We start from the raw sequence: 133730 nt of genomic DNA, 5'->3' as shown, positions 1-133730 counted from the left end.
AAGAGAGAGAGAGAGAGAGAGAGAAACAAGAAGTAAAACAGAACACAGCAATAAACTAGATCTTGGGTGTAGTTTGTTAGAAGAAACTAGATCCCAAAATAGGAAAGAAAAACTTCTATATACACACAAAATAAAATTGAATACAATGAAAGGAAACAAAAATGTAAAAAAAAAAAAAAGGTATATGTATAATCATAAATGTAAAAATAAAAATTAAAAAAGACTTAAAAGTAGAATTGATAAAATAAGAAAATAGCTGAAAAGAAAAAAAAAAAACCAACCAAAACCCTGAAAGACTAAAGAATAATTAAAAAAAACCCTGATGAATGCTATATACTGTTTTCCCCAAGAGCTGAAGTTCTGCAGTTCTCTGTGATCAGTAAACTTGGTATTAGCCGGATGTTCCTGCTGGTCTTCTGGGGGAGGGGCCAGTTGTGCTGATTCTCAGATGCCTTAGCCCCAGGTGGAATTGTACCCCCCTTGCCAGGGGGCTGGGTTCAGTGTAAACTGCTCTGGATTGCACTATGTGGCATTGTTTTGCTCCTTGAAAGCTTTCAGCATTGATAGGGAGGATGGAAATGGCAACACCCTAATCTCTAGCCCTGGAGCTGAAAGTTTGTGTCCCCCACTCTTCAGTCCGCCCTCACAGAAAAGCAAACATTCTTGTCTCCCTGGTTCCTGCCTACACTCTGGGTTCACCCAGCCTATGACCGAGCCTTCATATCTCAGGCATGCGACTCAGTTTTGAGTCTCCAAACTTTATGGACTCCTGTGGTGTGGACCCGCCATGTTCCTACCATAGGTGTGTGTGGGGGGGTGTCTCTCGCCATGTTTCTGCCTTTTGCTGGGCCCCTGCTTGGAGAGTGTTGCCATACTGTGCAGTTGTTTGGGGTTTATAGCAACACCAAGCAGGAAGCTGGCACCTAAACTGGCTGTTTGCAGCCAGCTTTCCTGCTCTGGTGCTTGGGTACTCTGCCGTACTTGGGTACCCCCATTCTTTTTGTGACCCCAGGGTCACAAAATCCTGAGACCACACGATCTCCCCGGGATTCTGCCCTGCTTTGCCACCTGAGCGCCTTTCAGTCAGGGGCGTCCCTCACAGGAGCAGACTTCTAAAGTTCTGATTTTGCACTTTGCTGCTTTTATCCCATTCCAGTAGCCAGCTTATGGAGGTTCCCTCCCCCATGGTTTATCTTCCAGTACATCACCTTGGATTCACTTCTCCTCACCCCCTACCTTGCAAAAAGTGGTCACTTTTCTATTTGTGGTATTGCAGCAATTCTTTTCTCAGATCTCAGGTTGATTTCATAGATGTTGAGAATGATTTGATAACTATCTAACTGAATTCCAGGGACCAGACAAAATTAATGTCCCCTACTCCTCTGCCATCTTAACTTCCCCCCAAGACTTTCTTGAATTTACTCTTTAATATCATTCACTCATTTGATTATTTCTTTGTCTCATTTGCTATAATACATGATAAACTTTGGGATTCAAAATCCAGTGTTAGTTTATTTGCAGTTTCTCACAGTCAAATGTATGTGACTGATATTCAGGATCTTTATAGTGAGAAACAACGGCAAACAAAGCTGTGTAAGTTCTCATTCACTACTCAAGTAGAAATAGCATTTTCTAGGAGTAATGAAATATCTTCTATGTCTCTGCTTATTTTTCACTGCCATCTACTGGTGCCTGATGTTTTTGACTAAAATCCTTTAAGGAAATTTATCACAAGGACTTCTGCAGAGAAAGTTCCTTTTGAAGGAATAACTGCTTTCTTAATAGGTAAAGCTACCTTAAATATACAATAAAAATCACCAACTTCTAAAAAAAGGTTTCCATTATATCTACTACAATATCCCCTAAGCATTATAAGGGCTTGATAAACTTACCATCACCTACAACTTTTATTTTTTTTAAAGATTTTATTTTTTTATTTGACAGAGAAAGAGACAGCCAGCGAGAGAGGGAACACAGGCAGGGGGAGTGGGAGAGGAAGAAGCAGGCTTCCAGCAGAGGAGCCTGATGTGGGGCTCGATCCCAGAATGCTGGGATCACACCCTGAGCCAAAGGCAGACGCTTAACAACTGAGCCACCCAGGCGCCCCATGATTTTATGTTTTCCAAAAAGCCAACACCTATTCATTTTTAAAAAAGAGATATAATGACACATAACACTGTATTAGTTTTAAGTGTACATTATAATGATTTGATGTATGTATATTTTGAAATGATCACAGGTCTAATTAACACCCATCACTATACCTAGTTGTATTTTTTCCTTGTAATGAGAACTTTTAAGATTTACTCTCAGCAACTTTCAAATATGCAACACAGTATTATTAACTACAGTCACCATGCTGTACATTATATCACCAGGACTTATTTAACTTATAACTGGAAGTTTGTATCTTTTGACTACCTCCACACATTTCACTCCCTTCCCCACCATGCCCCGCTTCTGGCAACTACCAATCCTCTCTATGTATCTATGAGTTTCTTTTTCTTTTTCTTTTTCTAATTGAATAAATTTGACATATAATATTGTGTAAATTTAAGGTATACAAATATGTGACTTTGATACATTTATATATTGAAATATGATTACCATTATAATATTTATCACATTATAGTATAGTATTGTTGTCTATATTTACTAGGCTTTAGATCTCTATAGCTTATTTACTACCTGTTACAAGTTTGTACCATTAAACAACGTGTCTTATTCTCCCAACGCCTGGTAAGCACCATTTTACTCTGCTTTCTTACAGGTTTGACCTTTTTAGGTTCCACATATAAGTGATAATCATACATTACTTGTCTTTCTCTTTCTGACTCATCTCACTTAGCATAATGTGCTCAAGGTCCATCCATGTTATTGCAAATGGCAGGATATCCTTCTTTCTCATGGCTGAGTGATAATCCATTGTGTACATAAACCACATCTTTTTAGCCCATCTATCTGTTGATGGGCATTTAGGTTGTTCCCATAGCTTGACTATTGTGAGTAATGATGCAATAACATGGGAGTACATATACCTTTCTGAAATCCTCATTTCTTGTGCGTATATACCCAGAAGTGGGATTGCTGGATCATATGGTAGGTCTATTTGTAATTTTTGGAGAATTCCCATATTGTTTCCCATAGTGGTAGGACCAATTTACTTTCTTTTTATAAAAAGCTTTATTCATTTTTATTTGAGAGAGGGAGAGGAGTGAGGAGCAGAAGGAGGAGAGAATCCTCAAGCAGGCTCCACGCTGAGGCTGGTGCAGTCTCCAGGACCCTGAGATCATGATCTGAGTCGAAATCGAGAGTCAGCTGCTTAACCGACTGAGCCACCCAGACACGGCCCAATTTACATTCTTAAAACAGTATATAAGATTTCCCTGTTAACCACATCCTCACCAGCACCTGTTGTCCTTTGTCTTGATGACAGTCATTCTAACATGTTTGAAGTGATATCTCATTGTGGTTTTAATCAGCATTTCCTTGGTGATTAGGGATGTTGAACATCTTTTCATGTGCCTGTTGCCCATTTTGATTCTAGGAATTTATCCATTTCTTCCAGGTTGTCCAGGCATTTAGTTTTTCATAATACTCTCTTATAATTGTTTGTATTTCTGTGGTGTTCTCTCCTCTCATTCATGATTTTACTTGGGCTTTCTCTCTCTCTTTTTTTTTTCTTGGTAAGTCTGGCTAGAGGTTTATCAATTTTACTGATTTTTTTCTTTCCCCCAAAGAACTAGCTTCTGGCTTCATTGATCTGTAGCATTTATTTCTTCTCTGATCTTTATTATTTACTTCCTTCTGCTGGTTTTAGTTTTATTTGTTGTTCTTTTTCTAGCTCCTTTAGGCATTAGAGTTAGGTTGTTTGAGATTTTTCTTGCTTTTCAAGGTATATTGCTTTAAAATTTCCTCTTAGAAGTGCTGCTGCTGCATCCTAAAGGTTTTGAACCATTGTTTTCATTTTTATTTGTTTCCATGTACTTTTTTATTTCTTCTTTGACTTCCTGGTTGACACACTCATTATTTTGTAGCACGTTATTTATTTTTTTTAGATTTTATTTATTTATTCGACAGAGATAGAGACAGCCAGCGAGAGAGGGAACACAAGCAGGGGGAGTGGGAGAGGAAGAAGCAGGCTCATAGCGGAGGAGCCTGATGTGGGGCTGGATCCCAGAACCCTGGGATCACGCCCTGAGCCGAAGGCAGACGCTTAACCGCTGTGCCACCCAGGCATCCCTTGTAGCACGTTATTTAACCTCCATGTGTTTGTAGTCTTTCCAGATTTTTTCTTGTGGTGGTGGTGTGGTCAGAAAAGATGTATGGTAGGACTTTGATCTTTCAGAATTCATTGAGGCTTGTTTTGTGGCCTAATAGTGATCTATTCTGGAGAATGTTCCATGTGCACTTGAAAATAATGTGTATTCTGCTGTTTTAGGATGTTATGTTTTGGTTTTGTTTTGTTTTGGTTTTTAAGTAGGCTCCACATCCAGCATGGAGCCCAATGAGGGGCTTGCACTCACGACCCTGAGATCAAGAGTCAAATGCTTAACCAAGTAAGCCACCCAGGCATCCATAGGATGGAATGTTCTGAATATATCTGTTAGATCCATCTGGTCCAGTGTGTCATTCAAAACCATTGATTCCTTATTGATTTTCTGTTTAGATGAATCTGGCAATTGATGTAAGTGGGGTGTTAAAGTCTCCTATTAGTGTATTATTATTTATTAGTTCCTTTATGTTTGTTATTAACTGTTTCATATATTTGGATGCTCCCTTGTTGGGTGCATAAATATTTACAATTGTTATGTCTGCTTGTTGGACTGTCCCCCTTTATTATTATATAATGTCCTTTTTTGTTCTAAAGTCTATTTGGTCTAAGTATTGCTACTCTGGCTTTCTTTTGACATCCATTTGCATGAGAGGTATTTCTCCATCCCCTCACTTTTAATCTGCAGGTGTCTTTAGGTCTAAAATGAGTCTAAATGAGTCTCTTGTAGGCAGCATACAGATGGTTCTTGTTTTTAAATCTTGTTTTAAATCCATTGTCACCCTATGTCTTTTGATTATAGCATTTAGTCCATTTATATTCAAAGTAATTATTGATAGATATGTATTTATTTTCATTCTATTTCTTGTTTTGTCGTTGTTTCTGAAGATTTTCTCTGATCCTTTCTTTATGGTTTGCTTGTTTTCTTTACTGATAAGCTTGGATTTAACTTTCTCTTCATTCTTTGCATACTTATTAATGGTTTTTGATATATAGTTACCATAAGGTTTGTATATAACCTCTTCTGCATAGAGTAGTCTGTATTAAGTTAATGGTTAAGTTTGAACTTGTTCTTTACTCCTCTTCTCCCCATGGTTTAGGTATATGGTGTCATATTTTATATCCTTTTGAGTTCCTTCACTGATTTTTTACAGAAATATTCATTTTTACTGCTTTTGTGTTTCTTACCTTCAATGCTGTGATTTTTGGTAGATTGTTTTTCCACTCAAAGAGTTCCCTTTACTATTTCTCTCAGGGCTGGTTTAGTGGTCATGAACTCCTCCAGTTTTTGTCTGGGACACTCTTTCTCTCTCCTTCTATTCTTAATGATAGCTTTGCTGGATAGAATATTCTTGGCTACAGGGTTTTCCCCATTCAGCACTTTATTTTTTTAATTTTTAAAAATATTATGTTCAATTAGCCAGCATATAGTACATTAGTTTTTGATATAGTGTTCAACGATTCATTAGTTGTGTATAACACCTAGTGCTCATCACCACACATGCCCCCCTTAATACCCATCACCTGGTTACCCCATCCCACACCCCCTCCCTCAGTTTGTTTCCCAGAGTATGTATGTAAATGTCTTCCTTCGTCTTGCTGACTGCAATATTTTTTCCTTATCACTATATTTTGCCATTTTAATTATAATATGTCTTGGCGTGGCTCTGCTTTTGTTGATTTTGTTGGGGGTTCTCTGTGTCTCTTGAATCTGAATATCTCTTTCCTTCCCCAGATTAGGGAAGTTTTTAGCTATTATTTCTTCAAAAAAGCTATTTGCCCCCTTTTCTCCCTCTTCTTCTGGAATTCCTACAACACGAATGTTACTACATTTGATGGAGTCACTGAGTTCCCTCTGTATGTTCTTGGTTTGCATAATTTTTTCTGGTTTGATTACTTTCCATTACTTTGTCTTCTAGGTCATTATTTCATTCTTCTGGTTCTTCCAGTCTGCTGTTCTTTCCACCAAATGTGTCTATTTTGTTTACTGAGCCCTTTATCTCTATGTTGTTTCTTATCTCTGTGTTAATGGTCTCACTGATGTTCTCCACTCTTTTATTAAGTCTGGGTAGTATCTTTATCATCATTGCTTTAAATTTCCCATCAGGTATATTACTTACATCTGTTTCATTTAGATCTCCATCCATGGCCTTGTCCTGTTCTTTCATTTGGGAAAAATTCCTCTATGTTCTCATTTTGTCTAAGTCTCTGTGCCTGTTTATCTGTGTAGTATAAGTCTGCCATGTCTCCTGTTCTTGAGGATAATGGCTTTATGAAGAATAGGTCCTGTAGGGCCATGCAGTATAGTGTCCCTTGTTCTCCAGGGCCTGCTGCTTTGGGGAGTGTCTCCAGTGTACACTGTATGTGCTTTGCTATTGAGCCCTGGCTACTTTATCCTTCAGGCCAGTCATCTGCAGAGGCTCTGCCTGTCTTGGGTAGTATTTGGTCCTTGGCCTGAATGTGGTGCATTTTAACTAGGTGTGCTCTGGTCTGTTCATGAAATGAGACCTGTCGCCGCCACCACCACCACTGAAACAGGCCTCAGAAAACTTCTGGGTCAGGAATTGTGGTGTTGGCAGGGGTTTGGGCCAGTCTTCTGAGGGAACCCCCCCCCACCCCCCGCCCATGCTGGGACACAGGTAAGCATGACTGGGAAGGGCAGTTCCACTGAAGTGCAGAGGACAGGGCTTGGTGTAAGTTAGGTAATGAGTGTGGGTGCTGTGCTGGTTCCCACAAATGGCCCTGTGCTTATGCTGAGGGATGGGTGAGGGAAATGGCTCTGCTGGTTCCTTCGCTCCTAGATGGGTCTCTCTGAATACTGCCTCTCTGGGATGTGCTCCAAGATGAACAACTCACCTCCTCAATGTATGCCCCACGTGCTTTCAGATTGCTGTTTCCACATTGTGTGCCAATGGGTTGTTTGTCTTTCCTTTCCTCCAAGAGTAGCCCCAATGTCCTCCAAGCTCTCCAAGAGCCAAGCATGCTGACCTTTATAATCCAGGCTTTAAATCCCACTGGTTGCAAGAACTTATGAAATTTGGGCCTTCTCACTTTCCAAGCCAATTACTATGGGGATTTGCTTTCCCTGTGTGCTAGTGTGTCTCTTGCCCTTCTCCAGGACTATGGCTCCCTTTTCACTGCAGCAGCCACAATCTGATTCTCTCCCAAGCTGTGTCTCCACACGTCCAACCTTCTTTCTACCTTTAGTTGTAGAGTTTGTTCTGCCAGTCTTCAGATTGATTTCTAGGGTATTCAGGATGATATGATAGTTATTTAGTTGTACTCATGGGACATAGCGAGCCTAGGGTCCTCCTACCCTGCTCCTATCTTCCCCTCTCCTCAGATCTTTCTTTTTTCTTAATATAGGTTTTTGTTTTTATTATTATGATATCTTCATCACCATACAGTACATCATTAGCTTTTGATGTAGTGTTCCATGATTCCTTGTTTACGTATAACACCCAGCACTCCACGCAATATGTGCCCTCCTTAATACCCTTCACTGGCTAGCCCATCCCCCCACTTCCTCCCCTCTAAAACCCTCAGTTTGTTTCCCAGAGTCCATAGTCTCTAATGGTTCGTCTCCCCTTCTGTTTCCCCCCCTTCATTTCCCCCTTCCTTCTCTGAATGATCTCCCTGCTATTCCTTATGTTCCACAAATAAGTGAAAGTATATAATTGCCTTTCTCTGCTTGACTTATTTCACTTAACATAATCTCCTCCAGTTCTATCCATGTTGATGCAAATGTTGGGTATTCATTCTGATGGCTGAGTAATATTCCATTGTATATATGGACCACATCTTCTCTATCCATTTATCTGTTGAATGGTATCTCAGCTCCTTTCACAGTTTGGCTATTGTGGACATTGGTGCTATGAACATTGGGGTGCATATGCCCCTTCTTTTCACTACATCTGTATATTTGGGGTAAATACCCAGTAGTGCAATTGCTGGGTCATAGGGTAGCTCTATTTTTAACTTTTTGAGGAACCTCCACACTGTTTTCCAGAGTGGCTGTACCAACTTGCATTCCTACCAACAATGTAGGAGGGATCCCCTTTCTCCACATCCTCTCCAACAATTGTTTCCTGTCTTGTCAATTTTTGCCATTCTAACTGGTGTAAGGTGGTATCTCAATGTGGTTTTGATTTGAATTTCCCTGATGGCTAATGATGTTGAACATTTTTTCATGTGTCTGTTAGCCATTTGTATGTCTTCATTGGAAAAGTGTCTGTTCATATCTTCTGCCCCCCCTTTTTATATTATTTGTTTCTTGGGTGTTGAGTTTGAGAAGCTCTTTATAGATCTTGGATACCAGCCCTTTATCTGTAGTGTCATTTGCCAATATCTTCTCCCATTCCGTGGGTTGCTTCTTTGTTTTGTCGTCTGTTTCCTTTGCTGTGCAGAAGCTTTTTATCTTGATGAAGTCACAAAAAGTTCATTTTTGCTTTTCTTTCCCTTGCCTTTGGAAATATGTCATGAAAGAAGTTGCTGTGGCTGATGTCAAAGAGGTTACTGTCTATGTTCTCTATGATTTTGATGATTCCTGTCACATCGAGGTCTTGCATCCATTTAGAGTTTATCTTTGGTATTGTGTGAGAGAATGGTTGAGTTTCCTTCTTCTGTACATAGCAGTCCAATTTTCCCAAACCATTTATTGAAGAGACTGTCTTTTTTTCCATTGGATGTTTTTTCTTGCTTTGTCAAAGATGAGTTGACCATAGAGTTGAGGGTCCATTTCTGGAGTCTACTCTGTTCCATTGATCTATGTGTCTGTTTTTGTGCCAGTACCATGCTATCTTGGTGATCATAGCTTTGTAGTATAGCTTGAAATCAGGCAACGTGATGCTCCCAGCTTTGTTTTTCAACATTTCCTTGGCAATTACGGGTCTTTTCTGGTTCCACACAAATTTTAGGATTGTTTGTTCCAGCACTTTGAAAAATGGCATTGGTATTTTGACCGGGATGGCATTGGAAGTATAGATTGCTCTGGGTAGCGTAGACATTTTAACTATATTTATTCTTCTGATCCATGAGCATGGAATATTTTTCCATCTTTTTGTGCCTTCTTCAATGTCTTTCATCAGTGTTCTGTAGTTTCCAGAGTATAGATCCTTTACTTCTTTGGTTAGGTTTATTCAGAGATATCTTATGGTTTTTGGTGCTATTGTAAATGGAATCAATTCCCTAATTTATCTTTCTTCAGTCTCAATGTATAGAAATGCAACTGATTTCTGTGCATTGATTTTTGTGTCCTGCCACATTACCGAATTACTGTATGAGTTCTAGTAATTTGGGGGTAGAGTCTTTTGGGTTTTCCACATAAAGTATCATGTCATCTCTGAAGAGAGTTTGACTTCTTCTTTGCCAATTTGGATACCTTTTATTCTTTTTTGTTGTCTGATTGCTGTTGGTAGGAATTCTTGTACTATGTTGAACAATAATGGCGAGAGTGGGCATCCTTGTCGTGTTCCTGATCTTAAGGGAAAGGCTCTCAGCTTTTCCCAATTGGGAATGATATTTGCTGTAGGCTTTTCATAGATGGTTTTTATGAAATTGAGGAATGTGCCCTCTATCCCTACACTCTCAAGAGTTTGTCAGGAAAGGATGCTGTATTTTGTCAAATGCTTTTTCTGCATCAATTGAGAGGACCATATGATTCTTGTCTCTTTTCTTATTAATGTGTTCTAGTACATTGATTGATTTGTGAATGTTGAACCACCCTTGCATCCCAGGGATGAATCCCACCTGGTCTTGATGGATAATCCTTTTAATGTACTGTTGGGTCCTATTGGATAGGAGCTTGTTGAGAATTTTGGCATCCATATTCATCAGGGATATTGGTTTGTAATTCTCCTTTTTGATGGAGTCTTTGCCTGGTTTTGGGACCAAGGTAATGCTGGCCTCATAGAATGAGTTTGGAAGTTTTCCTTCTGTTTCTATTTTATGAAACAGCTTCAGGAGAATAGGTATTATTTCTTCTTTGAATGTTTAGTAGAATTCCCTAGGGAATCCATCAGGCCCTGGACACTTTTTTTTGGGGGGGGGAGGTTTTTGAACACTGCTTCAATCTTATTACTGAATATTGGCCTATTTAAGTTGTCAATTTCTTCCTCTTTCAGTCTTGGTATTTTGTAGGTTCCCAGGAAGGCATCCATTTCTTCCAGGTTGCTTAATTTATTGGCATATAGTTGTTGATAATAGTTTCTAATGATTGTTTCTATTTCCTTGGTGTTAGTTGTGCTCTCTCCCCTTTCGTTCATAATTTTATTTATTTGCATCCTTTCTCTTTTCTTTTGGATAAGTCTGGCCAGTGGTTTATCGATTTTGTTAATTCTTTCAAAGAATCAGCTTCTAGTTTTGTTGATCTGCTCTACTGTATTTCTGGTTTCTAATTCATTGATCTCTGCTCTAATCTTATTTAGTTCAATTTTCATGCATGGCTTAGGCCTGTTCTTTTGTTCCATCTCCAGCTGTTTAAGGTGTGAGTGTAGGTGCTTTATTTTAGATTTTTCTATTCTTTTGAGTGAGGCTTGGATGGCTATGTATTTCCCCCTCAGGACCACCATGTGTTTTCATTCTCATTGGTTTCCATAAATTGCTTAAGTTCTTCTTTAATTTCCTGGTTGACCCAAACTTTCTCAAGCAGGATGGTCCTTAGTTTCCAAGTGTTTGTTTCTTCCAATTTTTTTCTTGTGATTGAGTTCCAGTTTCAAAAGCATTGTGGTCTGAGAATATGCAGGGAATAATCTCAGTCTTTTGGTATCAGTTGAGACCTGTTTTGTGACCCAGTAAATGGTCTATTCTGGAGAAAGTTCCATGTGCATTTGAAAAGAATGAGTATTCTGCTGTTTCAGGGTGGAGTGTTCTGTGTATATCTATGAGGTCCATCTGGTCCAGTATGTCATTCAAAACTGTTTCTTTGTTAATTTTCTGCTTAGATGATCTATTGCTGAGAGTGGAGTGTTGAGGTCCCCTACTATTCATGTATTATCTATTTGTCTCTTTATTCTGGTTAACAGTTGGCTTATGTAGTTGGCTGCTCCACTGTTGGGGGCATAGATATTTATAATTGTTAATCCTCTTGTTGGATACACCCTTTAAGAATAATATGGTGTCCTCCTGTATCTCTAAGTACAGTCTTTAGCTTAAAATCTAATTCGTCTGATATGAGAATTGCTACCCTAGCTTTCTTTTGAGGTCCATTGGCATGAAAAATGGTTCTCCATCCCTTCACTTTCAGGTTGGATGTATCTTTAGGTTCAAAGTGAGTCTCTTGTAGACAACATATGGATAGGTCATGTCTTTTTATCCAATCTGCAACCCTGTGGTATTTTATGGGAGCATGTAGGCTGTTCACATTCAGAGTGATTATTGAGAGAGATGATTTTAATGTCATGTTGCCTGTGAAGTCCTTGTTTCTATAGATTGTCTCTGTAAATTTCTGTTCTGTATCACTCTTGGGGTCTTTCTTCTTTTATAGAACTCCCCCTTAATATTTCTTGTAGGGCTGGCTTGGTGGTCACATATTCTTTCAGTTTCTGCCGGTCTTGGAAGCTCCTTGTCTCTCCATCCATTCTGAATGACAGCCTTGCTGGATACAGTATCCTTGGCTGCATGTTCTTCTGACTTAGTGCTTGCCAGCCCTTTCTGGGTTGCCAGGTCTCTGTGGACAGGTCTGACATTATTCTGATGTTCCTCCCTCTATACATAAGAAATCTCTCCCCCCTCGCTGCTTTCAAGATTGTTTCCTTGGATCTAAGATTTGCAAATTGTACTATTAAATGTGGTGTTGGTCTGTTCTCATTGATCTTGGGAGGGGTCCTCTCTGCCTCTTGGACACGAATGCTTGTTTCCTTCCCCAGATTACGTAAGCTCTCAGCTACGATATGCTCAAATATCTCTTCTAGACCCCTTTCTCCACCCCCTCAGGAATCCCGAGGATTCCGATATTGGAATGTTTCATTGAGTCAGTAATCTCCTTCAGTTTATTTTCTGAATGAAATTGGATTCTTTTTATGCCACCTCTTTTTCCTTCTTTTCTATCATCTCATCCTCTAATTCGCCGTTCTGCCTCGTTTACCCTGGCAGTCAGAGCATCCAATTTAGACTGCATTTCATTCATAGCATTTTTAAGTTCTGCCAGATTAGTTCTCATTTCAGCCCTTAGAGATTCTATATTTTCGTCAATATTTTTCTCAAGCTTATACAACATCTTGATAATTGTTACTCTGAAATCCATTTCTGACATCTTGGTTCTATGCATATCCATTAGTTCTGTGGCAAAGGCCACAGCCTCTGTTTCTTTCCTTTGTTGGGGGTTCCTCCTCCTTGTCATTCTGATAAGGAGAAGTTGCAGGAATGTACAGAGTCCAAATTATTGACCAGGACCCAAGATGCACCTGTTTTATAGGGACCTTAGGGATGTGGGCTTCTTCTTCTTTCAGCCTGCCTTCTGGGGGAGGGGCCTGCTATCCTGATACTCGGGCACCTCTGTTTGGGCAGAGTTGCCCTGCCCCGTGTATGTATGGGGGGGGGGGATGGGATCAGTGAGAACCGTTTTTGAGGGGCTTTTGTTGTCTGGCAGCTTTCCGTATCTCTTCTGAGAGTCAGAGCAGCAGTGACCGTATCCAAACCTCTGCCCAGAACAGAGAGATCACAGTCTGCTCTTCACTGAGCTCTCCAGGCCACACTGACTCCGTTTCTGTCTGTGCTGCTAAAAACCCACAGCATCCTGGGTTGTGCACCCCACAGCCGCTCTCCTAGTCCTTGTTCCTAGGGCTGGGCACATCTCTGCCCTTTGTGCTTCTAAAACCACCAGCCGCCCCCAGTTCGCACCCACGCTCCCGAGTTTCAGGTTTCAGTCTGGAGGGCGGTATCCTTACGACCTTTCCTCACCCCAGTCTGCGAGTCTGTGCCCGCTCCCCAGCACCAGAGGCTTCTGCCTTCCTGGTGCGCAAGTGTGGTGGCTTCCTCTCCATTCCGTTTATCTTCCAATATCTGCCCACAGACTCTTGGCTCCCCTCTTCATACCTCAATACCCAGTGCCGGAGATGTTCATTTGTAGAGATCCAGATATATCTTCTTACGTCTTAGACTGATTTCATGGGTGTTCACAATGGTCTGGTAGATACCCAGCTTGATTCAGAGAACCGGTTGAAATAGGTTCCCTACTCCTCTGCCATCTTTCCCCGCCTCTCTTCCTTAATATAGGTTTTGATCACTATAAACTTATATTGGAACTGCTTTTGCTACATCACATAGGCTTTGCTATGTTGTATTTTCATTTGTTTCAAGGCATTTTTTTGTTTGACCCATTGATAGTTTGATAGCATAGTGTTTAATCTCCATACATATGTAATTTTTCTAGTTTTCTTCTTGTAATTTTTAGTTTTATACCATTATGGTCAGAAAAGACATTTCACATGACTTGAAACATCGTATTTACTAAGACTTGTTTTGTGGCCTAACATATGATCTGACCTGGAGAATGTTCCACTTGAGAATGTCTTTTCTGCTTTCGGGTGGAATATTTTGTAAATGTCTGTTAATCTGGTCTAACTTGTAGTTTAAGTCCAATGTTTTCTGTCTTGTTGATTTTGTCTGATCTAGCCATTGATGGAAGTGGGTGGGGACTGATATACCCTACTATTATTTTACTGCTATTTATTTCTACCTTTACCTCTTAACATTTGCTTTACATATTTAGATGCTCCTAATTTGGGTGCATACTTACAAGTAATGACCCCTTGCTCTTTATATAATGTCCTTGTCAGTTATTACAGTCTGTTTTAAAGTAAAGTTTGCCAGATAAGCATAGCTATATCAACTTCTGGTTTCCTCTTGTGAGTACCAGCTTCTGTATCTTCATTCGTGAGTTTATGTGTGTCCTTAAAGCTGTAGTGTTTCTAATAGGCAGCATACAGTTGGGTCTTATTTTTTTTTCAATCATCCAGCTATTCTAAGTGTTTTGATTGGAGGATTCAATTCATTTACATGAAATTATTGATAGGCAAGGCCTTACTAATATAATTGTTCTCCAGCTGTTTTATAGTTCTCTTGTTCTTTTCTTCCTCTCTTGCAGTCCTTTGTGAGTTGATCATTTTCTGTAGTGATTCACTTTAATTCCATTTTTTTTTTTTTTTAGATTTTATTTGAGAGAGAGCGAGCTCACAAGCAGAGTGTAGGGGGCAGAGGGAGAGGGAGAAGCAGACTCCTGCTGAGCAGAAAGCCCAATGTGGGGCTTGATTCCAGGGCCCTAAGATCATAACTGAGCTACCCAGGCATCCCAATTCTCTTTAACTTTTGTGCATCTGTTACAGGTTTTGCTGTGTGGTTACCATGACTCTTACACAGAACATCTTGTAAATCCATCGGTCTATTTTATGCTAACAATTTACTCTCCTACAAAAACTTTACTGCTCTACTCTCCTTTTTTGTATCTGATGTCACAATTTAAATCTTTAGTATGAACAAATTATTATAGTTATTTTCACTACCTTTGTCTTCCAACTTTTATACTAGATTTATAAATGATGGACCCACCAGCATCACATTATTCAGAATCTAAGTATATATTTACTTTGGCCAGTGAGATTGATTATATATATAAATTTTTTAGATTTTATTTATCAGAGAGGGAGAGAGCACAGAGGGAACTTTCATTTCAGCTTGAAGAAGTCCCTTCAACATTCCTTGTAAGGCTTGTCTAGTTGATGAATTTCTTCATCTTTTGCTTATCTGGAAGACTCTCACTTTTAATTCTGAAGGACATTTTGCTGCGTATTCTTGGTTGGCAGTCATGAGTTCCCTCTTTGTTGTGGCACTGCAGTGGGGATGGGGCTTATGAGGATATTGTGTCACAGCTTCTTCTGCCCACTCCAATGTGGGTTTTTCTCTCATTAACCTGATGGATAGGAGTCACTTGGCTAGTGTCTGGATTTCCTTTAGAGGGACTTATTCTGTTCACAGCTGTAGACTCAGTGTGTCCACAGGAGGAGCTGAGTTCAGGAGCCTCCTATCTCACCATCTCCTATTGGAACCAATTCTTTTTTTTTTTTTTAATTTGAGGATGTAAAATATTAAAATGTTTAGAATAGCAGTTATCTAATAAAGAGTTCTCAATTAATATGGAACAATTTTTTGTGGACATTAGTACAGATTTTTTTGAATAGGTTTTTGAGCTGTATCTTAGGACAACAGGTACTAAGGAATGCACTCAAGTGACCAGTGTAACCAAGTGATCAAGATATCATAGTCTGGCATCAGCGTGCAGCCATAATTCGGGTTAATCAACTCTCACAAAATAGATCCAACTGCTAACAAGGGGATTGGGTGACAGTAATCTAAGTGCAAATTTAATGTTAAATATGAAAAAGACTCAAGTTCTGAATCACTAACACTTTGGTGTATGATCACTAATACATTTCTACTTAGCCCAGTGGCTAACCTAAATTGTCATTACTCTTAGAAAATAAGCTATTCACCAAAGGAATTTAGGTGTATTTAAAAGTTTCAGTTTATGTGTAAAGTAGCATACTACTAGAAAAATTATTTTCTTCTCATCCTCAGATCAATTATGAAAATTTAAATCATTACAGAAAATTTAAAACACATTTTGTTAACTTTGTACTATTTAATAGGATGGACTGAGTATGTCTAATTTAAGATATTTGTCTGATAGGGAGACCTATGGCCTAATTATACAAAAAAATCTGTTTTAAAAGGGCTGAAAAATATTACCTCATTAAAGGCTTTCATATTCTAAGTATCTTTGTAAATGTGTCCCATAGGAAACAACATAGCAATTCTGAGAACTGTATTAAGAAAATTCCTGCTTTGAATACTGTTAGAAAACAAAGCACAAACTTAAAGAAAACTTTTACAATATAAAAATAATTTCATTTTCCATTATCTTAATCATATACCTTAAGTAAAAAAGATATAAAAGATCTTAAATAAAATTTGGGAAATTTGAATAGGTAAGCATCATTAATATCAAAAACACAAAACTTCAAACTGTTTTATATAGCCACATATTTAAATGTATCTAATTTTCATATACAGCTGCCTGATAGAATACTCTCTGGTCTTGTAGAAATGGTGCTGTTACCCAAGGCCAGCTGCACACAACAATAGTGTTGCTGAGGGAAATGGCATGTTTTAGCTGGCACTCTTCAGAGGTGCTCTCCTGCACTTACACAGTTGTTAAACCGTTAATTCTGCCAGCTGTTCTTGAGATACTCAATGACACTGTTATGATTACAGGAAATAGCCTCCTCATGGATATTGTAGGATATGTATTATTTAATACAACTCCCAGTAGCCCTGGCTTTAGAGCCAATTCCACAGGCACATACTTAGACCACGTTACAGGATATATAATGTTTACTATTTTTTTTTACTGCCTAAAATGTTTCTCAGTAAGTTTGGAATTGTATTTATAGGTAGTAGTACAGGTACCTATAAACCTATTTATGGGTTCAGCATCAGAACTGTGAATTAGAGACACTTGGGAGACAGGAACCATCCCTTGGATTCCTTCTACATATGCTTCAGTGTCCAGCACAGTGGTATTTGCATAATTAGTACATCAATTCAATAAACATTTACCAAGACTTCTTTTGGTCTTCCATTTTGGGATTGTTGAGAGCCAATTTTGAGATTTTTAGGCTGTGAAAATTTAACACATGAAAGGCACTTGCCATTACTGATTGTATTTCAAAAAGGTGGTATTAAATTAAAGTTAGAAGTGGCAATTGTTCTGTAAATGCCCAAATATGTGAAGTGAAATCTAAGGGTAGTAGCACTTAAAGGATTCAACTGAAGCAAAATGGGAGAATATTAGACTTGAAAATAAAATTTGTTTTTGTAGATATTAGTGATAAAATAATTATCTTTATGAGGAAATATTGGGAAGGAGATAAAGTGACATTAAAAAAATAAAACTCTTCTAATATTATAAAGCAGAATCCTAGTAAGTTTTTGGGAAAACCTTTTTTTTTTTTTTTAATTTGCTGACCTCTTGATCAACTGGAATTTTTACCATTCCATACACTCTGAATTATAACTGAACAACTGCACATTATTGACATGTTAAGATGCAAGGAAAATTTGATTCTTTTAGTCTGAACTGAGAAATGAAAAGGTCCCATCCTTAGATTTTATATACTTTTCTTACAAAAATAAGTTCAGTTATGCCAGTATTTATCTGAAAACAGCAGCATCCAACAGCAAACTAATAAATGGAATAACCACAGTGTCATTATGAGCTATAGTGAAACAAAACTGCAAAATTACTTTTCCTATTCGAATAATGAAAAAAATCAGACTAGTGAAAAACCACAACTATTGGCTGGGGGGAAGGCAAATGTAAATAAAGGATCTGTATCAAAACAAAGTCCAGAAGGCAAAACCATAAATATTAAAACAATACTTCAAAAGTCAATTACTATCACAGGGTAAAACTTCTAAGAAAGCAATTCAGAAAATAACACGTTTAAAATGGAGAACTATAAAGACTTGATATATTTGGGATACTCTACAGTGCCAGTTAATAGCTACAAATACGGTTTTCCTCAGGTATTTCTAGATGCTGTAGAAATCTATTGGGTTTATTCATTGTTACAAAAATTTTTCTCAATTGTGAAAAATTTAAATCAGTTCTTCAACCTTTAGAAAAGAAAATGAAGAATTGCTTCAGTATAATACAGCATGAAAATAGGGTATGTTTGCCACAACGTGTGTTTTTTAAATGAAACAGAATCCATTTCATCCAATTTTTAGAACAGGTGACTAAAACCAAGTTATTTCTTTTCAGGCCAGCCACAAAACTTTAAGATACAATACAGTTGTGTACAACTTAGACATGTATGTACATACTAGAGCAGGCTCATGTTGAACCAGCCAGCCTTAACATCATTTCCAAGGGTCCATAATCTATGGCCCAGGAACTGAATGTGGCTTGTGGCCTGTTTGTGTATGGCCCTGAGCTAAGAATGGTTTTTGCATTTTTTAAAGGGTTGTAAACAAAAACAGGTATATGACAACTGTATATGGTCTACAAAGCCTAAAATCTTTACAATCTGGCCTTTTACAGAAAAAGCTTGCAGACCCTTCATTTATACCAGTGTTGTATAGAATTCAGACAGTGCAATTACAAGTCCAAGATAATGTTCATTTATTCCCACCAAGAATGTAGTAACATCCTAAAAAGACGCCTTCTGATGTCATTGGTTAGAATTCCTTTTCTCTTTTCTTCATCTTCAACATCATTAAAGTTCATCCTACAATAATGTAAAAGTGATTGAAAGAAAAAGTATGAATCTATATTAAAATGTTGATTATAGTATTTTACCTTTCAAATATAATTAATGGATCACTGTATGAAATATACCTTGCCTAACTGTAACAATGGAAAAGGGTATCTCTTAGTTCTTACCTGTCCATGCAGATACTACTAATTTTACTTAAATAGTCATATTGGTATGTTTTTTACCTTAATTTCAATTATGATATTCTGGTTTATGACTAATAACATTTTCTACTTCAAACCTTTAACTTGAGATCAAGAGTCACACTTTAAAACCTCTCGAGGAAGCTAACATAGTAAAATATCGGAAAAATATTTTTGTAAACCCAAGAAACTAAAGATTTATAACTCTCAAAACAGGATGTAAGGCTTCTATGCTGGAGTCTGCAGTTCTAATATGGTTCTATAAAGCCAGACATCTCTAGCCCTCTCCAGAATCTGTGTTCTTTTTTGTCCTTCTTTCACCTTACAGGGAAAGAATCCAAAAAAACCCTCATACGTGATTTTATTAAATTCCACTCAGCAGTCCAGCATTCATGGACTCTTTGGTCTGTTTTTAAGTATGTCCTAGAATGACAATGATTTAAAAAAGGGAAAAAAGAACAGTTCTTTCACAGAATAGCAAAGGGGTTGCACTGCCTCTTGATAGATAAAAATTCAAGGAGGGGCCAAGATGAATATGGTTCCAATACATCCTGACTCTACCAGAAGAAAATTTGCTACTATACAAAAAGTTTTATGAGGCTCCAGTATATTTATTCCCAAGTCAATGCTTTATTTATATTTGAACATAATTTAAATAATTTATGGCCATAGTTCACTATTTTAAATGGTTTTACTTGTCCAAATTTCTAAGCTTATCAGTGTATACAGACTGATTCTCATATTTTTCCAAATTAAGAAACTTCAACTTTACTATTTTTTGAAGTTTTCATTATACCTGTTTATTGATAGATATGTACAGTAAGAATAGATAATGTTTGCCAAAGTCAGCTCTAGATTTAGTCCTTACCTTCTCTCTCTTTCCATGATTTTGGAGATTTTCCAATTTTTCATATATTAAGGTAGCAATCTCTTTTGCATCTCTGGCATCTATTTGCTCTCCCCAAATATTTCTCTAAAATTAAAAACACTGCTCTTATAATCTTTTAGGTATCTAATTTAAAAATGCCATTTCCACTTAAGAAATTTGATGACATATTCCTTAAAAGTTCTAAATGTTTGAAACTCAAATTCCTTCAAGGAAATAATGCTGCAAAAGCAGTTAACTCATAATTTAAATACACTATTGTTATGGGAACATGTAAAATAATTCCTTGGAAAAACGTATTGCTAACTCCAATTGCCTTAAAACAACTCAGTTGTAAAGAAAAGACATCCCCCATTGGACTCAAATCATTTTAATCTAATACAAATCACAGACACAGTTAAAACCTTGACCAACAACAACACTGGAAAGTAATGTATGTTTCCTGGTTCTCATCTGCTCACAGCAGGAAGGTGGCTGAAAAGCAGGGAAGGGGGTAGGTCAATAGATCAGGCTTGCTTATCTTGGATCTGGAGTCATTTATTTCCTTCTTCCTGGAAGGAACTCCACATTATGTTAGGATCTTGCTTTTGTGTGTTACTGCCCACCTGAGTTGTACTGCTGTTTACCACAATCATTATTCTGCTTTGGTTTTCAAATCTGGCCTGGTCTTCTGGGCTTCTCTAGACACATGGTAACATCATCTTTTCAAACAGCTCCTTCTATGGCCAGATTAATTCTGTGACTGCTCATTATATTGATACTTCCCTAACATCATTCTACGTCAGTGAAGACCCCTATCCACGTCACCCATTTCTCAGCTGTTCTGAGAATCGAAGTTGAGTCAGTGATTCTAAAGGAATGAAAATTCAGGTACTGGTATAAGCTCCTTTACTCTCATTTAGTTCTGCTTACTCCAGGCTGTTCTTAAGACAGACTTAACCTCTTTGACAAATCAACACCCTTCACTGAAAAATCTAGATGACAATACTAGACTTCTAAATTCATCTTCCAATTTCATTATTTAATTCCAAAATATAATTTCTAATAAGAGATCTTAAGCTGATGTTCTTTCTCAAAAAGTATAAAAATATTTGAAATTACTTATTTCAAATGTTTTACCAGGCAACATGAATATATGGCAAATCCTTATTTAATTACAGTTCTATTGTCAAAAATGTCATGCTTTTTACTCAGGATAGCAAAAGTCATGAGTACTTTCAGTTAGCAATTATATTAGTTGAAAGATATATGCATTTATATAAATGACCATAGGGGTTATCACCTGAATTTTAAGACCCATCAGATGTCTAGTTTTCTTTTTGGGGAAAACAAACAAACATAGTGGCCCAGAGAAGGGAGTAATAACCAAACCAAGGAACCCTAACTTTTATTTTATAGTCTAAATCACTAATAAATACTTCTCAAGATAAATGTTCTGGTACTAGTCTATTTCAAAAATATTATAATAGTATTTTAATTTTTTTCCTTTCCTGGAAAAATAATTGTAATGGTAATATAAGTTATTTTTCTAAAAGTAGGAAATATAGAACTTCACAGAAAATAATTACCTTAAATTCTCTACTCACAGAAAACTACTAAAAATTTTAGGGCAGTGAATCATATCAACTTTGAGACAGAAAATCCTTTTAAAATCACTTGATGCATATTACTGAAGCTTCTTTTTACATATACAAATAAAATAAAAAATGAAAAAGGAAGAAAAAGCTAATAAAAAAAATTCAGACTAATAACAAATCTTTTCCACCTGGTCTGCTAAAGGAAAGGCACATATAGGAAGGCCTTGTACATACCTTTGCTCTTTCGTAGGGAAAAAATTTAACAGTTGGATAGGCTCTGATACCAGCTTTCTGGCAGGTTTGCGCATAAGCCTGACAGTCTACTTTTCCAGCTTTCACTTTTCCTTTAATCATCTGAAAAGAGAGAAATATGGTTTGCTATTCTCTGTGGCATAAATTATTTGGCAAGGATACTAAAATTTTCAACTCTATAATTTTTAAGACTTGTTTTAAAAACTTAAGCTTTCCTCCTTTCCATCCTAATAAGATTGCTTCCAACTTTTTACTGGCTCTTTAAATGCCATTTACCCAGAACCACCTCTCCAAGAGCAAATACACGCTTCATCTTATCAAGAAAAGCTCCTTCCTGGTACCCACACCTTGTCAGTCACACCACAAACACCTCAGATTCTGCCCTCACCTGCCTTCTTCCTTTCTCTGGTCTCTCATGCTAAGGTAGCACTCTGCATTTTGTGGAAGGCTGACAACTACACTGCAGCCTCCAGTTCCTCTGACTTGCTCTTCAGGGTATAATCTTTCTCACACTGAATAACTTTCTGCTATATTCAAGATATGGTTGTGTTACAAAATATGCTAAGTTTTCAGTATACAAAGGGAGTAAAAACATTTTCTTAGAATTACTACAGAAAAGGAAGAAAGCATAAGAGAAGAGGATATAGTAAGTGGAAAATGAATAACCTCTTATTTGAAGGAAATGCAATAACTAAAATAATGTTATGACTCCTGGGAGCTCTGAAATCCCTTTGCTAGAGAAATCTCCATGGCTTGGGATTGAAGATTGTTTTAGGCTGGTGAAACTGGAGCTTTCTCATTCTAGTGAGTGTTTTATAGCCCCTGGCAAAGGTCCTTGAAGCAAGGAAGCTAACAATCTGGATTAGCTAATAAGCAGGATGATCGTGACAGAAACAAAAAAAAACTCAGATTGTATTCAGTTTATGCATTCAGTTAAGTTTTACAAGCATTTACTGAGTTAGACAAGACCTGTAAAACTTGCCCTCAAGAAGCTCAGTCTTATGGAGAAGACAGTCAACTAAATATTTAACATCCACTGTGTAAATTCACCAATGGAGTACAAGGTACCAAAGTGAACTGACTGAGGACAGAGGACAGTAAACACAGAAGTACCAACTGAAGCTGGGTTTGTAGGACAAGGAGAAAAAGATTCAGATGACCAAGGTAAGGAAAAGGTATTTTATTTTATTTTTTAAAGATTTTTATTTATTTGAGAGCGAGAGAGAGCAAGAGAGCACAAGCAGTGTGAAGGGCAGAGGAAGAAGCAGACTTCTCACTGAGCAGGGTGCCCAACGTGGGACTTGATCCTGGGACTCTGGGATCACTACCTGAGCCGAAGGCAGATGCTTAACTGACTGAGCCACCCAGGCGCCAGGGAAAGGCATCTTACAGAGATGGAACAGCATGTGCTTGTTCAACAAACCTCGTTCACAAAACTTTGTTGTGCCTGAACCGTAAAGTGTGGGGTAGGGACAGAGATAAAGCTAAAGAGGTAGGAAGGGTCCCATCAGAGACCCGCAATCAAGGATGCAAGTCCAGAAACTTGTTCACAGGAAGCCTGAGAAGGGAGTATTGCAGAAAGATGATCAGGGCAGAACTGAAGGCGGCCGACTGGAAACATGAAAGTAGCTCAAAGGCACACATGAGATGGTGAGGGCTTGAACGGAGAGGCTAGCAGAGGAGATGGAGATGACAGATTTGAAAGCATTTAAGAGACAGAACTGACAGGATCTATGATGGCCTGGCAAGCAGCAGAGTAATGGTGGAAAGGAAAGAACTAGGGAACAAGCAAAAGAGGTGAGGTGTCTGGCTGTTATGGTTAGGTAGATGTCATCAAGCAAGACAGAGATGTTAGCTAAAAGCATTAAAGAAGGAAGAAATCTGCAAAGATTATAGTCCGAGAAATGAAATGGAGTTCTAAAAAATTCACAGGAAACTTCTAAGAGAATTATATTTAAAATATAATTATAGCTGATCATCTTATCTAATTTTTAAATAACTGTTATTTTATCTAATTATTAAAACATGCATGTGACTACAACTTATTTAAGTAGACAAGACTTACCCTAGCCAAGAGCTCAAACTCTGGAGCAAAATTTTGGCAAGGTCCACACCAAGGAGCATAGAAATCAACCACCCAATGATTTTTCCCTTGTATAACTTTTTCATTGAAGGTCTGAGGTGTTAGATCTATGGATGCTTGAGGTAAAAATCTGTGGCAAGGGATCAAAATTGTTTTAAATTATATGAAACCAAAGCAAGCATCTAAAATATAATATTGCAAAAGTTTCTAAGTTAAAAATGACTTCAAAGTTATCTTGGTAAATTGTAATTCTTTATTAAGTAATTTAAAGTGCTACAGCCTTAACTCACAATAAATATAACTACAGACATAAGAGGAAGGTAAATAGCACTGAATGTATTTTATACAATGATGCATATTTTGATTACTCACCCTAGGCCCCAAATTCTCAGGGAATAAGCATCTCTATTCCAACCATTGTAACTACTGAAAGAAGAAAAAATATGTAAGTTGTAAATACTATTTGGATATGTTCAGAAAACCATCTCTCTGCAGCAATTTAAAAGTTTAACTTATTGACTACATACCATTTCCCTTCTCAGATACACCTAGCTATAAATGCTACTTACAGGGCTTCCCAAATACATGTTTCTCTAGTCTCGATGTTTTTTTTTTTTTGTGCTCCGGACAGCCCTGAATGTCTAGCTGCCCGCTGGACATCTCCTATAGACACATGGGAATGGTAATAATACTCCGAATGTCCAAGACTTCAGTTTCAGAACCTTTACTCTGGTCATTATGTCTGTCAAATTCCTATGTACTTTTTAAGACCCATGTCAAAAGCCACCTCATAAACACAGCCTTTCATGATTTCCTCTCACAGCTGTGATCCTTTCCTCCTTTGCAATCCATGGATATCTCTTATATTCTGCCTTGCACTTGAGTTTTCTACCTCAAATGCCGTGTGGTGTTACAGAAACAGGATGGGCACTGACACAGATGGGGCTGAATCCTCAATCACAAACCTTTAGCAGCTGTGTAACTTGACAAAGTTATTTAAGGTCTATTAATCAGTTTTCTTACTTGTAATAGGACAAAGGGCAATAATTCTTATTTCTCAGGGTATATGTGAGGACTAATGGGAATAATGTGAGCAAAGGATCTAGTATAGTACGTGAAACCAAATACTGACTTACTAAATGTTAGTACTGCCTCTGTTTATCTTCTTCTCTACTAGTGTGCCAGCTTCATGAACATTGGGATCATTCAATTCTTTTTTCATCTTCAGAGGTTCTCATTAGCACACGATCTTAAAACATGGTGGGCTCCCCAAAAATATTTGTTGGGCTTTTATTCAGTTAACTTTTTTTTTTTAAAAGAAGCTTATTTATTTAAGTAATCTCTACACCCAACGTGGGGCTCAAACTCATGACCCTAAGATCAAGAGTCACATGGTCTTCTGACTGACCCAGCCAAGCACCCCTAAGATAAGTTTTAAATTTTAACTGTTTAAATAAATGGTTATAACAAAAGTCTTTAAATTTTAGGCAACACTTACTGATACTGATAAGCGTTATTTGATTTTGGAGGGAAAAATCTTATCTCAGGGTATCTCCGAACATTTTCTTGGGCACAAAACGAATGATACTGTTGGCAGTCTACACTGCCCACATTGATCAGTCCAGTTAATGTCTATAAAAGAGAAAAAGGAGATAAACAGATCAAAATGATTAGAATAAAGTTACCTCCATTAACTATTTATGTTTACAATAGAAAAATTACCACTGTGACATGGTTATTATATTATTTATCAGTGATTTTCACCAAATAAAAAAATGGGTAAGGGTTTAAAACATAGTAGAACACTTACAGTAATGAACTGAAAATGTAATGTTGTAGTTAAGACCTTAAGACAATTATTGCAGATTAAACAACAGATTTCATTCATGTTCTATGTGGGGGGAAAACTAGGTATTTCTAAAATTTAGTGTTAGAAACAAGGAACTAATGAAGGTCTCTGCAATGGTATTTCAAAGTTATTCTTCAAATAGAGATCTGCATTGCAGCACACTGACTCATGCCCAAATTTTAAAATTTTACTGAAAAGGACACAAAATTGCATTATCTTACATGTTACGATACTAGAAATCACTTTTAATTCTTTGTTCACTTTTTCTTAGAAATATAAAATAGTGATTTCATTTTCCATCATTCTCATATTTAAGTAACTTTTCCAATCTTTCATGATTTATAACACTATGTCTATTTGTACAGAAAATAAAGGAATTTTTGGGTTGACTACGGCAGAAATTTGGTCAGATATGTAACAAGCAAGTGACATAGCAAAAAAAAAAAAAAAAAGGGTAGATTATTCTATACCATTCACCCAATTAGAAAGAAATAGGGTTGAAATCTAACTGGTATAATTTGAACTGTTATAAGCGATAACCTAGAGGTGGGTTCATCTCAGTTTCAAAATAGTTCTGTTAAATACACATTGATGCTGCATGTTAAGATTTAAAATAAACTATACCCGGGCCATTCTTTTCCATTCTGGCATGAGGACTTGACATGGATGACACCACGGAGAATAGAAATCAACCATCCACACTTCGTCATGTTTTCTCTGTTTAACTAGTTCATTAAAAGTTGTGGGTGTCAGGGAGATCACTGAAGGATTCATAAGATCCTAAAGAGAATATAACTTTCATTATAACAGATATACAAAGGTGTTCATACATTCTTGGCAAATTGTTGTCACTTAGAGAAGTTTCTGTTTCCGAATAATCAAAAGATACTTATGGATATTTAAAAGACAATCTATAGTGAATTATTTTAAAAAGGAAGAAATTATTCCTAGTTAAGTTTGGACTTTGCCCATCAACTTTCTCAAATCAAGGTATATTTTTTTCTTATTTCTATGTATCATTAAAATCATCTTAGGTAGGGAATAGAAGCAACTTTATTTAAGGTGACAGCAGATGGGGCAAAAAGTTCTAAGAGGTGCCCAGATGTCTACACAGGCCATATAGTTCTGTTCCAGAACCAATGATTGGGTTGGAAATGATCCTTTAATTATTAATGGAAAGTCTATTATCCTATTTTCCTGACAGTCTGACTGGAGATACTGCTCAACCTCCCTATCAGCTCACTTGCTCCAAATGCTGTTTTAATAAAGCTTCAGTCTACCATGATGCGGTAATACTAACAAAGATGTTAGCTTCACTGGGGAAAAAAAGAAAAAAAAACAAACCCAAAACTATTTAAAAATAATTTACCTCTGTAATTTACAATACTATAAATTAAATACCTCTATGAATTCCAAGATCTGTTCAGCTGAGTGATGTCCTTCATATTCATGAACATTGGACTGGTTGAAAACCACTGTTGTTGGATAAGCCTGAATGTTATACTGTTAGGAATGAGAATACAAATGAAAGATTTTATGCATGTTATCTATTGGTTTCAAATTTATAACCAGCTTGCTTTTAAGTAACAATAATAACATTTAAAAAAACCATCGCTAAACTGCTGGTAACTGAAAAATTTTAGCCTGGCCAAATTTGGCAAAGAAAATGGATTCACAGTTGCATTGATAAATGACCCTTTTTTATAGCTAGTCCATTAGCCATAAAATCCATGGGCAATGAAACACTGAAGTGCGCATAGCCGTAATATGGCTAATTATGAGCATGGGCCCTTTTGACTCTCCTGAACCAAAATGGATAAGGCTGTAAAGAGCAGGCTAATCTCTGGCTTGAGTCTTTCTGAAACCACAGTAATGCTCCAATTTGTCTAGCAGAAGAAAATAAAGGAAACAAAGCAAGGATAAAGAAATTAATAATGCGTACATAACCATATTTTAACTTAAGGAATTATGACTCATGTCAAGAATATGGTCACCTTTTATTCTTCATTCAAGATAGCTTTTATGGTACAAATACTGTAATTTCCTCCTCAGAATTAACATAAACCTTGGCCCAGGAAGCACTTCTTTGAAGTTTTAATTTTTATTTTTCTAAAAGTTATAAGGATATCTATGTGAATTTACTGTAGCTGATCTTTGCAACCATAAAGTTAACAAGCACTCTGCAGCAAACTGGAATCTTTGACTAGGATTCAAAAATAATTTTAGCAAAAATGCTGGAAATATTTATCAAACTTCTGTAAAATGAGGGTAAATGCAAATAACTCATTAGGTATGACTGTTTTGTTAACCTACTTAGTGTTTAGCATGTGTTGGGCACCTTTTTAGCACTTAAACATGTAGTTTCTTTTCTTAAAAGATTTTATTTATTTGAGAGACAGAGAGAGACTCTGAAGCAGATTCCATGCCCAGCGCAGAACCTGACACAGGGCTCAATCCCATGACCGAAAGATCACCACCTGTGCCGAAACCAAGAATCTGACGCTTAATCGACTGAGCTACCCAGGCGCCCCTTAAACATATAGTTTCTAATCTATTCTGCACAACTCTATTCAGAAGCTAAAATTATCACATCAACTTTATAGATGAGAAAATGGAGGTATTGACAGGCTATGTGACTTGGTCAAGGTCCACCAATTAGTAATGACTCCTGGCCTCTATTTCAGGTGACACCACAGTTTTAAATCCTTAATTTTACTCAATTATCTAAAGGATAGTTAATAGTTTACATAAAAAGTAGAAAAACTAAAAATTCAAATTAAGATAATTACTATTTGTAACATTGTTTGTATCTTGCTTAGCATCTTTTCAATGTCACATACAAGACATTCAAAACCAAAGATCTTATTTTAGTTTTTAAACACAGTTAAATGAAATTTCAAACAGAATGAAGAGAGAAACCATCTAACAAATACCCACATATCCCTTCTCAATATTTAAGGAAGTTTAACTTCTTTGCCACACTGGCAGATTGCTTAAGTTCTTTTTCTTGATCCCATTTCCTTTCCTCCCTGAAGGTAGGAGCCATCGGTAGCCTTAAATAAGTATATATCCAATCCACTAACGTTTTTATACTTTTGTGACATGCATATGTATCCCTGGCCAGTACAGTGAAATGTTGGAGCATTAGAAAATTTCTTGTAATTCTATCATACTCTGTAAGCTATTCTGCAACTTGCTTTTGTCATCTTATAATGTATTTTTGAGACTTACCCCTGCTGGTAAAGATAGATCTAGTTTTAAATGCTCTATGGTATTCCACTATGTGACTGCATAATTTATCCATATACTTGCTATTGTCAGATTTATAAATTTTTGTTAGTTTGATGGGTTAATTTAATGGACTGTTGTAATTTGTACTTTTTTGATGGCTAGTGAAGTGTAAGATTTTTTATGTTTGCTGGATTTCTTTTTCTAAAAAAAAAAAGTCTCAAATTTTTCATTTTATCTATTTAAAAAAACTGACTTGTAGTCAAATATTCTGGCAGTAAGGTTTTCTGTCAGTTACATACGCTGTAAATATTTAGTCTGTTGTCTTAACTTCATAGCGTCTTTTTCTTCAGCAATAGTTTTAACATTTAATGTAGTCAAAATCATTCACATTAATTTTTACCTTGTGTATGTGGGCTGAGAAAGTCTTCCTCATACAGATGCCATAAGGATTTCACTCTACATTAACTTGTTTTTAAAACCTATCATTGTCTTTTCCTTCCTTCTCCCCCATTTTTCTTTTTCTTTTTAAAAAAGTTTGCCTTCATAAAATACTTAAAATATAAACAAAAGCAGGCAGCAACAAACTTGCATGTACTCTTGTAGCTACAATAATCATCCACTCATGGGCACACTTATACTCCCTCCCAACTCTACTCCTATAACAAGATTATTTTAAAGCAAATTCCAGATGATTTTATCATTTCATCCATATTTCTGTATACTTAAAATATAAGGACTTTCCCCCAAGTGTAACTACACTGTCCTTTTTAATACCTAAAAATGAACAATTCCTGATAATTATCGGATACCCTGTCAGTGATCCAATTTCCCCAATTAGCGCTTGCTCATTCTTTTGGAGTTGGTTTGGCATCCAAATGAGACTTAAACATTGCATTGATTGATATGTCTCTTGAGTCTCTTTCATCTCTTTTCCCACCTTTCAGTGTATCTGACCAATAAATTAGGTGTTTTTCTTATAAGATCGATCCTCTACATGCTGGGACTTGCAGATTTCATGTCCATGGTGTCACTTAATATGTTCCTCTATACTGATTCCCTACACACGGACAGATCTCAAGGTGTGATTTGATTTAGGTTTTAGAGACTTGTTCCCAGAATATCTTTTAAGTGGCATTACATACTTTCATGACAAGACATACAATTTCTAGTTATTCCTGGAATTGAAGAATGAATATTAATTAACCTAAGAAAATATTTTTATGTAAACAAAGGTTCAAAAAGCTTGTTCATTTAAAAAATTTCCATCTACTAACTATACTTAGAAGACAATTATGAGGAAAACCTGAGAATCAAACTACATTCTGCCAAAAGGTAATATTGAGTCAAAAATTATAAAGATTTTAAATAATGGAAAAATCATGTATTTTATCAAGTAAACTAAATATTTTCCCAAGTTTGATAAATAAGACCATGTCTACATTCAACTATTTATGTTGTCTATTCATGTTCTAATCCAGTCATAATTTTATAACATTTTGTTGAAATTGATTAAATAATTACTACTCTAAATGTAGACATACATTTTGAAATAGAGACCTTTGTCAGTGTAACTTAAAAACTATTTTACAAAAGTGTTAATTAGAACAAGTTATTTTGTACATACCATGTTACAGAGTCCCTCGTGAACTGTACAATCCAGAGTACCAAACTTAAGCTGACCGTAAAGATACTTTGATGCTTTTCGTAACTCTGGCAATAAAGCTCGACATGGTGGACACCACTATGAAAGAAAAAATATTCATAAGCACTGAGCTAAATGAAACAAAAAACCACATTTCTACAACAAGCAATATATACTAAGTAACATAAACCATACTTAGTGGCAAATCTTATGTGTGTGCGTGTGTGTGTGTGTGTGTGTGTGTACTTAATCCTTGGAGGGGCAAGTATATCCCCGCTCTCTTAGAAGCAATACGTGATAGGGGCCAAAACTGAGTAACACAATTTTGGTACTCATGGTTCAAGACTATCTAGAAAATGTCTTTTTGCTATGATAAGAGAAAATCTGACAACACTGACAGATAAAAATAACTTACTGGGGCAAAAAAATCAACAAGCCACGGTTCCTTGTCATTGGCAGGAAAATTTTGAGGTCCAAGTGTGGTAACGTGAGAATTAACACTTTCTTTGGCAAAGGCAAGTATATCATATAGAATCTTCTTTCCTTTGAAATTGAATAAAAGAAAAGTTAAAATCCACATTCTGCCTTTCTATCCACAGAAACATTTCAAAGTTTTTATACTTAATAAAGAAATGAAGATAAACTTATTGAACACATTGGTTTTGGTGAGGGTCTAGTGTTCTGTATACTATATGTAAACAGGTTTGCTCTGCCAGGAGTACCTTTCTTATATGCTTCTGTTTCTTGGAAGACCTATCTTTGCAACGTTCCTTCATCCTCAGAGGCAGAGTAACCACTTCTTTTCAGTACTTGTGTTCTTTATGCTTACCTGAACTACTTCCGTGGCCCAACTATTAAATCTGTTTCTTCAAACTCGACCTTCCTTATGAATTCAAAACCTGTATTACCAACTGCCCAATGAAAATATTCACGTGGATGTCATACGAACATTTCAAATATATTAAAACTGAAGTTGAGGTATTTTCCCGTGACCTTGCTCCTTTTCTCACCTTCCCTATCTTGGCAATGGCATAATCATCTACTACGTGGATGAACACAGTGAGAACTTAGAGAATAAATAAAGAAAAAAATATCTAAAAAATGAGTCAGGGCCAAAGAATACAATAACTGACACTAAAAACACACTAGAGAGAATCAACAGCAGATTAGAAGCAGCATAATGGACCAGGGATCTGGAAGATAGAGTTGAGGAAATCCCCCAGGCTGAACAGCAAAAAGAAGAGAATAAAAAATGAGTATAGGTTAGGTTAAGGGACCTCTAGGACAGCATCAAGCATACTAATATTGACATTATAGAAGTTTCAGAAGGAGAAAAAAGAGAATAAAAGGCAGAAAACTTATTTGAGGAAATCAGAGCTGAAAAACTTCCCTAACCAGGGGAAGGAAGCAGATACACAGATTTAGGAAGCCCGGAGAAGACCAAACAAGAATTCAAGTAAATTCACATCCAGACACATTTTTAAGATGTCAAAACTAAAGAGAAAGAGAAAATCTTAAAAGCAGCAAGAGCCATGCCAACTAGTTACATACAAGAGTACCCCCACATGATTATAAGCTGATTTTTCAGCAAAAACATAGGCCAGAAAGGAGTAGCATGATATATTCAAAGTGCCAAAAGGAAAAATTCTACAACCAAGAATACCCCACCCAACAAAGTTATCATTCAGAATTGAAGGACAGCGAGCTGCCCAGGCAAACAAAAGTTAAAGGAGTTCATCACCACTAAAGCAGCCTTAAAAGAAATGTAAGCAGAAGAGAAATGGCCATTAAAGTTAGAAGTTATGAAACAACAAAAAAATCACTGGTAATGGCAAACATTGGTAAACATGTAGGAAAGGTAGTGGATCAATCACTTATAAGGGTAGTATGAAGTTTAAAGAGAAAAGTAGTAAAATCTGTATCTACCATAATTAGCTATGGGATATGCAAAATAGATGTAAAATAAGATGTCAAAAAAGTCAGCAGGGAGAATAAAATGTCATGCTTTTAAAATGCATTCAAACCTAAGTGACACTCAACTGAAAATACTACATACATAGATTGTTATAGGTGAACCTAATTGTAACCAAAAATCTATGACAGATGCACAAAAAACAAAGAAATCAGATATAACACTAAAGAAAGTCATCAAATCACAAGAGAAGAAAGGAACAGAGAAGAACACAAAACCACCAGAAAATAATGAAGAAAATGGCAATACATACCTATCATCAGTAAGTACCTTAAACGTAAATGAACCAAATGTTCCAAACAAAAGACACTGGGTGGCTGAATGGATAACAAAAGCAAACAAAACGAAACCCCCTCTATAGGCTACCTATAAAAACCTCACTTAAGATGTAAGGGCATACACAGACTGAAAGCGAAGGGATGACAGAAGATATTCCATGCAAATGGAAATATAAAGAAAACTAGACTAGCAATACGTATAACAGACAAAACAGACTTTACAACAAAGACTGTAATAAGAGACAAAGACGGACATTACATAATGATAAAGGGATCAATTCAACAAGAGGAAATAATTATAAGTATCTATAAATATCAACATAGGAGCACCTAATATGTAGAGCAAGTATTAACTGACATAACGGGAGAAAGTGACAGTAATACAATAATAACGGGACATTAACACTTCACATACATCAATGGATGATAGATCATTCAGACAAAAAAATCAAGAAGAAAACAGTAACCTTCAACAACACATTAGACCAGTTTGACCTAATATATATAGAACATTCCTTTCGAAAACAGAATACACATTCCTTTCAGGGGCACATGGGACACTCTCCAAGATCATCAAGTTAGGCCACATGAAAATACCTTATGGCAAAAATCAAACACAAAGTTCCAAATCTATGGAACCCACCTAAAGCAGTTTTAAGAGGCAAGTTTAGGGGTGCCTGGGTGGCTCAGTGGGTTAAGTGTCTGCCTTCAGCTCAGATTATCACAGGGCTCCTGGATTACGCCCAGCATCTGGCTCCCTGCTCAGCGGGGAGTCTGCTTCTCCCTCTGCCTCCCCCTCCCCCCATGTTCTCTCTCTCACTCCCTCACTCTCTCAAATAAATACATAAATACAATCTTTTAAAAAATCAGAGGCAAGTTTATAGAGATACAGGCCCACCTCAGGAAACATGAAAAATCTCAATCTAATCTTACATCTTGAACTAGAAAAAGAAGAAATAAAGTCCCAAGTTAATAGAAGGAAAAGATCAGTGTGCTTCTCCCTCTGCCTCTTCCCCACCCCCCTCGTGTTCTCTCTTACTCCCTCACTCTCTTAAATAAATAAATAAATAAATAAATAAATAAATAAATAAATAAATATAAATAAATAAATAAAATCTTCAAAAAAAATCAGAGGCAAGTTTATAGAGATACAGGCCTACCTCAGGAAACAAGAAAAATCTCAATCTAACCCTACATCTTAAAGGAACTAGAAAAAGAAGAAATAAACTCCCAAGTTAATAGAAGGAAAAAATAAAAATCAGAGCAGAAATAAAGGACTCTCAAAACTAATAGAACGAATCAACTCAGTGAAATAACAGGATACAAAATTAATATACAGAAATCTGCGTTTTTTTGTTTTTTTTTTTTGAGGGCAGGGAGGGGCAGAGGGAGAATCTTAAGCAGGTTCCACATCCAGCATGGAGCACAAAGTGGGGCTCAATCTCACAACCCTGAGATCATGATCTGAGCTGAAATCAAGAGTCCGATGCTTAACTGAGTGAGCCACCCAAGCACCCCAAGAGCTGGACACTTAACTGAACCGCCCAGGTTCCTCAATATGTGCTATTTCTATACTCTAATATCAAACTATCAGAGAAATTATGAAAACAATCCCATTTATAATTGTATCAAGAAGGACAAAATACCTAGGAATAAATGTAACCAAGAAGATAAAAGACCTGTACTCTGAAAACTATAAGATGTTGAAGAAACTGAAGAGGACACAAATAAATGGAAAGATATACAGTGTTCATAGATTGGAAGGATTAATGTTATTAAAATGTCTATACGATCTCTAAAAATCTACATATTCAATGCAATCCCTATCAAAACATCAATGGCATTTTTTACAGAATTAGAACACATTATCTTAAGATTTGTATGGAACCACAAAAGACCAAGAAGAATCAAAGCAATCATGAAAAAAGAGAACAAAGCCAGAGGTATTGTGCTCCCTGATTTCAAGATACACCATAAAGCTATAATAATCTAAACACTATGGTATTGGCACAAAAACACAGATCAATGGAACAGAATAGAGAGCCAGAATAAACCCACACTTATACGGTCAATCTGTGACAAAGGAGATAAGAACATACAATGGGGAAAAAGACAGTCTCTTCAATAAAGGGTACTGGGAAAATGAGAGCTATGTGCAAAAGAATAAAACTGGACCACCTTCTTATACCATATACAAAAATCAATTTAAAACATATAACGGACCTAAATACAAGACCTGAAACCAAGACTCCTAAAAGAAAACACAGGCAGAAAAATCTTGGACATCCGTCTTACCAATATCTATAAAAAACAAAATGAATGAAGAAGCAAAACAAAATAAAACAACAAACTCAGATATACAGAGAACTGGTGATTGCCTGAGGAGAGGGAGGTGGGACAAAGGGTGAAACAGTTAAGGGGATTAAGAGGTACAAACTTCCAGTTACAAATAAACAAGTCACAAGAGTGTAAAGTATAGCACAGGGAATGCAGTCAATAATAACATAACTTTATATGGTGACAGATGGTAAGCAAACATCATGGTGATCATTCTGTAATGTACATATAAAAGGGAATTATTATATAGTACACCTGAAACTGATACTGTATTCCAATCATACTTCAACGAAAAAAATTTTTTAAATACTTAAAGAAATCAGGAAAGTCAAAGAAAAATGACATGAGACTGTCAATTTTACCAAAGGACGATAACAGAGTAAATGAAGGAGGTGATGAACTGGAAATAAGGCAGCAAACACAGGGCGGGGGGGAAATCGGAATTATTTCAGAGACAAAAGAACAGAACCCCATTATTCAAGTGTGGTCATTTTTAGTACTTTTAGGAGATAGTACAGTTTAGTGCTGGTATAATCCTAGGCTTTGGAGTCAGACATATTTGGATACGAAATCTACCTTGACTAGTTACTAGTTGTTGATCATAGGTAAATAATTATCCTGAGCCGCTGTTTTCTCCCTTGGTAGGCTGTTGTGAAGATAAAAACAGAAAGGGAGAAGTATGTGAAGCCTTTAGAAAAACATCTGACTTGTAGAAAGTACTAAATAAACAGGAGTTACCCTTAGGTTCATCTTGCCAAGACTTTGCTCACATAGTTCCTTCGGCTTAGCCTCACTTCTTGATTTTCTCTATTTGCTTTGAGAAACTGAGCATTCAAATGTAATCTCAATTCAAATATCATCTCTGGATCTATACTACACATAGGTCTCTCTAATTTATTCATACTGGCCATTACAATGTTTTTCATATTGTCTTATCTCCTTCTGTCAACCCCACCAGATGATACTTTAAATTTTTTTTTTAAAGATTTTACTTATTTATTCATGAGAGAGAGAGAGGCAGAGGCAGAAGCAGGCTCCCCACTGAGCAGGGAGCCTGATGCAGGACTTGATCCCAGGACCCCGGGATCATGACCTGAGCTGAAGGCAGACGCTTAACCAAATAAGCCCCCCAGGCACCCTGATATTTTAAATTTCTTAAGAGAACTTTGCATTTCTAAGCACATAACATCAGTCGATATCTGTTATTCACTTAGCTGTGTTATAGCTAGTAGTCTGTGTGTTTCTTTTGCTACATTTGACCCTTTTCAGGACAGGGACTACAAGGTATCCCAAATCCTCATAATTGCAACTGTACTTACATGAAGGCAGAGCTAAAATCCCACACAAGCTGAAATGTAAAAATGTAATTATAAATTCAAGTGAGATAAAAGTAGCCACAGAAATATTTAATAGTCTAGTGGAGGAAAAATCTGGAAAGTGTCCCTGGCTGAGATGCTAGTCTGGCACACTGGAAATGGAAACCATAGGTGTTGCTTACTTCTGTTAATAAGACCCCTAAATTTTTATTAACCTGATATGTCACCAGCATTCTTGCTGAAACACTAATCAAAATAGTGAGCAGAAAAAAGTTAATTATTTTAAAAAGAAGAGAATAAAATAACTAAATAAAATTCAAAAAATCTTTCTCCAAAAGGAACCCAAAAGTGAAGTTATTTACAGTAAGTATATCATATAAAACAAGGTAAAAATAACCATGAAAGACCCCAAACAGCTAAAGTGATCTTGAAAAAGAAGAACAAATCTAGATATCATGCTCCCTGATTTCAAGATATAGGACAAAGCTATAGTAAATACGACAAAATTGTATGGCACAAAAACACACACTTAGGTCAATGGGACACAACAGAGACCCCAGATATAAACCCATGCTTACACAGTCAATTAACCTTTGACAAAGGAGGCAAGATTATACAATGAGGAAAAGAGAGTCTCCTCAGTAAACGGTGCTAGGAAAATGGTAAGCTACATGCAAAAGAATGAAATTCAACCACTTTCTTACACCATACACAAAAATAAACTCAAAAGGGATCAAAGACCTAAATGTGAAACCTGAAACCAAAGAAGTCCTATAAGAAAACATAGGTAGTAACTTCTGACATTGGCCTTAGCAACAATTTTTCCAGACCTGTCTCCTCAGGTAAGGGAAACAAAAGCAAAAATAAACTATCAGGACTACACCAAAATAAAAAATTTTTGCACATTGAAGGAAACAATCAAAAAAAGAAAAGGCGCACACTGAAGGAAACAATCAAAAAAAGAAAAGGCAACCTACTGAATGGGAGAAGATATTTTCAAATGATACTTTTTTTTTTTTTTTTTAAACTTTATATATAGGGATAGAGAGAGTGTGTGTGAGCCGGGGGTGAGGGGCAGAGGGAGAGAATCTTCAAGCAGACTCCCCGCTGAGCATGGAGCCCAATGAGGGACTCGATCTCACAACCCATGAGATCATGACCTAAGCCAAAACCTAGAGTCAGACGTCCAACAAACTGAGCCACCTAGGTGTCCCGAGAAGGAGAGAGAATCTTGAACAGGCTCCACGCTCACCCAGGGCTCGATCTCATGACCCCTGAGATCATGATTTGAGTCAAAATTAAGAGTTGGACACTTAAATAACTGAGCCATCCAGCCGCCCCTTGAATGATACATCTAATGTCATCAGGGAAAAGCAAATCAAAACCACATGAGCTATTATTACCTTATACTTGTCAGAACACCTAACAACAAAAAGATAAATAGCCAGAGGTGGCAAGGATGTAGAGAAAAAGAACTCTCACTCATGTACTGTTGATGGGAATATAAATTGGTGCAGCGACTGTGGAAAACAGTAGAGCGGTTCCTCAAAAAATTAAAAATGCCATACAATCCAGTAATCCATAACTGAGTATTTACCCAAAGAAAACTACAAAACTAATTTGAGACGATATATGCACCCCTATGTTTACTGCAGCATTATTTACAGTAGCCAAGATACGGAAACAACACAAGTATCCCCTGATAGATGGATAAAGAAGATGTGTGTATATACACAGACATACACATACACACAAATGGAGTATTATTACTCAGCCATGAAAAAGAATAAGATCTTGCCATTTGTGACAATATGGATGGATCTAGAATGTATGATGCTAAGTGAAATAAGTCTGAGAAGACAAACATCATATGATTTCACTTATGTGTGGAATCTGAAAAACAAAACAAAATAGAAGCAGACTCATAAATACAGAGAACTGGTGGTTACTGGAGGGGAGAGTGATGGTGGGATGGGCAAAATGGATGAAATGGCACGGGAGTTACAGGCTTCCAGCTATGGAATGAATAAGTCATGGAGCTGAAAGGTACAGCATAGGAATATAGTCCATGGTACTGTTAATAGCATCATATGATGACAGATGGTCACTACACCTGTGGTGAGCACAGCATAATGTACAGAGTTGTGGAATCACTGTTGTACACCTGAAACTAATATAACACTGTGTCAACTACAATTAAAGAATTAAAAAAAAAACAGGGTAAAAAATACAATTACAAAATTACTATTTGAAAATAAATATAAATTTTACCATTTTTTTTCCTTCTTACCATGATGAATTTCATATTCTTTGGTTCCTTGTCCTTTAAATACTGCTAGACATGGCTGAAACACATACAGATTACTACAGATGTCTGGTGCAGAGGAACAGTCAAACTTGCCAACCTAAAGTAGAAAATTTAATTTGATGAAAACAAAATCATATGCATTCATTTTTAAATATTCATAAAGGAATGACATTGCTCTAACAATAGTTTCTAAACAGAAATTAACTGGCCATGAAAATAAAAGATAGAAATAATTAATTTATGTTTAACACTGAAACTCACTTTAGTTAAGAAAAAAGAAGAGCCTTCTAGAGAGTTCAAAAACCTGAGAAAAAATTTTCCAGAAAACAGGAAATTGTTTAAGAAATCCACTCTTTTGGGCACCTGGGTGGCTCAGTAGGTTAAGTGTCTGCCTTTGGCTCAGGTCATGATCCCAAGGTCCTAGGATTGAGCCCTGCATGGGGCTCCCTGTTCTGGGGTGGGGTGGGGGGGATGGGCTGCTTCTCCCTATCCCTCTCCATCTGCCTGCTGCTCCCCCTGCTGTGCTCTCTCTCAAATAAATAAAATCTAAAAAAAAAAAAAAAAAGTTTAAGAAATCCACTCTTCTAAAAATATAGAGGATATTTATATAAGCTTGAATGGGTGAGAGAGAAAACTTTTTCAGACCCTAGAAGCAGAAATAATAAAGCAAAGGCTGACAATTTCAAACACTGTAAAGGAAAATAGCATAAAGAATACTAAGAGGGAAATGATAAACCAAGAAAAAACATCTGAGGATTTCAAAGGATCCATGTCTTTTTATCCAAGAAATAAAAGATGAACATCCTATCGGAAGAAAGAAAATGGGCCAGAGACAGAAAATAGAGAAGAATTATGATTTGTTAATAATCACAAAAAAATTTTCAACCCCACTAGGAAGCAAATAAATGAAAATGAATATTATTAACATATCACTTTTGGTCTATCAGAATGGTGATTAAACAAATAATACCAAGGTTGGCACAGGTGTGGAGAAATGGTTACTGACACGTTGTAAGAATATAAAATGATATAAACATTCTGGCGGACACTAGTAAAGAGGACAATTTAAGAAAAAACACAATCTTGTTTAAAATTCTTCATACTATATTTTTATAGTATGTATTTTTGATATAAAAAAATAATGGAAACAATGTTGGTAAAAGAGGATTTGTTAAACAATTATGGTGTAACCATATAGTGAAATACTACCTAGACTTTAGGGAGGATGATACCTCTAGGATGATAAACATCTACATCATATATGTTTAATAATGTATTTAATATATTTATATATATGTATATATTTATCATCTCTAAAGACCAGGTAGTACTTCATATACAGATATATAATATACATATACACACACATATACATATTCACATATATATATACACATACATATACACACAAGCATATAGGAAAATATATTGTCAAAGGGAAAATTCTACAAAAGAGAATACAGCATTTCCCTTCTTATCAGTGATTTCACTTTCCACAGTTTTGGTTCCCACTGGTCAAACTGTAGTCCAGAAGTATATGATTCTCTTTCTCAGGCATTGTCAGGTCAGTAGTAGCTTAACACCACATCACAATGCCTACATCATTCACCTTACTTCATCTCATCATGTAGGCATTTTACCAGCTCATATCAATTCACAAGTGTGAGTACAGTACAGTATAGTAAGAGACCATACTCATATAACTTCCATTATAGTATATTATTACAATTATCCATTTTATTATTATTGTTAAGCTTTTACTGTGTCTAATTTATGAATTAAACTCTATTATGGATATGTATGTATAGAAAAAAAACAAGTATATATAGGGTTTGGTACTGTGGTTTCAGGCATCCACTGGGGGCCTTAGAACATATCCTCTGCGGAAAAGAGGGACTACTGTATAGTGGATCCATTTTTGAGGTTTTTCTTTGTTTTTGTTTTTAAAGATTTATTTATTTTAGGGGGAGAGAGAGATAGAAAGAGAAAGACAGAGCAAGAGCGGGGCGGGGGGGCAGAGGGAGAGGGCAAGAGCAACTCAAACAGACTCCACACTAAGTGCAGAGCTGGACGTGGGGCTCGATCTCATGACCCTGAGATCAAGACCTGAGCCGAAAGCAAGAGTCGGACACTTAACCGACTCTGTCACCCAGGCGCCCCATAGTGAATCCATTTTTATTAAAGAAGTGCGTAAAGTTACAGGTATGTCTATTACAATGCCCATTACAATATGCATGTATACACACACATATACCTATGCCCACATACTAAAACATATGCAGAAAAAGTTTCAAAAGTTACACAGTAAATTTATAGTAGGGTTAGTAACAGGGGAGTAAATATTACATATTTTAATTCATTTTTGTGCTTACTTATATATCCTAATTTTCAAACTATGAGTACAAATTACTTACATAGACAAATAATTTTATTTTATTTATTTATTTTTTAAGATTTTATTTATTTATTTGACAGAGATAGAGACAGCCAGTGAGAGAGGGAACACAAGCAGGGGGAGTGGGAGAGGAAGAAGCAGGCCCCTAGCGGAGGAGCCTGATGTGGGGCTCGATCCCATAACGCCAGGATCACGCGCTGAGCTGAAGGCAGACGCTTAACTGCCGTGCCACCCAGGCACCCCAACAAATAAGAATTTTAAAAAGGGAAAGATATTCTTCTATGGTATGCATTCCAGAAAACTGTCTGATACAGATATATTACATGCCAGCTACTAAAGACAAATGCAAGTTAACTGTTTTCAGATATCACTGTAGATTTTTAATAGAAAAACAAAATCACAACAGAAGAACAAAAGCACTTAAGGGTTTCTTAACCTAGAATATCAAATAAGCATTTTTATGTTACTTAAAATGTAATTTTATGTATTGAATTAATAAGAAGGCACACTAGCAGAAGGCAGGGCAGAATGCATTTTCCTTACTTGTATATGTTCATTTTTAAGTAGAGTTTTTAGTTTCTTCAACTCAGGATCATTTGAATTTTCATGTTTTCCAAAACTAAAAAATATGAGCCACCGATGATGAGCCAACCGATCCTTAGAAGTGATAAAAAGGAAAAAAAAAGTGATAAAATAATGTTAGAATCAAGAGATTCTAAGTGTTCTATTCTTTATTTCCTTGATTTAAAGTTAATTTTAGCCACCATACCCATTACTTCAAAGTACTGTCTAAAATTCAGACCCATTCATAAACATAAAATTCCAAATCAGATCCAAAGCTGCTTTGTGATCAAAATTTCGGCTTTTCTGACACTCCCGCTGAGGCCCCCATTCAGGACTGGTTATGTTGTCTTGAACTCCAGACCTACCCTAAAGTTGCAACTCCAGCAATTAAAGTTTAACCTAGAATAGCTATATACATACGTATATAAAAATATATAAAATCCTTTGAAACTTCTTTCCCTTTAGTGATGAATAAAACAAATGGTGATTTTAAAATGTTAAGACTGGAAACATTACCAACATTTACCACTTTTTATTATTATTAACAGAAATATTACCTCTAGTGTGTTTGCCAAAAGCAGTTCAAAATCTGGGAGATTATGCATTATTTCCAAATATATTTCTTTAGCATCCAATGAATTAAGGAACTAAAAGAAGAGAATCATATTGTAATCTTTTTAATCAACATCGATTTATTTTAGCATCTTTTTCCATAGAACTCTTAAGAAAAAAAAAATCACAAAAGTTAAAAACAGTTTTTGAGCTATTTATTCTAAATGTGTTTTTTTTTAAAAGTATATTTGGCAATTAATAAAAAATTGTGTAACTGGGCTGTTTCTTAAAAATACTGATGTAAAATTAAAATTCCATTATCTGGAATTTTCTTTAAATTGTGGTGTGTATTCTATAATAATCCCCACAATAACCTTGAGTAACCTCTGAATTATTGGGAAAAAACTGTATTATGTTCAGATTAATTTTAATGTTCATTCATGTTTTACAGACTTTTTAAAGAATCGTTAATTAAAACACTAGACTATTTGATGATCCAAGACACTGCAATAACCCAACCAATAACAAACAGGAATTAAGAACTTACAACTGGAAAATTGGAATACTCTTTATTATAGAGGTTTTTAGAAATAAAGTCCAAATATCTAAACACCTAGGGGTTTGGCAGAGTTAAATATCCTGATTAAGACCTTATCTTAAAGATTTAAAACACAAACAAGTGAAAAAGGCACACCTCCTTTCTAACAAATTTCCTTTATATCTGTCCATATTTTATCCTTAGCATATTTTTCTCATACTCTCCCTGCTCATGTAATTCTCAAAGAAGCAGCTGTTAACGACAAAGAATGAGGTAATGGTCACATCAGTAAAATGTATTTGGGGGTGACAAAACAGAGTTTAATTATGAACACCTATGTCTGATCACTCAAATATTACTTGCAAGCCTGAAACTCCATTAAAAACTTACAGGAACTTCCATGGTATTCAGAGCTTAACTGTACTCAACACAAGAATAATCATATAGACAGAACAATGCGTGTAACATAAAAATAGAACACTGTTTTTCCTAAGTTTCTATTCTTAAAACTTGTTTTTTTTCTTAAATCTTTAGCATACTGTTAAAGAACTATATGAAATATTTTGTTACCAAAGGGGTTAAAAGGCCCAAATACTACATGCCATAGTACTACAGGTCATTGACATCAGCCACATTTATTAGAAAGATTTCACTAAAAATACTACTGATTAATCCACTAGAACCTCATTATAAACCCATTTGTCATAGAGTAAAACTCGGTAATTACACTTACAAAGGATACTGTCTAGCCTCTGAATTTCTTCCTCCCTCCCTCTTCAAGTTATTCATTATACACAGAACATGTCCCCTATAAAATGTACATGTAAATCACTGTTAAAAGGTGTAATGTGAACGTTTTCTCAATTATAGAACGTACTAAATCAGTTGAGACAATAACTCTCTGCCTCAAAATAACCTAATTATAGCATCCAGAGTTTTCTTTATATGTAATGCAAAGTTATATACCTTTTTTAGGGATTATTTCCCAATATGTGTTTGGGGAGACAGAGTTTTAACAACTTAATATAACTCCACTATATTATATCACTGCCCAATAAATCAGTTTATTACACATTGAGATTTTTTTCATTATCAATGGAATGCAAACAAAAATACTGGGTACTTTTAAATGGCAGATAACCACAAAATTACCTTTGATAGTATATTGGGTTTTAGAATAACATTAGGATATGAATGCTGTAAAATGTTGTTGTAAATAATACATCCCCAAACAATGAGGCCATACTGTAATGACTCCCTATACTGTGTGGACATTTATTAAATAAGTGAATTTTATCTATTTTTCTTCCCAATTACCCAGTACAATTTTGTCCACAGTAAGAGCTTGGTAAATAAATGTTTGCTGAATATACTGACTAGCAAAGAGGAAAGAGATGGATCTTCTCAAATGGATGTCTAGTATTACAACTGGAATTTATCCAGGAAAGAGAGTGTTTAAGGAAGACATAAACTACATATGGCATACAAATAAATGAACTCACATTCCAACAAAACAAACCATTAAGCAGAAAACACCACCACTGGAATAAACAAGGCAAGGTTTGCCAACAGCGAAAATGGAACTGACTTTGAGAGAGATAACCAAAATGTTTATATTAGACCATACCTTTTCTGACCCAATTCAGTCTGAGGCAGACCAACAGATGTTTTACTTTTCTAAAAACTTGAATGTTTTTAGGAGTGACAAAAACCATTCAATTCATCAATCCCTGTTATTACACTTCCAGTATCATTCACTTACGTCTCCTAAGATTGCATTTAAATTTGCAGGTTTATATCAAAAAGCAGAAAGATCTCACTAAAATATGAGACTGTAGTACTGAAGGCAAGAACCTATTAAGCGAACAGGCATGCTCATGAGCTGTGGCACAATATAAACAGAAATCTTCTATGGGGCAATCTGGCAAAACAAACTGAAATTAAAACTGCCATGGCTATTTCATCTAAACAGGTAACTAAAAAAGTACAAACTTGTTCATTACAACATTACTTATGATCATGACAAAGTAGGTAATTTAAATATCAAGAGAGGACTGATTAACCAAGTATGGCACATTTAGTCAATGGATTGTTACTCAGGGATTGCTGACTTATCTATTTATGTGTATGTTTACCTCTAGCACATAATACATAATATACACAGGCACTATATATAGTGTCCACTTATGTGTCAGATAATCTTCTAGGGACTTGAGATATAACAGCAAAAAAAATTCAAACTTAAAAATGTATTGTGGGAGAAAAATAAAAATACAAAGATAATATATTAGTGTATATTATAAGATGATAAATGCTCTACTAGCAGTGAAAGCGGATTTTAGAAAGATTTTAATGACAGGGCCACCAATTCTCCTGATATAAGTTATAGAATATGAGAAAAAGAAGAGTCAAGAATGACTCTAAGGTATTTGACGTGAATGATAAACAATGGATTTTTTATCAACTGAGACAGAGAAAACTGTGGGCGGAGCAGATTTATGGGAGAATATCAGCAGTTTAGTTATAGATATTTAAGTTTGAAAAATCAGTTAATATCCCAGGGGAGATGCTGAATAGGCAGAATATATATGTCTGGAGTGGAGGTGAGAGGTCTGCGCTACTGATAGAAGTGGAGAGTTGTCAGCATAAGTCATAATTACACGCATGTGTAAGCAGAGATCTAGAAGAGTATTTATCAAGATTTGATGGTATTTATCTGTGGGAGATTTGGTTTTAGAAGAATTCTGCATTTTTTTTTTAAAGATTTTATTTATTTATTTGAGAGAGAGAGACAGCCAGAGAGAGAGGGAACACAAACAGAGGGAGAGGAGAGGAAGAAGCAGGCTCCCCGTGGAGCAGGGAGCCCAATGCGGGGCTCAATCCCACGACCCTGGGATCATGACCTGAGCCGAAGGCAGACGCTTAACGACTGAGCCACCCAGGCACCCCTGCATCTATCTTTATACATTTCTTTTTTTTTTTTTTTTAAAGATTTTATTTATTCGACAGAGATAGAGACAGCCAGCGAGAGAGGGAACACAAGCAGGGGGAGTGGGAGAGGAAGAAGCAGGCTCATAGCGGAAGAGCCTGATGTGGGGCTCGATCCCATAACGCCGGGATCACGCCCTGAGCCGAAGGCAGACGCTTAACCGCTGTGCCACCCAGGCGCCCCTATACATTTCTATACCCATATATGAATTTCTTTAATGAATTTGTGTTATCTTCATCAACATCAAGAAAGAATTAAAATACAGAAAAACTAATGAAAGTTTGTCTTTTATTATTTTCTTTTGAGGTTCCCTAGGGACCTATCCAATATCCCATTATTTATCTTAACTCTTGATAACTAGCTTGAACCTCAGTCTTCTCATTCATAAAATTAGGGAGGTGAATCATACAGTAGGTCTCCAAACTGAGTTTATATCAGAATCTAAACAGGGTGGTTTAAAAAAAAAACAAATACTGAGTCCCAGCCAAACATACTAATGATCTATATTTTAACATTAGAAAATATACATACAAATGGAAACCAATGAAAATTCATATAACCTAAGAATGTTTTCCATACTTCTGGGTTGTAAAGTGTAATGGTTTTCTACCACTGTAATATAATCCTTATAGCAGACCTTACCATTAAACAGAATCCCCAAAATTAAATACTTGTTCTAAATAATTAAATGTTTATTATAGATGAATTCATTTCCTTGTTCACTGTTTACAAAATGATATATTATGTTTGAATGTGTGTGTTCACATATATATGAAGAAATTAGTAACTCATACCAAAACACTGCTTTTCTCTTTGTCACTTAAAGTGGCTCCAGGAGGAAAATAGGCAGTAGTACTTGTTGTAATATCCAAACTTTTACAAAGGTTGTCCTGGGTGGCACAGTCCATCCATCCTACATTAACGAGACCATCCTACAGTGAAAAGAAACAAAAAACAGGTCACGTGTTAAGTAAAAGAGAAAGTTAAAGGAATTTAGCTTTATTTAGAAAACCCCAACTTTTCTATTGTAAATTTAAAACTTCCTAGAAAAAGTTTCCTCAAAGAATATATGATGCAGATAAAATTGGTCTAACATAAAAATTCTACCTAACATATACAGAAAAGATATTTTTGAGCACAGATAGGTCTTTCACAATTTTCATAAATGATAAACTCCCAGGCAGCAAAGGGAGCTCCAACGGTGTTAAAGTATCAACAACATACAGATTATACCCCCAACCATAACATGATGAGAGCTAAATATACGACGAAATAACAACAAAACAAAAACAGCAAGAAATAAAGTTTGGAGGTGACACAAACACTAATATATACCTCTTTGATTAAAGAAGAATTCATAGTTAAATTACAGGATATTCAGAAGTGAACGACAATGAAAGCACCACATGTCAAAATTCTAATTAGTTAGGAAGAAAAGTTTTATAGCTATGAATATATTTATCAAAAAAAAAATTTACAAATGAGTTAAGTGTTTAAGGAACTACAAAGAAATATTTAGAATCAATTCTTAAATGTCTTTCTTTCTTAACATGGCCATGGAGTTTTACAAAATAATTGATGCTTACCAACATGCCACTGAGCCTGAGTCGTGTCTGTGAAGTCAAACAGTCTAGAGATGAAAAAAAATGATGACATAATTTTAGCTTTATTAAGTCTGAACTTTCTTCTGCCTTTCCCCCCAAACTACCATGTTGATTCTAAGGTAACTGACTGGACTGCACTGGTACACAGTGACACATACACTAGGTAGATACTGAGGCGAAAGTCTCATTCCACACATGCAAACACACACGCACACATGCATGCACACATTTTCCCATTCTCTCCCTAGTTTTCCAGGATTTCTAGCTAAAGGGAATCTCTTTAGGATCTTCCTCTCAAATCTCTGCTCCTATCAACAATCCCCTTGATCCAAGAGATCTCATGATTTTGGAGAAATAAAATGTAATGGCTCTATTTGATAAAATTATATATAAAGAATCTTAAATTTAAAATACGACACAATCTTTTACTTAATTTTAATTCCAGTAGTTAATATACAGTGTTAGTTTCAGGTGTACAATATAGGGATTCTACAATTCTATACATTACAGTGCTCATCATGGCAAATGTACTCTTTAAAAATCTCTAATACTTTTTTCATCCATCCCCCCACCCACTTCCCCTCTGGTAACCATTAGTTTGTTCTCTATACTTAAGAATCTATTTCTTGGTTTGTCTCTTTTTTCCTGTTCCTTAAATTCGTGTGAAATCATATGGTATTTGTCTTTCTCTGACTGACTTATTTCACTTAGGATTATAGTCTCTAGAGCTATCCATATCGTTGCCAATGGCAAGATTTCATTATATACATATATGCCACTTCTTTATCCATTCATCTATTGATGGACATTAGGGCTGCTTCCACAATTGGATATTATAAATAATGCTGCAATAACTACAGGGGGATATGTATCTTTTTGAGCTAGTGTTTTCATATTCTTTGGGTAATGACCCAGTAGAAGAATTACTGGATCATAGGGTAGTTCTATTTCCAACTTTTTGAGGAACCTCCATATTGCCACAGTAGCTGCACCAGTTTGCATTCCCACTAACAGTGCACAAGGGTTCCTTTTTCTCTGCATCCTCACCCACACTTGTTGTTTCTTGTGTTTTTGATTTTAGTCATTCTGATAGGTGTAAGGTGTGAGATGCTCAACATAACTCATCATTTTTTCACATGTGCTGGCCATCTGTGTATCTTCTTGGTGAAATGTCTATTCATTTCTCCTCCCCATTTGCAAACTGGATTATTTGTTTTTTGGGTGTGTTGAGTTGTATAAGTTCTTTATATGTTTCCCATTCCATACATTGTCTTTTAGTTTTGTTTCCTTTGCTGTGCAGATGATTTTTATTTTGATGTAGTCCCAACAGTTTACTTTTGCTTTTGTTTTCCTTGCCTCAAGAAACATGTCTAGAAAAATGTTGCTGTGGCTGATGTCAGAGAAATTACTGCCTGTGCTCTCTTCTAAGATTTTTATGGTTTTAGGTCTCAGTTTAGGTCCTTACTTCATTTTATTTTTGTGTATGGTGTAAGAAAGTGGTCCAGTTTCTCCAACACTATTTGTTGAAGGGACTTTTTCCCACTGCATATTCTTCCTCCTTTGTTGAAGATTAATTGACCATATAAGCATGGCTTTATTTTTGGGCTCTCTATCCTGTTCTATTGATCTATGTGTCTATTTTTGTGCCAGTACCATACTGTTTTGATTACTACCGCTTTGTCATGTATCTTGCATTCTGGGATTGTGATACCTCCAGTTTTGTTCTTTTTTCAATATTGCTTTGGCTATTTGGGGTTTTTGTGGTTCTGTACAAATATTAGGATTATTTTTTCTATTTCGGTAAAAAATGCTGCCGGTATTTGGATAGGGATTGTAGTAAATCTATAGATGGATTTGGATAGCATGCAGATTTTAACAATATTTGTTCTTCTAATCTATGAGCATGGAATAATATCTTTCCATTTGTACTGTTTTCAGTTTCTTTCATCACGTTTTATGGTTTTCAGAGTACAGGTCTTCCACTTCTTTGGTTAAGTTTATTCTTAAGTATTTCACTATTCTTGGTGCAATTCTAAATGAGATTATTTTCTTAATTTCTCTTTCTGCTGCTTCATTATTAGGGTATAGAAATGGAACAAGTTTCTGTATATTGATTTTGTATCCTACAACTTTACTGAATTCATTTATCAGTGCTAGTAGTTTTCGGTAGAGTTTTTAGAGTTTTCTATATTGAGTATTATGTCATTTGCAAATAGTCAAAGTTTTACTCCTTTCTTACTGATCTAAATGCCTTTTATTTCTTTTTCTTGTCTGACTGCTGTGGCTAGGACTTTTAGTACTAGGACTTTCAGTACTACATTGAATAAAAGTGGTGAGAGTGGACATTCTTGTCTTGGCCCTGATCTTAGGAGAAAAGCACTTAGTTTGTCACCACTGAGTATGATGTTAGCTGTAGGTTAGTATATGGCTTTTATTATGTTGATGTATGTTTCTTCTAAGCCTACTGTTCATGAATGGATACTGTACTTCCTCAAATGCTTTTTTTGCATCTACTGAGGTGATTGTATGGTTTTTATCTTTTCTTTTGCTGATATAAAGTATCACATTGATTGATTTGCTAATGTTGAACCACCCTTGCATCCCAGAATTAAATCCCACTTGATCATGTTGAATGATCTGTTTAATGTATTGTTGAAGATTTTTGCATCTATGCCTCTATGTGCATCAGAAATATTGGCCTATAGTTTTTTTTTTTTTTTGTAGCGTCTTCTGGTTTTGGTATCAGGATAATGCTGGCCTCATAGAATGAATATGGAAGCTTTCCTTCCTAAAATACAATACAATCTTAAAATAACTTCTTCACTATTTTCATGAAAATATTAAATAGGAATGCTAGGATACAATGAGACAGATTTAGAAGCAAGGTAACTGTAGCACTACAGAGCCTATAAAGATATGTAAAATCAATCTACCTGGGGTGAAAAGTAAAAGAATGTCAGAAAGCTTAAAAAGTTTTCTTAATGTGTGGCATGAACAGAAATCTGTGCATTAGGCCAAAATGAAACAAAATCCCTCAATGATAGACTAATTTAAGGGTTATTTTTGTTTGAAGGCAATACCTTCTTAAGATGGGCCTTACAGGATGGGATGAGTGGTTGATTTTAGCTGCAAAGCAATTTGTTCTCAATACAGTAGTGAAGCTGATCAGTAAAGTCTGCGTTAAAGACCCATGCTGGGATTAAACATATGAAAATATGTTAATGAACTGGGGTATTCTATAATAAGGGGGCTGATTTTTTACCAATCTCATTGTTTGAATAGAGTTTAATAGTTTGTGGTTTGGTACACAGAGTATTGAATTTTCGAGTTAATTTACTGGTAGAAAGGTTCCTGGAGGGGAAAATTGTCGTCTTCAAATATCTTGTAAGGCAACATGTATACATTTTTGATATGTTATGTATGAGAAAAAGTCATACCAAAAAATTATTATTTTGGAAGGGCTACATCTGTCAACAAGTAATTATTTTTGCAAACTGCCAAATACATCTATGGCTATCTGAAGGTACAATTTATAATGAGAATAAACTGAAAAACTTGTCCACCAAACATAAAGTCATAAATGAAATTTTAACAAATTAGTAATTTTATAACTTATGTGTAAATTAATACAAAAGGTAAGTTTCATTAAATAAAAAATTATAATTAGATATAAACTGTAGCTAGAAGTACTGAATAATCAATTATAGTAGCATACTTAAGACTGACGGCGAGTCAAAAGGTATAAACTTCTTGTTATAATTTAACAAGTTCTGGGAATGTGATGTACAGCATGGTGATAATAACAAATAATGCCATATTATACACTTGAAAACTGCTAAAAGAGTAGATTTTAAATGTTCTTACCATGAAAAAGAAATGGTATTTATGTGACAGGATGGAAGTGTTAGCTAATGCTATGGTTATCATTTTGCAATATGTAAGTGTATCAACAGGCTGTATACCCTGAAGTTACATAATGTTATATGACAATTTTATCTCAATAAAAAAATAAAAATAAAAAGAATGTCACCTAAAACTTAAATATCTTGGTTTCTTCATCATAACAAAATAACAAATAAAATTACCTCCTCCTTTGGAACAAAAAGTGATCAGCCAGCCAACACCAGCAGCAAAAGCAGTTTGTATGGAGTTAACAAAATTTCCTTAGAAGAAAACAGAGCAAATCTCTGATTATTATTGGAATTCAGGAATTCATAAAAATCCTCTTGAAGCATATCAAATTCCTACATTGACTTTCCATTGTTTTCATCACATAAAATCTAAATTCATTATTTCATTAAGAAATAAACTGGTAACTAAAACTGGTAACTAAGGCCCCTGTGATCTGAGCTTTGTCTACCCATTCAGCTAGCCATGTTTTTCCCCATACCACTCTAGCCCACTGCCTGTCTTTTTGTTAGATTCATGGTGCAGTACTGCCAGTTTACCAAGCTCACAGTGATCTTTGAAGGCTTCCTCTTCATTTTCATGACAGAATGGGTCTGACTTCATTCAAAAAGTATTTTCTAATCCTTCCACTTTACCCCATCTGAGTTCTTTTATATTCTTCATGTTGCCCTAAGATTGCGTCTATCACAATAGTTACTACATTGCATTAATGGTTTACTAATGTCTTCTTTGCTAAAATAATGAGGCCCTTGAAAGAGGGATTAAATATTTTATTACTGCAGCTCTAACATTTAACACAGTGTCAGACACAGTTAATGATGTGAACATTTTACTAGATGTGAATACTATCATTTCATGGGTATCCCAGAGTATAACTGACCTAAAGTCACTTGATGAACTAGAAGTCTAAGATTAAAGGAAAGAGTTCTTAAACTTTAAAAGTAAACTGGATAGGCAGGAATTGACTGCCTGATACAGTACACTTGTGAAAGCAATAAAACACTTGGTTAACTTAAACATTCAATTGCACTTTAAAAGCTGCCATTACAACTAACATCATATCATATTCATTTCCAACATCTTAACTGTTTTAGTTTCTATACAAATATGATTCACTTGTTAAATGCCAACTATTTGGCAGAGGTCAGAAAAAATGCCAAAATTTCCTTCTAAAAAGCATGGGAAAGACACTTTAAAAATTTCAATATTATGACCAACATGTTAACGCTATTACTGAAAAAAAATTGAAATACCAATTTCAAAGTATCCCTGAAAATCAAACAAATGAAAAAAACAAAATTACCTGTCCATAATTCTGTCACGGTGCTTCTGACATGCTGCATGGCGAAACTCACTAAACTTTCCTTTGATCTGTCACCATGATATTTCACTGCAGCCTAGTATTTTTTTTTTTTTAGTAAAAAGAGAAACATCTTCTATTATTTCTTTTAAAAACTCAGTAAAAATAACACCAAATACTTTTAATTTTACATTATTTTGAATACAGTAAGATTTATCTCTCAGTAGTATAGTATATTTCCAAATGATATGCTGAGGATCTTGACTTTACAGATTCCACAGAAGACATTTTAACAACACTATTTATAATAGTTTTCTAATTTCAGTTTTATCACTAGAAAAAAAAGGAGATATCAGAACTTCATATTCAATGACACAATACAGATAAAATATTTTGTGAACTAAAAAGTACAATATGCATAATGGTTCAGTTAAGACAGGAACCAATGGTAAACATTTAATTTTGAAATAAAGGAAGGTCAAAGTAACGGCTTTTAAAGTATTCATAATATAATCCAAAATGTTTATTATGACTAGAGCCTAGTTAGATGGCACCTAAGATCAGATTTAAAAATCAAAATATTCTACTGTGTTTTCTTTAGTATTTTCCTTGTCATAAAGTTCTAAATTTAAAAAATGCCAACTTTATTCCTTACCATTCCAGACCTAAAAATGAAGAGGCTGGGATAACTGTTGACTCCTTTCATTCGGCAAAGCATTCTATCATCACCACAGTTCACAGCACCAATTCGAAGTAATCCATCCACTTCTTTAGCAAAGTCTCTCCACTATGAGGAAAAAAGAACAAGTATTTCCCTGATAAGATAATTTTTCTTCCCTTGAACACTCGTCAAGCTACCCATTCTTAATGGAGAGTATTTTTATAAAATAAAACCATACATATTATGAAAGTATTTGATAACTGATAGTTATCATTACTATTAATAGAAAAAAATCATAATACATTAAAAAAAACACTCAACAGATTAGAATAAAATTTTATCAGGATGTAAAAAATACATACTGTGGGAGCTAAATCATGGCAGTGTGAACATCCTGGGGAGTAAAAGTTCACAAACCACAGTTCTCCAGAATTAACAGCAGCATCTAAAGCATATAAAACCGAAACAACTTAGAATTATTTACTAAAGGTTTGTGCATATTTTAGTTAAAATTTTGTTGTAGTCATACATCTTTCATAATACCTTTGTCATTTTCTGTACAAGTTTTTCTATACAAAGAGAACATATTACAGTTGACTCCTCAACAACACGGGCTTGGATTTTTTTTTGATAGAGTACAGTAATGTAAATGTATTTTCTCTTATGATTTTAATAATTTTTCTCCAGTTTACTGTAAGAATAACAGTATATAACATATATATAAAACATGGGTTAATCAACTGTTATGTTACTGCAAGGCTTCTAGTCAACAGAAGGCTATTAGTAGCTATGTTTTGGGAGAGTCAAAAGTTATATTTGGATTTTCAACTGCATGGGGAGTCAGTGCCCCTAACCCCTGCATTGTTCAAGGGTCAACTGTGTATCAATTGTCAAACTAACAATACCTTAAAAAACACTCCTTTGGGCACATATTTGAACAAAGAGCAACCATGAGCTTCAAGACACTTGTCACCATGAAGCTGTGAGAAGAGGCGGCACAAGGAATCAGCAGCCAAACCTCATACAGGAGTTTGTGTGGATAAGACAAATGAAGAAGAGAAACAGTGAAAGAGATGGAAATTTAAGTTCATCTACTATCTGAGGCACAGGTTAAATACCTGGGTCAATCAGTTCTGACAGCTAGTTCAAATTCTGAAAGAATGAAATAAGAGAACTACACAATGTAGTAAGGACTGTGGAGATTAAATTTAATCTTTGCCCTTAAATAAGTCATTTACCTTGGAAAACTCTACTATTAGAAAAGCATTAGATCAAGGTTTTTAACAGTTTAAAATACAAATACATATTTACTAATATAATGGATCTGAATACCACATGATATCCAACCAATAATACATTATGCATTAATCTATAAAATGACCTGACGTAAACTCTAAGAAGAGAACATTGGCAGTAATTTCTTTGACCCTGGCTGTAGCAACATGGTTTTAGGTATGTCTCTAAGGCAAGGGAAACAAAAGCAAAAATAAACTACTGGGCTTACATCAGAATAAAAAGCTTTTGCACAGCAAAGAAAACCATCAACAAAAAAAGCAACCTCCTAAATCAGAGGGATATTTACAAATGATATATCTGATAACGGGTTAACAAAATACATAAAAAGTTTGTACAACCCAACACCAAAACCCCACATAATCTGATTAAAAATGTGCAGGGGGATCTAAATAGGTATTTTCCCAAAGAAGATATACAGATGGCCATTAGACATTGGAAAGATGCTTATCATCACTAATCATCAGAGAAAAGCAAATCATAACCACTATGAGATATCACTTAACATCTGTCAGAACAGCTAGAATCAAGAAGAAATAACAAGTGTTGGCAAGGATGTGGAGAAAAGGGAACACTTATGTACTGTGGATGAGAATGTAAATTGTTATGGGGAGGTTCCTCAAAAAACTAAAAATAGAAATACCATATGATCCAGTAATTTCACTGGGTATTTACCTAGAGAAAACAAAAAAACTAATTTGAAAGATAACATGCACTTTTTTGTTTACTGCAGCATTATTTATAATAGCCAAGATACAGAAGCAGCCCAAGTGTCCATTGATAGACTAATAGATTAAAAAATGTGGTACAGAGTGCCTTCAGGAGGAGGGAGTTAAGATGGCGGAGGAGTAGGGGTTCCCTTTTTCAGCTGGTCCCCTGAGTCAAGCTGGATAGGTACCAGACCATCCTGAAAACCCACAGAATCAGCCTGAGATGCAGGAAGATACATCTGGATCTCTACAAATGAACATCCCCAGTGCTGAGTATTGAGGTACGACGCAGGGAGCCGAGAAACCGCGCACAGATATCGGAAGATAAACGGAAGGGGGAGGGAGCCTCCGAGCTTGGGCTCCTGGAAGCGGTAGCCACCTGCACGGGGGAGCGGGCGGGCTCACAGACCGGCACCCACGAGAGAGCAGACTGAGACTGTGACTTGGGAATGTGTGCACGTCCAACTGAAAACCCGAGCTCCAGAGTGCTCACTGGAACCGGACTGAGACTGGGAGCTCGGGAGCGCGCACGCGACCAGACTGAAAACCGGCACTCCGGAGTGCGCGTGAATCACACTGAAATGGAGCTAGGGAGCAAGAGTGCGGGGGCGGCTGGGGCCTGGCGGTGTTAGAAACACAAAGGACTGAGACGTGCCGGCCCTGGAAGTGAGGGCTGGGACACCTGCTGTGGGGCGCAAAACCCGGGAAGTGCAGGGTTTTTAGTAGCACCAACAGAAAAAGAGTTAAAGAGGACAGGTGAGCTCAGTGGAGAGCGGACTGTGATCTCTCTGTTCTGAGACAGAGGCTAGGATTCGGCCACTGCTACTCTGACTCTCAGAAGAGCTACAGAAAACCTCCAGGGAAAGCTGCCAGAGAACAAAAGCCCAGAAATACCAGCTCACATTGTGGCATCCCCATCCCCCCTCACAGGGGACAGGGTGACTCTACCCAAACAGGGTTGCCTGAGTATCAGCTCGGCAGGCCTCTCCCCCAGAAGGCAGGCTGAAAAGTCAAGAAGCCCACATCCCTAAGGTCCCTATAAAACAAGTGCACACTGCCTGGGTCCTGGTCAATAATTTGGGCTCTGGGTATCCTCGCAACCTCTTCTCATCAGAATGACGAGAAGGAGAAATCCCCCCCAGCAAAGAAAAGATAATGAGTCTGTGGCCTCTGCCACAGAACTAATGGATATGGATATAATCAAATTGTCAGAAATGGAGTTCACAGTAACAATGGTCAAGATGATGTGTAGACTTGAAAAAAAAATTAACGAAAATATTAACGAGAATATAGAAGCTCTAAGGGTGGAAATGAGAGTGAATCTGGCAGAAATTAAAAATGATATGAATCAAATGCAGTCAAAACTAGATGCTCTGACGGCCAGGGTAAATGAGGCAGAAGAACGAATTAGTGAATTGGAGGATGGGATGGTAGAAGAGAAAGCCAAGAAAATCCAATCTCAAGAATGTAGGTTATGGAAGATTACTGACTCAATGAAACATTCCAATGTCAGAATCACCGGCATCCCCGAGGGGGTGGAGAAAAACAGAGGTCTAGAAGAGAGATTTGAACAAATTGTAGCTGAAAACTTCCCTAATCTAGCAAAGGAAACAAGCATTCTTGTCCAAAAGGCAGAGAGGACCCCTCCCAAGCTCAACCACGACAAACCTACGCCACGTCACGTCATGGTGCAATTTGGAAATATTAGATCCAAGGATACAGTACTGAAAGCGGCCAGGGCAAAGAAATTTCTCATGTACAAAGGCAAAAATATTAGGATTACGTCAGACCTGTCTACACAGACCTGGAATGAGAGAAAGGGTTGGGGGGGCATTTTTAAGCTCTTTCAGAGAAAAACATGCAGCCAAGGATTCTTTATCCCGCAAGGCTGTCATTCAGAATTGATGGAGAGATAAGGACCTTCCAGAATCGCCAGACACTGTCCAATTTTGTAACCACGAAACCAGCCCTATAGGAGATATTAAGGGGGGGTTCTATAAAAGTAAAAAGTCCCCAAGAGTGATACAGAACAGAAAGTTACAATCTATAGAAACAAAGACTTTAGAGGCAACATGACATCATTAAAATCATATCTCTCAATAGTCACTCTCAATGTAAATGGCCTAAATGCTCCCATAAAATGTCACAGAGTTGCAGATTGGATAAAAAGTCATGACTCATCCATTTGCTGTCTACAAGAGACTCATTTTGAACCTAAAGATACATCCAGACTGAAATGAAGGGATGGAAAACCATTTTTCATGCCAATGGACCTCAAAAGAAAGCTGGGGTAGCAATTCTCACATCAGACAGATTGGATTTTAAACTAAAGACTGTAGTTAGAGATACAGAATGACATTATGTTATTCTTAAAGGATGTATCCAACAAGTGGATATGACAATTATAAATATCTACGCCCCCAACAGGGGAGCAGCCAACTACATAAGCCAACTCTTAACCAGAATAAAGAGACATATAGATAAAAATACATTAATAGTAGGGGACCTCAACACTCCACTATCAGCAATAGACATATCACCTAAGCAGAAAATCAACAAAGAAACAAGAGCTTTGAATGCCATACTAGACCAGATGGGCCTCATAGATATATATAGAACACTACACCCCAGAACAACAGAATACTCCTTCTTTTCAAATGCACACGGAACGTTCTCCAGAATAGATCATATGCTGGGTCACAAAACAGGTCTCAACTGATACCAAAAGTCTGAGATTATTCCCTGCACATTCTCAGACCACAATGCTTTGAAACTGGAACTCAATCACAAGGAAAAATTTGGAAGAAACTCAAACACTTAGAAACTAAGAACCATCCTGCTCAAGAATGATTGGATAAACCAGGAAATCAAAAATCAATTTAAACAATTTATGGAGACCAACGAGAATGAAAACCCAACGGTCCAAAACCTATGGGACACTGCAAAGGCAGTCCTAAGGGGAAAATACATAGCCATCCAAGCCTCATTCAAAAGAATAGAAAAATCTAGAATGCAATTTTTATATTCTCACCTCAAGAAGCTGGGGCTGGAAGAGAAGAACAGGCCTAACCCACACACGAGAAAGCAGCTGATCATGATTAGAGCAGAGATCAATGAATTAGAAACCAGGAGCACAGTAGAGCAGATCAACAGAACTAGAAGCTGGTTCTTTGAAGAATAAATAAGATCAATAAGCCACTGGCAAGACCTATTCAAAGGAATAGAGAAAGGACCCAAATTAATAAAATTATGAATGAAAAGGGAGAGGTCACAAGCAACACCAATGAAATAGGAAGGATCATTAGAAACTTTTATCAACAGCTTTATGCCAATAAATTAAGCAATCTGGAAGAAATGGATGCCTTCCTGGAAACCTATAAGCTACCAAGACTGAAACAGGAAGAAATTGATTTTTTAAACAGACCAATTAATTATGAAGAGATTGAAGCAGTGATTAAAAACTTTCCGAAAAACAAGACTCCAGGGCCTGATGGATTCCCCAGGGAATTCTACCAAACATTCAAAGAAGAAATAATACCTATTCTCCTGAAGCTGTTTCAAAAAATAGAAACAGAAGGAAAACTACCAAACTCATTCTATGAGGCCGGTATTACCTTGATCCCCCAACCAGGCAAAGACCCCATCAAAAAGGAGAATTACAGAACGATATCCCTGATGAATATGGACGCCAAAATTCTCAACAAGATCCTAGCTAATAGAATCCAACAGTACATTAAAAGGATTATCCATCATGACCAAGTGGGATTCATCCCTGGGATGCAAGGGTAGTTCAACATTCGCAAATCTATCAGTGTGATACATTATATCAACAAGAAAAAAGCCAAAAATCATATGATTCTCTCAACAGATGCAGAAAAAGCATTTGACAAAATACAGCATCCTTTCCTGATTAAAACACTTCAGAGCGTAGGGACAGAGGGTCCATTCCTCAATCTCATAAAAACCATCTACAAAAAGCCTACAGCGAATATTATTCTCAATGGGGAAAAGCTGAAAGCCTTTCCCTTAACATCAGGAACACGACAAGGATGCCCACTCTTGCCATTATTATTTAAATTGTACTAGAAGTCCTTGCAACAGCAATCAGGCAACAAAAAGGGATAAAAGGTATCCAAATTGGCAAGGAAGAAGTCAAACTGTCTCTCTTCGCAGATGACATGATACTCTATATGGAAAACCCAAAAGACTCCACCCCCAAACTACTAGAACTTATAGAGCAATTCAGTAATGTGGCGGGATACAAAATCAATGCTCAGAAATCAGTTGCATTTCTATACACGAACAATGAGACTGAAGAAAGAGAAATTAGGGAATCCATTCCATTTACAGTACACCAAAAATCATACGTTATCTCAGAATTAACCAGATACGTAAAGGATCTATATTTTAGAAACTATAAATCACTCTTGAAAGACATTGAAGAAGACACAAAAGAAGGAAAAATATTCCATGCTCATGGATTGGAAGAATAAACATAGTTAAAATGTCTATGCTACCCAGAGCAATCTACATTTTCAATGCTATCCTGATCAAAATACCAATGACATTTTTCAAAGAACTGGAAAAAAACAGCCCTTAAATTTGTGTGGAACCAGAAAAGGCCCCGTATTGCCAAGGAATTGCTGAAAAGGAAAAACAAAGCTGGGGGCATCACACTGCCGGATTTCGAGCTATACTACAAAGCTGTGATCACAAAGACACCATGGTACTGGCACAAAAACAGACACATAGACCAATGGAACAGAATAGAGAACCCCGAAATGGACCCTCGGCTCTTTGGGCAACTAATCTTTGACAAAGCAAGAAAAAACATCCAGTGGAAAAAAGACAGTCTCTTCAATAAATGGTGCTGGGAAAATTGGACAGCTACATGCAAAAGAATGAAACTTGACCACTCTCTCACACCATACACAAAGATAAACTCCAAATGGATGAAAGACCTTGATGTAAGACAGAAATCCATCAAAATCCTAGAGGAGAACATAGGCAGCAACCTCTCTGACATCGGCCACAACAACTTTTTTGATGACACATCTCCAAAGGCAAGAGAAACAAAAGATAAAATGAACTTGTGGGGCTTCATCAAGATAAAAAGCTTCTGCACAGCCAAGGAAACAGTCAAGAAAACTAAGAGGCAGCCCACGGAATGGGAGAAGATATTTGCAAATGACACTACAGATAAAAGACTGGTATCCAAGATCTACAAAGAACTTTTCAAACTCAGTATGCAAGAAACAAATACATCATAAAATGGGCAGAAGATATGAACAGACACTTTTCCAATGAAGACATACAAATGGCTAACAGACACATGAAAAAATGTTCAAAATCATTAGCCATCAGGGAAATTCAAATCAAAACCACACTGAGATACCACCTTACGCCAGTAAGAATGGCAAAAATGGACAAGGCAGGAAACAACAAATGTTGGAGAGGATGTGGGGAATAGGGATCCCTCCTACATTGTTGGTGGGAATGCAAGTTGGTACAGCCACTCTGGAAAAGTGTGGAGGTCCCTTAAAAAGTTAAAAACTGAGCTGCCCTATGATCCAGCAATTGCACTACTGGCTATTTACCCCAAAGATACAGACGTAGTGAAGAGAAGGGCCATATGCACCCCAATGTTCATAGCAGCATTGTCCACAATAGCCAAATCATGGAAGGAGCCGAGATGCCCTTCAACAGATGACTGGATTAAGAAGATGTGGTCCATATATACAATGGAATATTACTCAGCCATCAAAAGGAATGATTTCTCAACATTTGCAGCAACATGGATGGGACTGGAGGAGATAGTGCTAAGCGAAATAAGTCAAGCAGAGAACGACAATTATCATATGGTTTCACTCATTTATGGAACATAAGAAGTAGGAAGATCGGTAGGAGAAGAAAGGGAAGAAGAAAGGGGGGTAAACAGAAGGGGGAATGAACCATGAGAGACTATGGACTCTGGGAAACAAACTGAGGGCTCCGGGGGGGGAGGGGATGGGATAGGCCGGTGATGGGTATTAAGAAAGGCACGTATTGCACGGTGCACTGGGTGTTATATGCAAGTAATGAATCATGGAACTTTACATCAAAAACCAGGGAGGTACTGTATGATGACTAACATATATAATAAAAAAGTATTCTTATTAAAAAAATGTGGTATATATACATTGGAATTTTAGTCATAAAACAGATGAGATCCTGCCATTTGTGACAATACAGATGGACCTACAAGGTATTATGCTAAGTGAAATAAATCAAAAAACAAACACCATATGATTTCACTTATACGTGAAATCTAAAAAACAAAACAGATGAATAAAACAAAAAGTAGAATCAGACATATAAGTACAAAGTGATGGTTCCCAGTGGGGAGGAACATGAGAGGAAAGGGCAAAAGGGGAAGGGAAGTGGGAGTGACCAGCTCCCAGTTATGGAATAAATGTCATGGGAATAAAAGATCCAGTAATAGAGAATACAGTCTGTGGCATTGTAACAGCATTGCATGGTGACAGATGGTAGCTACACGTGTGATGAACATAGCATACTCATAGTTGTTGAATCACTATGTTGTACACCTGAAACTAACGTAACACTGTGTCTCAACTATACTCAAACAAAACAAAAAATTTTTTTAACTCTGTAAGGATGCACTCTAACATTCAAGATAAAAAAGTGAAGACAATTTGTTTTTGGTTAAAGTGTTTCTGTATAATTCCATATCAAAATCAGTTAATAGTAATTTTTAAATAAGAGTTTCATAAATTATGTAAGTAACTTACTGTAAGATATTAAACCAAACATACTATTTTATGTATAACTAATTCACATTAAATAGAAACATGTGCAAGACTCAACGTTCACTTTCCATTACAAGACACACAGATCTGTGGAAAAAAGTTAATCTGTACATTACCAGTAAAGTGTATAATTTAGGAGTTTATCAGCTGTTCCCTGGCAATGTTTAGGAAGTCTGATCACCAGATCACTCTAAGTGGCTGAAATAATTGCCACACTGACTTAGACTACCAACTGGTAATAATTTAGGTAAAATTTTAATAAACTTAGTGAAGACTCTAACAGAAATAGGGTTATTTCATTAGCTATAAATAAGTAATGAGATGGGTATTTACATATAAAAGATAAAGCAATGGTTAGACAAAATAGGACTAATCATAAGTCTTAAATAAAACTGTGATATACAACAAATCTGAATGGCATTTAAACGGACACAAAACTGTTCACAGTGAAAAAATGTCTATTTGGTACTTTGTTTTCATACAGCACTCCTAACATATTTACAGTTTCCACTGCTGTTGAGTAAAATTAGAAATATTCTTAATTCTGTGTTATTGAAGCTCAACGTTTTTACAAAACCCAGCAACGCAGAATAAAACAAGTGTATTTCAGAATGCAACTTTCAGCTTCTAAATTCTACACTTATAGTAATGTCCATTAATAGCCACACAACTACAGCTAATAACTTGTTAGCCTGGAAAAATGTAAAAACAGGATGAGGTCACAAAGACAGGAGGTAACAGAGATCAAAGAGTTAAGAACATAAATTACTAAGAGAAAACTAAATGTACAAGTATAGGGTATAAGGTCAATAAGAAAACACTGGAACAACTTTAATGCTAACAGGTTTATTTCCTTTAAGCAAAAAGCAGCAGCACAAGCATAGGCTTTAAGATGAACTTTAGTTGAGTCCTGTCTCTGGTACTGTGTTGGTCAGAAAAGGTTATGCTATAGTAAACAAATGATTCCAATTATGTCATGGGCTGACAATAAAGGTTTATTTCTACCATCTATTACATGTCTATATTGAGTTGGCTGTAACTTTCCTTTGTATCATTTCACCACTGACCCCTGGCTGGTGGAGCAGGCTCTATTTTCAACAATGCTATTTCTCCTGACAGCAAAATGGTAAACCACATGTTGGCTCTTAAAGCTTCTGCCCAGAAGTGACATACATTACTTCTGTTCACGTTCACTGGCCAAAGCAAGTCACGTGGTCATGCCTGAGTTCTACAGAGTGGGATGTATAATTCTCCATCACAGAAAAGCACCCAAGGAGAAACAATCAACATGGATGAATATAGTAAAATATACCACAAATACCTATTAGCTGAACTTAGGCATATAATTTTTTTTTCCTGAAATGCCATTTGTAATTTGTGGGGAAAAAAAACTAATATCAATATTGATGTTTGTTGTGAAAATTAAATATGATAAATATTAACTGCCTGGAATAGGAACTGATGCTCATAAATTACAGCAATGTTTTATTATTCTCTTCCAATTACCTACAAAACATTCTTATAATATGATCACATATTATTTGACAGAACTTAGTTATAATAACTCACAAAGACGCAGCACAGCACTTGCTGGCAGACACTATGGTTGTGTAACCAACAACTCCATCAAACTGCACGTTAAAAAAAATCTGCCAAAATTTTTGTCCCTCAGAATGAAGCCTTTTAAGAGGAGGTTTATTTATTCATTGATTCATTTTAGTTATTGAGAAATAATTCATGTGAATATTCAATGTGAATATTATGGGAAAAAATTACAAAATTCAGGATTTTGGTTAAAGGAAGTTTGTGTCATTATTCCCAATGGTAGAATGTCATCTTTCTTGGCCCAAGGAAAAGAGTTTCAAAAAAAGTCTGAATCAATGGGAAGCAATCCAGTAGAGCCCATATTCCTGAGATGCCCCAAAACCTAAGGATCCAGTTATTTTATTTATTTATTTATTTATTTATTTATTTATTTATTTATTTATTCATTCATTCATTCATTCATTCATTCATTCATTCATTCAACAGAGACAGAAACAGCCAGCGAGAGAGGGAACACAAGCAGGGGGAGTGGGAGAGGAAGAAGCAGGCTCATAGCGGAAGAGCCTGATATGGGGCTCGATCCCGGATCACCGGGATCATGCCCTGAGCCGAAGGCAGACGCTTAACCGCTGTGCCACCCAGGCACCCCAAGGATCCAGTTATTGCACACACTCCCGCAAACATGGCCCAGAATGTTCAGAAATTCACGCTATCTGGGCTGTGCTTTGCATCATTTCAACACTGAATGGGAAGTTTTGTTAGATGCCCTTACATCTTGTATTAACTAGATAAGTACGTCTGGTTCATAATTACAAGACCCTGAAATTAACATTAACTACTCTCCAAAGAAGAGTTTTCTGACAAAGTCTAATTGAACAAAATCCTAGATTTCACTTTGGTAGGAGATGATGGGGATTAAAAAAAAAAAAGAAAAGAAACAAAAGAGGCAGAGGTGCTGTGAGCACCTTTGTGATTTCTTGAGCTTGTCTTCAAAAGGATGCCTGTATTATGTAGTTACTATTCAGAATGACTAGTAAAAGTGAGACATGTGCTCTGCCTTGCAGATACTGTCTAGAATTTGCTTATAATGACTGATATATTTTTCTGTGACATATAAAAAGACAGTATGCACCATGTTTAATGGAAAGGATGAGAACATTAAGTGGAGTTTATTAATCACATTTTCTCTTCTGTACCATAAACATTCTAGAGGTCATTCCTGATAAAAATGAACTACGTAATTTGGACTAACTCTCTCACTACAACTGCAAAATTGGACAAAATTTAAAACTTCTGTTGAAAGCATCAATTACCAACACAGTAAAGAATTAGGGGGCTAAAGCATGGGAAGAGGTGGAAATCCCAGAGCCAGCATTTTCGAGAAAAGGTAGTTGATTGGCAAGAAACTGAGCAGAGCTTTCAATATATTCATGAGGCTAGAGGGACAAAAATGGAGTACAGGGCACATCTAAGAAAAAGGATCCTCTAAATAAAGACGAACTCCAAAGTGACCAGTCCTCTCAAAGTCCAAAGCTCAGCTTTTGAATCATTTCAGTCTGTTTGGATAAAACTGATCTGAGGTTGTTAGTGACCCCAGCTAAAGAAAGCATAACTCCTCTCTGGAGAAAGAAAACATACATAACTTTAAAATATCTTTGTAATTATATGTATAATTACTTATACAAGAAACAGGACTAAGTAACCCAAACCAATAGAAATAACTGGTAATAGAGACCCACAACCAAGTAGGCTAATGTGATATTTACACAAGTACAAACTGATACTATCCTCCTTCTGCTTCTTCAATTAAAACATCAGGATCAGTTTGTTTCAGCCCAGTAATAGAAGAGTATCGTCAGAGATCAGATGCCAGTGGCAACTATGCACTGAACTTATCAGTATTAGTTTATTACTTATGAAAAATTATCTCTAAGGTTTTGTGGCTGTATTTTTAACTACTCTTCGGAGTTGTACATGAACTATTAGTAGTTCTTAACTGTTCCATAGTGACACATCTGAAAAAGTTTGAACCCATATATGCAATATAACCATCAGGAAAGTCTCTCATCCTGGTCAACTCATTAATTGGTCAGCTAGCACGTTTTGTTCAGTTCCTCCAATTCCATCTCTGATTCCAGTTTTCTGCCCTACTGGCCCATAAAACACTCACTGGCAGACTAGCAGATGAGAGATAATAATAGCCATACAGGAAAGCTACAGGTTCATATAACCACATGCAGTAAAGTTATGATTCTGCCAGCTTGTGATATGATAAGCAGTTCTGTCTACCAACAACCCAAAAATAATCAAATTTTCTTCAATTTTCTTTGTACAGAAGACATGTCTTTTTTTTCAGTTTACTCAGAACTTGTCCAAGTGTTCATGTATAAGACTACTGACAAAGTGATGTACAGAATATCTACTTCGTAGGCCTAAGCTTACCAACAGGATGTAGAACATACGAATAAATGCAATTCTTGGTCAGAAGAAACTGTTCAAAATCAAGTGACTGTAACACATCTTTGATGATGATAATATGTGAGAAGCACTATATGCATTATTTTTTGCAGCTAGTATGCTATTTTTGTTTTCTAAATTAAATGAGATTATAATAGAACAAAATAGAGATTTGAGGTAAAATATATTGATTTGAAATTCAAAAGAAAAATAAACCTATTTTATTATAACTGTACAACTTTTGGAAGTATAAGAATCTAATCCAATAGTCAAAATTTTCTAAAATGCAATGGAAAATTACAATAGGACTGTTATTTTTATATCCATTTGCACATAAATCAAAGTCAAAATAAATCTGCTTCCAAAATAACCACAGTTACCCAAAATTCTGAAATCCAAAAGCTCCAAAGCTGGGCGTTTATGTGCAAGTTTGCAGCAAGATCTCCTGGCATCCAAACCTGTCCTGAACTTACCTGGGGCTACGTATTATTTTTACCTTTTTTTTTTTTGGTATACATACTTAGATATTTCTCTGCAGAAATATTAATGTTTTAGAAAAAAGTATACTGCCCCACATTCTGCGAAGAACATTGTTTAATCCATAGTGTATACTGTGAAAATTATTATAAAAAGAAACTTCACTACAGTTGGAGGCTGGAATGAGGAGCCACACCTCTCAGCATCAATTAGAGTAAGAACAGTCAATTACAAACCCCAACAGAATCATCATCAACAGAAAAGAATGATCAATTACAGGCTGTGGATCAGCCAATTAGAAACTGTCATCACCCTGAACTCTTGCTTTCCTCCAACAAATTTTCATTCAGAATGACCCTTCCCAATTTCCCCTTTCTTCCCCATAAAATAACATTCCTCTCGGCTGTTTGTTGGACTTGCCTATGTTTTTGCCTTAGCTTGCATGTCCCAAACTGTAAGTCCCTGCATTCCTGAATAAACCCATTCTTTTCCTGGTAAAATATTTTATTCTTAGGTTGACATTATTTGGTGATCAGACATGGGCTCCAGACAGAATCCCTAACAACTATGAGACAGGTAAGCAAACAGGGCTGGTACCCACAAAGCCAACTAAGCTTACTGCTTCCTTACAACCCTGTAAGTTGAGGTTAAGTTTTTTTTCCTGGATTTTGAGTTCTGTTCTCTGTGTTTTGAGCTCTCCAGGCTTTGTTCAGGATCAGTTTTAAGGCTTTCTCCTTCTTCTTGAGAGTACTCGTTTGGCCTTTGGTCCAACTGCTCTTTGGAACCAGCCTATTTCTGTTGGAACTGTGGTGGTCTTTGATTCAACTCCTTTTCTGGGACCAGACCGTTTCTATAGGAACTGTTCCTGTTTGGACTATGCTGGCTTTTAGTCTGATTCCCTCTGGAACCAGGCTGTTCCTATTGGAATTGTGCTGTTTAGGAATTTTCTTCTTGCTTTAAGAAAAAACCTCTAAGAAATGGTGTACCAGTCATCAAAATGCTTTGAGGGTGCCTCCACTTCTACGACCTCAGCCAGTTTTAGTTTAAAAACTATGGTCCTTCCTCATGCATATTTCTAACTAAATGGACCCACTTAACTAAATGTAATTTTAGAACTTCAGTGATCATTATGGTGAACTTTTGATCTCCCCAAACTTACTTTCCTCAAAGCTGAATTGGATAGCCATGACTCTACAACTGTCAAAACTGAATGGGATGCCTGTATTGCTTGGTATTTTGAAGCATCCAACCTTTACCAGGAACCTAAAATTGTCTCTGCAAAATATAATTTTTACACTAAATGAGGCAAGCAATTTAAAAAGACAAAAAGGCTTCCAAGGGCTCCTTTCTCTCTCCCATATCTTGTCTCAGGATGTGTGCGGCCCCTCACGCTCAGGCCCCACCTCCACGGCCACCATCCTCCTTCCCTTCTGCACCACCTCCACCTCCTCTATGCCCTCGGTTTCCTCTTTTTAATTCTATCACTGAACTTCTCTGTTCCTTAGAACCTCTCCCTGCTCTCACCTCTCCTGACCCTATTAAAACCTGCCCCCCTTAGAGACTTCTGAGGATCCAAATAAACCCCAAATTTCTAAGGTTCCCTGGACTAAGGCTGAATTACAAGCCACAGAGTTTCCTAAAGTGAGTGAGGACCCCCATAGGTCTGCTAAAGATTTTAGCAGTTATTCAAACGTACCAACCTCAGATATATATAAGCTAGTCTACATGCTTGTTCATGAAGGCCAGGCCAAACACTGGATGAAACCAGCCCAGTGGGAACATCCTGAAAGGGATTCTGAGAAACAGACCCCTAACTTTTGGCAAGATGTTAGAACACTTGGCTGGAAACCTCCACTGAGCAATTACAGTAGCCTTTCCCAAGCCTGTCGACTGGAACAAAATTCAGGCTTGCATACAAAAAGCCTGATGATCCTGTTCATGATAATTACAATCCACTTAAAATTATCTTTAAAGAAAATTCTAATCTTTCTGTGCATGATGAATCCACACAGGTAGCATTTAACTTTATGTTTATTAACAGGCTGAAGTGGGGTCTTTCTCTTTCAGTTAAAAGAACCAAGATAAAATGGGAAACTATGTCCATTCCAGATTAAATGTGGCAAACCAGCTTGCTCACGTGAGTCACCTGAAAGACAAACCACTAAAATTCTCAATTTTCAACTCCAGCAAATGAAAGCCCCTAAGCAAAACCAAAACCTCCTAGTTTCTGCTATTGTTGCAAAGAGCCAGGACATGGAAAAAAAGACTGTTACCCTCATAAGTGCTTCAGATGTCTTCAGCCCTCCAGCCACCTTTCCAATGCCCTCCTCATTCCTAGTGACGGGGCTCTAAGGAACTAGCAGGAGTCTTCCCAATCGTCCCACTTAGATAGCTTGGAGAAACCACTTTCCAGATTGGGAATGAATTTTTTCCTGTCCTTGACACCAGAGCTACAGTCTTGGTGCTCAACCTCACTGCTATGAAGTAAACCTGCCGCAGAGTACTAAAACCGTTCAAACAGGGGGGTTCTCTAATCAACCTCAAAGGTTCCTATCGATGAATCTATTCCCTTTTATCTAGGCCCTTTAAGAAATATGCATCTATTTCTCCTTAGTTCTGCCACCCCATTCATTTACCAGCTTGAGATTTCTTAGAAAAATATTATGCCAGAATTCCTTTCTCCCAAAAGAGGGAAATAATTTTACAATTTGACAGTGAAAATTAAAATTAAAACCAGGTGAATTAATTGACCCTTTGACATCTTTTATTTGCTCTGACAGTACCATAGCTGAGTCTGGGGATGATGATAATTTGTCCTTATTGGATCAGCTACTATCTTCTTTATGGGCAAGATCTTCAACTGATATTGGCAGAATCCACCGTGCATCTCCCATCAAGATTCAAATATATCCCTCAGGGGGCGCCTGGGTGGCACAGCGGTTAAGCATCTGCCTTCGGCTCCGGGCGTGATCCCGGCGTTATGGGATCGAGCCCCACATCAGGCTCCTCTGCTATGAGCCTGCTTCTTCCTCTCCCACTCCCCCTGCTTGTGTTCCCTCTCTCGCTGGCTGTCTCTATCTCTGTCAAATAAATAAATAAAATCTTTAAAAAATATATATATATGTCCCTCAGAAGCTCTCCCCAGAATTAATGAATACCCTATAAACAAAGAAGCCCTTCAGGGCTCATTATTCCCTGCACTAGTGTCTATAACACACTTATTTTACCTGTGAGAAAACCTAAATAACTGAAGATGGGAGGTTTGCTCAAGACCTGCAAGCGATAAATAACATTGTTATCACTTGCCACCCTGTTGTTCCTAACCCCATATGCTATTGATCTCCATTCCCACAAGAGCACATTTTTCACTATGACTCATCTATGCAGCACACTTTTAGTTCTCCAGGTGATAAGGCCAGCCAATTTATTTTTGCTTTCACTCTGGAAGAACAGAAATACACCTGAACAGTAATGTTCTAGGGTATCATTGAGAGTCCTTCTTACTTTTTCCAAACCTTAAAAGCTGATTTGGATGATACAAAGTTTTCTGCAGGCTCTATTTTGTTACAAATAGTACATTATTTGCTTCTCTGCTGCCCTCCTCAAAACTCTTAATAGGAAGACAACATCTGCCCCTTAAAACTTTTGGACTTAAAGGGACATAAAGTCTACAAAGAAAAACTGCAGTTTGCTCAAATTTAGGTTCTATAACCAATCTTAGAACAAGGGCTCCATTTGGATTGAACGTCCACCCCCGCCCCCCCAATCTAAAACTAATCTCTAATTACAAGGTTTTCTTGGACTGAGCAGACACTGCTGAAAGTGGATTCCAAACTTCTTTTTTCTAACTCAACCTCTATATGCTTCACTAAAAAAAGGACAAACCTGACCCTATTATTTGGAAAGATTGGATAGATACAGCTTTTGTAACTTAAAAAAAAAAAAAAAAACAACTAATAAAGCCCCCTGCTTTTGGACATCCAACTTCCCTTTTTCTTCCTTGTATGTGAGAGAGAAGGGAAGGCTTTGTCTACATTTCCCAAACCTCTGCAACAGGGGGAAACCTCATCTTTTGATTATGGCCTTTTGGAAACAGCCTCATCATGATCCTGTGATCAAATTAATTTTTTGTTTTCTTCTGAAGGATCAGAAGGTTCAGAATTCACAAGTCTTTCTTTCATCTGATGTATTATCTGACTCTGGAACTCTTATCCAAATTCATGGTCCCTGAATTTGCAACCTTACAAGCTGTATTGTTAGATAACATTTGTTTCCGAACAGTTCTTTTGAGATAACAATACTGTTTATAAAAACATCTTTGAGGTTTTGCTATTTTTTTTGCAACAAATTCATTAGCTATTGCTTCATATTTATACTCGCACTGTATCTCCCAAATGCACTTGGTGAATTCAGTGTGCTCTTGCAGTATGGCTTTCATGGCCACTCTAACCAGGGACTTCCAGGAGACATCCATAACTCTGGGTTTGTTTCTGGTGGGAGAACATTTCTCCCCTAAGTTGGAGTAAGTGCCAGTAAATATTTTCAGTTAGTTAGTTTCTGATCTAGGGTCTTGGTTTAGAACTATCATAAAATTTGGAGTTATGTTACTTCTTCTGTTTTGCATAATATATTTTAAGTTTTGTGCTTTGTTGCCTGTCAAACTTCTGTAAAAATCATGTACCCAGTAAAGAGATGATCTCCAATGCTTACAATCTTGATAAATATGAACTATACACGAGAAGTGCCTAAGAGCTCTCCTGCCTAACCTTCCTTGTTATTCAAATATGGCCATAAGTGGTTTCTAACTGCTATGTACTTTCCTCGAAGTAGGATGTGAGGACCAGAAAATGTCCTTCCTGGCACTGAGAACAAAAGCATTAAATATGGAAAACCTGACTCTTGATCAGAGATGCTTTCAGAAAAAGATCTCTTTTTTTCCCCCCAAAGATTTTATTTATTTATTTGACAGAGAGAGAGACAGCCAGCGAGAGAGGGAACACAGGCAGGGGGAGTGGGAGAGGAAGAAGCAGGCTCCCAGCAGAGGAGCCAGATGTGGGGTTCAAGCCCAGGTCTCTGGGATCACGCCCTGAGTCGAAGGCAGACGCTTAACGACTGAGCCACCCAGGCGCCCCTCAGAAAAATATCTTGACCAAAAGGGGGAAATGTGAAAATTTAATAAAGGAAAACCTCATTAAAGTAGACTTGGGAAGCTGGAAGGGGAGCCATCTCACTCAAAGTCAATTACAGAAAGAACTATCAACTGAAGACCCTAACAGAAGAATCATCAACAGGAAAAAATGATCAATTACAGGCCCCAACAGGAAAAGATGTACATTGAATTTCTACAAGAAATTGACGATCCCTGCAAATCAGCTAATGAGAAACTGTTATCACTTTGATTTCTTACTTTTCTCTAACCGGACTTTCATTCAAGACAACCCTTCCCAACTTCCTTCTTCATAAAATAAATTCCTTTTATTTGGGGGACTTACCTATGGTTTTACCATAGCTTGCATGTCCTGAATTACAATTTTCTGCTATTCCTGAATAAACCCATTTGCTGGTAAAATAACTATTTTATTTTAAGAGTTAAAAATACTACATTACCATGTTAAAATCCAAAAAAATTTCTAAATTCCAAATACATCTGTCCTTAAGAGTTTCAGGTAAAAGAATGGTCTTGGACTAGCTTTGGAAAATCATACAATCATGAACTTACCAAATTCTCTTCTATCCAATGTTATGATTTCAGGATCATCATCATAAATACCTAATTTAAAAATAAAAATTATAAATTAATGGTTCATCATAAAAATAAATTAACACATTAAAATAGGTTACTATCTCTTGTTTTATCATCAAAAATCAGATTACTATATCTCAAAGTTGAAGAATGTGCAACAAACAAAAACAGAGAGTAAGTAATACCACTGATGATGCATCTAAAGAGTGATAAAGAACAAAAAAATCCGTTTCCTGATAGGGACTGTCATAGTTGTGTATAGGAGTTCCTAATATTCCCATAATTTAATCTCCACAGAAAACTTCTATTATTATTTTTTGTTTACTTTGCAATAATTATAAACTCACAGGAAGTTATAAAAATAGCAGACTTCTATGTACCCTTCACTCAGCTTTCCCTAATGGTGACTTATGTAGTTTTAATAAAATATCAAAACTAGGAAACTGACGCTGATATGTTACTGTTAACTAGGCTACAGACCTCACTCCCTTCTCAGATTATACAGTTTTTTAAATAAATGGTATCACTAAAATATTTTAACAGTCTTTGAATATTTACAGAAGTAGAGACCAACTTATTTAGTAAACATCAATTTTATTTATCATTATTAAAACCAATGTGAGAAAATTTCTTGTTATTATATAAAATACTAAAATAATACTAGTGATGGCTATAGACCAGGTATTAGTAAACCTTTTCTGCAGAGGCCAGTTAAATAGGACTTGTGGGACACATGGTTTCTTTTCTTTTCTGTTTTGTTTTTTTTTTTAAAGATTTTATTTATTTAACAGAGAGAGACACAGCGAGAGAGGGAACACAAGGAGGGGGAGTGGGAGAGGGAGAAGCAGGCCTCCCACCAAGCAGGGAGCCTGATGTGGGGCTAGATCCCAGGACCCTGGGACCATGACCCGAGCCTAAGGCAGACGGTTAATGACTGAGCCACCCAGGCGCCCCGGACACATGGTTTCTGTCATAACTATTCAACTCTGGCCCCTAAGTGAAAGAAGCCAAAGACAATATGTAAATAAATGAGTCTTAAATTTACTCTCGTAATTATCATAGTCTCATAATTCTATGATTAATAAAGCTCTATTTACAAAAAGAGGTGGCAGGCCAGATGTAGCCTGTGAAACACAGACTGCTGACACCTGATAGATGTTATTGCGTTGCACTGAATATACCTGAAAATATTATTTTGAAGGAAAAAAAAAAGTCAGTCTTGAGAAACAAATACTCCAATATGAAAATAAAGTATTTTATGTGGTCTACTACAAAAGCATACCTCACTTCTTAGACTGCATTTCAGGGTAATTAATAACAAGGAGAAATACTGAGTAAGTGAATGCTCCCTCTTGCCTTGACACCTGTGTTATACAGCCCTCCCCTCTATTTCTTTAACTTGCCTCCTCCCTCTGCTCTTCCCTCAGTTCTTATTTCTATGAACACATCAAACCATTATTAAAAAGGATTCCACATAAGAAGGAAGGCATTTAGGCTGAATTGGCTACTATTAAACTTAAAGGAAACTAGCTTTTCTTGGAAAATATGATGCTTTAAAAATACCAAAAGGCTTCAATATTTAACATCCAATGCAATTATTTTTTAATTAAATAACAGTTCTTATTTTAAAAGTATCTAAGAAGATTATGACCAAAACACCTTAACATCTGTACAGATAATATCTATATACTGACTTTCCTTTTGAATTTTGCTCCAATGTTACATTAAAAAAAAAGTCAAGGTGACATATATTAACTACATAAGCTTAGTAGTGAAAATTAATTTTCTAAATTTACTCAAATAAAAAACAACATTTCATACAGAGTATCATATCACCTTACCAAAATCATAACGATAATAATTCCAGCTTTCATACTGGCCTCCTTCTTGATTATCTGCAAGTCCCTTTTCTCCGTATTTGTCATACTTTTTCCGCAGATCTTCATCTTTGAGTACTTCATATGCTCTATTTATTTTTAAAAAATCACTATGTGCGTTTGGGTTATTCTATTAAAAATATTAGATATAACAGTTGTTTTAGGTACACGATCAAGTCACTTCAAAACCTATAATGAAATCTTGAGATTTCTGGGAGAATAGATAACAAAATGAAGAGGAGGAGTACAGTATGAAATGGGTTATCACGGGTTAAAATAAGAAAGTATTTCTAAAGAACTACAATCTTCCAAAAAAAAAGAATAAGGAAAGTAACAGAGAAATGAGAATTGATGCCTCCGAAGGCTGACAGATATGGTCTTACAGTATTTTATTCCTTCTAAGAAATGCAACTGAGAAAAACTAACAAAACCTTAGAGACATTTAATTTTGTAAATATTATGCTACCCCTAAAACAATTACAAAGGAATTTGTAGGTTATTTTTCTATTTGAGGCAAAACCAATATATTAACTAAAAACAACAACAAACCCCAAAACAAAAACCAAAAGGTATGTGCCCCAATCCATCAGATAATTAAATGAGACTAATATCAGGGTAAAACTCAAAACTGAATTAGAAATGTTCCTCATTTGTGACTGTTTCACAGAACTGGTTTTAAAAAAATGCTTTCATCTAAATAATAATTAGTTATAAAAGGACTACCATCTTTCCTATGGAAACTTAAAAAATCATATTCTGAAATCTCAAAGAAAATTATGAAAAAAAAATTCTAAATAGAGCAAAGATCCCAGGAAAGATAATCAACTAACAAGAGTTCTACTGCTGAGCTTTATGCAATCAAAATAACATAACTCTATTTAAAAAATTCTACATAGAAAATAGCAAACCTTTCTTCTTGAAGAGTCAAATCTCATTAAAAAGTTAAATTATAAAAAATTAAGTATTAAAATATTTAAGTTTTGAAAAATGACATTATTGAGTACATATCAAATATTTGTGACTGGAATTAACTGAATTTGGCTGCTCTTAAGTTTTAATTAATAATAATTTCTGACTCTGGTCTGGGATTTGTATGTGGGAGAAAACAGTGAAAGTTGAAGTATGTTATTATTAGCTATTACTGCCATTTTTAGCAAGAACCTTCCAAGTTCTAAGGAAATAATTTTTCTGTTACAGTTATAAAATAGTTGATCTTAATTTTTTTTTTTTTAAGATTTTATTTATTTGTTAGAGAGAGAGCACACAAGCAGAGGGGAGCAGCAGGCAGAGGGAGAAGCAGACTCCCCGCTGAGCAGGGAGCCCGATGAAGGACTCGATCCCAGAACCCTGGGATCATGACCTCAGCTGAAGGCAGATGCTCAACCGACTGAGTCCACCCAGGTGCCCCTGATCCTAACTTACTTTATTAAAAAAACTACTTAAACTACTCACTCCACAACATTATTGTCAGCTTTGGAATTAATACCTGTAAAGGAACTGCTGTAAATCAGTTTTCAAATTAAGAGGGAACTGAATTTTTGGTATCAACATTCCTTCGCACTGTTCTCAACTATAATATTTTGCTGCTTCCTAGTATAGAAACTGAATTGTGATTTTTGACATGTGATTTTTCTTAAAGCTTATTTAGAATTTAAATATGTATCAAAACTTTACTAAAATACATTAATTAGAGATATTTAAAAAGAAAATTCTACCTACCGGGTTTTTATCAGGATGCAGCTTCAGTGCCAATTTCTTGAAAGCTTGTCTTATTTCTCTACTGCTTGCGGTTTTGGATACTCCAAGTAAACTGTAAAAATCCTGATCTGTGCCCACTAAAATGGCCATATACATTATTAGAAAACAGAGAATGACCCTTTTCAAGTCTCTGACATAGTCATTCTTATTTAACCAGACTCCCATTCTTTTTCTTCTACAAGTTCTGATTTAAGTGAACACTAAGATACACCGCTGCTTCCAGTTGATACGATACGGAAGTCTGAGAACTTCTGCTCACATTACTCCAAGACTGAGTCAAGCATCATGAAACTGTCTCCCAAAATGTCAATCTGAAGAGAGGAAACCAGGTAGTTAAAAATACATTTAAAAAAAAATAGCACTAACACTATTAAATAACACAGCCAATAATACAATCTCCGTTCAATGGCAAATCACAGTGAGTGCCCAGGCTCTATTCTTTGGGAGCCCCTTCACTGCTTCCATATCCAATTTGTGAAACCACTCAAGACAAGAGATAAAAGGTAAAAAGGTAAGTCATATAGTTGTAGCTAGTCAGAACACTTTATTTTTTTTATTTTTTATTTTTTTATTTTTTAAAGATTTTATTTATTTATGTGACAGAGAGACAGCCAGCGAGAGAGGGAACACAGCAGGGGGAGTGGGAGAGGAAGAAGCAGGCTCATAGCGGAGGAGCCCGATGTGGGACTCCATCCCAGTACGCCGGGATCACGCCCTGAGCCGAAGGCAGACGCTTTAACGACTGCGCTACCCAGGCGCCCCTAGTCAGAACACTTTAAAAACAAACTAATTCAACGATTTGCTCTGATCAGAACCAGAACACAAGCTTGGGAAAAAGCTGTTTCCTTCCCTATCTAGCTTCAGCACTGCTCTTTTGTAATACCATTTCCTTTTTGACTACCTTTTTTTTTTGGCCACTTAAGGCTACACCGTTTTCATTTTAATCAGATTTCACTTATAGGAAATCTCCTTTGGAGGGACTAGAAAGAAGTACAGGGTCCTTTCAAAGGATATTTTTCACATAACTCTTCCAAGAATGGCATGAATTTATATTGTTATAAGAGACAACGTACTTGATATGGCCGGTTTTTTCTAAGTTTTCTCAAAAGGTGCTTACACTATATAGAGACTACTTTATATAAATAGCAGAATAATAACTACAAGTTAACAGTGTAATTTTATTGCAAAGTTTACGTTTGAGATAAATAGAAAAAAAACAGAAAAGGAGAAGGAATCAGTTATTTTGACATGCTCACCTGTATAGGGTAAATAATCTCCACTTCATCAGATCACAAAAGATCTCAAACTGCTTTGAAAAATCTAACCTTCTTAGCATTCTCAGTTTCTCTTCATTTAATTCTAAATGTCTGTTTCTAAAATTTTCTCCTTACCTGCGAATGGTCTTTGGCTCATTCCTAACTCTTCCTTTTCATGCAACCAAAGCATACCTTTGTAAAGTATAGTGATGAAGAGTAACAGATATCCAGACTAGAAAACAAGACTAGAGAGAAATAGAGAACATATTCTTAAACACCACTTTGGCACAAGTGGTGTTCCCCGCCTAGCGGTCGTTCTCAGCGTGGGTGTGGCTGACTTGATCTGTGCCGAGCTTTGGGGACAGGTGGAAGCTGCAGGTAAATGCAATAGGAAGGCTTTCTGGCTGCCATCACTCCAGAACGGGATGCGGGAGAGGGGAAAGATGGGAGACCTTACGTGAAAGAGACTATTAAGTGTTGCTGGTGTGTGAAGTCTCCGGCCGGACATGGGAGAAAGGAGCCTGAGTAACTGAGGCTTAAGTGAGAAATTGGAGTTAGAAACAGGGAACCGAGGTCGGAAGAAGGGTGACGATGTAGGTAATTGGAAAAAGATGGGGAGAGAGAACACAATGAACCGGCCACAGGGGCGGAGGGGAGGGGAAAGGAGACTGAAGTGCACAGGCATTTCTCTCTCCCTTCCTGGAGAGCCCAGGCCGCCGCCGGCTCCATAGAGCCCCGGGCCCCGGCCCATGCCCACCTCGGTGTAGCGGGGTCGCCTCCTGCAGCTACTCCCCCATCCTCAATTCCCGGCGGCGGACCCCACCCGACCGAGCGCAAGCTGTGCCCACGAGAACGTAGCACGCCCTCTCTGACCGCCGGGCCGCCGCGCTCAGGATGGGGGAGGACGAGCCGCACCAGCAGCAACGAGCGCCGCAGCTCCTGCCGGCTCCTCGCGCCCCGGTCCCCACGGCGAACGGGGCGGGGCCTGGCGCGGGGCACTGTGGGAAAGGCGTGGGGGACGCGGCCAGGGAGGACCTGCGGCAGGCTCTGCGGGCGCGGCGGCAGCAGGGTGGGGAGGGCGGTGTAGAAGTTTAGGTTGACGTGGCCGTCCGCGCGGAATCCGGCTCCGGCTCCGGCTCCGGCTCCAACCCCAAGCTGAGAAAGCCGCTCAACCCTAGAAGCCCGCACCCCCGCACTAAAGCGCCTGGCGCACGCGGCGAGCAGGACGTAAGACGATGGAGCCCGCCCCTTCCTGCTCCAGTTGCTATGGTGACGGGGAAACCCAGAGGGCACGTTTAGTCGTTCAATTTCCGTGTGGCCCAGTTCTTAAAGGGCAGGAAGAGTTACCGAGCATTTTTCTGGTTGGTGGGTGGGTGTGGCAGAGGAGGGGAAATTTTGTGGAAAAAGGGTAGTTTGGCTGAAGTGACACTGATTACAGTGTCAGGCTGAAGAGGAAACTTGAGAGAAATAATATTTGTGTGTGTGTGTGTGTGTGTGTGTGAGAACAAACATTTCAGCATTCTACACTATTGTCTGGTTGTGTGTGTAAACAAACATTTCAGCATTCTACAGTATTGTCTGGTTTCCTAGTTATCCAAAAGCTAGAAACTAGGGAGTTATCCATAATTCTCTCTCTCACATTTACATTTAAATGGTATGGTACAAAAACTGCATTTTTCATCTCCTGTGACATAGAACAGTTGAATGGCTACATTTGCAATCATCAAAAGAAAAAAAAAACATTGTGAGGATGCCTGCTTAAGACATTAACTCTAAAATGAAATAAGTTGTAATTGGTAACAGTTTTGTGGGTAGTTAAGTCAAATGTAAGCTTATAAAAAACTGATGACTGTATGGAATCCATAGCTGAACTAATATATTGCAACAAAGTGGAGGAAGGAGGTGAACAAAAGCAGAAGTATTAGAAGAGCCTAAAGTAATAGTAAATATGTGCCAGGAACTGGTCTAAGCACACATGTATAAATTCAGTCCTCCAAATAATTTATATTATAGTGACTATTATTATACCCATTTCACAATTGAGGAAAATGAGATAAATAAGTGATAGATCTGGGAGTCACACTTAAGCAGCCTGGCTCCAAAGACTGTGATGTTAATCATTATGCCACAGTGTGTGTGAACCAACAAAAACTTTAGAGTAAGTTGGAAAGCAAAACAAAACTGGAGAATAAGCAGGGACCAGATCACAGCGGGTTTTATGCTATGATGAAAACATAGACTTTATCTTTTTGGTGATGAAAAAGCTACTTAAAGCTTTTAAGTAAGGGACTGAGATTGTATTTGAAGCTATTGGAAAGTGAATCCAAAGGAAACCAGGTGAGAAAGGAAGAGCAGTTAGGAGAATGCTAGAGAAAGTAAATTTGGCAGGAAATGGTGATTGGTTGGATATGGGAAACAAAGGAAAGGAAGGATCTAACATTACTTCTGCGTTAGGTAGCTTAGTACATTCCCTGAATGAGAATATTGGGGAAAAAGAAAGTGTTCTCATTTGGATATATCTATTTCAAAGTTCCTACATTATGTCTAAGTAAATACATACAGCCTAAAACTCATGGGAAGTACCTAGACTAAAGGAAAAATAAAAAGGGAAATTAATCAATTAATCTGCAGTGGTTGGAGCCATGAGTATAAGATTACCCAGAGAAAGTATGGAGAATAAAAGCTGTGAGCCAAGGATAAAATCTGGGGGAATTCTAACATCACGAATGTCACAGCAAAGGAAACCATGAACAAAATGAAAAGACAGCCTATGGAATAGGAGAAAATATTTGCAGGTCATATATCTAATGAAGGGTTAATATCCAAAATATATAAAGAACTTACACAACTCAATCACAAAAATCCCCCAACAATTCAATTAAAAAATGGGCAGAGGATCTGAATAGACATTTTCTCAAAGAAGACATACAGGTGGCCAACAAGCATATGAAAAGGTGGTCAGCATCATTAATCATCAAGGAGATGCAAATCAAAACCACAATGGGATATCACCTTATACCAGTCAGAATGACTATTACCTAAAAGATTAAAAAAATCAGTGTTGGCAAGGATGTGGGAAAAAGGGAACCCTCATACTGTTGGTGGGAATGCAAACTGGTGCAGCCACTATGGAAAACAGTACAGAGGTTCCTCAAAAAATTAAAAATAGAACTACCATTATGATCCAGCAATTCTACTTCTGGGTATTGATCCTAAGAAAGTGAAAACACTAATTAAAAAGATATATGCACCCTCATGTTCATTACAGTATTGATTACAATAGCCAAGATATGGAAACAATCTAAATGTTGATTGACAGATGAATAGATGAAGAATGAAGAGAATGTGGTATATAGGTAAAATGGAATATTATGCAGCCATAAAAAAGAATGAAATCTTGTCATTTGTGACAACATGGGTGGAATTTGAGGGCATTATGCTAAGTGAAAAAGGGCATACAGAAAAAGACAAATACTGTATGTTCTTACATATGGGATCTAAAGCACACACACACACATACACATGACACCAAACTTATAGATACAGAGGACAGATTGTTGGTTGCCAGAGACTGGGAATGGGGGGTGAGTGAGATGGATGGAGAAAGCCAAAAGGTACAAATTTCTAGCTATAAAATATATGAGTCCTAGGGATGTAATGTACAGCACAGTGACTCCAGTTAATAATACTTTAATGCATATTTGAAATTCACTAAGAGAGTAGATGCTAAAAGTTCTCATCACAAGAAAAAAAATTCTACAACTATGTATGGGACAGATGTTAATTAGACTTATTGTAGTGATCATTTCACAATATATACAAATATCAAATCATTATATTGTATATCTGAAACTAATATAATGTCAATTATACCTTAATAAAAAATTGACAAATTAAAAAAAAGAATGTTAGCTCTATGAAGACAGGAATTTTTATTTGTTTGAATTGATGTTGTATCCCTAGGTGCTCCTGGCACATGGTGGGTACTAAATAAATATTTTTTTTCAAGATTTTATTTATTTATTTGACAGAGATAGAGACAGCCAGCAAGAGAGGGAACACAAGCAGGGGGAGCGGGAGAGGAAGAAGCAGGCTCATAGTGGAAGAGCCTGATGTGGGGCTCGATCCCATAACGCCAGGATCACGCCCTGAGCCGAAGGCAGGCGCTTAACCGCTGTGCCACCCAGGCGCCCCTAAATAAATATTTCTTAAATGAAACAAATTAATTTGAGAGCTGGGCTAAAAAGAAGAGCTCATAAAGGAGTCAAAAGAGAGATGACCAGAGATGTACAAAAAGAACTAAACGTCAAGGAAGTTAATAAGAGTGATTCAGGTAAGACACTGACTAAAACTTACTAACTGGGCCTGACAGTTAGGTTATAACTACCACAGCAAGCACAAATTTGGTGAATGGTATGGGTGGAAGTCAAGTTGCAGTGGACTGAAGATTGGATGAGAACTGGGAAGATGGAAAGAACAAGTACATAGGACTCTGTCAAAAGTCTGGATGAGAAGAGAAGCAGGGAAATGTACTACAACTTGAGTAGGATGTGGTTTCCAGAGATGAAATGTTTTAGGCCTGGAAATGCATGGTTATGTTTAAAAGCTGATTAGAAGCCAAGGGAGAGGGAGAGAGAGAAAGAGAGATGGAGGAGGAAGGGGAGGAGAAGGGAGGGAGGAAGGCTGGGAGAGAATGGCTGGAGATAAAGGAGAGAGGAACAGAGGTGGATGGATTAAACATTTCATTTATTCAATAAATTGTTTATTGTCCACTGGGCTAGATCTCTTTGATATTGTGGTAAGCAAAGACATAGCTCTGTCCTGAAGAAGCAGTATAATGGGGGGGGGGGCACATATCAATCATTTATGAAAACAAATCTGTAATTATGAAGGGAAAATATTTAGTGCTGTGAGAATGAATGATGGGGAACTAATCTAGTCCTTGGTGCAAAGGTTTTGAAAAGGTATTGCCAAAATATATAAAATAAAATGAAAAACCATGTTAGTGAATATGGGCAAGGAATTCGGGAATGGTTTAGGCAAAGGTAATAGCAAATACATAGGCTTTATACTCCTCAAGCATATGGGTTGTTTGAGGAACAAAAAGAACATCAAAATACAGTAAGCCCTGGGGTGCCTGAGTGGCTCAGTTGGTTAAAGCATCTGCCTTTGGCTGAGGTCATGATCCCAGGATCCCGGGATCAAGCCCCACATCGAGCCCCACATCAGGCTCCTTGCTCAGTGGGGAGCCTGCTTCTCCTTCTCCCTCTGCCTATTGTTCCCCCTGCTTGTGCTCTCTCTTTCTCTCTGTTAAATAAATAAAATCGAAAGAAAGAAGGAAAAAAGGAGAGAAAGAAAGAAAGAAAGAAAGAAAGAAAGAAAGAAAGAGAAAGAAAGAAAGAAAAAGCAAGAAAGAAAGAAAGGAAGAAGGAAAGAAAGAAAAAGAAAAGGAATGCTGTAAGTGCAAAGGAAATATTCAACAAGATGAGACTGGAAAAGTAGACAGGGACAAGATCTTGCCAAGTTTCATTTTAAGGATTTTGGTCTTTTCTCTAAGAGCAATGAGAAGTCACAGACAAGTTTTGAACAGTGGAATGTCATTATTATTATTATTGTTAAAAAATTTGTGAACAATCTCAAAGTTACAAAAAACTTGAAAGTAGAATTTAAATAACTTTGTTTGCTTCAGCCTTTTGAGAATAAATTGCTGACATGTTCTCCTGTTATTTCCCAAAACTGTAGTGTGTATTTTTTTACAAACAAGGACATTCTTCTATAATCTACAATGCAATTTTCAAAATCAGAAAATTAACATTGATACATTATTACTGTCTAATCCTCATATCCCATTCAGGCTTTGCCAATTGTCCCAATAATGTCATAGCGGGAAACAGCATGTAACCTCTTGTTTGATTAGCTGTCATAACTCCTTAGACTCCTTCAGTCAGAAATAGTTCTTCAGTTTTCCTTTGACGTTCAAGACCTTGATACTTGTGAAGAATACAGGCCAGCTATTCTGTAGATGTCTCCCTTTTTTGGTTTGATGTTTTGTCATGAGTAGATTTAGGTTATGTATCTTTGTCAGAAATACATATAATAGAAATGACACTATGTAATTTTCATTGCATGCTAATCAGGTGGCCCCAAAGTTTGTTTTGTCTTATTATTGTGGTGTTAACTTAGATCGCTTAATTAAAGAAGAGTGTGTGAGGCCTTTTTACTCTAAAGTTACTTTTTTTTTTTTGTAATGAAATGCTTTGTGGAAGGTACTTCCTAACTCTATGAATATCCTATTCCTCATCAAACTTTGAATTTATTCCTTATGTTATTATGGATTCATGGATTCTTATTTTAAGGGGTTAAGATCCATTACTATCAATTTTTGGATGCTTAAGTTGTTCTACATTTGACCTTTTTTAAATTTAAATTCAACTAGCCAACATATAGTACATCATAATTTTTTGATATAATGTTCAATGATTCATCAGTTGCATATAGCACCCAGTATTCATCAGATCATGTGCCCTCCCTAATGCCTATCACCCAGTTACCCCATCCCCTCATTTATAATCCTTTCACACTGACTTCTTTGTCCTTTTGACAATCCCCATTACTTTGTGATTTTGCTTATTTTACTGCACAATAAGATGTTCCAGATTCATTCAGTACTTTTCCTGCCTCAGTCCTGATACCAGCCATTTCTATGATTCCATTTCTTCTGAAGAATGATATTTAGATAGCAAGATTTAGGTCCTAGATATGTTCCAAGCTTTTGGGATGCTGTTACTCCCAGGCCTTCTTAGTGGACAGGAGTAAGGAATATATGTACATACACACACGCATGTTTACATTTACCTATATATATTATATATACATATATAAGCACACATGTATAAATTCAGTCCTCCAAATAATTTATATTATAGTGACTATTATTATACCCATTTCACAATTGAGGAAAATGAGATAAATATGTGAGAGATATATATAGGTATATATCTATCTATATCTATATCTATATCTATATCTATATCTATATCTATATCTATATCTATTAGTTCAGACTAATACCTCTAATGCCAATACAATGCTACAGGAGTCATTCCATTTGTTCTAGTTTTCTCTTTTTCATGCAAGTAACACTATTCCCTGAAAATAAGAAACATGGTTCCCATTATCCTTGATATATATGTACTTAATATACAATTACTGTATGTAACCAATCTCCCATTGCTGATGCTGCCCCCTCTCCTGTGCATATGACCTCTTCATCCCACTTGGGTTCCCACACAGTATACTGAGCCACTCTAGGTGCCCTGCTTACTTCACTCAGGTTCCAACCTATGCCAGCTGCCCTCCCAATAGCACACCCTGAAAGGGCCCCATTATGCAGTAACTCACCACCCCCATCTCTCCACCTTTACCCAATATGGACACTCTCCTCACCTTGGTTTGGCTCTGACATTGTGCCTGTCCTACCTGATGGCTTTTGGTTTGTATTATTCAGGATGGGAAAGGGTCATGATTATTTTTAATAATCATTTTAGCTATAGTTTGAAGAATGTATTAGAGGAGGGCAATAGTAAGTATAGGAAAACTGGCTAGGAGACATTGAGGTAGCCCAGGTGACAGATGATGATGGCTTGGACTATGGTGGAGTTAGTGCAGATGTAGAGGAATGAATAGATGGAAGAAAAAAGTAAGAGGTAATCTACAGAGAGCATTTGGTGATGAACTGGTCATGGTGGGGAAGAGAAAGATATTTGGAGACCCATTTCTACTTCAGAAAATTGAAATCAGGGCTATATCCACCTGCTTCAGGGAAACCAAAGCTTTACCAGCCTCAGTATAATAAATCAAAACTTGATACAATAATTCTATTATGCATGAAATATGTTATAACAAAGACTTTTGTTTTTTATTCCATCTGGGGCATTGCTATTCATCCAAGACCAGCTCATGTTCTTCTGAAAAATAGTTTTCTGTGAGCCATTCAAGCATTTTTGAGCATTTCATCCTTTATTATTGCATTTATCACACCATATAGTAATTAAGATTCATTGGTCAACCTACTAAGTGAATTCTTTGCGATCAGGAATCAGATTTTATTTACTTTTTTCCTCAGTGTCTAGCTAGAACAGTGCTTGGCCCCTACTCAGTGTATGCATTATGATGGAATGAAGAATCAATATTTATCATGTGCAGGAGGAAAGAATGGCTCTTTGTTCCTAAAGTCATTATTATCTGGCCTGGGGGGAGGAACATGAAGAACACATATTCACATGTAGAAACATAATAAAATAAATGTCAAATGAGTGGTAAAACAATATGTTCCATAAGGAATCAATTTTGGGCTCAAGTGCTCAGAATAGAATCAGAGTGCAGTATGGGTGTTTCTGAATTTCAAAAAAAAAAAAAAAAAAAAAAAAAAAAAGCCTGACAAATTTGGAATTTCAGAACCAGGTAAAATCTTTGAGGTCATGGAGCTCATTTTTTAAATTCATAGGCCCAGGAAAGTTGATGAGTGACTTGCTGAAAGACACTGAAATGTAAATGGATGAAATGAAAATATAACCTATGTCTCCTATTTTCCTAGGCGGTGTGAAATGATAATGATAATCATAATAACTAAAACTTAGATGGGCTTTATATGTCCTAGGTACTCTATTAAGCACTTTACTTATATTAACACATTTAATTGTCATAACCACTCTGTGGGGCAAGTGCAATTATTATATTAATTTTACAGATGGAAAAACGAGGCCAAAATACTTAACCAACATTACACAGTTAGGAAGTGGTAGAATTTGGATTCCAGCCTGAGCAGTCTAGATCTGAAATCTACAAGGAACACCACAATCAATTAATTGAAGTATTTCTGACAGCATTGGTTTAAACTAAATAAGGTGTTATTTTCATATAACTTTTCATAACAATATAATAACTTGTCACAAGCGCTTGATTTGGGGATAAATTGTAATAGCTTATTAGATCAGATCAAATTTATAAGGACAAATAGTTGATGTCTTAAAATCACTTACAGCATCTACTAATGGAATTGGTATTTGATTATGTGTTGAATTTAGTTGGATTTGTAGTTGCTTATATCTCCGTGATAATTATAATTTCATATTTCATCTCCAATAAATAGGTCAAACTTTAGCTGTCTTTTATGCTTATTTCCCTACATTCCAATTATTTTGACACTACATTTTTTTTTAAAGATCTTATTTATTTATTTGAAAGAGAGAGACAGCCAGCGAGAGAGGGAACACAAGCAAGGGGAGTAGGAGAGAAGAAGCAGGCTCACAGCGGAGGAGCCTGATGTGGGGCTCGATTCCACAACGCAGGGATCACGCCCTGAGCCGAAGGCAGACGCCCAACCGCTGTGCCACCCAGGCGCCCCTTGACACTACATTTTGTAGTGTTAAAAAAAGTTGTGTGGTAAGGAGCACCTGGGTGGCGCAGTTGGTTAAGCATCTAACTCTTGGTTTTGGCTTAGGTAGTGATCTCACTGTGGTGGGATCAAGCCCCACACTGGGCTCTGCTGTCAGTGTGAAGTCTGCTGGAGTTTCTCTCCTTCTCCCTCTGCCCCTCCCCCCTGCACTGTCTCCCTCTCCCAAATAAATAATCTTTAAAAGGAAAAAAGTTATGTGGTAATTAAAGCTTTAAGATAATAGAAGTCAAAATAAAGCAGACATAGGAATGTACACACACATATACATATGTATATATACACATACATGTATATATATTTTGTGAATATTGGTTTTTCTTGGCACTATTTCCTACATAAATACTTACAAAATTGAATTGGAAGCAAATAAAAAGCAAATATGGATTGACAGTCCTAGTGAAGTATTTTCTTCTTTTCATTTTACTTGATAAACAATAGGGGACCAAGAGATCAGATTATAAACTGATAAAATAGCCTGCCAGCTGATTACATCCCAAATCGTTGGAACCGATAGAGAAGTTTATTTAAAAAAAAATCCACTTCATTGTTGCAGAACAAGGACCTTCCTCAATGGACCAGAAACTTTGAGGAATCCCTGAAATGTGGAAGACAAAAGGTGTTGAATCCATGAAAGAAACCACTGAGCAAAGCACAAAGAAGAATGCTGTAAAATGTGAGAATGGCTTTGGATGTTTGTAAGTAAAGAAGAAAATGACATGACAATGAGGGAACTTGTAGATGTCTGTTGGTTGAGGCACTATTTTAGAGTAGCTATGCAGGCTGGCCCCTGTGTTGGATGTCCCCAAGACTATCCCCAGATTCTATGATTCACTAGAATGATCCATTGGAATAAGAATATAATTGTACTCATGGCTAAGATTTATTACAGGGAAAGGGAACAAAGCAGAATCAGTAAAGAAAGATGATGCATGGGCAGAGTCTGGAGGAATCCAGGTGGAAGCTTCCAAAGGTCCTCTCCCTGTGGAGTCACATAGGACACACAACTCCAGCAATGAGTTGTGGCAACATGTGCAAACTGTTGTGACCACATGTCACAAAGGAAGCTCAGTAGTGACTAAGTGACCAAAGTTTTTCCTGGGAGCTGGACATGGAGGCATTCTTTGCTTAGGAGGCACCAAAATTCTAGACCCCCAGAAGGAAAATAGATGTTCAGCACAAACCATATTGTTTTTAGAGTTCAGACACAGTGAGCCATGCTTGTTATTTAAGGAAAGATTTTTTAACAGGAAGTTGTTTATTAGCCAAGTTCCCAGACACCAGGCAAGGACCAACCTTCCAGGCAGGATTTTCCAAGTGTAGCAATCTCAGGTTTGCTATGTTAACTCTTTCCTGCATAGCCTCCTCTAATCACTCTGCTGGCGGAGGCATCTTCTGCCAGACAGGTACAATGAGGATATGAGCATTTTCGAGGTGTCAAGGAAAGGCCCTGGTTTGCTAGGAGGAAGAAGAAGATATATACAGAAAATTAATGATTGACACAATTCTCTCAGCCACACATTTTCCCTTCCTTTGTGAACACAAAGGAGATCCTATAGTGCACAGGGATAGCAAGAGAAGTTTAGGAGTGTACACAGAGTGAGCTGTGTGCATCCCAGGTGGTACACAGTTGATTGTCTGGGGGGGGGTGAGAGCAGGGAGGAAATGTTTTAATTCTCTATTTTTAATAAAAAATAATTTTGAAAAATTTAACTTGTGTTACTAGAATGTCAGCTACTTGGAGTCAGGGATCCAGAACACTGATCATGACAGAGAGGGGCTAGTGTTTTCCCAATCAAAATCCCCACAGCACTAAGACCAGGATGCTTTTTCTGAATCTGATGTCTGGCCTTCTAAATGCCTGGGTCCTAGCTGAGAATGTGATAAGCAATGGAAGACCTGCACTGGCACAGGCTTGATGTGTTCAATGTTTCATCATTTGACATTGTTCGCCCAACAGCTGGCACAAAAAATTAGGGCATCTGAGCCAGCATTCCAAGGTCTGCAGATCAAAGACTACTCTAGAAATGAGAAAAGTCCAAATAGGGCAGTATAACTAGCTTCAAGGACTGGGAAGGATAATTACTAACATTACAAGAACTAGTCCTTTGAAGTCCCAAGTTTCTTAAACAATGAATTTGCTGAGAATGTCAAGCCCTAGGGAGATAGATTGCCAATATTCCGTGGCTGTTATTAAGGCCTTCGAGGGAGTTGCATAAGATGTGAAGCAGAAGGATAAGGGTGAACTGGAACTGAAGATGAAACTACTAGTTGAATATTCTGGTAGGTGCAATGTGCAAAGAATTTTAGATAAAGTGAGACCAAATAATTGGATCATTTCCCTAATCCATGTTCTATAACTAGAGCGATGTAGGTTGTCATGTAACCAGGGTATACACTATGTAGTACGAGACAGAGCATGTTATTAGGGTACTATGTAGAGTAAGAAGAGGGGGAGGCAAAAACTGTGTGGTCCTCATTATCATCCCCTCTGCTCCCTGCTCCCATGAAAGTGATAACCTTAAAGCAAACCAAGTGAACTAACAGAATTGCTGGGTGGGCCTCCACAATGAGGTGACCTCTTTTCAGAAGACTATGTAGTTATGGCATTAAAATAAAGGGGCCAAATGGAAGCTGCTAAGCAATCCCTCCCACCATGATCCCAGAGTCGTCTGATGATTCATACGTTAAAGCAGAGGCATTGGCAGTCCAACTGCAGATGCTTACATACACAGTTAAAGCATTGAGAGTATGGTACTGTTTACTTTGGGGCTATCCAGAGCACTCCAATCGGACATGGATTACACTTTATAGCCCAGAAAATAATCAGCTAGGCCTTCTAGCATAGGATCGTATAACTATTCCACATACATATCACCTGCAGAGTGTGTAGCAATAAAGTGCTGGGACAGGTACCTGAAAAAGACATATTTCAGTAGTCTGCTCAGGATGCCATTGTAGACTGGCTGGACCTCTTGCCTAATGCTATATCTGCCCTGGGTACATCTTCTCAAAGGTTGATCTGTTCTTAGCCATCTTTAGCAATCTAGAAAATTTGGAACAAAGAAGTATCTGGAGTGGAGCAAATACAGCAGAGGACCCAAGCCTAGATGACTTCCCTCATCTCTCCTTTTCTTTCCTACCCTGACTTGATCAAGGAATTAGGAAGCCCAGACTGCATCCTGTGCCAGTGGTAGGTGGACACTAACCTAGATGCCCTGCTCTCTCCTGACTCAGTGAGGTGGCCACCCTCTCAACCTTGTCATACTGCACTTCTAGATGCAGGCACTGCACTTATGCACTTAGGCAGACACTCTATTGTGGACGCTGCACTTATCATACTGATGATACACGCACTCATTCTTATCTCTGTGAAAGGTGGGAGAGTGTGGTGGTAAAAGGGGAAGTCCTAGATCCCAGAGAAATTGATTTATGGTTCGGTGGATTAGATAACAGTTTATGATTCAGTATAAATTGCATAATCACTTGGTAGCCTGTGGTCAGGCATTCATTATCTGCCAGAGTCCAGCTAAGAACTACTTACATGTTGATAATAATTGTTACAAAAGGATGCCATTGCCATATAACAAAAGTCTAAAGGCCTAGGCTGTGATTTTCTTAGTGGAGCATATGAGAAGCATCTTATTGTATTTCAGTCTGTCTAAGGCACTTTCAGTACCATTGGATCTGTTGGTCATAAGGTACAAGAGATGGGACCATTACATCACAGCTTAGATCTACTTATTTCATACTCTTTCATAATTCAGGTCCATCTAAAACTGGCCAGTCTCATGAATTACTTGGTATAAGAGTTGGAGTAATACATCTATATGTTGTAGATACACTCTCCAAAATTTAAGAAGCCACCAAATGTTGAACTTTATGATAGATGTAGCAACTCATCCCATTATGCCATTTATGCTACTTACACCATTGTCATTTACATTAACTCATGTCATTATATGACTTTAAAAGAGATATTCCAACATGTCCTGGACCACTGGACCTCTAACAATTTTACCAACATGGCAGGATCCTGAAGTCTATCTCCTATTTTCTGGCATAAGTAAGCCTTAGTAAGCCTTGGTACATTCTGCTTATCTGTTCCAAGTCAATGTAATGGATCAGTATGATGGTCTTTATGATATCAGGATGACCAAAGTCCAGCCAAACCATATTATGACAGTAAGAGGTTTGACCTAGTCCTGGAATAAGGATGTGCTCTACCTGGTGGTGTCAGGTGCATGCAAATTGTTTCTGTTTTCTCTTATATAAGTAAAAACCCCAACATTTAACAGGTTAATTACTAACTACATATCAAGTGCCAAAGACTGCTAGGTTTTTTTCAGCTAAGAAAATATATTTGAAAATGTAACTTTCTTTAACATTACCATTTTATTCTCTAAGAACCAATGACTTTTGTCTTGGCCAAAAAGGCAAGGTAAATGAGAATATGTTAAGAATCACCAGCCCTGCATGTCTCAGGCCTTTAACGGTGGTATTATGTCCGACATTCATCCCGAAATGTAATTTTGCTTTTGGTTTCCTTTCTTTGTGTCTGTGGGAACAGTTTCAGATGTTTCCATTTGTCCCTTTCTAGCTTAAAAGCCCTATCTCCCGTCAAAGAACCAATGCTGGGATTCTGCCAGTAGGTGAGCGTATCTATTTAAAGTATACATTCTAGGACAGGGAAAATAACTGTAAGATGGGTTCTTATCCTCTTGGGCCTACTACTAGACTCAGGCTACACTCTATGAGCCCTATTCTGCTTAGTGAATTACGATGGCATTTTGGGTTTCTAGGGATCAACACAAACTCAGAATTACTGTCTAAAAATTCCCAGAAGGTCTGGTTGTTTTCCGTTCCCAAGGGCAGTGTCAGTCTGGACAAGGGCCCTGGTCCCCCTGGGGCAGGCTCCAGGGGAAAACTCATAGTGTATCCCTGTTCTCATGTTGCAAGTTGGTTCTATCTGGGAGCTAAGTAAGAGTCTGGGAATCTCCACTATGGTAATTTATTTTTATGTCCGGCATACCTAGAAGTTTTCCTTCTATATATGTCAAACAGTACCTTAATAGCTGCCTATCGATTATATTTCTTGGGACCCTGTAGTCGATTAGCAGATCACTGCAGGTGAAAATACTTGATTTTCATTCCATCTCTGTAATAATTGCACCCTCCTATCCCTGCTAGTTTAATTCTACCAACTAGCCTCTACAATTTGGGGGTCTTATTGTTCTCAATGAGATCAGCAACTCATTTCTATCGCAATATTCTCCACAGAATTTCTGGCCATTAGCGCTCTTCAAGGATGTTGCTGCCCCTCTCCCAATGTATTTATTATTACCTTGGGGAAATTAATGATCTCTTGTTTCTCCTGAAGGGATGGTTTGGGACTGGTAGAGCAGGTTGCATATCACAGATCCATTTGAACCTACCATTTTTCCTGAGACTTTAGACTTCTTCCTCTGTAGTATTCCAGGGAAGTTCTGACATTTTGACCTCATTAACCACAAGCCATCATTTAATCTAGAATTCATTTAGCTAACCTAACAGATTATTAGCAGGTGCTAATGCCAAAATATTAAACATGATATCCTTAACTTATGTTAATGAATTTGGCCCTACTGAGTTGAATATTCTAGACATCTTGGTCTAAATATTTGGTCCTACTGAGTTGAATATTCTGACCTCTTGGTCTAAATATTTATAGAACTCATTCTTCTACATGCTTCCCAGGCTTTGGTCAGTATGAATTGAAAGTTCTATTATTTTTTAAATTTTTACATTTTTCTTTAAAATAAAAAATTGGAATAATTTGATTTATAAAAGGTACAAAGATAGTACAGAGAATTCTTGTATATTCTTCACCTAGTTTTCCCAAATATTCACCTTACATAATTATGGGACATTTGTGAAACTAGTGTTTTAACATTGGTACCATACCATTAACTCTACTATAGACTTTATTTGGATTTTGCCAGTTTTTCCACCAATAATTGGCAATTCTTCTACCTCATTTTGTGTGCACACTATTTCCTGGGGAAGCAGGTCTTGTCCTGCTCCATCTGAACTATGTTGGGCCTTGCATGAATAAGGCCCAGAATGTTATGGACCTAGAATGAATGAGAAGTAATAGGGGTGAGCTCTGGGAGTATGATTATGAAGAACCCAAAACATATAATATATAAGGGTGGAAAAAGAAGAAGATAGCTTCAATAAAAATTCACATTTGAAAGAATGTATAATGGGAAACACATGCAGACAAACACTAACAAAATTCTGGACACATATCATACCTTGTTGGATATGAAAAGCAAAGCAGGAAAAGTCAGTTCTATGGTTAGCCAATATGACAGTTCTCTGAGGTGATCTCCTTTTTACCTTATTCTCCATGGTTTCTTTACTTTCTAGGAAATGTTCTTTTCCTATTATGCTCTATAGTCACATCTGAAGGGCCACTGGGAAGGAAAGGTAAAAAGAATGAATTTATTAAGGATAAAGGGAGAAAAAAATAAATTGAAAACCAGGAAATAGCTAACACAGATGAGGGGATAACTATAAGCCAGGCTCTGTTCTAAGTACTTTTCACACCATAATCCTTTTAATTTTTACAAAGTCCTTTGAGGTAGATACGATTGTTCCAGTTTTACAGAGGGGAAGGTGAGGCACTGAGAAGTCACTAACTTGCGCAAGGTTGGACAGCTAGTGGGGACAGAAATGGAATTTGAACCTGGGTAGCCTGGTTCTAGAGTCTGCACTTTTGAGATAGGGGTAATGCTGGACTCGAGTTGGGAAGTATATGCTTTTCTTTACTTTTAGAGACACATTGATTTTTTCTTCAACTATGTAATAGAAATCACTGCACATTCACCTGGACTTGGGGTTTTTTTTGAGAGAAAGCTTTTATACAATTTTATACAATTTTTAAATTATATATATATATATGGATATAAGGATTATTTCTTCTTGAGTCCGTGTTGATAGTTTGTGTTTTTCTAGGAATTTGTCCATTTCATCTAAGTTGCAAAATTGATTGCTATAAAGTTGTTCATATTATTCCCTTATTATCTTTTAGTGTCTGGGGAATATGTGATATTCCTATTTCATTTCTGACACTGGTTAATTGTGCCTTTTTCCCCCCTCATTTTTCTTGATCAAGCTACTGATCAGTTTTTTTTTAATGTTTTTGAAGATTTTTAATCTTTTGTTTAATTGATTTTTATTGTTCTGTTTTTTATTTCATTGCTTTTTTCGTATTTTCATTTTCTTCTTTCTACTTATATATTGGCTCAGGTCATGATCTCGGGGTCCTGTTGAGCCCTGCATGGGCCTCCCTGCACAGCAGGGAGCCTGCTTCTCCCTCTCCCTCCGCTGCTCCTCCTGCTTGTACTCTCTCTCTTTCTCTCTGTCAAATAAATAAATAAAATCTTAAAAAAAAAAAAAGAACTGCTTCTTTGTTTGCCTTAGTCCTATGAATCTTATGGATGCATGCCGCATTGGCCCTCAAGAGCCAGGTGCCTTGAGGTCCTATCTCTTGAATGGGAGCCTTAAAGTTGGGGTGCTAGATACGTGACCCAAACTCCTCACTTCTCAGGGAGAAGCTGGAAGCTGGGCGTTCCCTCCTGATTGTACGGTGCTGTGCTAGGGTGGGGTTTGTGGCTAGAATGTGTCTCAGCTTTTCTTACCCATCTGATGTTGGTACTCTCTCATTTGCCCAACGTGCAGGAGTCAATCAGTAGTTTCTGGATTTCTTTCAGAGGGAGTTTCTCTGAGTGTAGCTGTACATTTGGTGCATTTGTGGGAGAAGGACAGTTCAGGAGCCTCTTGTGTCGCCATCCTGGTCTTCCACCTCTTTCAGTTTCTTTCTAAGGACCATTTTAATCCCATAAACGTTGATATCTTCTGTTTTTATTCTCATTCAGTTCAAAATATTTTCTAATGTCTCTTGTAATTCTTCTTCGATCTATGGGTCATTTAGATGTAACAAGGAGAATAAACTAGTGCTTATGTCAGAGAATTGTGAAGAAGTAAATGGACCATTGTAGAAGTGATGTGCTTAGGAACGGTGCCTGACACGTAAGAGTTGTTATGCATCAGCTTTTGTTTTCCCCTCCAAATTTATCTTTGGGTTTCCTCATTCTGCTTTAAGGAGGAATCTAAATTGTCTCTTATCTTTGCTACTATAAACCCTGCTTACTCTTTCATACTCCTTTGCTACTACCAAAGTGAAATAGGAATCCTTTGAGATCCCAGGCTTTCTTACATTGCTAACGTATAATTGGTCTCTTTAATTAACCAGACTCTGTGGGTAAGAGGAACCACAATTTGGATTTTGTTACTTTTGCTTGCTTTAGCAGCCACGTGCCCTTTAAAATTCTGTGGCCAGAACAGAACAAGAAAAGAACACAGGTGTGGTTTTTTTGTTTTTTGTTTTTAAATTAACCTTGTTGCTTTTTTGATTATCTTTTTCGAACAGAAAAGCTTACTGCTTTGGCCACCTTGGAATATATTATTCATAACCAGTTTCAAGTTAAATGGTGCTCTTCTCAATAAATTTATTTTATACCTAAAAGAATTTTTTTTACTAAATGCTGTTTCCAGGGGTTATTCCTTTTCTCTCAGCATTTTAAAATATCAAACAGAACTGAATGTGCCTCTTGCCCAAATTAATATATTCCAAGCTAACATTAATTAAAATGTTAAAACCTCATCTGCACACTAATATGCAAAAAACCATCCTCCATGTTGAATAAAGATGGTGAATAAATAGCACAGAATTCTCTACCTCTAAATGAGGGAATAGGATTTCAGAGAACAAAGTGGACACTGAAAGGCTCTTTCAGATTTTTAAACATTGAACCACTGTTTCTGTCCACCTAGATACAAGTGTCTGACCTGGTGATGACATCTTTTGGACTTTTCATACCTAACAGCCAGCCTCTCACATTTTGATATAGGTTTCTATTTTGTTCTCCATGGAAAAGTTTTAATTTTTAGAATAGACTTTTCAACAAGAGCTTAGTATTAGATTGAACAATTCTGTTGGCATAACTGAGCACAAAAACCTGGTATGTTTCCTCTCAATAGCAGTGGATAGGGTAATGCAGTTTATTCCATTTATAAGAAAGTTTTATAGCACAATGATGAAATCAGTAATAATTCTGCAGTTAAATATAACTGTTTAACTCTACTGTCATACATCTTTCATTTGAAGACTTGATCCTCATCAAGATTAATTTATATCCCAAAGACCTAATCTACTCCTTGTAAAAATGTCCTCTTTGATGACTTTTTTATTAATTAACAATGTTAATTAGTTGAATAACTTTTTAAAAAAATTTACAAAGCTAAGGGGCAGATTGTCACCAAGGCGTTGGCAGCAAACATACTCTCTCTATGCCTATCCTCCTGTCTCCATTTTTGTTGTTTTTGTTCAATTTGTAAAAATGTGACTGAGCCAGCAAAAAGTGCCACCCACTAATAATTAGGCAAAATGAGCTGCCAGTGTATACTGGGAAAGAAAAATATCTTTCCAATGAGCAAGGCTTTACTTCATAGAATTTTTGTTTGAAGAATTATCAAATACACGATATCTGGTCTTGAGATGACCAGAGATTTTGAAATTTTTTCTATATTCTTAAAGGTAAACACTAAAACTTTGATTTTATTTTATTTCTGCTTCATCAATTTGACAGTTGCAAAAGCAAGAAAACTACAAGCTGTAGTTTGCCACATTCTCTAGGACATATCTGAGAAAAAATCTTTAAATTCTTGGGGACCCCAAACTCTTTCCAGGTATCTAAGAGGTCAAAACCATTTCCATCATAATAATGATGTGTTTATTTATAAGCTGTTTTCATAATAATGATAAGATATAAATTGTCTCTAAATGATTTTCATAATTGTGAGGTATTAATTATGCTTTGCTTACTCTCACTTTGTTACAAGTGTCCAGTAAAGTTTTCCAGAAGCTACATGATCTATCATATCACAGTAGACTGAACGTAGAAACAGGTATGAAAATCTAGTCCTCATTTATATGGGCCAGACATTAGAGACTTATAGAAATGTAAAGTACTGTCATCTTCCTCATTAATTTTTTAGGGAAAATTTTCATAAACATGTTAATATGTAATGGATTTATTACTTTTAAAATGAATAAATATTTAAAAATTTTCAGTTTAATTTCTAATGTAAATATCAGTAGACATGATGGACACAAAAAAAGCTCTTTGAAGTCCTCAATAATTTTAAGCATGTAAAAGGATCTTGAGACAAGGGTTTGAGAACCGCTAATTAATCCAATTGCCAAGAAGACTTCCTACTTTTATCATTCTACCCTGAGAACTGTGCACTTGAATTTTTATCTAACATGCCTACTCATTTTAATGACCTCAGCTCCATTTCTAGTTCATGTAGCCTATGCCTCCTTCCCACCGCCCCCTTCCCCCTCCAGTTCTAGATTCATGGTTAAATCAATTATCTGGGATCCTGAATTTTAGAGTCCTAAATACCTGCAGCAATTTGGTGACTTGGGAGGCAAAATTCCTTGGTAAGGTATGAGGAGATAAGAGTACAAAGAGTGATCTTCAAAGAACTGAGGTTTTATAACTGGTAACATTTCTCTTATACCTCCTACATTCTTGTAACCAACGCAACAAGAACTGACCAGAGCTAGAACCTTACCATCTATAGATGGTCTATAGTATGTCAGACATTCTATTAGCTACTTTGTCTTTTGTTTTTAATCCTTACAGTTTGGAGCTGTGCAGAATTGACTCATCTCAGGGGTGAGGACCCCTAGTTTTGGAAATGATTTGTTCAAGACAGTGAAGCTAGTTCGTAGAGTCGGGATTCCCAGCCCAGCCTCATTAGCATACAGGCCAGGTGCACAAAAGGTGCCTTTCAATTCTTTTGTGATATTTCTTCCTTAGATTTTACATTGAGGGAGGTCTAGACCATAATAGACATTTAATAAATACATTTTTGTAGAAATGGAGGCATAAATTTGACTCTTAACCTAAAGAGTTGAGTTCTGCTTAGTAGTTTTAGGATCCTTTCAACTTTCTCTCCGATCATTTCAGCTCTCTGATCAGAATCAGAAATTCTAACTGTTCCTCTGCTTATAAAAGCATTGTAATCAGAGATCTTTTAGCATGGAGAGTCACTGACCTTTCAAGGGATGAAAAAAATTAATGAGTAAGGATAGGTCTGTTTCTTCCAGAATGTAAATGGGAGTTAGTCTAAGAGGAACTTAAAAATAAATTGCCACTGGGGTCTGAAGGGCTATTAGAAATAAAGACCAATCTCAAGTAGGATTTTTGACTTAACATGAAATATATATCTTGAACTATTTCCCCACACCCTCTCCTGCAAAGAAATTCTATCTTGCTTTCACTGTCTATTTAGAACAATTTGTTTAGTTCAGTTCTGCTTTAATAATTGGCTTAAAGTCTATGAACAGTTTCATGGCATTAACTTTCATTTCTATTTGCCATTATAACTTGAAATCTTAAAGAGTAATGGTTATCCTTCAAGAAAGTCCTTTCACTTTCCTACATCTGAAAGATCACAAGAAAGAAAGTGAATAATTCACACAAATCCAAACTGATATATTTTAACTGCTATTTAATCATTTTATTTTGAACAGGAAAAGACTTCAATTAAAACCAGTTACATCAATAGTAGCAGGTAAGTAACACCAGCCACGTTGTTATTAAAGAGTTTAGACTGATTCAAAGTAAAAATTATTAAGATAGCATATGAAAATAAGTTAAGAGAAATCTAAATAATTAAGAAAATAACTTTTAAAAGTATTGCTCTGATTTAAAATCAATTCCTTATATATTTCCTTATTCAGAAATATTTTATAGCTTTTATAAGACAAGTATCTACTTTCTCTGACTTCATCTTTAATTCGTTGCACATATTTTATGACGTGCATCACATTTAACCTCCTGTGCACATTTCTCCTCTCCCACGCTACAGTCCAAGTTCGTAAGACCAGAGAACCTACTGTTCATCTTTACATCCCTCGTTAAAAACAGTACAGTGCTTTGCATATTGTATATGTCCAATAAATATTCATATGAATAAATTATTACCACACATGCTAATGTTTCTCTCACAATTTTAATTTTAATTCTATATTGGTTTCTTTAGAGAAACCTAGACTCTAGAGCCCCCAATTTAATTGTCTTGCTTAGATTTTCCTTGTATTCTTCAAGTGAGTGTTAACATAAAATGCAGGAATCTCCTAAACAATAATTAAAATTGGTATTATTAGAATTGTCTCGGTCAGTTACTTTTGCTGCAATAAAAGTTCTGTTCTTTAATTCTACCCTGGAAATTGAATCTCCTCTGTCTTATCTTTGGAGGTGGCCTAGAATCACAAGAGAGTGAAAGTGAATAGGTAATTTCACACAAATCCAGTACTTTTTGTTATTTGGACACAGGTTTAAAAGAAAAACACATCTTAACTTATAGGATGAAATAAAATATAACTAAAACTGGGAAGAAAGTAAACACAGTATTCATGTCAGGAAAGACATGTTTCCTTTAATGAAAACTAATGAGGGTATGTATTCCATGGATTAACTTTTTTTTTTTAATGGGAAAACTCCCCAGAACTAATTTGCCATATGTTGTATTTCAGAGACAGTTAAGTCATGAGAGTAAGGTATCCCCACAGTGTAGCCAACCTGAGTAAGCCACTAATTTTTATTCTCAGGGAATGTGACCTACTATAAAAGTACTTGTGTTGTCAAGAAGAGTGATAGGATGGTGGCAAAGAAAAGCAGTCTTCCTCATGAGAAGAGAAAGTTGGAGAAAAAGTCTTGTCTGTTTTTTTTTTTTTGTTTTGTTTTGTTTTTTGTTTTTTCAGGAGAAATACGGAGCCAGATGACCAGCAGCCTGAGCCCCACGATCAAGAGCAAGGTCACAGGAGAATGAGACAGATTGGATTTGAACCCTAGCTGTGCCATTTCAGCCCTGGACAAATCAGTTAAGCCCTTTCCTCCTTATCTGTAAAATAGTCATAATGATGCTTTCATAGATTGTTTTGAGAATGGTAAAAGACCATGTTTTTAAAAAGCATGGTATATAATAAACATTCACAAATGTTAACAAAGGAAAAAACAAACTTGTTCTTTCTATAGAAATATTCTTGCAGCAGGGAATGGTATTTCATCAAACTATTTTAGCTTAGTGGAAATACCTCTCAAGAGCCTGCCACTGTCATCAAAAGTACTCTAATCTAAGTAACCTCCTATGTTCTATTACTTTTTTTGAAGATGAATTAACTCGTCAGATAACAAATATCAGGCAGCGTAAAATCATACATCTGTATTCTTTTTTTTTTCTTTTAAAGATTATTTATTTATTTATTTATTTATTTATTTATTTATTTGAGAGAGAGAGAGAGAGAGAGAGAGGACAGTGAGAACACGAGTAGGAGGAGAGGGTCAGAGGGAGAAGGAGAAGCAGGCTCCCCACTGAGTAGGGACCCCGATGCGGGGCTTCATCCTGGGACACCAGGACCCTGGCATCATGACCTGAGCCCAAGGCAGATGCTTGACCCACTGAGTCACCCAGGTGCCCCCACACATCTGTATTCTTGATTTTAAATCAGTTTCTTGTAAAATATATCGCATGTATCACAAGCACCAGTGCTTTATTATCCCCTCACAGAACTGATAAAATCGATTTTCAGAAACTAAAAAGTAAGACAAATTTAGTCTGAAATTTGGTATATTTCCCCAAATGCAGCACCCTGGGAGCCTGAAACAATCGGCCAGTCATACCCATTTGCTTACTGGGAAAAAGAAAGAGTGAATTGCCACCTGAGTGTGGGTAGTGGGTAGTACAGAGTTTTGTCTAGAAGCATTAGTTATCCTGATGAATACAATTCCTAGCCTGGTTTCCTTTGTGAAGGTTCAGGGTAAGGGCCGGAGCCTGAATTTTACCACTTATCCCTTTCTCCTTGAGATATAACTAAAAAAGAATAATCACAGACATTTGACTCAAACAGTGATCAAGACACCAACATTATTACTGATAAAGGGCCAGGTCAGGGATAGACACACAGTCTGCAGTACTTAAAAATAACTGAAAACTATTACTGCCTGATCCTCCTGTTAGTTGATAAGTATTGCCAAGTGTCTGAAGAGGTTCCTTGGGAACTAGAGGTCTCAGGGCCAAACACACTGTGTTCTCATGTTCTCCCACATGAGTATATTTAGAGATGAAATCAGCTTGAAATGAACAGTAAGAACAGCCTTAAAGGGGAGATGAAGTCATAGCCCGACAGTTTTATCTCTTTGCTTTGGTGATGAGGTATGTTATGTGCTCACTGTGTGCAAATGTCTCTGGGCTTTAAAAGGAAATATATTTTTTCAGGATAAGCATAGGCATAAAAAGGAGTAGAAAAATAGAAATTTCTCATATATTCCCCACCCCAATACGATGACACTTTTCTGTGTATCATTCAGTTTTTACAAATCTGTAAAAATATTGAAAAAATATTTTATTCTGATTTTTCTACTCAAGAATCATAATATGAATATTTTTAATGTTATATCATAATCTTTATAAACATATTTAATGATAGTGCAGTGTATAATATTTTACTAAATGGATTCAGCGTAAGTTATTTAACTAGTCACCCAATGGTTATTTTCAGTTTTTAAACTTGTTTCCAGATTTCCCTTTGCTGATATAAATAATGCTGACATATCATTCTGCATAAAACTTTTGCTAGATTTTTTACCTTAAGATAAATTCTCAAGAATTGAATTTTAGGGCCCAAGGTATATTTAGAGTCTAAGGTATAGTCCCACAATACATTTTCAGTAGAGGGCAAAGAACCACTTTCTCCTAATAAAAACCCAATCAGATCTCTAAAATCTGGTGCCTGAAGGTTATTCTGAGAAGCTGTATTTTAGGAATGGTGGCAGGACGTACAAGACCTGTATATGGGAATTACATTCTGTCACTGATAATAACTACTTAGCAGCACTGTTTCTAGGAGAAAATGCTGACCTTTGCTACTCTTCTGATGCTCGAGAGGAATTTAACAGAAAACAACACATTTTCAACTTGATAAATTCTTTAAGTAGAAAAAGAGAAACTAGCATTTGTTGAGTGCCTACTTGGCTCCAAGCACAGTGTTTCCATTTTCACATTTATTATTGTTGGAGTTACATAGTAGGGTTTGTTGCCTCAGTTGTACCTCTCATCTTTTTTCCCCTCCATGGTTCTGGTTAATAGAATATAGCATCAAAGACCCGAGTGTAACAGGGCTCAAGATTTCAGCCATGTTACTTGTAAAGCTGGATTAAAAGGTGTGAAACACCTCCAATGTCCTTCCAAACCTAGACTTTGGAATCCATAGGTCTGTCATTTATTTATTTGCTTACAGGTGAGAAGCTGGAGTTGAGAAAGCAGGCCCTCTTGGTCTGCTTATTATGTAAAGATAAAAAACACAGGTGGCCACTGTATAAGAGAGCAGCAGGACCCCGGAAGACAAGAGGCAGTCTCCTATCCACATTGCAATGTAGTGTCTTGACTTTTGGTTATAACCGACCAATGGAGAAGTACCTTCCTGGAAACCGATCAGGTCACCCACTCCTCCTGTGCTGACAAGGGAGCGGTATAAAAAAAGATGTGCCCTCATAGAAACATGACAGGGGGCCAGGATTTGGATCCCTTACTTTCCCAAATTATCACAAATAGTCTTCAAAAGAATATTATAAAGATTAGAAACCTATTTGTAAGTAGGGAACCTGAGGTTCAGCTATGTTAAGCAATTCCTGAGTTCACACAGCTAGGTGGCAAGTGAGCCAACATTCAAGCCCAGATGTGTCAGACCCCAAAGCCCACATTCTTTTCATCGTGCTGATGAGCACTATTGCCTTCATGAGCCTCACCAGCCACCCTTCCATTCTTATTCTCATAGACTTTTTAGAGACATGGTATCTTGTAGGGTAGGAAGTAACTCTCATGATGGGAATTTCAGGCATCTTGGTAGTCCAGAGGGATTGAGGTTTGGGGCAGTTTGGCCTCTAACATTTCTCAAATGATGAATCTCTCTGTAACTTTTGGAACAATTATAGAAACCACAACTCTATGTAAGACGTCGGGAGAGGTCTTTCGTCTTCTGGACCCAAACTGTAAGACCCTGATTGCTCTTTCATCTGGGCCATTTGCCAGGATTGTTTACATCTAATATGTGAGGGGATGAGAGACACTCTTCTCTGGACAAAGAGCAGGCTTGCTCTCTGCTTGCTGTAAAAGCAGTGCGTTCCCCAAACTAAGGGTCTCTCAGGTACAACACAAGCTCACTATATGCACAACATCCATTTGAGCCCATTGTATCATTAAGATTGTGTGATACCGATATAAAATAAAAATGGACAGATACATTAATGGAGTAGAACTGAGAGTCCAGAAATAAACTCACACATTTATGGTCAGTTGGTTTTCAGTGAAGGTGCCAAAACAATTCAGTAGGAAAGGAGTAGTCTTTTCAACAAGTGGGGCTGGGATGGCTAGATATCCACATGCAGTAGGGTGAAGTTGGACTCCTCCTTACACCATATGCAAAAATGAACTCAGAATGGATCAAAGTCCTAAGTGTAAGAGCTAAGTTACATATATAACTCTTAGAAGAGACTTTAGGTATAAATCTTTGTGAGTTTGGATTAGGAAATGTTCTATTAGATATTTAGATACAATACCAAAAAACAGAGTGAACACAAGAAAAAATAGATAATTTTGACTTCATAAAAATTAAAAAGGTTAGTGCTTATCAAGAAGATGAACAATATGGCATGGACCCTGCCCTTGATGTAAGGTGCTGGATGATGCCTCCTTAAGCCAAAGCTTGGAACAAACTTTCTACGGGCAAAGTGAGTTCAATGGCTGAGATGAGGTACACTGCCTTGTGGCCTGATAACCCAATTCAGAATACTTTTCTCTGTAAAAAAAAAAAAAAAAAAAGAGTAAATAAATAAGAAAGAAAGAAAAAAGAAAATGAATAGGCAATATAGAGAATGGGAGAAAGGATTTGAAAAAGGTCTATCTGATAAGGTTCTAGTATCTGGAATATATAAAGAACTCTTACAACTCAACAATGAAATGGCAAATAACCCTATTAAAAAATGGGCAAAGGTATTCCTCCAAAGAAGATATACAAATGGCCTATAAGCACATAAAAAATTTTACATTATTAGCCATCTGGGCAATGCAAATAAAGTCAGAGATACCACTTCACATCCACTTGGATAGCTAGAATAAAAAAGATAATAATGAGTGTTGACAAGGATGTAGAAAAATCAGAACCCTCATACATTGCTGGTGGGGATGTAAAATGATGCAGCAACTTTGTAATAGTTCCTCAAACGGTTGAAGAGTTACCATATAATGCCATAATTCCACTCTCGGATATATGCTTCAAAGTAATGAAAACGTGTAAATGCAAAAGCTTATACATAAACGTTCATAACAGCATTAATCATAGTAGTGAAAAAGTGGAGATAACCCAAAGGTTTAGCAACTGATGAATTTTTAACAAAATGTGATATATTAGTACAATGGAATCTTTTTGGCCATACAAAGAAATGAAGTTCTGATACATACTATAACATGGATGAACCTTGAAACCATGCCTAGCGAAAAGAAGCCAGATACAAAAGGGCACATATCGTAGGATTCCATTTATATGAAATGCTTACTATAGGCAAATCCTTAGAAATAAGTTAGGAGCTGCCAGGGGGTGGTGGGGGAGCAACTTTTAATGAGTATGGAATTTCTTTTTGGGCTGATGAAAATGTTCTGGAATTACACAGTGGTGATAGCTATATAACTTTGCAAATTCACTAAAAATCACAGAGCTATACAATTTAAAAGCGTGAATTTTATGGTATATGAATTTTATCTCAATTGAAAAATAGCAACAGCAATAGCAACAATAAAAACACTGCTAAGCCATAGTCCAGACACAGATGATTTGGATAAATGGCAATTATGACAAGGCTTTTCTTCTTTCCTCCTAGGAAAGGAATTTTGAAAGAGAGTTGGAAAACAGGTTTATAAAAAAACTAATAAATTAGGTAATCTCTGATTAGGTAAGATATAATCATAGATATCTAGAAAAATATAACTCATCTGAAATGACCCAAAAGGAGGTAGACATGTTTGCACTGATACTGAATACGAGTAAGAATAATTCAAACAAAAATATACATGAATACAGATATGAACATCATAACATAGTAGCAAATTAGATTCAGCCATGTATTACAGATTAATAAACCATGACCAAGTGATTTTTGTTTGTTTGTTTGTTTTCAGGTTTTAAAGATAGTTTAACATTAGGAAATCTATTAATATAGATCATTACTTTAGCAGATTAAAGAAGAAACACTATGTAATTATATTAATTGATATTTTTGTCCTTTTGGTATTGCTGGCATATTTGGAGGGTATATTTTAGGTCAATTCTCACTCCAGTTTGCAGATAGCTTCTGGAGTACTCAGCGAATTTTCCAGTCCACAAACTTGTATAGAGAAGAGCAAAGAAAGGAAGAGTATGGAGAATCTTACAGTTCTTCTAGAAAATCAGGTTACTAAGACCACTTAAATCAAGTTCAAATTGGTTCAAATCAAGCTCATTATCTAGTACTGAATCATTATATGATATATGATGATTAAGATTGCTCTAATGACTAATGGAATAGATTTTGTGTCTTATTAAAATGCAAATTATCTCGGCAGGGGTAATATATTCAGCTTCATTTGCCAATTACAACAGAGGAGACTATTAGGGAAGTGGAAAGGAGGAAAAATATATTGGATACTCAAGATGGGGAGAAAAGTGTACCATGAAGAAGGCAAAAGTACTTCAGGAGATCAATTTTACTGATCTAATATTTTGGCTTAGGTGAATCCTGAAAGTGGATGCTCTAATCACAGAGGCCTCAATGAGAAAGGGAAGGGTAGATTCAGAGGATACGCAGACAGGAGAGGAGATTAGCATTCAAGAAGTGCCTTCCGTGGTCCCAGCTTTTGACAGGCATTTTAATAATAGCAAGCACTATGATTGTTCACAATTTATAGATGAGGAGACTGAATGTCAGGGAGGTTATCATGCACAAGGTGACCCAGCTCTTCAAATGCTAAGCCAAATTTTAATTCCAAATTGGTCTCTAAAGTCAGTATTGTTTCCATTGAAATAATTAAGGGAAAGAATAGTTAATGAAATAATTTTCTTCAATAATGAGAATATGAGATGAGTATTACATAAGCATATTATACAAAGCATCCAAATATTTCCTTAAGTAATTTGCTAAAAACTTTAGTGAAATTCAGAAGCAGAAAAATAGCCAGTAGGGATTATTTTATTTCTCTAATATATAAGTTTCGTTAAGCATTGAAATCTGGCCAACCGTCTCTCTCTCTTTGATAGCCAAGGTTTTACAAAGTTAGTTTCTGGATATATATTCTTTCTCTTTTTTTCTCTGAGTTTTATGTGTATATAGAGGACACAGATATATCCTCTCTCATATGTCATTTAACAAATCATGATTTTAATATTTAAGTGGCCGACAAAAATTACATGGTTTGCATTTAAAAAAATTATAAATTCAGGAAAACTCCTGGCAGTCCTTGAGGTGATTACTTACTCGAGAGTTTCCAGGCTGCGTATATAGTCTACTTTAAAGCAGAATCAAAAATAAACTAGTGAGTTTTTCTTAGTTAGAATTGTTTAGCTTAAATGTCTAGATGTTTATTTTTCTCATATATTTAATTAGGAGTCTATATTGATCAGAAAATAAGATATATAATATTTAATATGTAATATATATTATGTATTTTTCTTTTTCTCATTCTTCAGGTCTTTATCTAGAAAGTAGTTAAGCCCTTCATCAGTGAAAAGTTGCAAGATTTTTTCTCCTCTTTATTTTTTTTTTCATTGGTTGCATTTTTTGGTCACAAGTAAAACTTTGGATAATGTAAAGGGTGTCTGTCTGGCTCAGTCTATAGAGGATGGGACTCGACCTCAGGGCTGTGAGTTCAAGCCCCACGTTGGATGTGGAGCTTACTTAAAAAATTTGGATAATGTCAAACTTGTCGATTTTCTTTTGTTTTGTTTTGTTTTGTTTTGTTTTGTTTGTTTCTGGATTTTGAGTTAGTGTTAGAAAACTTCTCCACTCTTAGGATATATAGAAATTCTTCTGGTCTTGCACTTGTGTTCTCCCCAAAATTGTACAGCTTCATTTTTTTTACATTAAGATGTGTGATCTATTTGAGGTTTATCTTTGTGGACTCAGTTTTTATTTTTCCATATTTAGAAAGTGCAGTTCTACTGTAGCACTTGTTTTGAAGACACAAGTTGTTCCAATGTAATTGATATATTATGGAACAGTGTAAACATAACACTAATTCTTGCATTTGCTAATGAACAATTTTGTCTGAGGGAAATACTAAGTGCACACAGAAAATTACTCTACTGATCTGAGCTACTAAATATTAAGAGTACACAATATGCATGCACACACACACACTTCAACTACCTACCAGCTACCTCAGTTCAACACATGTTTTATTACAAGGTTGCGTTTTGCTATTATTTCACACATTTGTAAACTTCCTGTGTTCAAAACAACTCCACTCATTCCACATCCCAAACATGTCTAAGCATCTTGGTTCCAAAATGCCAAGCCTGTGTGTAGAAGAGAAAAACTATAAAAGCTGAAATAGTAAAGATTTTCAAAGAAATGGGAAAGTATGTGATTCCTTTCAAGCAAAAGGTACGAAGGAATTTACATGGCAGACAATCAGAGACTCCACAAATATAATAGAAACATCTATGGCTGGAACAACCTCAAGTGCTGTGAGGTCAATAAGAACAATATTTTAAAGAAATGGAAACAATGGAAAGAATATGAATATGGATTGAAGACTAAACTGGTGTTGCCAACAACTTTTCTCACAAAGAAAAAAGCATAATCTAGATATAAGGCCTTAAATAAACATTGCCAAATCCTGCATAATTTTTTTTTTAAAGATTTTATTTATTTGAGAGAGAGAGAGACAGCCAGCGAGAGAGGGAGCACAAGCAGGGGGAGTGGGAGAGGAAGAAGCAGGCTCATAGCGGAGGAGCCTGATGTGGGGCTCGATCCCATAACGCCGGGATCACGCCCTGAGCCGAAGGCAGACGCTCAATGACTGAGCCACCCAGGCGCCCCAAATCCTGCAGAACTGACTTCTTTTTTTTAGGACTCTTGGTTTGGTGATTTGAAACACTGCTACAGTTTCAAAGTCTTCAGCTGCCTGGCAAAGCCAAGAGTAGGAAAAAGAAAGCCACAAAAGAATTTTCAGCAATGAAACACATATTGAAGTAAGCGACACAATGTGTCACATTGCAGTTTTGATGAAACAAGGACCTATTAAAAATGCATGACTGTCTCAAAGGCAGAAAAACAGGCTATTTAAGTATTTAAGGCTGTGAAACTGTGATAATCCTCTTCCTGCTACTTCATAGTGAGTTACAGGCTGCACCCCTTCCTAAGTGCACTTCTACAAGTGAACTTCAGGTCATTTTCAAGGTTGAGTGCCATTTTTACTATAGTATTTATATATTTCTTAACCATTAAGCATGTATAAAATTGTATGGTATTTTTTTTAATTAAATTCCTGTCTTTTTTATGTCACTGATGAAGTTTTTTTCTAAAGATTATTTATTTATTTATTTATTTATTTGAGAGAGAGCGTGCGGGGGAGGGGCAAAGGAAGAGGGAAAAGCAGACTCCCCACTGAGAGGGAGCCCAACCTGAGGCTCCATCGCAGGACCCTGCTGGAATGACCTGAGCCGAAGGCAGGCACTTAACCTGACTTAACCTGAGGTAGCCACTCAGTCATGCAATGTGGGATTTTACATAATGGGAAGATTTTTAGGACATTACATTTTCTGTTACAGCAGAACTGATTACATATATTTTCTGATTATTTGAAATGTTGCTTTTTTCCCAAAGATTTTATTTATTTATTTGAGAGAGAGAGTGAGAGCACCCAAGCAGGAGAAGGGGCAGAGAGAGAGGGAGAGGGACAAGCAAGCTCCCTGACAAGTGAGGAACCCAATGTGGGCCTCAATCCCAGGACCCTGAGATCACGACCTGAGCTGAAGTCAGATGCTTAACCGACTGAGCCACCTAGATGCGCTTTGAAATGTTGCTTTTATCTTTAAGTTTCTATATGTAGCTCGTCTATTTCTGGACAATTTTTTTAAAAGATTTTTATTTATTTATTTGAGAGAGAGAGAGAGCAGAATGAGAGACAGAGAGAGAGAGAACGAGAGAGAGAGAGACAGAGAGAGAGCACAAGCTGGGAGGAAGAGCAAAGGGAGAAGCAGACTCCCCGAAGAACAGGGAGCCTGACCTCAGGCTGGATCCCAGGACCCCAGGACCATAACCTGAGCTGAAAGTAGACACTCAACTGACTGAGCCACCAAGCACCCCTGCACATTCAATTTTGTTTCATGGACTATCTGACTACTCATATGCCAATGCCATGATAAGTCAAATTCTATTTTAATTTTTGAGGTTCAATAATTTAATATCTAGTAGAGTTAGATAATCTTTATCCTTCTGCCCACCTGCATAGCCATAGTTCCTATATTTTAGGGTTTTCCTGTCCTATTTTTGCTTGCTTATTTTTTCTTTTCTTTTCTTTCTTTCTTTCTTTCTTTCTTTCTTTCTTTCTTTCTTTCTTTCTTTCTTTCTTTCTTTCTTTTTCTTTCTTCCTCCCTCCCTCCCCCCTCTCTCTTTTTCTTTCTTTCTTTTTCTTTCTTTCTTTCTTTCTTTCTTTCTTTCTTTCTTTCTTTCTTTCTTCCTTCCTTCCTTCCTTCCTTCCTTCCTTCCTTCCTTCCTTCCTTTCTTTCTTTCTTTCTTTCTTTCTTTCTTTCTTTCTTTCTTTCTTTCTTTCTTTCTTTTAAAAGAGTTTATTTGAGAGAGAGAGAGAGCATGGAGGGGGGGCAGAGGAAGAGGGAGAAGCAGACTCCTCACGGAGCAGGGAGCCTGACATGGGGCTCAATCCCAGGACCAGATCATGACCTGAGCTAAAGGCAGACTCTTCACCAATTGAGCCACCTAAGCTCCCTGCTTGCTTATTTTTTCATATGAATTTTTGAATGAATTTCATGAGCTCTAGGAAGAAAGATTTTGACAATTTAAATGGAATTACATTAAATTCAAAAATCAACAGACAGAACTGATATCTTTCTGATACTGAGTCTTCCATTTCATGAAATATCTCTAGAAAATGCCTTCTGTTTACTTAAGTCTGTATTTTTCTATTTTGGAAGTGTTTTGATAATTTTTTCTTATAGATGTTTTTATATTTCTTAAGTATATTTCTACTATTTTATATTTTTTATTGCTATGCTAAATGGGATTTTAATTTCCATTATGTCATTTAAATGGTTGTTGTTTTAATAAAGTAAATTAATTTCTGTTAATAATTAGTTATTCTGTTACCTTACTAAGTTATCTTACTGTTTGTGGTTGTTTTTCCATTGATTTTCTTGGGATTTTCAGGTATACATCATACCATTATATAATTTTTATGTTATCAAGCAAGAGAAAGCACTGAGAGAATTTTCCAATTCATATGCCCTAAATGCCTTTTCTTTCTTAATGGAATTAAAGCTAATATTTCCAATATGCTGTGAAATAGTAGTGACGGTGTTTATCCTGGTTTCATTCTTGCTTTTTAAAGGAATGGTCCTAGTATTTTTCCATTGTATGAGTTCCTGGCTTTTGGATTGTGATAGATTAAGCAATTTTCTACCTAGTACTATTTTAATGAGTGTGGTGTTTTTGTTGTTGTTGTTTGTTTGTTTGCTTTTAGGAAGGAGAAGAGAATTCCTGGGCCTACCTGAGCATCATTTGATAAAATGGGCCGTCAAGAACATATAGAAGTAACACGGTAAGTAGCAAGCAGGCTTCTTGAGTTTTTAATAAGTAGTTGTGAAAATGATACTTCTCTGAGTACTTGCCTTTGAATCTATCACTGAATTTGTTTCATGTTTCACTATGATGAGAAGTGGCAGTTCTGAATAGACTATGGGCAAGTTTGTACGTGGGACAGGGGTGGATGGCAGATATATGTGTCTATGACTGAAAGTTTGTGATTAATAAATGTGATTAAAGCCAGAATCACATGTCAATTTTTATTTTGCCTGAGGCTCTGAATCCTAAGATTTCATATTAATAGAGATGATATTGGCTCTTTACTTGCAAATTCTATACGCACAACTACCAGATTATTATAAATTAAGGTAAGAGCATAGACTAAAGTAATGAGTTTCAAAGGGATAGTTATGGGATGGCTTACAGGAGGTTAGTACCTTGTGTTCACTGTGTTTATCTCTAGTGTTTCATGGGAGACACTGTGGCACTTGCTAAATATTTGTGTAAAGAAAGAGAAGAATTTTGGGGCAAATTTGAAAATACAACTGCAGTTATATTGCACAGTGATGTCATGTATACATAGTGTTTTAGTACATAGATTTTGGTGGCAGACTTTGTGGGTCTAATTCCTGGCTATACCACTTACTAAGTCTGTGATTATGGTCAAATTCTATACATTTTCTGTGCCTTCGCGTTCTCATCCGTAAATACATGTGCCTACTTCATGGGTTGTTGGTAGGCTTAAATCAGTTTATATATATAAGAACTCAAAATATTACCTAGCACATAATAAGTACCCTATAAACATTAGTATTTTTATTGGATGGTAAGTTCTGCCAGGTTTATAACTAAATGCTCCTATTTGTGACTACTTTTTAGGGTGACAAGTCTGGAAAATACAGGTGATTTGTTTTCTTTTCTTTTCCTTTTTTTATTTAAAGATTTTATTTATTTATTTGACAAAGAGAGATAGCCAGCGAGAGAGGGAACACAAGCAGGGGGAGTGGGAGAGGAAGAAGCAGGCTCCTAGCAGAGAAGCCTGATGTGGGGCTCGATCCCAGAACGCTGGGATCACGCCCTGAGCCGAAGGCAGATGCTTAATGCCTGCGCCACCCAGGTGCCCCAGGTGATTTGTTTTCTTAAGCAAGAAATTAGTATGCTTTTCTTACAGGATATATTTCTTATAGTTAAGATTTCTTATGATAATATTCTCAGTTTTTATTATATCAGAGAATGTGTCCTAGAAATTTGAGTTGAATAAGCAACATATTTAAAGAAATGTAAAGAAGTCTGTGATTAATTGTCATATGTAAAATGTGGTGCATAAAACAAAATTAAAAACTCAATCTCAAATAGAATTAAATTTCAATATACTTACAAATTATTTATTTAAAACATTTATTAATACTATATTGAAATGCTTCCCCATTGAGCTATTAAAATAAAATAGATAATTCCTAAAAACAAAATATTTTTTTAAGTGATACATTTTCTGAAAAACGATTCTTGTGATTTTTTGTTTAACTTTTCTTCACATGCTATAGTCAGGATCTAGATCTAGAGAAGGTACACTGTGGTTAAAAAAAAAAAGTGAGGTCATGTTATGTATTTGGCCTTCATTATCTTTTCCTAAAAGTAGAAATTTATATTAGGTAATATCATATCCCCCCCAATTCTAAAATTTCATGAATTTCTTATGAAAGAAATCTTTACCTTTAAAGCAAATAGATATAGAAAAGGAATGAAATTTATCAATCATTTTAAGGTAGGCTGTATAAGTATGTAATGTGATTGATATAAAATGTTCTCTTGAATACTCCCATAACTATGAAAATGTTTTTATTGGGTATTAAGTTTTAGATTATACAGAAACTATACATCTTCTTTCTGCCCTTAATTTTGACAACTAAACTTTGCTATTTAAATACTTTATGGTGGCGTGGGGGATGTCTGGGTGGTGCAGCCGGTTAAGCTGTGTACTCTTGGTTTATGCTCAGGTTATGAACTCGGGGTTGTGGGACCAAGCCCTGTGTGGGGCTTCATGCTCAGTGCAGAGTCTGCTTGAGATTCTCTCTCCCTCTCTCTCTGCCCCTCCCACTCATGCTCATGTGTGTGTGCATGTGCAAGCACGCTCTCTCTAAAATAAATAAATCTTTTTTAAAAAGTACTTTAAGGAAAAGCCTGCTTTTATTACAATGACATATTTGGTAGCAGCTGGTAGTGTGACTCCCACTCTAGAAAAACGTAAATGATTCATTGTAACCTGTCAGGAATCAACGTAGCAACTTCAGCAGACTATTTCTTATTCTCAAGAAATGTTAAGGATTTGAAATTTTGCCCTATTTACAGTTTAACAATTTAGTCTCATGGATGTTATCAGAAAACACAAGACTCCTAGATTAGAGATAAAGGAAAATTTATTAATCACAGCAATAGTGGTAGCCAGAATATTGGCATTTTTGTACAGGATCTTTGAGCCTCTATTCCCACAGTATTATGTGAATACGACTGAGTAATATCTGTTTACATTGTAGGCTGTTTTATAGGAGAGAAACCCTGAACTTAGAGAAATCACAATCTTTTATAATGGACCATATGTATACTTAGCTTTTGCAGGCGAGACATTATCTCTATTTACCAAAGCTGTTCACTCTACTAATATCACTGAAAACATAGTCTAGAAAAATAGATATTTAGTGCCTCTGCTCATAAGAAGTGCAGAAATATGAGAGACACTTAGAGAATTATCTCTCAATACTTATACCTCTTGATAATAACTTTTACATATTCTGATTAGTAAATAAATAAATAAACATGTTCAAATGAAGACATGTCAAAACTTGAAATTTTAAGCTCAGTCAAACACATTTTCAAAGTCATCAGTTTGGAATAATCAGGATTACACAGTTTCCATATTGGGCTAGACAATGATGTGTCTAAAATGGCATGACTAATTATAAAATGATATATCTTCATTAATATTTGGCAGCAACTGGATTTTGATTATATTATATGCATCATTATAATTCTTTTCTGTCCCATTGTTATTCTTTTCAATCTGGGGAAATTACTCTGATATTTTCTAAAAGTCAATCCTGAAGTCATGTGAGTAGCAGAATGACAAGTCCACAAGTCAGCTGACGACTATACACATAAGAATGTGAAATAGATGATGCTTTAGAATGGGGCTCCCAATCTGGGGCCACAAGACTTGAGGGGAATGAATGAATGAATAAATGAATCAGAATGAAGATCCAAGAGTTGCTTATAGAATTGAGAAATTTCTGAGGGGATAAATTGTACAAGTTTAGTTTAACTAAAATGGATATTTTTTAAAAAAAGATTTTATTATTTATTTATTTGTTTATTTATTTAGAAAGCACAAGTTGGGGGAGGGGCAGAGGGAGAGGAAGAGAGAGAATCTCAAGCAGACACGGAGCCAAGCATAGAACCGGATGAGGGGCTTGATCTTATGACTCTGAGATCAGGACCCGAGACAAAATCAAGAGTTGGAGGCTCATCCAGCTGAGCCACACAGGCCCCTAAAGTGTATTTATTAACAGGACTCTGGTAGACATCACAGAGATAGTCTGTCATGAATACCACTCAGCTAAACTCCTAAGGTCTCTCAGAGAATCCAGAAGTCATTATAATAGCTTTACTAATGACTAATCAACCTGTTCCAGGACAGGCCCTCGATGTCTGATTGGGTTCCTCATCTTCTACCACCCCTCAGGTGGTGTCTGATCACCATAGATAGCCAACCCTCAACAAAAATCCTGTTAGGTGGGTTTAGCCAGAATCCTCCTTTAGTCCTAATGTTTCTTCTCAGAAACTTTCCATCCACTGACCCCTACCTTACTCTTTAACTATAAATCCCACTTGCCCATGCCGTATATGGAGTTGAGCCCAATCTCTTTCCCCCACTGAAATATTCCATCTTATGTCCCTAAAGGGACTTTGAATAAAATTTTCCTTACCATGATTTAACAGGTGTCCTTGAATATTATTTTTTCTTTAACATTACTCAAAACGGTGACCCATAGACCAGCAGGATAGCCATTACCTGAGAGTGTACTAGAAATACAGAATCTCAAGCCTCACACCAGACCATGTATGAAACCTGCATTTTTAGATTTCTCAGGTGATTCATGTACACATTAGAAATGGAGACACATCGCTAATGTGATTGGTTTCCAATGCTTATCTCTAAACCAAGACCATTTTGACTAGATAACAATGCATGGAAACCTTTTGCATTTTTATTTTTTAAAAGATTTCGTTTATTTATTTATTTATTTATTTATTTATGAGACAGAGAGAGAGCAGTAGGGAGGGGCAGAGAGAGAGAGAAAGAGAGAGAAGCAGACTCCCTACTGAGCAGGAAGCCTGCCTTAGGGCTTAATCCCAGGATCCAGAGATCATGACCTGAGCTGAAGGCAGATGCTTAACCGACTGATCCACCCAGGCGCCCCTTTGGAAACCTTTTTTAAAATAGAAATTCTTAGCACCCTCCACCGGAGATTCTAATTCAGTAGATCTGAAGCTCAGGAACAAGCTCCCCCAGCCTGTTTGATTGTGATACATCATTACCCTAGGCCGAGGACAGTGTCTCCCAACTTTGGCTTGATCTGGTCCCAGATCAATGATTCTCAACCTTGACTGCACAATAGAACACTTGAGAGGCTCTTAAAAAAGATTGAAATCTGAGCCCTACTCTGAGAGTCTTCATTTACCTATGCTATTGTGGGACTGAGGAATCCATATGTTTTTAAAGCTCGTCAGGTGATTTTAATGTGTGAACCAGCACTGAGAAATACTAGTTCTTATAATTTAGTTAAATAGTGTAGGTGGGAACAAATAAAAGGAAACTTGGATTTTTTTCTTAAACAAAAGAGTTACATATGAGATGGACCTTTTAGAAAGATTATTTTCATGGTGGCATAAAAAATGGATTAAAATGTGAGTGATAAGGAGTGTGAAAACCACCTGTAATAGTGCAGTTGGGAGCTGTTCTACTGAAGCACTGACAGTAAAAATGGAAAGAGAAATTTTAAAAGAAGAAATATTTAGAATGAAGAATTATCAGGTCTTTGAGATGAACTCTTTTAGTAAGAAGCATGTTCAACAACGTTAAGAGTCTGTAGAGAGGTCAAGGTTGGATTGAATGGTTAGGAAGTCATGGAGATTTTTGAGAGTATTATTCCAGTAAGGGGGTAGGAACACAATTTAAATTTGCAAGGGATTATAGAGAAAATTAATGATGAAAAAATATGGAATTAATGATGAAAAAAACATGGTTCATTTAAAATCCTTAACCAGGAAGACAAGAAAGAAGTAACATGCTTACTAGAAAGGAAAAATAATCTAGTGAAGGTGGTTTCTGTTTTAAAGAAGGGTGAGATCTACACATAAGGTGAAGTCAGAGATCGAAAGTAGAAAGCAAAACAAAATAAACTTCTATTTTTTTTGTACATTCAAACTATGGGAAAAAAATCAACAAATTTTACTTGACTGATGGGAATATTTGTCCAAAGGTGTTATAGGTTTAAAAAATAAAACCTTGAAAACACTTTTAGGTTTTGTCAAAGAATTCCATCACTTTAATCCACGAAATAGCAATACCTGAGCCTATTGGGCCATTTATTAAAAGTTATGCCTTATGGACACAGCTGCCGGAACAAATAATGTCCTTTGATTTTGAGAACTGATCTTTCTTTGGAATCCTTGGAATGGTGGAGCTGGGGTGGGTAGAATATCAGTACACTTACTCTTATCTATTAAAGATCAGTTAGTCTTCTCTGCTTAGAATAGCCTCTTTTGGGGAAATAGTCAATCAATTCAAAAATTCGAACTTCCTAAAAGGCTGTTTCTTTTCTTTCTCAAAAGTCCTTCCTCTCCTTCCTCTATTTCAAGAGAGTAGGGGTTTGTGTGTGGTGGTGGTAGTAGCTTACATTTACTCATGACAGCCTCTTCATTAGCTTGAGTTTTGCCCCTTCTTTATCTCATACTGGTCTCCACTAAAATGGGGTTGTCCGATCTGATCTACTCCTGCAGAGGCATGCTTATACCATTTTGATTTAAGACTAGTGTGTAAGCTTCCTCTGCTTAAGTCCATGGTTCCTCGCATTTGTCCCCACTTATAATGTGCCTGCTAATATCTCCTATCTTGACTAATTGACCAAAGCATCACTAAGAACCAGCTCTTAGTTTTGTTAATCTTTTCTATTGTTTTTCTGGTCTCCATTTCATTGATTTCTGTCTGATTTTGTTATTTCTTTCCTTCTCCCAACTTTGGGCTTAGTTTGTTGTTCTTCTTCTAATTCCTTGAGGTGTAAAGTTAGGTTGTTTATTTGAGACCTTTCCTTTTCATAATATAGTCTTTTATTGCTATAAACTTCCCACTTAGCATTGCTTTTGCTGCATCCCATAGATTTTGGCTTGTTGTGCTTCCACTTTGATTTTCTTCAAGATACTTTTCTATTTCCCTTTTGATTTCTTCTTTGATCCATGTTGTTTAATTTCCATATATTTGTAAATTTTTTCATTTTCCTTCTGTTATTGATTTCTAGTTTCATACTATTGTGGTCAGAAAAGATATTTGGTATGATTTCCAAAGATTTGCTTTGTGGCCCTACATATAATCTATGTGGACAATGTTCTACATGTACTTGAGAAGGTTGTGTATGCTGCTGCTGTTGATGGGATGTTCTGTATATGTTTCTTTAATCCATCTAGTGTATAGTGTTATTACTCTCTGCTGCGTCCTTATTGATTTCATGTCTGGATGATTTGGAACCAAGTTCGGGATTCACAATCAGACCAAGGTTGGTGGATCTGCCTTTGAGGGTGCAGATGGGTATATCTCCCACTGGACCCCTATCTGGGAAATACTGCTCCTGAACCATGGCATGAGGGACTGGAGCCAGGGCATGGCCTGCTTTCAGAGTCCACAGCTCTGGCTGAGGTTGGTGGGCCCGTTACCTAAGGCATGAGACAGTGTGACTTATCCCAGATTCCTTGGCAGATGGTGCTAGTGGCAGGATCAAGACCAAATAAGGCTGTAACTGAGTCCACAGAGGGTGGAACAGTTTCTGGGTCTGTAGTCAGGATCACAGTGAGTGCCACCGGTGTGTGTGGGCTTGCTTTTGCAAATTAGCCCTTTTTGGTCTTGGGCTCCACTGGACTTTTGCAAACTCCTACCTGGATTCTAAAGCTCCCACAAAGGCACTTTTTGGCAAATAGCTGCCAAATTATTGTTATGGAGGTATATGAATAGTGGACCTTCTATTCTGTGATCTGGCTCTGTCCATTTTTTTTTAATGTAGTAATCTTTACTTCATTAAGCCAGATTTAAGGGTGTTCATTTATATAAGCATGTAGGTTTTTAAAAAAAAGATTTTATTTATTTATTTGACAGAGAGAGAGAGAGAGAGTACAAACAGGGGGACTGTCAGGCAGAGTGAGAGGGAGAAACAGGCTTCCTTCCAAGCTGGGAGCATGATGCAGGGCTCGATCCTAGGACCCAGGGATCATGACCTGAGCCGAAGGCAGACACCTAACTGACTGAGCCATCCAGGTGCCCCAAGCATGTAGATTTTTATGACAAGAAAATTTAAACCTCTGACCCATAAAATGATGATGATGATGATGATGGTAATTATGAAAAAAATAAAGTGAAAATGGCAAAATCTAGTTCATTGTAAGTCTATCAATTTTTCTGGATGTTTGGAATTTTTCATAATAAATAAATTGGGAAAAGAAAAAATTTGATTTGATTAAAATTTGTCAAGAAAACAGTTTATAAACTTCAAAAGATGTCTTCTAAGGAAAATTAACCTTACTCATAACTACTTTGTATTTTGAATTAACCCTTAAAAAACTGCAGTGCTACAAGCCATTATCAAAAGACTTTGTGGACCTAAAATATGCATTGTTTTAGCCCGAGAATGAAAAAGAAATGCAATCCACTGATTTACATATCTCATTAGAATAATGGCAAGGCAGTAAATTCACTCTGTATAGTACTTCCTTGACATTATGAAGCATGCAATATTGATTCAGAAGTTCCACTGCTCCAAATGCATAAATTAATTAGAACTAATTTTAAGCTAGAGTTATTTCTTTCTGTCAGACACTAAGATATTTGGATAGGCACTGGAGTCCTTCTCTTAAATGTTGAATTCAATCACATGTCATCCTCCCTTGCTCTTCAAGTCAAAAGATACATTTTTTTGTATGTAATGTTTATCATTTCAATGCATGTCTTTGTATTTTAACTACACTTGTATTCATCCCTAAAAAATATACTGATGTTTCAAAACTATAAATGTTAGATTTTAGCTATCCTATTTTTCCATTTTAATACATGTAGCTCTATCATTCATTTTATAGCCATGCGTTTTTCCAAATTATGAATATAGTATAATTTACATATCTATTCTAGTATTGATGGACACTCAGATCGTATTCATTTTTTTGCTCTTATAAGTAAGGCTTATGTATGACTCCTTGGGCATATTTGCAAAAAATTCTTCAGTAGTGGAACTATGATGTTTATAGAGAATTTAGGTTTCTTCTGTAAATTGCCTGTTCAATTTTTTTGACCATTATTCTATTGGGCTGCTTTTCTTTTTCTCATCGATTTTTCTTTATGTACTTGGTATACTAATCCTTTGCCACTTATAAGAGTTGCAGACAAATTTTCTGTCTATGTTTGGTCTTTTCACTTTTTAAAATGGAAGCTTTTAATACTCAAAAGTTTTAACATTTGATGGATCACTTCCTTTATAGTTTATCTTATTTTAGGGAAATCTTGCATAAGAAGTTTTAAATTTTCTTGAGTTCTTTTATATTTTCTTCTAAAAAAGTTTAAAGTTTCATTTTAATATGCATGCTTTCAATTATCTTGAATTTATTTGTCTACTATTCTAGCATTTGTGTTTTTTGGCTGCTCCATCCTTTCTTCACTGTGAATCCTTTTCCCCCAATACATAATCTGTTCCTCAGTTCTTTATTCTGTTCTATTTATCTACTTCAGAGGTCATGTCACACCATCTTAAGCTATATAATATGTGTCTTGATATTGGGTAGAGTCAGCCCTCCCATATTTTTCTTTTTTTTTTTTCAAAAATGGTCTTGACTATTTGTGGTTCTTTGGTTGTTCATATCATTCTTTTTAGAATCAGATTATCAAATTCATGTATTGTTTTGATTTTTGGTTGTAATTGCATCAGTTTTACAGATTAAATTGGGAGAAGTCTCTGTCCTTATATTACTTAGTTTTCTTTAATGTCTTTTCATAAAGTTTATAAATGTCTTAAATATCTTTTGCTAGATTTATTCTTAGGTACCTTATGTTTTTGTTGCAACATTACAAAAAATATCTCTTAAAATGCTAGGTTTCAGTTATTTATTGATTGTGTATAGGAATGTATTTGATAACTTATATCCAACTTATTGTAATAATTTATCAGTTCTTTCTTTTTTAAAAAGATTTATTTATTTATTTACTTGAGAAAGAGAGAGACAGTGTGTGGGGAGGGCCAGAGAGAGAGAGATAGGAGGAAGCAGACTCCATGCTGAGTGGGAAGCCCACCAGGGGGCTTGATCTAATGACCCTGAGATCATGACCTGAGCAGAAATCAAGAGTTGGACACTTAACTGACTGAGCCACCCAGATGCCCCATCAGTAGTTTATATAGGACTTTCATGTAGACAGAAATATTGCCTAATAATAATAATGTCAGTTTCCCCCCCTTTCCCCAATACTTCCATCTTTTTTATTTTTTCTTGTCTTTCCTCAGAGGTAAGGATAAACTCTAGTAGTATATCAAATAATATAGTGATAGCCAGTATCCTTGTATCTAATTTTAGTGGCAATGTTTCTAGCAATTAACCATGAAGTCCCTGAGTGCATATTTTAAACAATGGTTGGGAAAGTCTTTAATCCTAGCACCTAACTTTTCTTCTGTTACACAGTAGATATTTATCTACTTATTAGTAAGTAGATACTTATTATTAATTGTTTATTTAAATTTCGTTATTCTACCTAGTAAATGGACATATGTAAGAGCATTTCTGTCAGGCATAAAAGTCCTAGAAAATTATATGCTTAAGTGTAAAGTGATTACAGCTTGCAATCTGGTAACATCTTAAATTATCCAGAGTAGGTGTCAACTTGAATATTTAAGAATCTTTCTAATCTCTGTGATAAACAAGAGTGAATTATTCTGTGACTAGGGTGCATTGATTTATGACAAAACTGCTGTTTTTAAACATCTGTTATTACCAACTTACTAGGCATAAATTGTCAAATGTTAAAGATATCATTCAGAAGCTATGTTTTTGTGCTTACTTTCTTTATAAACCAATAGTAAAGCATTAGGAGAGGGAAAGCAAGTTCTGCTGTTCTGCTACTGAATTAGTTTCTGTTGCTTTGTAACAAATTACCAGAAATTTAGCAGCTTAAAACAACACTAATTTATTATCTCAGGTTTCTGTGTGTCAGGACTTTAGGCACAGATTAACTGGATTCTCTCCTCAGATCTCACAGGGCTGCAATCAAGATGCCAGCTGTGCTACAGTTTTCTTCTAGGGTTTGGGTCTTCTCCTAGGCTCCTTTAGGTTATTGGCAGAAATTCAGTTCCTTGTAGCTTCAGTTCCTTCGGGTCCTTGTGTTCATGCTAGCTGTTGGATGGGGACCACTCTAAGCAATTAAAAGCCAATTCTGTAAGCAGCTCACAATACGGCTATTTGCTTTTTTCCCCTCCTAAGTCAACCAGAGAAAATTCTTGCTTTTATGGGCTTACCTGATTAGGTCAGAACCACACAAGGTAGTCTCCCTTTTGATTTACTCAAAGTCAACTGATTTGGGACCTCAATTACATCTGCAAAACTCCTATTGCCATGTAATACAATATAACCACTGGGATGATATCTGTTCATATTCATCGGTTCTGTCCACACTCCAGGGGAGAGGATTATACAAGGGTGAGGCTCAATGGGGATCATTTTAGGATTCTGACTACCACAGCTATTATGTACTCCTATGTAGAATGTCACTTTCCTTCTTCCATTCTCCCAGAGAAACATTTTCTTTCTTATTTCATGGCATCATTGCATGAAAGTCTCAACAAATCTTTCTCTTTTCCAAACATTTGCACATGCCTTAAACTGTCATATGTCTTAAATTGATAGTTTGGTTTTAGCCTTATTTCTTAGGTAAGCCTGGGGACACTTCATGTGACATTTAGTTGTTGGATAATTGATAGGTTTTAATTCGAGAGCTTCTGCATTTCACTGGTTTAAGCTGCTATTTCAGCTACATTCAAAGCCACATGGACACAGACACATGCACACGCACGCACACACACACACATACATGAGCAGCCACATTTACAATATTTCTGGTGATTTACCCAGAATTTTAATATTGTCTTTGTATTAGTCAGTAATAGGCACTGGTATAATTTTATTCGCTTCCAGTTTGAATATAGAATGTCTAAAAAATTATGAGGGCATTAGAGAATCCTAAAATGGCAGAAAATAACATTTTCAGGGCATTTTGTTTACTTTTGGGAGATGTGTACTTTATTAGCAGTACCTACATTTTAGTAGCATTTTATAGTTTACAAGATGTCATACTGCATTTTATGTTGTTATGCCTAACAGCACTCTTATAGGGAGGAAAGTAAAGCCTACATAGATGATTTTCCAAATTACACATGCAGGATTGTGTAGAACAGGGAATTCAACCAAGAACTTTCGACTTCAGGTATAAACCTTTTTCATACATCTGCCTCATTACCACATGAGTAGAAAGAGTTTATAATATACCATATATATATATTATATATATATAATTAAATAATGGAGACAGAGTTTTCTAGAATTCAAGGGGGTATTCTTTTGTATAGTCTTATTTTGTGCAACTCTGAACTGGTTTTGAGGGATGAATCTTCCCTTTTCCCATAATTTATGTGCAATTCTTTTTGAATTGGTTTTATTTTATATTGTGCTCTATCTCCTATTTATAATTTGGCATATGTTTCTTGTCTGCTTCATGCTCTCCTTGTATTTTTATGAGGCTGTGTATCTTTTTCTTTAAAAGAGAGAACAAATGGAAAACATGACCGTTAGATTTATTCAAGGATTCCACAGTCCTTCATACTTACACTATTCCTTATCAACCACATTTTATTGTCTGGTGGCAAATTTTCTAACAAAAGAAAGATAACAATATCCAGAATGTAACTCTTCATGAGGTTTGGAGATTTATGAGGAAATTCTACAATGCAAGTGGCTTTTGTTAAGTAGATGGAGCTTACAAATATGATGAAAGATGGTATAAACCCATAGATATTGGTGACTTTTAAAATTAAATTATTTTGCATATAATACAGATACATGATAAATGCAAATAGATTAAAAGAATGTGTGGTGAGAAGTGATTTTTTCTCCTGATCCCATGTTTGTGTCTATTAGTAGTTTGGTGACTCTGATTAATACTTCTTCAAAATGGAAAAAAGGATTTGCTAGTGTTTAAAAGTATAGCAGAATTTAAGAATGAGCGAAAAATGGCAGTAAAATGCATTTGCATGTGTAAGGGAGAAAACTTATGGGTACGCAATTTCCAAAAGGATTCTGTTCTTAAACTGACACAGAGTTGAATGATGGAGAGAATATGCCACTGTTTGTGCATACTTGCTGGATTCAGTTATTCAGCTGCTTCTACCATTTTCTTGCTAAGCTTGTTAATAAGATCCGTTCCTTCAGCTATCTTCTCTCGGACTAATCTCTCAGTTATGGTATGGACGAAAGTGGTGTCGTTATAGAGTCAAGCGATGTTGTGGGTTGAATTGTATACCTCAAAAAGATATGTTGAAGTCATAACCTATGGTACCTGTAGATAAGGCCTCATTTAGAAATAAGGTCTTTACAGACATAATTAGATTAAGATGTGGTTACATTGGCTTAGGGTATGCTTTAAATTCATTAACAAATGTCCTTATTAGAAGGCCATGTGAAGATGTGGACACACACAGGGAGAATACCACATGATGGTGGAAGCAGAGATTGGAGTAATGCAGTGGCAAGCTAAGGAATGGGAAGGTTTGCTGTTATCACTGGAATCTAGGAGAGAAGCATGGAATAGGTTCTTCTTCAGAACCTCCAGAGGTAACTAACTTTGCTGACATGTTGATTTTGGACTTCTAGCTTCCGGAAGTGTAAGAGAATAAATTTTTGTTGTTTTAAGCTGCCCGACTTGTGGTACTTTTTTATGGTAACTGTATAAAACTAACAAAGGAGGGAAGGCAGAAAGAACGTTTTCTTTACTGAAAAACTACTTACATGCTAATACCATTGCAATACACACATTATCTCATTACTATTCTTCTCATAACAGCATTGCAAGGTAGATAATCTCTTCATTTTACAGATGCAAAGACTCAGGCTTAGAAGTCTTAAATAATTTCCAAAGTCACACAGCAAATGGTCTCTGTTTGATAAAGAAGCCATTACACCACACTCTTATAGATGATCACCCATTTATAAAGGGACAGCTAAACTTAGAAATGGCTTTATCCATCTGGGGCTGCCTCACATGGTCTGATTACAGGAGCATTAGAAGCAAAAATTAACATCTCCTACTGATGCCTGAAATTTCACTATTTTTAATAATTAATATTTCTTTTTAAAATGTAAATATTCCAGAAAGATTGACATATTATGCCAATGAAAATATAAAGATGTCAGAGAATTTTTTCCTTGATATCATAGAAGATCTATCAGCTTGAGAATATTGTTTGCTGGAAGTTGGAATATGGTAGAAGAGTAGGAGGATCCTAGGGTTGCCTTACCCCATTAATACAACTGCAAAACTATCAAATCATCCTAAATACCCATAAAATGGCCTGAAGACTGACAGAACCGCTCCAAAACTAAAAGGAGAGAAGAGGACACATTGAAGATGGTAGGAAGTGCAGAGATGCAGTTTGGGAGAGAAACAGATCTTGACCACTGCAGTAGGGAGGAGCTGTGGTCGTGCAGGAGGGCAAGAGACAAACCAGCACACAAGGAAGTGCACAGGGAAAATGACTCCCCATAGCAACTGGTTTGGAAAGTGAGAGGGCCTGAATTTTGTGGGTTCTTGCAGCCAGCAGGGCTTAAAGCCTGGAGCATTAAAGGTCAGTGGACTTGGCTGGGAGAGAGCCCAGATGGCATTGTGTTGCTCTTGGAAAAATTTTTTGTGGGAAAACCTGCGATGTACAACTTGGAAACAGTGATCTGAGGAGCACCTGGGAATACATAGTGAGAGGTTATTGGAAAATGTGCCAGATAGTATTCACAGAGAGACCCTCTGAGAACAAAGGAACTGGCAGAGCCATTTTCTCCCCCGCTCCCCTCATAAACACAGGGCCACCTGCAGGAACCAGCATGGTGCCAACACTGGTTACCTAACTTGGTTACACCAAGCCCCAGCCCCCAAAGCTCCAATATAACTGCCTTTCCCAGTCACACTTGCCTCAGTCCCAGTGTGGTGGGTCCCCTCCCCCAGATGACTGGCCCAAACCCCTGCTCACACTGTCTCTCCCCATGTGAGTTTTGTGGAGCCTTGGTTATGGCGTTGACAACAGGTCTCATTTCATAAGCTAGTTAAAATGCACCACATTCAAGCCAGGTACTAAACACTGTTCAAAACAAGCAAAGAGAGTCTCTGAAGATGACTTGCCTGAAGAATAAAGCAGCTAGGACACAACAGCAGAGCACACACAGCGTACATTGGAGACACTCCAGAAGTGTTATGCCATAGGGAATAGAGGACCTTACACAGCAGGGCACTACAAGACTTCTCCTTCTTTAGGCCATTTCCCTCAAGAACAGGAGATGTAGCTGACTTTTCTAACACACAGAAACAGGCACAAAGACTTAGACAAAATAAGAGAGAGACTTTTATCCCAAATGAAAGAACAGGACAAGGCCATGGCCAGAGATCTAATCAAAACAAATATAAGTAACATGCCTGATAAAAATTTAAAGTGATGATCATAATGATACTACATGGACTTGCTAAAAGAGCGAAAATAGTAAAGTATCCTTAACATAGAGATAAGGAATAACATAACAGAGATAAAGGGCTCTATAAATGAAATGAGAAACACCTGATAGAATGAATAGCAGGCTAGAAGCAGCAGAGGAATGAATTAGTGGCCTAGAACACAGACAAATAGAAAGTAATCAAGCTGAACAAAAGAGAAAAAAAGAATAATGCAAAGTTAGAATAGACTTAGGGAACTCAATGACTCCATCAAATTCATATTATAAGAGTCCCAGAAGGAGAGAGAAAGGGGGGCAGAAAACTTATTTGAAGAAATAATAGCTGAAAACTTCCCTAATCTGGGGAAGGAAACAGATGTCCAGACCCAAGAGGCACAGAGAACCCCCAACAAAATCAACAAAAGCAGATCTACACCAAGACATATTGGAATTAAAATGGCAAAATATAGTGATAAAGAAAAAAATCTTAAAAGCAGCAAGGCAAAAGACGATAGTAACTTACAAGGTAAACCCATAAGCCTAGCAGAGGATTTCTCAGCAGAAACTTTCCAAGCCAGAAGGGAGTGGCATGATATATTCACAGTGCTGAATGGGAAAAATCTGCAGCCAAGAATACTCTACTGAGCAAAACTATCTTTAAAAATAGAAGGAGAGATAAAGAGTTTCCCAAACAAAAATTAAAGCTGTTCATGACCACTAAACCAGTCTTGTAACGAATATTAAAGGGGACCATTTGAGTGGAAAGGAGAGACCAAAATTACAGTATAAATGTAGGAAACATACAAGCAGTAAAAATGAATATTTCTGTAAAATAATCAGTCGAGAAACACAAAATAAAAGGATGTAAAATATAACAACATACACCTAAATCATGGGTAGTACAGGAGTAACAAATGGGTTCAAACTTAAATGATCGTCAACTTGATATAGACTGTTATATGCTAAAGAAGCTATATACAAACCTAATGGTGACCACAAATCAAAAATCACTAATATGCAAAGAATAAAGAGAAAGAAACAAATCCAAATATATCACTAAAGAAAATCAGCAAAATCATGGAAAAGAGAAGGATCAAAGAACATCTTCAGAAACAACCACAAAACAAGTAATAAATGGCAATAAATACATATCTATCAGTAATTACTTTGAATGTGAATGGACCAAACAATCTAATCAAAAGACTTAGGGTGACAGAATGGATAAAAAAACAAGACTCATCTGTATGTTGTCTACAGGGGACTCATTTCAGACAAAAAGTAAAGAGATGGAGGAAATAGCTATCATGCAAATGGATGTCAAAAGAAAGCCAAAGTAGCAATACTTATATTGGACAAAGTAGATTTTAAAACAGACTGTAACAAGAGACAAGGAAGGACACTATATAATAGTACGAGGGCAATTCAACAAGAAGATAAAACAATTATAAAGATATGCACCCAACATAAGAGCAATCAAATACATAAAACAATAATAAACATAAAGGAATAATAGTAGGAGACTTTAATACCCCACTCACATCAATGGACGGATGATCAAAACAGAACATCAACAAAGAAACAACAGCTTTGAATGACACACTGGAATAGATGAATTTAACAGATATATTCAGAATATTCCATGCTAAAACAGCAGAATACACATTCTTTTCAAGTGCATGTGGAAAATTATCCAGAAGTAGATCACATATTAAGTCGTAAATCAGACCTCAACAAATACAAAAAGATTGGTGTCATACTGTGCAACTTTTTTGACCACAAAGGTATGAGACTAGAAGTTAACCACAAGAAAAAATCTGGAAAGACCATAAATACATTGAGGTTAAATAACATGCTACTAAACAAAGAATGGATCAACAAGGAAATAAAAGAAGAAATAAAAAAGTACATGGAAACAAATGAAAGTGAAAACACAATGGCCAAAACCTTTGGGATGCAATAAAAGCGGGAAGTTTATAGCAATACAGGCCTTCCTCAAGAAGCAAGAAAAGTCTTTCAACCTAACCTTCCACCTATAGGACCTTGAAAAGCAACAACAAACAAAACCTAAAACTAGCAGGAGAAAGGAGATAATAAAGATTGGAGCAGAAATGCATGATACAGAAACTAAAAAACCAATAGAACTGATCAATGAAACCTGGAACTGACTCTTTGAAAAAAGTCAATACAATTGATAAACCTCTAGTCAGACTTACCAAGAAAAAAGAGAAAGGACTCAAATACATAATATTAGAAATGAGAGAGGAGAAATAACAACCAACACCACAAAAATACAAACAATTATAAGAGAATATTATGAAAAATTATATGCCAAGAAATTGGGCAACCTAAAAGAAATGGACAAATTCCTAGCAACATATAAACTATTGAAACTGAAACAGGAAGAAATAGAGCATTTGAACAGACTGATAACCAGCAAAGAAACTGAAACAGTAATCAAAAAACTCTCAACAAACAAAAATCCAGGACCAGATGGCTTCACACTCAAATTCTACCAAATATTTAAAGAAGAGTTAATACCTATTCTCCAATTATTCCAAAAAATAGAAAAAGAAGAAAACTTCCAAATGCATGTTATGAGACCAGCACTACCCTGATACCAAAACCAACAGCAGACCAATATCCCTGATGAACATAGATGCAAAAATTCTCAACAAAATGCTAGCAAACTGAATCCAACAATACATTTAAAAAAAATCATTCACCACGATCAAGTGGAATTTATTCCTGGGTTGCAAGGATAGTTCAATATTCACAAATCAATCAGTGTGATACATCACATCAATAAAAGAAAGGAGAACTATAAGATCATTTCAATAGATGCAGAAAAAGCATTTGAGAAAGTACAACTTCCATTCATAACAAAGCCCTCAACAAAGTAAGTTTAGAGGGACCATACCTCAACACAATAAAGACCGTATTTGAAAAACCCACAGAAAACAAACATCATCCTCAATTGGGAACAACTGAGAGCCCTTCCCCTAAGATCAGGAACAAGACAGGATATCCACTCTCACCACTTTTATTCAACATAGTACTGGAAGTCCTAGCCACAGCAATCAGACAACAAAAAGAAATAAAAGGCATCCAAATTGGCAAGGAAGAAGTAAAACTTTCACTACTCGCAGATGCAGATGATACTATGTATAGAAAACCCTAAAGACTCCACTAAAAAAACTGCTAGAACTGATAGATGAATTCAATAAAGTCACAGGATACAAAATCAATACACAGAAATCTGTTGTATTACTATACAATAATAATGAATAAACAGAAAGAGAAATTAAGAAAATAATCTCATTAACAATTATACCAAAAATAATTAGATACCTGGGAATAAACCTAACCAAAGAGGTGAAGGACCTGTACTCTGAAAACCATAAACGCTGATGAAAGAAATTGAAGACAACACAAAGAGATGGAAAGATATTCCATGCTCATGGATTGGAAGAACAAATATTGTTAAAATCTCCATGCTATCTAAATCAATCTACAGATTTACTGCAATCCCAATCAAAATACTAAGAGCATTTTTCACAGAACTAGAACAAACAATCCTAAAATTTGTATGGAACCACAAAAGACCTTCAATAGTCAAAGCAATCTTGAAAAAGAAAAACAAAGCTGGAGGCATCACTATTCTGGACTTCAAGTTATATTACAAGGTGGTACGGTGCTGGCACAAAAACAGACATATAGATCAATAGAACAGAATAGAAAACGCAGAAATGAATCCACAACTGTATGGTAAATAAGTCTTTAAAAAAGCAGGAAAGAATATTCAATGGAAAAAAAGTCTCTTCAACAAATGGTGTTGGGAATACTGGATAGCAAACTGCAGAAGAATGAAATCGGACTACTTTCTTACACCATACACAAAAAGAAACTCAAAATGGATTAAGGACCTAAATGTGGGACATGAAACTATAAAAATCCTAAAAGAAAACACAAGCAGTACCTTCTATGACATCAGCCACAGTAACTAGATATGTCTCCTGAGGCAAGGAAAACAAAAGCAAATATAAACTACTGGAATTACATCAAAATTAAAAGTTTCTGTGCAGTGAAGGAAAAATCAACAAAACTTAAGGCAATCTTTGGAATGGGAGAAATATTTGCCAATGACGTATCTGATAAAAGGGCTGGTATCTAAAATATATAAAGAATCTATCAAACTCAACACCCAAAACCCAAATAATCTAATTAAAAATGGACAGAAGACACAAACAGATATTTTTCCAAAGAAGATATCCAGATGGCTAACAGACACATGAAAAGATGTTCAACATTACTCATCATCAGGGAAATGCACATCAAAACTACGAGATATCACTGTACACCTGTCAGAATTGCTAAAACCAAAAACCCAAGAATCGACAGGTGTTGGCAAGGATGTGGAGAAAAAGAGTCTTGTGCACTATTGGTGGGAATGCAAACTGATGCAGCCACTGTGGAAAATGGTATGGAGGTTCCTCAAAAAGTTAAAAATAGAACTACCCTATGATCCAGCAATCACACTACTGAGTGCTTACCCAAAAAATATAAAAACACTAATGAAAGAGATACACGCACCCCTATGTTTATAGCAGCATTATTTATAATAGCCAAGATATGGAAACAGCCCAAGAGTCCATCAATTGATGAATAGATAAAGACGATGTGGTATATATATCTATATATATAATGGGATATTACTCAGCCATAAAAAGAATGAAATCTTGTCATTTGCAATGATGTGGATGGAGCTAGAGAGTGTTATGCTAAGTGAAATGAGTCAGTCAGAGAAAGACAAATACCATATGATTTCACTCATACGTGCAATTTAAGAAACAAAACAAATGAACAAAAAGAGGGAGGATGAAGGGGAGAGAGAGAGAGAAACCAAATAACACACTCTTAATTATAGAGAGCAAATGATGGTTACTAGAGGGGAGAGGGGTGGGGGGATGGGTGAAATAGGTGATGGGGATTAACCAGTGCACTTGTTGTGACAAGCACTAAGTGATGCAAGGAATTGTTGGATTGCTATATTGTACACCTGAAACTAATATAACAATGTATATTAACTATAATTTAAAAATTAAAAAAGTTAAGTAATTAAAAAAAGTTTTATGGTCAAATAAAAAAAGGAATATTGTTTGGTGATAAAGATGAGAGTGGCATAGCAAAAAGAGTACAGAAGGAGGAAACAGAAGAGCAGCATAAATACATCTGTTCACTTCAGGATTTTGCAGAGTTCTGGCAAATTTACTTACATATTTTTTGTCCTTCGTTTTTTTTTTTTTTTTGTTAAGGATGACACTGTTTTCACTAGAGATTTATATTTGTAAAAGTGTGAAATATGAGGACTAAGTGGGAATATTTGGCCAGTATAGAATAGCAGGATACATATGATGCATTACCTGTCTCAAACAACTGTTTGACATCCTAATTCTAATTGCAAAATTTTAATGTAATTTAACTTTTTTTACTACATAGAATACATCTTTATTGTGAAAAAATAAAAAAATATACAAGGGGAAAGAAGATAATGACAATGAGCCATAATCATACCATCCTAAGTCTAGCAATGCTGTATTTTGCTATGTTTCCAGGACTTAATTGTATAAATATTTTAAAAATTACATGGGTTGATACTAATGTATATTTTTTAACTGTTTGCAATTTTTAAAATAGAATAAGAATATGTAATTTAGGAATAGATGCAGAGAACTATATTCAGGATGCCTCATACAGTCAAAAGATTATTTGAATTTCTACTAACAGACTAAGTAAGAGGACATTTTAAAGATTCATTTTCATTTTCCACAGAAGTTAAAATCTCAGCCTAGGACACAGAGAAGAGAAAAGCATGACTCACCTCATTTGCTGTAAATTTATAACCTTGATTAAGGCTGTACCCAGAATGGATAAATAATGATTTTATCGTGTTTTTTCCCAGCTCAGTTCCATTAAAACAGTTTCAAAGTGAAATTGTCATAGAATGTGCATTATAGATAAACCACAAGCTGGCTTGCCTGACAAAAGTAGGAGAAAGTCAAATTATTTGCAATTATTTGAATTATATGAAAATAGGTTTTCAGAGGTTTTGATTGTACTGAATGTTGTTTTGTTAAATAAATATCATTTCTAACTTTGTACTTAATGTGTATCAGAGGTTTCTTGTTTGTTTACTTTTTTGTTTGTTTGTTTAGAAGAAAAGTAATGTGGTTAGGTAGAATGATAACTTCTGGGGTGGTGTCGTGACGGCTAAGAGCTTTACCTGTGTGGATGTGAGATGCAGTAGCTAAGGTGAGATAATGGGTAGTTCCACTAGTTGAACGATGCGGGGGAAATAAAGACTGTATACTTGTCTGGCTTGCTTTGGAAGCCTTGAAGAAGAACCATAGGCTCAGATCAGCCAATTATCAGCTCAGGATACAGTGAAAGCCAGAAGGTAGTGTTTAATGTGTCTCTTATCTCTTGCAGTCAGAGACTGGACTGGGACTGGAACTGAATTGTGAGGGTGGTCAAGCAGCAAAGGAGATGGAGAGAGTAGCCTTGACAGGTCTCCTAAGTTTGTGTAAGGGCCTTTATAGTGGAAACTTGATAAATAGGATGAGGAAATTGGGTGGATGTGCCAGAGAAGTTTGAACTCTTAATTCTCCTGGGCTGGCAGAGGTGACCTCCACCTACATGCTAGAGAAGAGCAGCCTCTCCTTGCCTAGGATGAAAGACCTCAACAGGGCCCAATGCCTTGTAAAATGATGCTTGACTTCCTTAAGACATCCTCTTTCCTCCCTTCCTTCCTTCCTTCCTTCCTTCCTTCCTTCCTTCCTTCCTTCCTTCCTTCCCTATAAAGCAGAATTAAGAGTCAAAGCAGCATAGCTTGAGGGGGAAAGCCTGTGGGGGGAGGAAGAAGGACTGCTTACTTGCCAAAGAAATGCGGGAGCTGAATAAGGTGTACCAGCTGGAACTTGGGAATGTGTGTGGGAGTACATCATGAGCACACTGGCCTGGGGCTTGTGCACAAAGCAAGCCTGGAAAGTGGAGAGTTTATAGACTTGGGTTTATACGCCCACGACTCAAGATTTAATGTGCTAGCAAGGACACCTGGAGCCCATTTTAATACCCTGCTGACCCAATAATACCTCTTTGAAGATAGGAGGAGAAGCCAGAACTTCCTTGACAGAATATTGAGGAATGGAGTTAGAAGCTCAGGAGGTAGGCAGGTTAGAATGGATTTATTATGTGAGACTAAAGAACCCATCCTTGCCTCCGTTCCCTGGAAGAGCCCACATAACACCTCATCCACTAAAGAAATAATGAATGCACTATTGAGGGAGACATTGGCATCTTTGAGAAGTTCTGTAGTAGCTGTCCTCTATAGGCTACAGTTCACAGTTGGAGACTGCCATCTGTGGTTGCCTAGAGAAAATGGGAATGATATGATTCCAGAATATCTGAGGCCAAATGGTTGCACTTTGGACATAAATACTATAATGGGCGACAAGGCCAGAGTGGCAACCAGGAAGCCGTGGCCCACTGGGATCTGTGCCAAGGGTTCATACATCATGCTGCTCAGAAGAAGACAGATGGAAAGCCCATCATTGTGTAGCTGGTTAACTTCAATATATGGAAAAATGAATTGTGAAGAGAAGACTGATATTAGAGGGAAAAATGGAAAATAGATTCCAGATCTAAGCTAGTTATCAGAGTGATCTGAGCCTAGTTCACAGATGCAGAGCCCATCCATTGAGGGATGTTTGAAAACAACCTTGAGAGACTACTTCAAGTATATGCAATAACTATTTTTTCAGTCCTTACCCAAAAGGACTTACAGCCACTTATCAGATAATGATACATTGGGTAAAGACCTTTCAAGGGGTTTTGGACAAATAATCTGAGCTGGTTCTTATGACAGGGGACCAGAATTGTAATCATGAGCCTTGGTGAGGGTGAGACTTTGGGAGAGCAAGTGCTAAGCAGAGTCCTGGCCTAAATCTGTCTTTTTTTTTTTTTTAAGATTTTATTTATTTATTTGAGAAAGAGAGAGCATGCACAAGCTGGGGGAGAGATAGGGGAAGAGGGAGAAGTGGACTCCCTGCTGAGCAGTGAGTGCAATGATGTTGGGCTCCATCCCAGGACCCTAAGACCATGACCTGAGCCAAAGGCAGATGCTTAACTGGCGTAGCCACCCAGGCAACCCCTAAATCTGTCTTATAATGAGTCAAACTCCCAGCACCAAGAAAAAAATTCATAAGTAAAACTGAAAACTGGGAGAAACTGCAGAGGTTAATGTCACCCTCACAGGCTTAAAGGACACAGGTTTATTTCCCATGTATTTCCTTTCAATTCACCTCTTTGACTCATGT

The 133730-nt window shown here is 36.6% G+C and overlaps 1 protein-coding gene across 4 annotated transcripts; it reads right to left on the bottom strand.

Annotated features, from left to right (window-relative positions):
* Positions 1-17254: 17254 nt before the first annotated feature.
* On the bottom strand, positions 17255-78053 carry DNAJC10 (DnaJ heat shock protein family (Hsp40) member C10). 4 transcript variants are annotated; one of them, XM_087861899.1, is made up of 24 exons: positions 77654-78051; positions 77032-77141; positions 75602-75951; positions 73847-74012; positions 71982-72032; positions 53334-53416; positions 52966-53097; positions 52314-52407; positions 51187-51264; positions 47084-47127; positions 46292-46429; positions 41976-42065; positions 41398-41511; positions 38442-38556; positions 30664-30791; positions 30231-30347; positions 26777-26878; positions 26000-26155; positions 25025-25158; positions 23899-23952; positions 23509-23656; positions 21426-21545; positions 19597-19701; positions 17255-18558 (listed from the first exon to the last, which is right to left on the bottom strand). In XM_087861899.1, the coding sequence occupies exons 3-24, from the start codon at positions 75803-75805 to the stop codon at positions 18547-18549; spliced, it is 2385 nt and encodes a 794-aa protein (XP_087718025.1). In that variant the 5' UTR covers positions 75806-75951; positions 77032-77141; positions 77654-78051; the 3' UTR covers positions 17255-18546. The 4 variants fall into 4 exon arrangements, with proteins under 4 accessions (XP_087718025.1, XP_045662217.2, XP_045662218.2 ...); XM_045806261.2 differs by lacking the exon at positions 77032-77141; XM_045806262.2 differs by lacking the exon at positions 77654-78051 and having other exon boundaries at positions 76897-77034.
* Positions 78054-133730: the final 55677 nt, after the last annotated feature.

Source organism: Ursus americanus, chromosome 1 (assembly GCF_024610735.1).
Source record: "Ursus americanus isolate L20-20 chromosome 1, mUrsAme1.1.p, whole genome shotgun sequence".
NCBI classification, from domain to species: domain Eukaryota; kingdom Metazoa; phylum Chordata; class Mammalia; order Carnivora; family Ursidae; genus Ursus; species Ursus americanus.
The sequence above is the reverse complement of the archived record's forward strand: the minus strand, read 5'-3'. Positions and strand labels throughout refer to the sequence as shown.

Bases quoted from the DNA above. Each gene is read 5' to 3' on its own strand.
- DNAJC10 (XM_087861899.1), bottom strand. From the start codon at position 75,805: ATGGGAGTCTGGTTAAATAAGAATGACTATGTCAGAGACTTGAAAAGG. The intron at 72,033-73,846 runs GTAAGGTGATAT...TTTTTAAATTAG, and splicing joins TTATTATCGTTATGATTTTG to GTATTTATGATGATGATCCT. The intron at 53,098-53,333 runs GTATGTATTTTT...TTTTCCTCATAG, and splicing joins GCCATGATTTAGCTCCCACA to TGGAGAGACTTTGCTAAAGA.